Below are 102432 nucleotides of genomic sequence, written 5' to 3' on the forward strand. Positions count from 1 at the left end.
CCATTACAGTTAATAATCATTCAAACGTTTATCCCGAAACACTTCTTTCCTCGCCGAATCAGGTATTGGTTCATGTTGGTTTAGTATTGTTTTTGGTTTATTAACTGGTTTAGGATGGTCCTATTGTAAATATAATTTAAGTTGGTTTAGCATATATTATGCTTAAAATAACTTAAATTAAATAATAGTAATATTATGCTTAAAATATAATTTTAGAGATTTTTCAAATATAGTTTACAGAACATTATAGGTAATGAATTTAATTTATTAAATTTGTTCGTTTATTACTTAAAACTAAGTTTTTTTAAAAACATGCTGAGTTATAAATATCAATGCTGGATTAGTGAGTATAACATGAAGACAAAAATATAAATATTTCATTTTCAAGATAAGAAATTCGGCTTTTATTCAGTTACTCAATATATAATATCTTAAATTATTTTTTTAAAAATATACATAATTTATATATATAGATTAATCTTCCAAACTTAAACTATTATATTATATATGAATAATTTTTATAAATAAAAATAATTTATGATTTAAAAAAAATAAAAACAACAAATGGTTATTTTCAAATAATGGATGTAATTTACATTATACTATCATTTAACAAGTATTAGATACGTTTTGATATATCATTATTTTCTATTTCGAAAAAAAAAAATCGTTAAACATCAATATCATCTAGGTTAAGTATACTAACATCACAAATTCAAACATCACAAAAAATATTTACATAAACATTATAATACAATAATTTAATCAAAAAATACAATTCAAAAAAACAATATTCGGAAGAATAGTTATATATATTTTTGCTAAAATTGTACTTACCTGGCCAAGGTCGATCCGAAAATACTCTGCAGTTTAATTAAATATCTAAAACATTTATTCCAACACTCAACAGATAGTTTTGCTAAATATGATAACTAAATAGCCAACAAAATTACAAAAAAATATTTAAATAGTAAAAAATATGCTAATTTAACGTGTTTAAAAATAAATTTTAATTATGACATGTATCTTAACATTTATATAAATATATATCATAACCTAAATATAAATAATTTAACAACTTAAATTAGAAAAAAATAAAAATCTCGGGCGTAGCCCGGGTTAATCCCTAGTCTATATTATAATAGATGAGTTTTTACTCACTCCTCAGCGCGCCACGTCAGCGTTTTGTGGATCTCACTTTTAAAAAGTGTGAAAAAATGTCAAGTCCATGGCTCGAACCCGGGTTATTGAGATATAAACAATAACATTTATACCACTAAGCTAAATGATACTTTGTACATTGATGGTCGAACCTAATATATATTTATGAAGGTCGGAAGCTCTTGCCTCTTCGGCTTCCTCTGAGGGTCGGGTCAACAAGTCGTTATGGGTTTCATTTTTAAATGAGATTCATCACGTTATATGAAAAAATCTCAAGTTTACAACAATTATAGTTTTTTCATATTGTAAATTGTTGTCGTTTAACATGAGTTTGGGTTCTTTTCATCACTGTCTCAAACAAGTATGAGTTACAGAGTTGCGCTATGTGTCTGTTCGTAATCTATTTTTTCACCGGTGAACTCTTCATGTCCACATCTTAAATTGCTTGATCATAAATGTTCCTGATTTGTCGCCCCTATATAAACCCTATATATATTATTCTCATCTTTGATGAACTCAATCTGCATCTCCACAAAACTCATTGATTCCTCTTAGATTTAACCAACTTCTAGAAAATGTTTCTCTCTGCCTCTCCAATTCCTCAAACCGGCGTCCCGGCGTCCATTAGTCAACCTTCGAATCTCTCCATCTTTGTCGTAGTAGTCAGAGCATAACCTCTGGCTTCATCGCTTCTGGGATTCCCTGAATTTCAAGAAAGACATGGAGTTTGTGGGAATCACGGTTCTCTTCTTTGATGAAAAGGTAAGTTAATCTTCGATCTATAACACTTATTTAACATAATTGTTTTAATTTATTTCCTGATTCTTTGTTGAATAATATTATTTGCAAATTCCGTGATTCATGGGTTTACTCCCGTCGGACGTGCTAATCACTACATGCCATCTTTGAAAGCTGGTTCCATTGTGAAAGTCGATCGTTTTGAGGTTTCTAGGTGCTCAAGCATGTACAAGATAACTGATCATTCATTCCTCATTCGTTTCATCTCACTAACCATTATTGATGAAGTCATCACGGGTGCTCCTGAGATCAATCTTCAGTGAAGATTAGATTGTTCGACAATCTCCAAGTGATTGTGAACACAAACCTAGAATTCTTAGATATATTATCATATTACATCTGGGTTTATATTATGTTTTGATATCATAACTGATATTTAAATTCATAGATGTGGTTGGGCAAATCCGTTCTGTCCAGGGCTCTTGTAAGGCCCAGACCCGGCTGCCTAAGCCGCGGTCGATACCTCACGTCGCTCGGTCCATACCCTGACCGAACCTCTCAAAATTTCGCGCTTTATTATAATGTCGCCCATAAGGCGAGGCTAACTTAGACCTTAGCTTAAGACTACCTTAGTCATTCCTAGCTTAGATCATTTCAACTCATACGCAGCGGATATTCTCTACTTAACCATTGGTCTACAACCAATATAATACTTGTATGGTCGAATCACCTCAGCTAATGGTTAGTATACTCAACTACCAGCTAGCTCCAAGGTCGATCCTGAACTCAAATCAAGTCATACAAATCTGAGGTTCCATTCCCCTAACCACTCTATCTAGATCTATGCAACATTGCTAGATCATACCTTTGCCACATTCACGGAGCTTGTTAGCTCATTGTCCCAGCTGACTTAGCTGTTTAGCTAGCTCATCCAGCTAGCTGAGCTGAACCACTTCACTTGTGAAAAATGGTAATTTTACGTATGTTTAATGTAGTTTTTCTATTTTTTTTTCCATTTTTTTATGTTGTATGTTTACATATTATTTATAATTTTCGAAAATTAGTAATATTAAAATGTAAAACTATATTTTATGCCACGTGTCATCTTTCGGGAGAAATTTTTTTCGCTGATGTGGACGCTCCATATGTTTAATGTAATATTTCCATTTTTTATGTTGTATGTTTACATATATTTATTATTTTTGAAATTATCTATAATGTTTTTTTTTTATAAAACGGTAATGTTACATTATGGAGATAAACCGTCTTTTTTTAAGTGAAAAATTGTAATTTTACATATGTTTAATGTAGTTTTTTCATTTTTTATGCTGTATGTTTACATATTATTTATAATTTTCAAAAATTAGTAATATCAAAATGTAAAACTATATTTTATGCCACGTGTCATCTTTCGAGAGAAGTTTTTTTCGCTGATGTGAAACTATATTTTATGCCACGTGTCATCTTTCGGGAGAAGTTTTTTTCGCTGATGTGGACGCTCCATATGTTTAATGTAGTATTTCCATTTTTTATGTTGTATGTTTACATATATTTATTATTTTCGAAATTATATATAATGTTTTTTTTTATAAAACGGTAATGTTACATTATGGAGATAAGCCGTCTTTTTTTTTAAGTGAAAAATGGTAATTTTATATATGTTTAATGTAGTTTTTCCATTTTTTATGTTGTATGTTTACATATTATTTATAATTTTCAAAAATTAGTAATATTAAAATGTAAAACTATATTTTATGCCATGTGTCATCTTTCGGGATAAGTTTTTTTCGCTGATGTGGACGCTCTATGGAGCTTCAAAAGGTCTCTTTTATTAGTATAGTTTTTCCATTTTTTATATTGTGTATTTACTTAATGTTTATCTTTTCTTATTTTTTATTTTTATATCAATAATAATATTACGATATATATTTGATGTAATATTTTTATTTCTTATATACTATATTTAGTTATTATTTATTTTTCTTATCTTTTATATTTACTTATTCTATTAATAAGATAATGTTTAATACGATAATGTTTAGTATAATATTTCGATTTCTTATATTTTGTATTTAGTTATTATTTTATAGATGTTTAATTTAGTTTTTCATTTCTCAATTGTATATTTACTTATTCTAATTTTTTTTTGTTTTTATATCAAATGATAATATTATGATAGATGTTTAATGTAATATTTCTATTTATTATATTGTATATTTACTTATTATTTATTTTTTCCTTATATTGTATATTTACTTATTATTGTTCAATGCAATGTTTCTATTTCTTATATTGTTTATTTACTTATTATATATTTTTCCTTATATTGCAAATTTACTTATTATTTATTTTCTATTTTTTAAATAACAATGCCACAAGTCATATTTTGGGAGAATTTTTTTCGCTGAGGTGGACGCTCCATGGAGCCTCAAAAGGTCTCTTTTATTAGTATAGATTTCTATTTTCTTTAAATTGTATATTTTCATTTGTTATACTTTGTATTTACGTAATAACTATATTTTAAATTTTAAGATATATTTTTAAATCTTAATGCAATTTTCCATTTTTAAATTGCGTATTTACTTATATTATATATATACTTATTATTTATTTTTCTTTATATTGTGTATTTCTATTTCTTATACTTTCTATTTACTAATAATTTTATATTTTAAGATAGATTTACATTTTAAGATAGATGTTTAAATACTAATGTACTTTTTCCATTTTTTTAAATTGTGTATTTCCTTTTCTTATACTTTCTATTAGCGTAATATCTATATTTTACATTTTAAGATAGATGTTAAAATATTAATAAACTTTTTCCATTGTTTTTAAGTTGTCTATTTCTTTTTCTTATACTTTCTATTTACTTAATATCTATATTTTACATTTTAAGATAGATGTTTAGTATTTAATGTACTCTTTCCAAATTTTAAAAATTGTGCATATACTTATTATTGTATATATAATTCATATATTTATATATTTATAATATTTACTTATTATTTATTTTTCTATATATTGAGTATTTCTCTTTCTTATACTTTATATTTAGTTAATATCTATATTTTATATTTTAAGATAGATGTTTAAATCTTAATATTTTTTCTATTTTTAATGTAAAAAAGCAATGTTTAATAGAAGAACTTAGACAAATAGTCAAATAGTTATATTTATGTTTTTTTTTTCTTTTTTTATAAAATGGTAATGTTACATTACGGAGATAAACCATTTTTTTTAGTGAAAATGGTAATCTTAAATATGTTTAATGTAGTTTTTCCATTTTTTTTATGTTGTATGTTTACAAACTATTGTTATTTTTAAATGTAAAATGGTAATCTTACATATGTTTAACGTAGTATTTCCATTTTTTATGTTGTATGTTTACTTATTTTTTATTATTTTTGAAATTATATATAATGTTTTTTTTTTACAAAATAGTAATGTTACATTATGGAGATAAACAGTATTTTTTTAGTGAAAAATGGTAATCTTTCATATGTTTAATGTAGTTTTTCTATTTTTTATGTTGTATGTTACATATTATTTTTTAAAAATAAAAATGTAAAATGGTAATCTTACGTATGTTTAAAGAAGTATTTCCATTTTTTATGTTGTAGGTTTACATATATTTATTATTTTCGAAATTATATATAATATTTTTTGTTTTTTTTTATAAAACGGTAATGTTACATTATGGAGATAAGCCATTTTTTTTAAGTAAAAATTGGTAATTTTACATATGTTTAATGTAGTTTTTCCATTTTTTATGCTGTATGTTTACATATTATTTATAATTTTCGAAAATTAGTAATATTAAAATGTAAAACTATATTTTATGCCACGTGTCATCTTTCGGGAGAAGTTTTTTTTGCTGATGTGGACGCTCTATGAAGCCTCAAAAGGTCTTTTTTATGTTGTATGTTTACATATTATTGTTATTTTTAAATGTAAAATGGTAATCTTACATATGTTTAATGTAGTGTTTCCATTTTTTATGTTGTATGTTTACATATTATTTATTATTTTCGAAATTATATATAATGGTTTTTTTTACAAAATAATAACGTTACATTATGGAGATAAGCCGTCTTTTTTTTAGTGAAAAATGGTTATCTTACATATGTTTAATATAGTTTTTCCATTTTTTATGTTGTATGTTTATATATTATTTTTAAAAAATAAAAATGTAAAATGGTAATCTTACATATGTTTAATGTAGTATTTCCATTTTTTTTATGTTGTATGTTTACATATATTTATTATTTTCGAAAATATATATAATGTTTTTTGTTTTTTTTAATAAAACGGTAATGTTACATTATGGAGATAAGCCGTCTTTTTTTTAAGTGAAAAATGGTAATTTTACATATTTTTAATGTAGTTTTTCCATTTTTTATGATGTATGTTTACATATTATTTATAATTTTCGAAAATTAGTAATATTAAAATGTAAAACTATATTTTATGTCACCTGTCATCTTTCGGGAGAAGTTTTTTTTGCTGATGTGAGAGATAAGAAAAATAAATAATAAGAAAAATAAATATAAAAGATAAGAAAAATAAATAATAAGTAAATATAGTATATAAGAAATAAAAATATTACATTAAATATATATCGTAATATTATCATGGTATAAAAATAAAAATAAGAAAAGATAAACATTAAGTAAATACACAATATAAAAAATGGAAAAACTAAATTAAACATATATCTGAAAAATGTAAAGTTAAATAAATAAAAGTAAATTTACATTATAAAAATATTACACTAAAAACTTATAAAAATATATTTACTTATTATTTACTTTCCTTTTATTGTATATTTACTTATTATTGTTTAATGCAATGTTTCTATTTCTTATATTGTTTATTTACTTATTATTTATTTTTCCTTATATTGCAAATTTACTTATTATTTATTTTCTATTTTTTAAATAATAATGCCACGTGTCATCTTTCGGGAGAATTTTGTTTTGCTGATGTGGACGCTCTATGGAGCCTCAAATGGTCCCTTTTAGTAGTAAGGACTAGGAGTTAATCCGCGCTACGCGCGGGGCTATTTTGATTTTTAAATGATAACTATATATTTATTCATTTGGACGTTGTATTCTGAACAACAACAAAATTGTAAATTGTATGTTTGTGTGAATTGTAATTTCTTTAGAAAAAAACAGAAAACTATACATTTTTCTTATAGATGTTTCATATAGTTTTTCATTTTTTATATTATATATTTACTTATTATTTAAATTTTCTTAATTTGTAGGGCAATTCTTTCATAAAGTTGTTTTTAAGTTTTTGTCACAAAATAGTCATTAATAAGGAAATGACCAAAATAACCCATTTTATTTTGAAAATTTTAATATTTATTTTTAATTTTTCAATTGAAATCATATCCACAAAACTCCACCCCATAACTCTAAACCCTAAGTCTAGCTTATTTAACCTTATAGCATAGATGTATTTTAACTCTTTAATAAATGTTTAATTCAGATAAATGTTTAATTTAGTTTTTCTATTTTTTATATTGTATATTTACTTACTGTTTATCTTCTCTTATTTTGTATAGTTATTTATTATAAATTTCTTGCTTTTATATCAATCATAATATTACGATATATATTTAATATAATATTTTATTTCTTATATACAATATTTACTTATTATTTATTTTTTCTTATATTTTATATTTACTTATTATAGTATATAACATTTCTATATGATTAATATTACTAACAATAATAATAAAATATTACATAATATTAAATTATAAATCTATTATAATATTAGAATAAAAATAAAATATCATAATAATATTTCTTATTATTTATTTTTATACTAATATTTTTATGTCTTTTTTTTTTACATCAATCATCTACAAACTCATGCTGACTCTGTAAACAAAACCGGTAACTTTGTCCATGTGAACGACGAAAGACGGTTGTTTCCTAGCACGGCGTGCTAAGCTATCCGCCTTTTGATTTTCTGTCTGAGGTACATGAACGATCTCTGAGTTTAGAAAGCTTCTTTTCAGCAGTTTAATGTCTTCCTGATAATTGTCAAACGCTGGTCATTCTTCTGGTTCTGAAACCATCTTTATCAATTGAGAATAATCTGTCGCAAATGTGACTTGAAATTACCGTAAATTCCTCATGCATTTCATTGCCCATATTAGCGCTTCTACCTCCGAATGAAGAAGTGAAAGACTTGCCCGGACATTCCGTGCCCCTAGCAATCCATCAAAACCAGCTAAAGTGATGTACCAGCCTTGTCCTGAGAATTGTTCCTTATCTTTCTATGGGCAATCTATGAAACACCATTTTCCTGGTAATATTGGTACAATTCTTTCATGTACTTGATTTGCAACCCTCTGATTATTTGTTACATGTGTCTCCGCCCAAAGTGTTGATTCTAATTCCGGTAGTTTAAGCGTATCTCTTGGATCAACATCCAAATTGCTAAAAACTTTGTTGTTTCGAACTTTCCAAATATACCATAATATCCACGCAAATTGGTGATCCTCCATTTTTGGATTAACTCTCCAAAAAAGATAATCCATATTTTTATGTCTTATTGTCTATATTTACTAATTATTTATTTTACTATACATTTTTCAGATAGATGTTTAATTTAGTTTTTCCAGTTCTAATATTGTATATTTACTTATTTTGTATTTTTCCTTATACTGTATATTTACTTATTCTAATATCACGGTAAATGTTTAATATAATACTTGTATTTCTTATATAGTATATTTACTTATTATTTATTTTACTATACATTTTTTCAGAGATATGTTTAATTTAGTATTTTCATTTCTTAATTGTATTTTACCTTTTTTTTCTTATACTATAAATTTACTTATTCTAATTTTCTTGTTTTTATAGCAAATGATAATATTATGATAGATGTTTAATGTGATAAAAAATATTATCTTATATTCTATGCTTATTTTTCTTATATTGTATATTTACTTACAAAAATATTTGAAAATAATAAAATGTTAAACTATACATTTTCAGATAGACTTTTAATGTATTTTTTTATTTCTTATATTGTATATTTATTTATCTAATTGTTTTGTTTTATATCAAATCATAATATTACGATAGATGTTTAATGTAATATTTCTATTTCTCATATTATATATTTACTTATTATTTACATTATTATATATTTTCAGATAAAGGTTTAATGTATTTTTTGTATTTTTATATTGTATATTTACTTATCATTTATTTTTCTTATATTTTATATTTACTTATTCTAATATTATAATTGATGTTTAGTGTAATATTTTTATAATGTAAATTTACTTTTATTTATTTAACTTTACATTTTTCAGATATATGTTTAATTTAGTTTTTCCATTTTTTATATTGTGTATTTACTTAATGTTTATCTTTTCTTATTTTTTATTTTTATATCAATGATAATATTACGATATATATTTAATGTAATATTTTTATTTATTATATTGTATATTTACTTATTATTTATTTTTCCTTATATTGTATATTTACTTATTATTGTTTAATGCACTGTTTCTATTTCTTATATTGTTTATTTACTTATTATATATTTTTCCTTATATTGCAAATTTACTTATTATTTATTTTCTATTTTTTAAATAATAATGCCATATGTTATATTTTGGAAAAAAAAATTTCACTGATGTGGACGCTTTATGGAGCCTCAAAATGTCCATTTTATTAGTATAGTTTTTCCATTTTTTATATTATGTATTTACTTAATGTTTATCTTTTCTTATTTTTTATTTTTATATCAATGATAATATTACGATATATATTTAATGTAATATTTTTATTTATTATATTGTATATTTACTTATTATTTATTTTTCTTTATATTGTATATTTACTTATTATTTTTAATGCAATGTTTCTATTTCTTATATTGTTTATTTACTTATTATATATTTTTCCTTATATTGCAAATTTACTTATTATTTATTTTCTATTTTTTAAATAATAATGCCACATGTCATATTTTGGGAGAATTTGTTTCGCTGATGTGGACGCTCTATGGAGCCTCAAAAGGTCCATTTTATTAGTATAGTTTTTCCATTTTTTATATTGTGTATTTACTTAATGTTTATCTTTTCTTATTTTTTATTTTTATATCAATGATAATATTACGATATATATTTAATGTAATATTTTTATTTCTTATATACTATATTTACTTATTATTTATTTTTCTTGTCTTTTATATTTACTTATTCTATTAATAAGATAATGTTTAATACGATAATGTTTAGTATAATATTTTGATTTCTTATATTTTGTATTTAGTTATTATTTTATAGATGTTTAATTTAGTTTTCCATTTCTCAATTGTATATTTACTTATTCTAATTTTTTTTATATCAAATGATAATATTATGATAGATGTTTAATGTAATATTTCTGTTTATTATATTGTATATTTACTTATTATTTATTTTTCTTTATATTGTATATTTACTTATTTAATGCAATGTTTCTATTTCTTAGATTGTTTATTTACTTATTATATATTTTTTCTTATATTGCAAATTTACTTATTATTTATTTTCTATTTTTTAAATAATAATGCCACGTGTCATATTTCGGGAGAATTTTTTTCCGCTGATGTGGAGGCTCTACGAAGCCTCAAAAGGTCTCTTTTATTAATATAGATTTTATTTTATTTTGACATCAAAGAAGATTTCTATTTTAATATATTTCAAAGAGTTATTTATATTAAAATATTTAAAATACTGTATAAGAAACAAAAATAAATTTGCCAAACACATAGCTAAGCTTTATTTATAAAAATGCATTTCAGAGTTTAACTTTTTATCGGCCCATGTTTCATTAGCTGAAAACCCACTATGGGTGATACAAATGATGATGATCAAAGCTCCATCCTGCCATCATTTACAACTTTGATTAATATTTACAAATGATGATGATAATGCATTTTCAAAGTAATTGATTGATGTTTAATGAGAAAGATGAAAGCATAAAAAAAAAGAACAAAGATGAAGCATTTATGGGGTTTACCATAGTGAAGGAGACAAAAGTCGCTACCTTTAACGCTTTCACTTTGTCCAAGTGCTTCTCTGTTCTCTCTCTCTGCCCGCACCACACACTTTACTCTCCCTCTAACAGTAGATCTCATCTCCCATTTCAAACCCTAGAAAAAATCAATCAAACTCAATTAACCACAATCCAATCTCTAAGCCTTGCTCCATTAATGGCGACCTTCACTCTCCAAAGGTCACTCCTTCTACTCCTGCCTTTACTCTCACTCTTCTCCACAACATCTGAAGCTAAACCATCCTTCTTCACCTTCACCAGCTTTGACTCCGACGACATTGCTCTGTTCGGCGAAGCAAAGCTCCTCGACGGCGGGTCCTCGATCTCGATCCAGCTGAATGACTCAGTGAGTCATAATAGTGGGCGAGTTGTCTACAAGAAACCCATCAAGTTCGTCGAGACTAAGTCCGAGTATCCCGCCGGATTCTCTACTTTCATCGCTTTCTCCGTTTCTCCTGATCACGGTGGGAGACTCGGGTTCGTCGTGTTTCCGGTTAACGGAACGTTTGAACTGTCTCTATTCGAAGTAAAGTTCGATACTTTAGATAGAGATTCGAATGTGACTGTGAATGTAGATGGTACTACGGTTCCTGAGGAGATTCGCAGTTTCACGATAGCTAACTTGGAAGAGGAGAATAAGGAGAAGGTGTTGTTGTTGTACGCTTGGGTTAACTACATAGCAGGTGGACAGTTTCTAGAAGTCCGGTTAAGCAAATCAGAAAGCTTCGAACATGTTGATCCTTTGATGTTCAGTAGGATTGACTTGTCGGGAATGTTGAAAGGTAAGGGTGAGTTCATGGTTGGTGTGAAGTCGTGTGTTGGGAACGTTAATCTCCATTCTTGGAGTTTAGAAGCGAGAAGCGTCCCCAAGGGTGAGCACTCTTATGCGGCGATTATGGTGGAGAAGCTCATAGAGGAAGAGGAGGCGAGGAAGAGGAGAAGAGCGCGGGCGTGGGAGATTGTGACTTGCTTTGTAATGACTTTTGGATCTACAGGGCTTGTGTTCTTCGCCTTGATGCATATATGGGCAGCTTTCAAAAGGAACAATCTTGCGATGGTGATGCAGGAGGAATGTGGGATCAAGACGAAGGAGTTCGAGTACGAGAAGATGGAGAAAATGGAAGCTGTTATGAGTAAAACTGATAGCACAAAATGAAAACAAGTGAAGTCAAGTGTTGTGATATCTATGTGTGTGTGTTTAGGATACGCGATCTTTTATGTAATCAAGTAGATTCTTCATTGGCTAATGTAATGTAGCCCACTTGTTTTCCTTTCATGTGTGAACTTTGCAACATTGTTTCTCTTTGGCATGATTAGTTTGTTTCAGCATGTAAAATGATCCACACCCAACTTGACTACAAGGGATACTTTTGACTAGGTAGAAGAGAACCTTCCTACATTAGATATGTAATGCAGTTTATACACAAAATCTTTAACCGGCGATAATCTTCATGGCGATGACTACTAGGTTGATGAGCAAGAGGGGCAATCTCATGTACTGGCAGGCGTAAATTAGACCGATGATTTGGCCTTTGGGAGAGTTTCTTCTACCGGTTTGGTGGAGTTTTTCGAGTGTCCATCCTCTTGGAGCGAGGAAACGATCTTCGTTGAGGATTGCAAACGCATTTGCAAAGAGGAGCAGACCTTTTATCAATGTCCAGAAAGCCATTCGTTCCCTGTGTTGCATAGAGTTGTAAACAACCAGAATCAGCGAAAAGATAATGGCACAAAAGATTCTGATTCATGGCACACAGTTTAAACCATGACGATAGCAATACAAATCTCGATTCTAAGCAATTCTATAAAGGTATAATTAGCACAGGAATTACTTAGTTTTCTAGCTATTTGGTGCCTAGAAAGGATCGTTCCTGCCTTGCAATGGTAGCTACCGAGGAGTAGTATCTCGAATTCATACTTTATTTCAGGACTCATCGAGATAACATTGCAAAGATACTTGAAGCTAAGCATGAGATATATAGCCAATCACTCTCAGTCTCAGTACATAAAATAAGATAAGCAACAGAGATATGAATGGTGACAATCATCAGGATCAAAACGCAGCTTTCAAATAGTAGATTAACATCAAGTTAGTTCAAGAAACTCTTCATCAAATCACAACATCATGAAACCGCAAACATTTCTTCAGGCTCAATAGGAACTTCCATCCGTATACGACTGATCTAAACGTGAGATAGATACTGTAATCGAGGATCCAACGTTGGTTACAGAATCACCCAAACTGAATCGAACGGTTCACACATAACAACATGAAAAACGCCAAATCTAGCAAAAGCAGTGAAATCTCGAAAGCCACACTTACCGGCGGGAAGAATTCGACGGTGAAGACGGCGTGTGACGGAGATAATCGAATCGTCTGTGAGATTTAACCGCCGGAACCGAGGGAAGTAATAATCTTCGTGACTTCGTCCTCTTCTTATATAAAGCAACGAGTAGAAAACAACACGGTTCGGGTTTTTTCACGGGTTGACCCGGTTTGATAAGAATCCGGGTCAGGACCCGATATGATTTTTTTTATTTTCATTTTCAAAGAGGAAGAAGATTTGGATAAACCCCTGGGCACATCGAAGTAAAAACGAAGACCCCTCATGGCTTCACTTCATCTCTTTCCTCACCTTCACCATTTTGATTCTACCATACATCGCAGGGAGATAGTACCTCACAGCCGGAGGCAATTCCAATCTACGAAAGCTTCGATTATCACAAACGGAGCCGCAGCGGCTGAAACCGCTAAACCCAGTCGCAAAGGGAAGAATAAGAAGAAGCAAACCTCGACGGTTACCGAAGAGACGAATCCCGATTCGGATCCGGATTTAGTGGATTACGACGACGGGATGGACTTTCCGTACGACGACCCGCCTCTCGTCTGCTGCTTCGGAGCCGTGCAGAAGGAGTTCGTTCCGGTGGTTCGAGTCCACGATAACCCGATGCACCCCGACATTTACTCCCAGTGGAAAATGCTGCAGTGGGATCCGCCCGAGTTCGGGCGGGCTCCGGGAGGCCCGCCGTCTAACGTGGCGATCTCGCATGTTCGGTTAGGTGGTAGAGCTGCGTTCATGGGGAAAGTTGGTGGAGATGATTACGGGGAAGAGCTTGTTTTGATGATGAACAAGGAGAGAGTTCAGACGAGGGCTGTGAAGTTCGATGAGGGTTCGAGTACTGCTTGTACTCGCGTCAAGATTAAGTTCGAGGACGGGAAGATGAAGGCGGAGACGGTGAAGGAGCCGCCTGAGGACTCGCTTCTTGCTTCGGAATTGAACTTAGCCGTGCTCAAAGAGGTAAAGTCTTTCACTTTAGGGTTTAGGATGAACACAGTTCTTATTGCAAGTTTCTGACTTGAGGATGAATCATATTGCTAATGAGTGGTTTCATTTTGATGAATATGTTTCGGATCATGAAACAGAGAGTACCTTTTGTCTTGGCGTTTAAGCTGTTTTGTTTACTTCAATATGCAGGCGAGGATTTTTCATTTCAATTCAGAAGTGTTGACGTCACCCACAATGCAATCAACTCTATTCAAGGCAATACAGTGGTCCAAGAAGTTCGGAGGGCTTATTTTCTTTGACTTGAATCTTCCGTTACCGCTATGGAGATCACGGAACGAGACTCGGAAGCTGATCAAGAAAGCATGGGACGAAGCCAACATCATCGAAGTTTCGCAGCAAGAGCTTGAGTTTCTACTCGATGAAGAGTACTACGAGAGGAGAAGAAACTACACACCGCAATACTTCGCTGAGGATTTCGAGCAGACTAAGAACCGGAGAGACTATTACCATTACACACCTGAGGAAATCAAGCCGTTGTGGCACGATAATCTGAAGCTGTTGGTTGTGACTGATGGAACACTTCGGCTACATTACTATACTCCCAAGTTTGATGGTGTTGTGGTTGGGACGGAAGATGTGCTCATAACTCCTTTCACTTGCGACAGAACGGGTTCCGGTGATGCTGTTGTTGCAGGCATTATGAGGAAGCTGACAACTTGTCCTGAGATGTTTGAGGACCAGGATGTGTTGGAGCGACAGCTCCGGTTCGCAGTTGCTGCTGGGATCATATCGCAGTGGACAATTGGTGCGGTTAGAGGCTTCCCAACTGAAAGCGCGACACAGAATTTGAAAGAGCAGGTTTATGTTCCATCAATGTGGTAATTAGAAAGATCAAGAACTGAGCTTCTTCTACTAAATGTTTTTGAACAATGTGAGATTTATACTGATTTCAAAACTGTAATCCAATGTACAATCATTTTTTGTGTGTTCACTGATAACAACAATGTGAGAGGGTGGTGAGAACATGATAACCTAATGAAACTTATGTTTGGTTAAGAGACAAAAATTCTCTATAGCCGATCCAAGTCTTGATGCTCTTTCTGTAAGGACAATCGATTCTACAAGCCGTCTGAGCAGAACTGGGGTTACCTCTTTTCCTATGTTGTACAAAAACGCTATAAACTCGATGAAAGTTGTTCTCTGTCCTGATCCTGCAGTGTTTGACGTGGGAATCTCGACTGTTTCTGATTACTGCATCAACACTATCTTAAGGCACTCTTCTTCCATGTCTTTGTCTCCGTTCTAAGACTTGATTTTTTCCCAGAGCTGCGAGAATAAGACTTGTTACAGATGCAATCAGGTTGTGGGTTCGCATAGAAATTCTCCTCTAGCCTGGGAAGTGCAGCAGGCAGTCTCGCATATGGCGTTCCAGTCCTGTCTCTGTTTAGTCGCTTAACCTCTGAAGCAAACTCTTCCCAAGATATGAAACCATCATCAAAATGATCTATCAGTCTAACAAAATTCAACCTGAAATAAACACAGAACAAATCAGCAAACAAGCAGTGAATGAACTACGAAAAGTTATATTTCATGTTAACATATACCTGTCTGGATTTATAGATTTCCTAAACCCTTCAAACCTTCTGTGCCCTTGTACCGCCTTAGCCATGTTTCCATCATACGTATACACAAAAACATCGCTTTCAAGGGCCACAATGTAGTCCAACGCAGCAAGCCGGTTCTGGTATGGACTGAAAGGCTCCAACTCTTCTTCAGTTGCAAGAGTTGAATGAGAGAAGACATTTGGGTACTCCGCGCGGAAAGCATCCATACTCTTGCTTCCATAGATTTCACCAGCAACTATATATACAGTTGTGGAGGATGGATATCCCATTGCCTTTAGAAATATGGCTGCTTCTCGCGGAGACATAGGACATCCGCCTTCAATCCGTCTCTCTATGCTATCGATCTCTTTCTCCTTCCAGTGTTTGACATTGTACCTCATGATTCTCAGGTCTTCGGCTTCCTCAGATGTAAGATTGTGGCTGCAACCTGTAAAGGCAAGCATGTCCTTCTCGTATCTGCAAATTTAAAACATTTGACTCAAAACCAAGATCCAGATAATATCCCTTGCTGATTAAAAAAAAGAAAAAAATGCTGGATTTACCTCAAATGCAGAGCGATATACGGCTCACTGTTATTTCTTAAACGGTTAACCAATACATTTCCCAGGTCCTCGATCTCCTTCGTGTACGCCAGTGCCTTGTAATTAGCACGACATCTCAGTCTTTGGATCGATGGTGGCAAGCCATTGTTAGCAAGCCGTGAGTCGGTAAGCATGAACTTTAACACCTTGTAACGTTTTAGAAGTGGCAGCATTTCGCTTCTGTAGTAACTAGCCTTTGACCAAGAAACAGGGGCCTTGAGAAGAGGCTTCATGTCGGCATACTCAGGAGGCAAATACTCTACAATGTCAACATCGTGTTTCAGTACACTCATGAAGTTTCTCCAGTCGAAAATATCTTTGAACGTGCTGCATACAAAGAATCTTTATCAGCATTCAACTTATTTTTAGTAATATCGTATGACATCATCAATAATATTCACAAGATATAAGGACAAGACCTCGGGTCAGTCCAGAAAGATTCATGGTCGAGAAGAGGAAGAACAAGAGTTGCATTCATAATCTTGGCAACAGCAACCATGTCACATATCTACATTTTGGTAAAAACGAACAAAGAACAGTAAATCAAAAGAAGCTCGCTGTGGCGAATCATGAGATCAAAACCTTCTAAAATACTGTGGAAGTGAGAACTCACCCCAGTTCTCATCTGATTCAAACCTCCATTTGCGTGTACTATAAGATATCCATTGGTCTTTTGGCCCAGTCCTGGACAAAGACATATATCAGATCCTCATTCCAGGAAATAAACAAGATCTTGATAATTCAAATACTGCAAATGCGTCTGAAGAAGAACTAAGAAAAGCACGCAACATACTCGTCTTGTTCTTAGGACGCGCCACACATTGACGATACTGCCCGCTTTCAGGTTTCTGCCAAATTTCCGGAATCTGTAAAAAGCAACAGCCAAACATGAAACTGCATGATAAGATCCTTAAAACTGATGCAGCAGGAAAGTGTTTTGTCTTCCACATTACAAAAAAAACAGAGGAAATGAATAAAAATAAGCTCATTCTCAATCTGTACGACCTCAGATTACAGTGATCACAAAATCTTTCGTACCTTAAGTCTATCAAGTGAAAAATTCAACAAGTTACATAAGCACATACTTACAGAGATAAAAGTTTTTAACTCAGGGGTACATCTACTCAACGATGGCATGAACTGTTAATATAAACCCATATCAACTGGATCGTATTAGAACTTTCAGATAAAAAAAAAAAAGGTTTTAAATCTAAGACATCTCAAACTATGCCACAACAAAAGAAAAGGCCATACACTGTGCCGAACCTAAAGGTCAACTGAAACCGTAGGAAAGTGATGATCCACGTCAAGGCCACCCAAATCAATTGACTATTAATGCCCGTCAAAGTCTCCCTCCAATATCAAAATGTAGAGCTCATAAAACGAATTTCTTTTTCAGATTATTCTAGCGCCACCGAAACAATAATCATTCACTTATGAAAATCATCAAAGAATTCAACTTTCTACCTAACCCACTTCTCCTTCATCTCCCCCTCAGTGCAAACACAATATCATTGAAACTATTCAACTAAGTTGCAATCGCGGCCGAAAATTTCGATCATAAACCCTTGAAGGGCTGAACAGTTTTGATTTTCTTGGGAAACAAGCAGAAAAATGGTAAATTCAGCAGGCGCCACAACACAACACACTAACATGATTGAATTTGATTAAGCACTGACCTAATTAAAAGATTAGATCAGTGTTTAGAGAAAACAACCAATAACAAGTTAATCTAACGGCTAAAACTCTTGAAATACGTTACTAGGGGATCTAAGAGGTCACATGTTCGAATCCCGATGTAGATTTGTGTATTATCACGACGATTGGCTTTGTTCATCGGATAAAGGAACATTGAATCCGTAAATGCTAACGTGTAAAGAAGAAGAGAGAAGGAATGAACAAACACTCACGGGAAGCTTTTCGAGGACGCGCATTGGCTGGGACGAAGCTTGGTTTTCCCCAACTTCGCGTTGCGCCATTGACAGATCGTCACGGAGCGATCTAACGACGACAAACTCGCTCAACCGCGCGTGGTCAACCACGCGCACACCGCCTATGAGGTAGACACTAAGGAACACGGACGCGACAACGAGAGCCATGAGGAGACCCAAGATCCGACGCCCCACGTTTTTCCCAGATCTAAACCCTTGCCCCACCACCGTCCCCGATCCACCGCCGCCGCCGCCGCCTTGGGAAAATGGAGATCGGAATTTACGGAGGAAGAGGTAGTGAATCGCGGGGTGGTTGTGGAATTGGTGGTAGTGATCGTGGTGGTAGTGAGATCCAGTAGACGAGGAACCTTCCGAAGACGTGGCGTCTTGACCGCTCGTATCTCCGCCGTCCAATTCCGCAGATTCGTTTCCGGTGGATAAATTGACTGTACTGCAGAAATCGACGGGATTCAACTCATTCAAGGGCCGTTCGGAGACTACATCCACACGGCGGCGGGTCGTGGTGGTTGGTCCGGCAGGGACGGGTGCAGCGGGCAAGGGGTTAATCGCTCCGGCGACAGACATATCGCCACCGGTAAAAGGGGATTCAGAATTAGAAAATGGAAGAGAGAGAGAGAGAGAGAGGGATGATGATTAGTCTTAGGGGGGTGTTACGTGGCCATGTTCTGACTTTCTTCTTCTTCTCTATAAGCCACCGTCACCGTGAACTTTGGCGAAGCTGAGACGCCGAATCTCGTTTGTTTGTCAGCTTTTATGTTGGCATGCGCGTTTATATATATTTTTTTTTTGTTTTAACCAGCGCGTTTATATTTTCTGTGTGACTGTTCTAACCATTTCGTTTTTCTACCGACCGTTTGCATTTATTTATTTGTGGATAACAATTTTGAGAATTCATTCATCACGTATGTTAACACACGCGGATTTAATAAGAGAGATTTATTGTTATCTAAATTTTATATTAGGGTTTGATAGGCAGAGCCCAAGAGCATCGTTATCGCACAAACCTTTAATAGGTTTTTTATTATTTTTTTTTCTTTTTTGTTTTTGTCTAATTAAAAAAAAAATAATCGCAGACCGCCACGTGTCAGCGGAGTCCGCGAACAGTTGAAAAAACCCACCGAAAACGTTTCTTATTTGGCGACTTGGGCATACGGTATTTGACGACTTGGGCAAACAATAGTGGGCCCCCCACATAAGAAACGCGCGATACAGATGCTCTAAGCATTAACATCTTTATTATCCGATCAATATTTTCTTAAAGCATTTAAATAATGCAAATTTGCTCTCTATCACGTGAAACTCAGAGGCCTTGATTGGTAGAGCCCCTGTTCAAAAACGCGGCCGCCTAGGAGTTGTTCGGAGGTTGATCGCGGTGAACATGTCCAAATCGGTGTAGCTAAGCGCTGATCCGCGTTGACTCGCATATGACTGCATAATTTTCGCGTTGACCGCCTAATTCCCGCTTAATTTTCACCTAGACCGCTAAGTTTTTTTTTCCGTTCGTGTAAAGTTGAAACACGGTTGATTATTTTTTACTCATTATTGACAGATTTTTGTGTAATTATTCATTACCAAATAATTACAATTAGCCATCAAGCCCAAAACAAACACATAATTACTTCATTTAGGGATTTTTTCATACCAAACACACCATAATCTAAATCTTTCCACGAATCAAAAAAAGACTGTTTAAAACTATATATAAAAAATTATATAATTATGTCTAAGAACATGTGTCATCATGTTTAAAATTAGCTAATTATATTTTAAATATATTAAATTGTATTTAAAACTACATCCCGCGTAATTCACGAGTACTCCCCGATTTTTCGGTAACTCGCTAGGCCCGGGGTTACCGCCCAACTAGCGCCTAGCGTAGTTCCGAGCAGGGGGTAAAGCATTAGCATTATGATTTACATTATCCTATCAAGATTTGTTAGAAAAGCATTTAAAAAGCATTAAGTAAATGTTAATAATCTCCAAATGCTCTCTGGTCAATGCTCTCATATGAAGCTTTTAGAAGATCATTTGCATTTATAATTTATAAAATTAAAGAAAATATATAATTAATATTTTAATAATATCGTAAAATTATTTTTATATCCAGAAAATAAAATTTTGATTTCTAAAATAAATTTACAATAAAAATATTTTTTTAAATAGTATTTTACATTTAAAACATATATAATTATATTATATTTTAAATATGAAATATTATAATTATATTATATTTTAAATGTGCAATATTATTTTTTAAAATAGATATTTTAATTTTAAAATTTTATTTTTAAAATAATAAATTTTCGTTATAAACTTAATTTTGAAATTATTAAATCAAATAAATTAATTTCATATCTTTTTAATTTTATATATTAATATATATATATATATATATATTAGATTTGTATTCATTAGAAATAAATATATTATATATTATATACTAATTTTATAATCATTTTAAATATCATATTCATATTGATTTACCAATCATTCTATTAAACAGTTTAGCAAAATCATACAACTTATTTAGCATATTGCTTCTATAGCATACTGCTACTGTTTTATCAGCTCCTCTGCCAATCAAGACCTTAGTAGAACAAAATATAAAAAAAAATTATAAAACAGTTTAATATAATTTATTTATTTTATCCAATAATATCATAAAAATATATTTATATCCAAAAACCTATCTTGTTTTTTTTAAAATAACTTTAACTAAATCTTAAAATAAAAGGGCAATTCTCCTAAATATACTATTTTCAAGCTTTTGTCATAAAAATAGACACTAAAGAGAAAAATGACCAAAATGTTTTATTTAGTAAGTAAAAAAACTCTAATACCCTATATATATATATATAAAAATTGTATAGTTTTAGATTATATGTTTTCAAATTCGAAATTTTTTATAAAAATAAATTTTTGAAATTGTTTTTTTTAAATTATTTTTATTTTTTTTCAAATTTTTATTTTCAAATTTTTAATATTTATTTTTTATTTTATAAAATTTTAAACTTCAATCTCTATTCCCACCCCTTTACTCTAAATCTTAAGGTTTGGATTAGTTAACCATATGGGTATAAGTGTATATTTACCTATTTAATTAAACATTTTGGTCATTTTGATCTTTAAAGTCTATATTTTTGACAAAAAAAATTAGTGCTATCCTATAATATTTCTCAAAATAAAATCCTCTTTAAAAAATAAAATATGAAATTATTTTTCTATAAAATTATTTCACATCTAAAGTATAATTAATTATATATAATTAATATAATTCATCATATATATTAATTTACATATAAATTATAAATATAATATATCTATATTATTCAAAAATAAGCCAATTATAAATTATATATTAATTTTATATGAATCATTTATTGTTATATCAATCACTTTATTAATTGCATCTATGAGAGCATACTATTTTTTTTAGCATAATATTTCTATATCATACTGCTATTGCTTTGTCATCAATTATGCCGATCAAGATCTTAATTGAATTATTAACATATAGATTCTATTATATTCCATTTCTTTATATTTGAAAGGATTTTCTAAAGAAAAAATCTAACTTTGGTGAGAAATAAAAAAAAAAAAATTTAACGAACTATTGGGTAGGCCTGGGATTTTTATCCATAACCGAATACCCGAACCGGAACCGACCCGAAATGAACCAGTTCGGTTCGGTTTCGGTCCTAGACAATTTATCCAATGGGTATTAGTGTTAATTATCCATGGGTATCGGTTCGGTTCCGGTTTTTACCCAAAACCGAACGGGTACCCGTTTAATCCGAATTCTATGCTTAAAAAACATAGATTTGTATCTTCTGAGTGTCGAACCCGGGGTTGATAGGCAAAGCAACAACTGTAATACCACTAGACTAGTTCAACTTTGTTGTATTTAATACATGTTACTAATATATATATACGATTTCTATTTACTTTTCTTTAAAAAAATAAAATAAATAAATAAAAAACTGGTATATAATTATTTTATTTTGCAAATATTTATATAATTCACATAAGAAACGGGTACCCTGAACCAACCCGAAACCGGTAGTACCCGATCCGAAACCCGAACCAAAATCTACTAAGTACCCATTGGGTATAGAATTCATTTATCCAAAAAACCCGGACCCGATCGGTTCCTATCCGAACCCGAACCGAATATCTGAAGTCCCAGCCCTACTATTGGGGGTGATTGGTAGTTGTTGTAAGTGCTGTCTACATCCATATTTATTTCTAAAGCACCAAATTCAGAGCAATCAAGCTTTAAATTTTTTTTTGAAACCACAACTCTTGAAATAACCTAAGTTGTACAAGTGCTCTGCAGAGCCAAATATCCAAATCAATTTTGTAGTGCTTTCCATAAAATTTTACAGCAATAAAATCTAAAGCCACAGCAAAAAGTTTACAGATTTTTTTCTACAGCAAAAATTTTAAAACTACAGCCATTACCAATCAGACCCATTATTCAATATTTTCCGAGACTAATAAAATTTCTGTTTTAATTTTACTAAATTATCGATTGGTTGTTTAAATGATCATACACACATAAGTTAATCGAAGCAAAATGAAACTTCTTAATCCTACTCCACCACAGAACACGATTCGTCTCGAATATTGAAGGTTGTAGACAAGATGGTGAACTAAGACTAACATTTAGATGAAATAGAGTGTTCGGTTATTAAATGGTTTAACTAGTAGGATTTGGCTCAAATTTGGTTTAGTAACTTTACTCGGTAGTTACACATGTATATGTATGTGTGCGTGCTCTTTCGTTTATTAGCCAATTGATTCGGTAGATCTAAACCTTAAGCTGTGTTAGGTAAGAAAGGTTAAGCAAATGGAGTCACAACTCACAAGGGCTCAGCAAGAAAGAGTAAAGAACCGTTGAAAAGACGGTAGGCTACCGAATCACCGAGCAAGAAAGAGTAAAGAACAGTTGTAAAAGACAGGTAGGCTACCGAATCACCGAAATTTAATGCATCGCCATAAGTATTCTACCTCTGGTGAGTATAGTTGTTTTTTTAATTTGAGAATCGAGGTGAACACCGGATAAATAGATCATTGTATTTTCTTGTTTGTTTCTTTTTTCTCTTGCAAACCAAGATCAAACGAAAGAGAAAGAGAGAGAGAGCCTAAGAGAGAATAACTGCTTTGAAGTTCAACATCGATGGCTACAAAGAGTATAATAACTCCCTTTTTGTCAAATCTCGATGGCTACAAATATTTTACCCAATTCATGAATCCATAAAATCAAAGCACACAATGTTTGGTATCTACTCTCTCTCTAATCCCTTACAACACTGGCTAGTCTGGCTTTAATCATTTTACACCTCACAACACATGTATCATAATAGAAGTGGAATAACATATATGAACGTCCACATGTTATCACGATAATGACACTACCATTCAAAGTTGAATCATACAATAATACATTTCGATGCACATTCCATGTATATTAATCCCGAAACATTACAAAATGTATTCGTAGCCACGTGTCATCACCAAGATGATTCTTAGAAACCTTAGAAAAATAAATTGGTCTATATAAATATATATTATACTATTTATTAAACTAACTATCAAATTGATTATTAGTGTACAAAAGAATATTTTTTTCTTTTCTTAAATAAAAGCTACGAAATTACCTAATATGATTAACATATATATGCAATTAATGCTTATGAATAATATATATTTGATAACAATTTTTTATCCTCTATTTTTTTTTAATTTTATATTATTAAAAGAAATTAAACAATCACATTAAGCATATAATAAAAAAATATTTTTTCTTATATGTTATATTTTAAATTTTTTTAAAACGACTATAAATTACTAAAATGGTAAAAGTCTCACAATAAAAAATTTGTGACCAATAGTTTAACTTAATTATTGTTCAAGCAATATACAAATGATCATAAATCGTATGGATATGAAGTCTCATTAATAGATATTCATATTATATATATATATATATATTAATATCATTTAAATTAAATTATATACTATATAAAAATATAAAAAGTTAATATCAAAATTTACAGTGAAAAATTATTGAGATCTTTATATTCTAATTTTGAAATTTGTATTGAAAATATCACATTAAAAATATTGTGACTAACAGTTTCAATTTTTGTTACCGCAAATATACAAATGTAAATAAAATCATATGAGTAAGAAGTGTCAATAATAAATATTTTTATTAAAATATACTATATATATATATATATATGTCAATATCACTAAAGCTCAATTATATACCATAGAAAGTAAATAAAATGATTGTTTTGATATATTTACCAAAATCATGATTATAAATTAACAAAATATATTGGTTTTAATTTATGTGCTTACTCTAATATATATACTTTTGTGCATACAAATTATTTTTTAAATAGGTGGTTTCTAATATGTTATTTGATCCTGACAATCTCAGAAATACACTTCTTCAAATCAAAGTAATTTTTAATATTAGAAGCACTATATATATATATATATATATATATTTCATTCAGATTAAATAATTTAGTCATGTTATTCCTAAAAGCTTTTAATGAAATATCATGACAATATTCCAATCACCTCATTTTGAGTTTTTTCGAAGAATGAGAGATTTGATCATTTATCTAATATTTGTTTCTCTTTAATACCATATCTAGCTATTATAATTGTAAAAATGAAATATGTGAGCTATTTATTATAGGTTTTCTGGTTTATCATTTAATGAATCAAACATTTCTTAATTTATACATAGTTTACATATAGTAAAATGGTAAAGTGTTATATATATTTTTATCGGTATACTTTTGAGTAACTAAACCTCAAAAGCGTAGGTTACTAAATAAGTAATTTGTTTTGTTGTTCTAGAATTATATGATTTTTAAACCGAGCTGGTGAATATATACTAGACATACATTTATATTCTGAGTCTGCACTTATATTTTATATCAGCTTGATATATTAGATTTGAACATTAATATGTGAATAAAGTTTGCGGGCAATTTTTTTCAAAATTTTGATTCTTAGATATGATTCTTAGAAAATCTAATCATCTTTCGTCATTTTACATTTGATGTTACATATCTGGTTTTAGTGATTTGTGTCAACCGGAAAACTTAATTTATTTTTGTGCATATGAAATCTTAAAAATAATTAAAATGAGTTGTAATACGTTAACTCTTCAACAACGATAATACATTTGAGAGAACATCATTTGTATAAAAAACTCGTTCCACGCGGATAATCAAGTTACTATAGTATAACCATTGACTTTCAATCTTTGACCTATAACAAATATTTAATCCAATAGCAATTTCACGATTGTTAAACTAATGAAACTACTAGAGTTTGTGATATGATGAACATTAAACATGTTAATATACAAAATTTCCCAAGATAAAAATAAATTTAATTTCTGCTTATCCACCTGTCTAGCATGTAACACATAGCATATATATGGTATAGCAAACCTATGTGTTGCTTTCCGCATATATATGAACTAGTGTGTGGTGCGCAGCACCGGACAAATCTCTTATGTTTTTATTTTTTTTATTTAAAGGTATTAAAGCCAGAATTTGATTAACAAACTGAAATTAAATTAAATACTCACACAAGACCATTTTACCTTCTCAACATCCTTACGCTTTGACTTTGTCCTTTCAACAGCTGAAGTTATATTAAATACTCACATGTAATTTACAAATAAGACTAAGTCTAACTTATATACAGCTAAAGCTACATTTATAAAATAACTTTGATTAATCATAAGAATATGAGTATACTTAAACAAACCATTAAACTTATCATGTATCTCTGATTAACCGCAGCATATAAACTTATGTTATTAGCTCACCGAATACAAATATTAGTTTGGAGCTTTTGTCTTACTTCTTTATGTCTTGCTGTTCATGTGTTTTTCCTAATTTAACTTGCAATCTATGACTGATTTCTAGGGCTATTCAATGTGGTAAAACCGAACTATACCGAACCGAACCGAACCGAAATAGACAATATGGTTTGGTTTTGGTATATACCATATAAACCGAATGGATATAATTTTATAAAAACCGTAGTATTTGGATATGGTTTGGTATATAACCGATTAAATCGAATAAACCGAACAAAACCGACTAAAAGTAGAAACATGTAAATATGTTCTATTTTATAACAATACATGAATATCTATTTGTTATATAAGTTAAACTTGTGTTAATATTGATTTCTCTTATTATATTCGTAGCTCCTATACCCACCGTAGTACTTTAATGGTGTTTTCAATTTATATTTTGTTTTAAAATCTATTGTACAATAGAAAATAATTAAAACATAAATACTTTACCTTTTATAAGAGTTTGTTCCTCGTAGACTTTCATGTCTGAATGTTCTATCTTTTTCCTTTTTAGCTGGATCTTACTCTAGATCTCTTTTCACTATTGAATTAATCACAGGTAATTCAAAGCCATCATATCCACTTTTCTTGAATCTTCATAGCCACAAAGAAGAAAGATAACAACCAGAGAATACAGTTTAATGGAACTCGGCTGATTCGTACCACTATATACGGGTCTAATTCTGTATTATAGTATTGAAATTGAAAAAGAATTAGGAGTGTAATTTTTTCCTAATCTATTTACTTTTGATCGAGACTTTGCTTCCATTTGTCTACCAAATTTTACAAATATATAGGAGCAGGAAAAAAAGCTTGTGGAAGGAAGATTACGGGTAGTGGGATACGTGAGATACAGTTTTTGACATTTTAATTATTTTTAAATTTTGTAAATATAAATTATGTGACAAATTTTGATCAGTGACTTGCAATTTAGTATATAAATGATATAGTAAATATGTAATGTATAAACATATAAAAACGAGGAACATAGATATGAATAACAAATTATTCCGACTAAACTTTCATATATAAATATAATTTTCTTTTGGAATGAAGCATGTGGAGATTTGATAAATTACAAAGAAAATAAACGAGATATTCAGAAGACTTATTAAATAACATAAGAAATTCGGGGATAATTAAGAGTGATAAATATCTTATTTTAGCGTGGCGTGGTGTCAGCATTTGTTTGATTTTCTTCAAGTTAATCACAGCGAATAATCAAATCTTAGTGGATGATTAGTGTGACACACACCTGCAAATATATTATTTATATATATGAAGTGGGCCCACACATTACCTTCTTTTATTTATTTCGTAGCAGAGCGAGAGAGAGGGACGACGATCTTTTACTAAAGCAGAAACTCTCGACACCAATCGTCGTCGCTCTTCCCGAGATTCGAAACTCTTAAACTCCCTCTCGTATCTTTCTGGATCGAAGAAGATGGTAGCTGATAGCAAATCCGACCTTTCGTTGCCCAAAACTTTCGCCTGCAGTGCCTTCGCTGCCTGCGTCGGCGAGGTACTTTCCGAGAACTTTCCATGCTTCGATTTGTACGCGCAAATGTATTGCGAATTTTCCATGAAAACTCTGATCAGGTTGTTGATCTTCGTTTTTTCCATCGTATATCTATTAGATTCTATAAACCGTTTCTCCAGATGATATATTCTCATGTTTAGTTTCGATTGAACTGATTCGATTTCAACAATCTGAAGGATGAGAATATTCCATCTCGATTGTGTTAAACCGGTCAGATCTGTTGCTAGAGTTTTGATTGCAGTGTTTCACGATTTTAATTATGCTTTTTTTTTATATATGATTCTTGCGCGAAAGGAATATGAAGTTTTCGTGGTGGAATCGATTTTGTTAATAATGCAATGTAAGCTGTCTCTGAGATTTCGCATGCAATTGGATCAGGTGTGTACGATTCCGTTGGACACTGCGAAAGTTAGGCTTCAGCTCCAGAAGTCTGCCATTGCTGGAGATGTCACTCTCCCTAAGTATCGAGGATTGCTTGGAACTGTTGGTACCATTGCAAGGGAGGAAGGGCTTCGTTCACTGTGGAAAGGTGTTGTTCCCGGATTGCATCGTCAGTGCCTGTTTGGTGGTCTTAGGATCGGAATGTATGAGCCGGTGAGTTTCAAATTTTACTTCTTTCTTGCTCTAACAAAACCTGCTGCTATTCATCGTAAACCAGATTGTTGTTTTACTCAGGTCAAAAACCTGTACGTTGGGAAAGACCATGTTGGTGATGTTCCATTGAGCAAGAAAATCCTTGCTGGTTTGACAACAGGTGAGCGTAGCCTTAGAAGAAACTGATGATGTATCTTTCCATCTTTATCACTTAACTGGCTTGTTATTGTTGTTGTTGTTGCTGTCTGACTCTTAGGTGCGCTGGGTATCATGGTGGCGAATCCCACCGATCTTGTGAAGGTTAGACTTCAGGCTGAAGGGAAACTACCTGCAGGTGTGCCAAAACGGTATACTGGATCGCTGAATGCGTATTCAACTATTGTTAGACAGGTATTTATCCCGCCATTGAAGTTGGGGTTATGTATAAGTTTGCTTGAACTCTGCTTCATATCTATTTAATTTTGCTCTGACAGGAAGGAGTCCGAGCTCTTTGGACTGGTCTTGGACCTAACGTGGCAAGAAACGCAATCATCAATGCTGCTGAATTAGCGAGTTACGATCAAGTGAAACAGGTACGAAACAAACTATTCCCCCGCTTCTTTTTCTAACTAAGGATCCTGATACTTGAACCAATGTTCGTGTTTCAGACAATCTTGAAGATTCCAGGTTTCACTGATAACATTGTCACACACATTCTATCTGGACTGGGAGCAGGATTCTTTGCGGTCTGCATTGGTTCCCCTGTTGACGTGGTATGATGTTTATCTCTACACATGACGTTAACCCATGAGTTTGTTCATCTATGCTTCCTGATTTTATTCTTGAATATTGTTGTGTGGCACAGGTTAAGTCAAGAATGATGGGAGATCCTTCTTACAAAGGCACTATTGACTGCTTCGTCAAAACTCTGAAGGCGGACGTAAGCAACTCTTTGCTCTCTCTGGGAATTCTAAACATAACCCCAGAAAATGTTTACAAATCTTGAGTTTTTGTTTCCTATACAGGGTCCTATGGCATTTTACAAGGGTTTCATCCCCAACTTTGGACGTCTTGGCTCATGGAACGTCATCATGTTTTTGACCCTCGAACAGGTAAATGGCCTAATGCAACTTTTACCGTATCAACTCAATAACGGAACCTCTCTTTTTTTTCTAATCACTGTTCTTAATACGTTGATCCAGGCAAAGAAGTACGTCCGGGAACTAGATTCGTCCAAGAAACACTGAGAAACAAAATCTTAACCAGAGAGAGAATAAGAGCAACAATGTTTTCTTCTTAATTTCGGTGGTCGAGAGAGGCCAAAACTTCATTGAATATTCAAGCAAAACTATGAAATAAATTTATGTGGGTTGCTCATATATTGACTGTACCGTTCAAAAATTTATCAAAAAGATACAATTTCTTCCCTTGCACAAAACTGAGGAACCAAAAATAAATAAAAACTCCTGAAAAGAAGAGAGAAATAGAGACAAAGCGAGTCTCAGCTCAGTTTCTTATGTTCCGGATAAGCCCATATCTTGAATCTCAGGTAAAGCTCTTTAGCTTTGTTGTAGAGGAGCACTATAGATCCATCGATGCAATCCTCGTATCTCTCATAGAAAGCTGGAACTGCCATCACCACCAAAACCCCTGCCAAAATAACCAAAACCAACGGCCACGGTTTAATGAATCTTCCAGGTTAAACCAGTTCAAGTCTACAAGAGATATTAACTAACCAGCGTGGCAAAGTGTTTGAAAATCCATGATGCTTCCAATGAATGCTATGAGAAACAGATAGACTGCTACTTTAATAAACAACTCTGAGTCTCTTCCCATTGCAATGTCATACGATACTTGTAGTAGTTTATTCACATGGATGCGCAACAACTTGGAAGCTTCTTCAGCCATTGCTTCACTTACTTGAAACTCTGTTAATGGCGGTGACGGCCTAAGAGCCCAAGGGATATATAAACAATAAATTATAAAAAAATATATTTTAATTACAGTTGGATCTCTTGGCAGAGACATTTTTGGTTTTACCTGTTGAGGATGGATGCAGATTTGGACCAGAGAAAGAGAATAGAGAGCAAGAGGAGAAGAACACTTGAAAGAAGAGTGAGGATGGTATAAGAAAATGTCTCAAACACCATCCATGATCCTATTGTTACTGTGACTATACCAACACTCGCATTCTTCTTCCTCCACAGCATCACATCTGCAACTGCAGATTCATTTCATAACAATGAAAAAGGAAAGGTTACACAAGTGAGAAGATCACTTAGCTTCTGTAATGGATTTTGGTAATGATATATGGATTCACTCACCAATGCCACCTCCCAGAATCTCATGTACAGTCCTCTCTTTGTTGAACAGCTTTTCCAAAGAAGAACCCATTCCCATTTGAGAAGACAAATCAGCAACAGGACTCCAACTTGGATTTAGATTTTCTCAGATCCCAGAAGTCTCCATGATATTATGTCAGAAACAGATCATCAAGTGCAGATGAATCACAAAGTCTCAAAACGAAAGAACGGCATGAATCAGAAGAAGAGAGTAAAGAAAAACAAAAAAGGTGATGAGACTAGAGTTGGGTCATCACCATCATCAACTTTGAATATAATAAACTAATAATTCTTCAAAGCTATTATATATGCTCTGTTAAGAAAAGAGAAAATATATGTTGGCCTCTTGATGTTATCTATCACCTTCCAGCCTAAAAGTGTGAACCCCTTCTACTCCATGTTTTTAACAACCGTACAAAATGGTCGGTATTATCAAAGTTTGTAATCTATTAATTTTGTCAAATCATTTATTGTTTAACTAAAAAATATTGATCAAAAAAACACTGGATTCAAAACAACAGAAGCAGTATTTATCATACAGCAGAAGAAAAAAAAGTATTAATCTATTTTATCTTAATTTTCTTAAATGATTACATAAACAAATATTTGAAACATTTTCCATTTCAGTATTTAATGAAGGGATGCTGGATTTGGACCTGAGGAAAAGTGAAAATTGTGTAAGCAAAACTCTCAAAGACCATCCATAACAACTCTATTATACATTCTTCTTCCTCTACAGAATCACATCTGCAACTGCAGATTCATTTCATTAGGAGAAAAAGGTTATAGAGTCAAGACTCTTGAGAGAGAGAGATTTACAATACATGGACAAATATGACCATAGATTAGCTGAAGCTGAATTTGGAGTGTGGATTGGTGTTTGATCTCTCAATTTAAGTTTTTTAAAAGTAAAGATGGTTTGAATTACCAAAAAAAGAAGTCAAAACAAAACACCATATCACAAACCGTTTAGTTTCTGTCCATGTAAAGCGTCTACGTTCTGTATGCAAATTTGTTGGCATCAAAAACAAAAACAAGTGAATGTTCCTTCACCCACATCAATAAAGCAGCATTCTTATATACTTTGAGAGAGACAAGAAGGATAATATTGTTTCACTTCACTTCATAGACATGTCAATAGCAAACCGACACAGACAAAGAAACATCCTTCTGAGTTTTGTACACTAATACCCCGAAAAAACATTGACTCCCAAATTGTGCAAACATACACAAAACAACATCAAAACGTACACAAATGGGAGGAATGGAGTCTCTATCAAACCTTGATTCTGCCACAAACTGCTTTCATCTTCTTACTTCATGCGACCAACCAAAAAACGATTTTTTACCACGGCTTTGATTACAATCTGTAAGAAACCAAATCAATAACGGCATCAGATGAAGACAATAGAACTCATCAAGCAAAAACAGAAGAAACTCGCTAGCAAAGATTATAATCACATTCAAGCGAACACGGTTGTTTAAATGAAATCAGAGACCAAGTTACGCACATTTATAGCGTGATACAACCTGCAACAACCTATGATCTCTTTCTTCTATCAATTAACATAACACTACTACAAGCTTCATTTGTGAAACTTATTAAAACCGTTAACTTAGTGTTTTTACCTTGGAAAAAATAAGGCGGCGGCGGCGGCCTGATAGTTTTAATTACAAATGGCGAGCTTGGGGCTCCATTCATCATCAGAGACTCCATAATCAAGGCTGAGCTCAGTCATGGGAGGAATGTTCTCAGCAGCGAAAAGCATAACACGAGGGAACATCAGATTGTTGTGATCATGCAGTACTAACTGTACAATCACATTCGAATCATTACTGTGGCTTATGTAACAAGCAACATTCCTCAGCTTAGAAACATCCATCGCGTAATCAACCGGAGGGATCTGAGGATACGAAGGCCGCTCGTAATCAGGAAACACCTGAGACAAATCTCCCCAATCTTTCCACCTATCAGAACAAAACCGAGCAGGGTACACCAAAGTATCGCCGTTCATTGTCAGAATGTTGGCTTGCTCCCTCGTCAAAGCAACCCCGACGTACTCGCAGATAAAAGCGCCGGCGTGCAATATATCCAAACACCGAACCCCCCAGCCAGTCTCCACCGACCTAAACACCTCCAGTCTACTCCTCAAACCCTTCTGAGTCACGCGGTTCCGACACGTCGGAGGGCACTTACACCCCGGTCCGCACTCATGCACCAACGGCCTCATTCTTATCAAATTCCCGTTGTAATCATAAGCAAACTCGCCTCCGTTCTTCGTCTCGCAGATGCAGCCGCTGCCACAGCCGTTGACACAGCCGCACCCACTCGCGTTATCACCACCACCACTACTACTACTACTCAATATGCCGCGAGGGAAAGAAGTAGTGGCGAGATACTCGTAGTACAACGGCTCCTGATCGTCATCAACGTCGTTGAACAGATACACAGGAGAGTTCTCCTTCCTGTTGGAGATATCGAAGCTGATGTAACCGCTCGGTCTCACAGACAAAGGGTTGGTTTTAAGCGTCTTGGCGAACTTCAAAACCGACGTCCCCATCTCCACCTGCCCTCCGATCCTCTCCAGCCTAAATTTAAAAACACCGAACCCAGACTTCCCCACATCGAACCAAGAATCAACGATCCTAAACAGCCCATCATAAACATAAACTTTGCTAGAAACAGAGTTCTCGTACTTAAAACCTCTAACGACTCTCACTTCGATCCCGTAGTACATACTCCTCTCCATAGCGAGGTTCCCACCTTCCAGCTTCTGATGCTCAGCTTGCCTCCCGAGCTTGTCCTGCCCTCCGTGTCCCGTGTAGATAATCACATCCCCTTGATCATCATCATCCTCATAACCACCTGAATTCAATCAAATCAATCAATAAGAGAATGAATTAGAGTGCTCTGATATCATATCAACACCTTAAGCTGATTCTATAAAGGAAGATTAACCATAATTAATCTAACTAAACCGGACTCTATCTGAACCGGTTTATATTCACCTGAGACAATCACGCTGGTGGCGATCGGCTCTCCGTTGGAGCTGCGGGAGCCAATGAGATAGTCAATCCCGGCCTGCGTCTGTCCGTGCAACCCCATGACGCAGAGCTCGAGCCTGAAGAAGAAGATGTCTCCGACCTGGACGCCGGGGATCGAACCGACGATGCGTTTGTCGCGGTTGAGCCAAAGGAAACGCTCTTTCATCATCGACGCGGCTTTGCTATCGGGCCTGCCTCTCCTCCTTCCGAGGTCTTCGCGCGACTCCTCGAGGATCAAGAAGATCCGGAGGGAGTCGTAGATCATCCTCGTCTTCCTCACGACTTCCCGGAACTGCCTCTCTCCCTCGGGGCCGACGTCGGTGATCCTCACGAGCTCAGACGAGCGCTCCTGAGGCTTACGCGGCTTGAGGGACTGCGAAGGGTAACTGACCGGATCCGGATCCGGATCTTGCTCCTCGGGAACCGGTACGATGGCGCCGGTTAGGGAATCGAGAACCGTGACGTCCTCGTGGCGTTTGAGGCGCTGTGCGAAGGCGGAGCGGAAAGTCTCGGCGACGTTGTTGAACTCCGTGTACAAGTTAGGGTCGAGGGGAGATTGGGTGGTGTTGTTGAAATTGAAGACGGATGAGGGTGGAATCGGAGTTTGTGGGGAGGAATCAGTGACTGGCTCCGGCTTAGGGATCACCATAGGTATGTGAGAAGTCATCTCTTTCTTTCTTTCAAGGAGAAGAAGGAGAAGAAAGGGGTAACTAGGTTTTGAGCGATAAATCGAAGAAATAGGGTTTTTTTTTTTTTTTTTGGTTCTTCAAGCTTAAGCCGAGAAGAAGCTTGATTCATTTTCTTAAATGATCTATATAAACAAACATTTGAAACATTTACTGTTTAACTAAAAGTATTATCCCTTCTAGTCTATTTATTATTTTGTCAAAATCAATTACAGTTGTAAAAGTATTGAAGCAAAAAATACTGAATTAAAAACTTACGAAAGCAGTATTTCATATTTATCATGTCGCAGAAAAAAAAAAGTATTTATCTATTTTATTTTAATTTTGCTTAAATGAGAATATATAAAAAAATATTTGAAACATTTACCATTTAAGCATTTAAGATTTTCAGAAGGAAAGATGGGTTGATTTACCAAAAAAAAAAACTCAAACAAAACACCATATTATCACAAGCCCTTTGGTTTCTGTCGATGTAAAGCTTCTATGTTCTGTATGTAAAATTTTTAGACAACAAAAACAAAAACAGAATCAAGTGAGTGTTCCTTTCACCCACATCAATGAAGCAGCCTTGGTTCTCTATTTTCTCTGCTACTTTTGTTTCTCAGTTTCCTTTTGAGAAGAAGACCCAACAGCTCCAGGATTAGCACCAGCCGCACAAGCATCCAGCAAACTCGCTGCAATCGCTGCCTTCAAGTCATCATCCTCCATCTCCGAAAAAGCCCTCACTTCCTCCCGCGACAATGCCTCATATGGTCTCTGCTGATCGACATTATCACTAGTTCTGTTTCCAACGGTAGAAGAAGGAGAACTCCTCCGCACAGCCCCCGTGGTCTTTAACAGCCTCTCTGCGTCTTCAGGAGAGAGCCACTGACCAAAACCGTTTGAAGCCTCAGAAGAAGACAGGGGACACTCCTGCGGGAAGTTTCCTTTCACTATGAAGATGCTCCATCCCGAGCCTCTGAGAGAGTCTAGAAACGCAGAGAGGTAGAATTTCGATAGGTGCTGCGGTGCAGCGAGGAGGCTGTCAAAGTTATACCATTCTCCGTTCACTTTCCTTATGCAAAACCAGTGGTCGTGCAAGTGGCAGATGAATGCGTTTTCAAGCTCGGGGTCTATCTGCGCAGGCTCTGCATCGCGACAATTGAGAGGGATCACTTGTAGATTCCACACTTCCAAAGCCTTTTGCAAGACCTGTCAATCAAAAATACAAAGCTTCCTCAGTGAAAAGTCTGAAGCTTTTAGATGCTATACAGATCACATAAACCTCCAAGCTTCTATTCAGGGCAATAAGTGGTTTGCTATCTTCTAAACTTAATCTTAAACACACAAAACATGCAAGCAAAACTGACTCATGTCGCAGCAAACTTATCGATCCACTAGTATTCAAGCTATCCAGGAACCATAGATGACCAAGCCTGAAGTGAGTCAATGATACCAAAACATAAAGTCTCCGAAATCATGAGTAAAGAATCTATAAAAGTCCGAGACTGCATCATTACTAATCTCAACTCACTATATTTGTTATCATTTATTGATTAGATATGTAGCACTTAGCTACAAAAGTTCAAATCTTTGAATTGGTGTATTCATCTTCAAGATCACAGATATGCATTCAAAAGGTTTCCATTTCAGCACTTAAACAACACACAAAACTTGCAAGCAAAACTGACACGTGTCAAAGCAGACTAATCAAGCCACTAGTTTTCAAGCTAACCATAGATGATAAGATACTTCTTAGTTCTTACACGATACGATCATGATCAAACGTGAAGTGAGTAAGAGATACAAACATAAAAGTCAATCTTAGCCCATTACTAATCTCAATTCAATACTTTTGTAATCAACTTGATTCGATCTGTAGCACTTAGCTATAAAAGTTCGAATCTTTAAACTTGTGCGTCAATCGAAACCCTAAATCTTGAGGCATTCAAGAAATGGCAATTTGTACCTGGATGCTGAAATCGCCGCCGAGGGAAACGTTGTGAGACTCCTCAGAGAAGAAATCGCCGGCGGAAAAGGTTCCTGCGGCGGCGCCTTCGAGCATGACCTGGCGCTCCTTCCCGTCGAGATCGGAGGCGACGGCAGCCAAATCGAATTCGGAGAAGAAAGGTCCCTGTAGGACCGTGTTGACGCAGTGAACGGCGCAGAGATTGGCTTCCTGAACCTCGTGGTACAAGATTCCTCCGTTGCTCGGTCGCTCCATGGTCGATCGAGATTCAAATCAAAACCCTAATCTCCTTAAGAATCCGTGACGATATATATATATATGTGGAGCGATGCGAAAAGTCTTTGCCTTCAAGCAATTACAAAGGCAAGCAGAAGAAAGAAATGGGACGAGATGCGAAGTTGGAAATAAAATATTTACACCCCCCCCCCCCCCTGTCATCATCGTTTTATATAAAAATGTTTCCCCCACGTGCTTAGACTATGTGTCATGACTTTTTTAACGAAATTGTTCTCCTTATTAAGCTAAAATAAATTAAATTTAAATTCTTGGATTTGACTTGTGTAATTAGATGCTTTTACTTTTTTACACTTAGTTTCAACTTAGTAAGCAGATATTTATATAAAAAAAACTATTATATGTAATATTTTGGTTTATGATATACTAGGGTGTCGGGTGAACAAATATTTAACAAATTTTTGAAATTTTAATTTAAATAGTATTAAATATTACTGTTTTTTAAATTACTATCTATTTTATTATTCCATTTAGGGATTATATACTTGTTCGACCATTAATGTTTTTCATGAAAATGAATTTGTTTTATTTTTTTAAATGGTTTTCTAATTTGACTATGATAATAAGAATAATATTTTTTAAAAACAATTGCGGTTGATTGTGTTAGCTTATGTTATTTTTCTTTTTATATGATTGTTATACCTTTTATTTTATACATTTTTATTTAAACTGTTGATTTATTTGATGCACCTGATTCACTGTAATAAAAAAATATTTTAAGTTAGGTACACACATAAAAATTTAATATTTTTTTTATCATTACTATTTGAATATATATATATATATATGTATATATTGTCATATTTGAAGATCAATAAAATAAATCATGTTAATCGAAAAGAACTAATTAGAATTTTCAAAATGAGTTACAAATTTTTATATGAAGAGTATGTTTACAATGATTGTATCATTATAGAGAGCTTCTTCTCGATGGGGGGAACAAAGTTCATATATGCTGCTTGTTCTATCTTTTTCCTGCTTAACCATGCAAGTTATTTGAATTCTTTTGTTGCAATGCCGGTAAAAGCTGTGAAAGAATTTTACTTGTATCAGTTAACTATTAATCACATACTGAAATTTAGTTAATAGTTTTCAGTCAACCTAATATTAATGGTCGTTTGTAGAATAAAATTTGGTTGCCGTTTGATGCTGAAAGTATAACTGAATGTCTTAAACGTTCACGGCAGCTGAGGGTTCAGATCAGAAAACTAATGTGCATCCATGTGTTATTTCCTTCTTAAAACCATAAGGAAAGAAGTGAAATTGATTTAGATATCTTCTCAGGATTTTTGGTTATGTTGGAGAGAGGTAAAAAACCCTTAAGGTTGAATTGTTAGTGAAGATAATTAATATATCTAACTGACTACTTTCCTACAATGCAGCCTGAAGAACTTTAATTGACAGGTGCATAAAAAAAATCTGGTTAACCAATTGACTCTTCTGGTGAATGATATATAAAGTAAGAAATATTTTGTGCCATCAACATGTTATTATTTAGAACAGATGGCTGCTGCAGCCATAAAAGCTCGATTGGCTAATAAAGCAGCAAGTGGTGGAGAACAATTTAGTGTAAATTAAGTTCCAAATGTTAATATTTATCTACAACAACGCTGCACAATAAACTCTAAATGCATTTTCAGATGCTCAAGTTCCTAATGCCGGTAATAGTCCTGACGACATTCTGACCCGAGTGATGTGACACCTCAGGCAACAATCTCGTGGGATGATCATGCACCTCCAGAGAAGTCATGATCGGGGGTAATCCCTCCTGATCTTCGAATCTCACATCAAAAATGACACCATTGACCTGACAAACCCTTCCGATCACACCTTTGCCTCCGTAATCATATGTCTTCTTCGCCTCATCTTTAGCTGGAGTAGACGATTGCGCAGCCGGTGAAGAGGTTGAATATCATGCGACGCGACCGAAGATGTCCCCAAAAAAAGCAATGCATCGAGCTGGGGAAGGAGACGGAAGCCCAGGGTTTCGGCTTACGAATCTGGCGGCAGATCTGGCGGAAGATGAACGGAGAAGTGATGATAACTCTCCGCGACGCCATGAGTTTTATTTTTATTTTTTGTGTGAGTGAGAGGAAACGCTAGGGTAAGTACAAAACCTGAATCTGGAATCGAAGCTTTACTATGTCTGGAGTTTCAGATTTCCCAGCAGTGTGGCTTTTCATCGCATAGAAGAAATACATTTATACTATTGAGCTTCAAACGGTTACCTTTACACTGATAATAACATGTTTAATTAATAGATAGTGGGATGAGTAGTGGATTCAAAATAAATGTGAGATTAAAGGGATGTAACACCAAAACGGCTGAAGTTACAGAAGATGGCCGGAGTGTTAAGGAGACGAAGAGTGAAAGAGGAAAAGCGGAGTTTGTCTGTGATCGGAATAGGAAAAACCCTAATAAAAGATGAGCCGTGTGATATTTTATGGAAAAACCCAACAAACACACAAATAAAAATATAGAAGTGCTGAGCCCACATAGAAATAATGATGTTTGTTCAACGAAAATAATAGATGACAGGTGTCCCCTTTTGCCCTATGCACATTATGATGTGGTTTCATAAGGAGGGAGAAAAGTCTCATTTATTATTATAGATGATACTCCCTCCGTTTCATAAAGATCTACATTCTAAAAAAAATTGTTTCAAAAAGATACTTTTTTTTTCTTTTTCAATGTATTATTTAATGAAAATTGTAAATTTAAAAAAATATTAATGGTGTTTATTAGATTTCTATCGGCTAAAAGTTATGGAAAATTGTTATTTACAAAAAACAATACATTTACGATCAAGTTTTAATATATTTTTTAATACGTGTGAAAAACGTAAAATATATATATTTTTTTAAAAGGATGGAGTAGCATATATAGAAATGCTTTAAAAAAGTTGACAACTTATATTACCGAAATACATTTATTGTTTCTGTCAAGAACCATTTGCTGCTAATCAAATCTTGGGCCATTCATCTAGTTTAATTAAAAATCAGATGCCATTATAATGTGTGTGTGTGTGTCTGCCAAGTGTAAAAGTAATTGACTTCAACAAGTGTGCAAAGCAAAGCAAAATAAACCATGGATGTGTTTCCAACTATTCAACTCCACTATCCAAAGTTCCAAACTTTTCCAAATCAAATAAACATTTTACAAACAAATGGTAGTACTATTCATGAACCATAAAAAATACAATCAACAAAACCCCGTGGTCAGAAAAAATAAAAACAATCAACAAAACCCAAATCATGTGTATGATTTCGGTTCGGTTTTTTCAATCCGGATATCGGTTCGGTTTTGGTTCGGTTTTTTCGGTTTTTCGGTTTATAAAAAATATCTACCATATTAAAACCATATTTAATATGGTTTGGTTCGGTTTATATACCGTCGGTTTTCGGTTTATTCAGTTTTATACCAAAAACCCGTAAATATATTTATCTTTTAAAATATTTTGTGAATTTTACTTTATAAGATTAGATATCGGCTTTAAATTTAATTATAACATGGCGATATTTTGGTTTTTAAATAATCTATTTTTTATTTTACTATTTAAATAATCAGTAAACATATTTATTTAATAACAGTAATAGTTTTATGGAATAAAAGTAAGAAATACCAGTAATCCATAATACTATTAAACAAAAAAGTAAAAAATATGTTTTTTTACTTTGATAAAAAAAATTTTGAACTTAAAATAAAATATTAAATAACTAAAATAAACATTTAAGTAGGAAGATCATACCAATAAAATAAATTAGGCATATATTATTAATTATATTATATAATTTACATATACTTATACTTTATATTTTAATTGATCGGTTTATTCGGTTTATTCGGTTTGATCGGTTTATATACCAAACCATATCTATAAACCACGGTTTCTTAAAAATGACATCCATTCGGTATATTCGGTACTACCAAATCCAAACCATTTTTTCTATTTCGGTTCGGTTCGGTTTTAATTGGTTCGGTTTTACCGGATTGAACACCCCTATGTGTATCTACATTTTGGTAGTACTATTCATGAACCATAAAAAAATACAATCAACAAAACCCTGTGTTCAGAGAAAATAAAAACAATCAACAAAACCCAAATCATGTGTATCTACATTTACAAATCACAAGCAAATACTTTTGAAGTTTTGAGCCAAAATCTAAATCACTATAGATGATAAGGCTTAATCTTATTATAGAAAGTGATCTATACTATTATTTGAAAAGTAAATTTGCTTATTTGTCATTTTCTCCATAATTTTAGTGAATTTTCTGATTTATCATCTTTTACATGATTTTAGTATAAATTATTAGTTTAATTAATATTATTGTTTAAATTTTTATGTTTATATATATATATATTTATTTATTTATTTATTTATCATGTATTTAAAATAATTAATAAACATTTACTTGCTCTAATGATATATATATATATATATATATATACATATTATTTTTAAAATATAATTTAATATATAATTATCACGACTTTAGAACAGTTAATTAATAAATAGATATAAACAATATATACCGATAATATCATGATTGTGTTTATCTTATATTTAATTTATGATTTAATGACTAATATTATAGCCTATTTTTTTTATTTTTATTGGAAATATTGACCCAAAACATATTATTATAAAACTTATATATAAGTATACTAATATATATTTTAATTAATTGGTTTATTCGGTTTATTTGGTTGGATCGGTTAATATACTTAGACATATCCATATATTGCGGCTTCTTAAAAATAACATCCATTCGGTTTATTCTGTAGTACCAAAATCTAAACTATCTTCTCTATGGCTTATAATTTTTTATAATCTTTTTAGTGTCACTAGATTTTTTAGACCAAATACAATATGTGTGTAATTTTAAATCCAAGTTTCCTAATTTGATTATTACTAAATTTTTTTGATCCAAAATTCACATCCCATAAATAAAACTATGAAACAAAAGAACATAATTTAATACATTGATTACCAATATGAATACTGAAGTTTTATATTTATAACATTAATTTAAAATTTTATCTAATATAATAATGTTTTAATAAAAATGAATATAAGAATTAAAAATGTCAGGTGTATATATTAGTCTGCATAGGGTGCGAGACATATCCTATCACAAATGATATTTAGGTGTATATATTTGTTAGCATTTAAGAAAAAATGTTAGGTGTTATTATTTTCGAAGCGATTTTCCACAATTGAGCTCTCATGTTAAAAATTAGACCAGTAAAATCGTTGATACCCTTAGTGAATAATTAATTTAATTTATTATATTGTCAATTATCTATCGCTATATTTTATTAATGTTGGATAATAACACAACAAATAATAATTTTTTGATAATGATAATATGAATTCAATTCTTTTTTATTCAATTAATATTTATCTTTTGGGTGATTATTATTATATAAAACAAAATATATATTATATTATACATATATTTTTCTATGATAATAAATTGTTTCATAAATTCCAATCAAATTATCTTTTGGGTGATTATTATTATATAAAACAAAATATATATTATATTATATACATGTATTTTTCCATGATAATAAATTGTTTCGTAAATTCCAATCAAGTTAAATTGCAGAAATTATATTATGTATTAGTGTACATATAATACTAAAACTAACATCACTATTGTTTAATATTCTACTATCTAGGACAATATACTAACATGTCCACATAATTACTTTTAAAATTCTCAAATTCAAATAAATCAATCAACATGTTCGATAAATGTTGGTTCACTTAAAACATATTTTCTTTGATTAAAGAATCTCAACCCATTATATATATGGATAAAGTTCTAACAATGTGTAAACAATATTTTGAAACTGTAGATAAAATTATTAGAGATATATTCAACTGTCATAAATTTTTGTCGTAAAGTCATAAATTTTATGAAGATTTTTAGATTTTACATGTCATCTATACTATTATTTGAGAAATAAATTTGCTTATTTGTCATGTTCTCCATGATTTTAGATATTTTTGTTTATTTGTCATGTTCATATGATTTTGATTGAAGTAAATTTGCTTATGTCATATTCTCCATGATTTTAGATAATTTTGCTTATTTGTCATGTGCATATGATTTTGATTAATGAGTCATCAATTTAAATTTATACTATTATTTGAATTTTATTAAATAAGTAAAAATAATGAGAATGACAGAATTCTAAGAGCATGATTATTGAGAGGTTCTTAGGGTGAGATTCTTAGCGAACTATAAGAACCTGTCTCTTAACTTTTAACTAAAAAAACTAAGAACCGGCTCTTATCATGCTCTAAACATTTTATTTGATCCAATCTTTAATATAATAGAATCTTTTCAAACTTACTATTTTCTGATTTTGACATAGATACTACAAATATATCACAACTCATTGTAGTTTTTTTCCCCCATAATTATGAAATGCATGTGTTAAGATAATTAATATAATGTAATAAAATTTAATGTTGTTCTTCCAAATCAACCAATCACAAGTTCTCTAATCATTTTTTTATCAACAAATTTAATTTATCAAAATTATTATAATTTTATATATTTTATACCACAAGTAATATTTATAATTTTACAATATATAGAGAGTTTATGTGAGGGGATTAGGGATTAAGTATTGACTAATCTATCCTTTACATATATGCATAGTCTACATAACCTTGTGAAGAATCACAAGACCAAATCTCTTGGCATCCAGTTTATTTCATTAATGTGCTCGACCTATAGCTTTCTTGTACTTGTAGCGTTTAGAAATCCAGAGGTACACTAAGAAGTTGAGGAAACTAAGAGCTGCCAGCAAATAGAAAAAGTAATCCAGATGACCCCGGTTCAAGTTATCCGGTATCCAACCCGGTTTGCCCTTTTTCTTCGTCATTTTCATCACAACCGTCATAAGAACCGTGCTCAAGTAGTTCCCAAGCGCTTTAGTTGTCAAAGACAAAGCCGAGCAGAGACTTATCATCGCCTCAGGCGCCTGGTGATAGAAAAACTCAAGCTGGCCTATAAAAGTGAAAACTTCTACGCACCCAACTACAAAATACTGAGGAATCTGCCAGAAAATCGAAATGGGAATCTTTTTCGCGTCATATGCGTTGTGAGTTTTGACGTAGTCGAGCCTAACGACCTCCAAGACTCCTGCAGTGATCATGGCAAAGATTGAGATCACGAGACCTATTCCCATACGTTGAATCTGAGTGGAGCCACACTCTTGACGTGTGAACTTTTTTGCGAAGGGGACAATGAACTGGTCGTAGACAAGAGTACAGAAGAGCACACTGACCGTGGTGAAAAGTGAGAGGGAATCTGATGAGATTTCGAAGTGTTTCCCCATGTGTTGGTCCATTGTGTTTCCTTGTAAGACGAACAATGTGTTCAGTTGGCTGTACACTGTGGCAAAGACTATCCCTGAGGCCCAAAATGGAAGAAGAGTGATTATGCACTTGAGCTCTTCGACTTCTGTTACCGAACAGAGTCTCCAAGGGTTCACTTCACCGTCGTTGATGCTATCGGATTGACTCTCAACAGCTGCCTTATCGAAAAACCTAACTTGTTCAACACTTATGTTAGAACCTCGTAAGAAAGATGGACAAAGATGGAATTTGGCCTTGCCATTTCTGATATTGGTTCGATTTAGTTTATTTTGGTTTTCGGTTTTTCAGTTTTAGGAATATAGAATTCATCTGGTACTTAGAAAATTTGGTTTAGTTTGGATAACAAGATCGAGAACCGGCTAGTATAATGTGAGATACATTTGGGTCCATTTCAGTTCGGTTGTTTTATTAACTCGGGTCAGAAGTCGGATAATTCAGTTTTTGGATTAAATATCATGTTTTCAGATTTTCGGTTAAAAATAATTGGATAATTCAAGTAATTTTAAATATTCGGATAAAAGGGTATTCGGATAATTTGTTTTTTCAAGTAATTCGGCTTATAAATCATATTTTGAAAACATTTGATTACTTTAAAATTAAAGTAGAGTTAATATATTTAGATAAATTCTCTTAGATAGATCTTTTTAATTTATTTTCACAAAAATAAATCTCCAAAAAAAAAATAACCAAAAGAAGTTTTATTGAAGGGTAATTATGCATTTATATCATTAGGGTTAACTAGTATAAGACTTAGAGTTTAGAGTAAATGGTTGGGTTTTGGGGATGGATTCAAATTTTTTAAAATAAAAAATAAATATTAAAATTTTCAAAATAAAAAAAAGCTATTTTGGTCATTTATCTTTTTAGGACTATTTTTGTGACAAAAACTTAAAAATGACTATTTAAATATTTATAGGTATTTGATTACGTATATTTGGGTATCCGTTCGGTTTTCGGTTTGGTTTCAGTTTTCCGGTTTTAGAGGTACACATATGATCCACTCAACTGACTCAAGTAATTCATATCCAAACCGAACCTTGTTTTTCGATTCGGTTGGGTTCTGGGTAAATGTGCTTATGCCTAGTTGGAATCATGGAAACTTTTGTTTCTTACTTTAAGTTGTCTGTATGCTCTAGCTTCCGGCTACCAGTGATATTACTCGCATCAGCAGCAATTTCAAAGAGCTGAGACTTGTCCTCTGGAACCTCAACACTCATCTTCCTTAAGGCTGCAACTATAACCTGAAATATCCGTGTGAGTGGATTCCCTTGCGGTCTCTGAAGTCGGTAATAACGACTTCCCGAGAAGAAAAACATAACCGCAATGACCATGGCCACGGTCGGGACACCAAAGCCCCATCCCCAACCTATGTTCATTTGTATCCAGGAAATAACAATCGCAGCAACAAAAGCCCCAACGTTAGCGGAGAAGTAAAACCAATTAAAAAAAGAGCTTTTCTTTAGCTTCTCGGCCTCGTCATTCTCATCAAACTGATCCGCTCCGAAGGACGAAACACATGGTTCTATACCACCTATTCCAAGAGCGATCATATAAAGCCCAACAAAGAAAACAGCTGTCTGATCGGAACTCGGATGACATGTATCGCTGTTGCAGTTACCCGGTTTAAGTCCAGGAACTGAAGCTGATAACGTCAAAAGAGTCAAACCCTGCGAGAGAGAGAAAAACAAACCTCTTACTTCCACCAAGTTAAATTCAGAATTACCAGAAGCTTCTAATTTAAAATCAATTGGAAATAACTAGATGGTTCTGTTCATGCCACAAACTGGTCTATTATCAGGTGATTCTGATATCATATTAAATTCCGATTTAACATGGATTTAGATTGGCCTAAAGCTTTATATATTAATTAGTTATTTCCCGAACTATGGGACTCATTCATTAACACACCCAAAACTTGATATTTTAAGGATAAGTCATTAGCAGAAAAAATAAGACTCACGAAGACATAGATGAAAACAAAGGTTGCGATAGTCCAATAACGTCCAAGATAAGCATCAGCTAGAAAGGCTCCAATCAAAGGAGTTATATAACATGTTCCAAACCAATTCGTGACGTTATTCGCAGCAGTAGTGTTGCCTTGATTCAGACGACTCTTAAGATAGTCCGCAAGGTTTTTGCTCATTCCATAGTAGGCCAATCTTTCACAGCACACGTTGACTAAAGAACAATAATATAACAAACACACAAGCAGTGATCAAATCTATTCACCCATAAAGCAAAAAGATATTGAGGAAACAAATGAAAGGATTGTTACAAAGAATGAAGCGGCAAGCTTTCCAGTTTCCGGTTGTCTTCTTACTTGCAGGATTTTTGTGAATATCGACTGTTCCATCTTCCGTATACACATCACTTTCTTCCATAATACTAACAAAAATGAATAACCGAGTACATGCTTAGAGTGAAATATGCAGAATAAATCAAGTACAAACTCCATGCTACGAGTATTTCAAGATTCTGGTAAAACCCCAAGAATTATTGTTACCAAGAATGAAGAGACAAAAGTAGAACTTGAGGGTGGTTGAACTTGTCAGAATATGAGTATGAGCTTGAAAAGTTGCAGAGCTCTGTTTCTACTGTCACACCTCTTTCCTTATTTATATAAACACAAGAAAATAGAAAGGAGTGTTCTTCTCTTCTCTTTCCTTATGTTTGCAGTTTCGTCCTCGATGTTTTGTAATTTTCAGATTTGGGTATTATTTGTTTTGACCTCAAAGTTTACTACCATATCGAAGGATGTTGCAGAAAATTGAAGATCTATCCTCCAACCGAACTTTAGTGGAGTTATAATAATTGATTTTTATTAAAAACAAGAAGAAAACACACAAGTGTGAATAATCGTAGAGTCGCAAAGAAAAAAAATTGGTTTTCTCCTTCACAAACTACGCGTTGCAGTCGCCACAGGGTGAATATTATCACCAAGAACTAGGGGATGTTAAAATGGGTTTGAAACCAGCTTGCCTAAATGGGTTTTGAAAAAAAAAACAAATGTCTATTTAGATCCAATTAGCTATTCGGGTTTTAAATGGGTAATCCTTTTAAGATCCATTTATTAAATGGGTTCTACCGAAAATTAATGGATATCCTTTTAACCCATTTAACTTAATATAATTAATTAATTATTTTTTTGTGAAAAAATGTGATTGTGTGTTTTTGACGAAAAACTCGATTTTACGGTTAATACGGAAACACACATTTTACGGTTTTGGCGGGAAAACTCGATTTTCGGTTTTGGCGGAAAAATTCATTTTATGGTTTTGGCGGGAAAACTCGTTTTCACGTTTTTGGCGGGAAATTTTGGTTTTACGGTTTTGGCTGGAAAACTCGATTTTACGGTTTTGGCGGAAAAACTCGATTTTGTGATTTTGGCAGAAATACTCGGTTTTACGGTTTTGGCGGGAAAACTCGATTTTCGGTTTTGGCGGAAAAACTCGATTTTACGGTTTTGGCGGAAAAACTCGATTTTGTGATTTTGGCGGAAAGACTCAATTTTACGGTTTTGGCTGGAAAACTCGGTTTTACGGTTTTGGCGGAAAAACTCGGTTTTCGATTTTGGCAGAAAAACTCGATTTTCGATTTTGGCGGGAAGACTCGGTTTTACGGTTTTGGCGGGAAAACTCGATTTTCGGTTTTGGCGAGAAAACTCGATTTTACGGTTTTGGCTGGAAAAATCGGTTTTCGGTTTTGGCGGGAAAACTCGATTTTACGGTTTTGGCGGAAAAACTCGATTTTTGATTTTGGCGGAAAAACTCGATTTTGTGATTTTGGCGGGAAGACTCGGTTTTACGGTTTTGGCGGAAAACTTGATTTTCGGTTTTGCGGAAAATTTTGATTTTACAGTTTTGGAGGGAAAACTCGGTTTACGGTTGGCGAAAAAACTTGGTTTTACGGTTGGCGGAAAAAGTTGATTTTACGAAGATAATTTGATTTACGTTTATATAATAAAAATTAGTTAATTTTTTCATTTGTTTCATATAATTTCTGCCAATAGAGCCTAAAGTTAAAAAAATTCTAATTAAATCAACAATAGTTTAAATGAGTCTAAATGAATTTAAATGGGTACATGTAAATTTCACGGGTTCTAAATGCGTACCTCTAATAGACCTATTTTTAAATGGGTCTAAATGGATATGAGTTTTAAATGGAGTGGATCTTAAATGGGGTAGGTTTAAATGGGTTGGGTTTTACCATCTTAACATCTCTGCCAAGAACCGTGAACTACGCACATAGTATAAATGATTGACGGACTTCGTTACCCATCACTGAACCAAAGACTAATCAAAGATCATTTAATTAAAAGTTAAAGCTTTGTAATAGAGGTGTCCTACCGCTGAAACTAATAAAGACTTTAACATTGATATGAAAGGTAGTTGCGAGAACTAATTATGGTCCCATAATTTATTATCTTGTTGTAAGATACTACAGATCTAACTGAATTATATCCCCACCTTTACAAAAAAAGTGTTATTTTTTTTTATCATACAAAAATTGTCATTTTATAATTTCAATACAATTTATATTTATTCTAAAATTAATATTAATTATAAAATGCATAGATTATAGAAATATTTTTATTTATCTCAAATACGTTAAATATATATAATTAATAAGAACATAAATGCATTTCAAAAAATTTATTAATCTTTTTGCTAAACGGAAAGAGTATAAATTAATAAATAATCATTACAATAAGATCTCTTTATGTCAACTATATATATATATATGTGTGTGTGTTTGGCAATCTTATTAAATATCACGAAAATAAATTATTATTTTTTGTCAACAAAAATCACAAAATGATACACAACAAAGAAAATTACCTAAATAATAATAAACTAAACTACTATTGTTTTTATCTTTCTTATGAGCAATTTTGAAAGAAAAAATATATGTATAATTCTATAGAGTATGTTTTGGATCCATGGTATAATCAAATATGAGTGATTTCCAATCATATTTATTACTTCCATCACCTTACCGACCAGGGCCTTATACATCAGAGATCTCTTTTCAATATTACAATATGTAAAATGATTCATTTTTAGGTAAATTTTAACCCTATCAAAAATTGTATAATCATTTATAATTTATAATTTATATTATAATTGATTGAGTAATTTTAAAACTTATAGTTCTTTTAGTAAGTAAAATTTATAGTTTTTTTTGTTAAAGGGTTTCAAAATTTATAGTTTTAATGACACTTTTAAATAAAATTTTTTTTGATAATATATATATATATATGATTTTATAGTTTTATCTAAAACATATTATATTTAGTAACGGAGTGGGTATTTTCTTTCAAACCGAATTCAGTAACTCTGGCATGCATGTTACACGACTCTCAAGTTCATTCATTACATTTTTTTTATAACCGTAGTGTGATCCCAAATGTTTTTTAGATCCAAGGACTAATCAATATGAGGTCCGCAGGATCCACGTTTTCTTACCACTTAAAACGTCCTGGGTGACCAAGGAAAATCAAACCCAGGACGATACTCATAGCTATGAGCCATTTACCACTAGGCCAAGACCATCTATTACATGCTGACCGTGGTTCAGGTTTGCAGGAAAACCAAGGCGTTCCGTTAAGATTTTTAATTTTATCAATAACGAATATTGATATCAAAAACATAACTATTTTATTACATTGTTCTTGTTGAAAAAAAAAGAGATAAAAAACGCAACACTATTGCTTTCTCAAATGGTTTAAAAGATTTTATTTATTTAAACCCCTTATTGAATTGCTAAAATACTGACGCGATGATTCATCTTTTCGTTAATACAAACTTTAATAACTCAAATCGCTAACCACACATTATTCTCTAGCATGCCTCATCTTCACTTGTGTTTTGTTTCTTACTTTGTCTATTTTCTTCTTCTGATGGTTGTCGCCTTTCTTGCTTTCTCCCAACATCGGTTTGCAGCAAGTTGTCTTTGTTACTGTCTTCAGACACTTTATCAGATTCACTTCTCATTTCCTGCTCAATAACAAGTCCACCAAACACTAATAAGTAAAATGACTAATATTATACAATGTGTAATTATGCTAATTAATTAAAATGTTTGATGTATGTTTAAGATGTTGTAAAAATTACCGGAATTTTCCCAACAATCATATGAGCCTTGTAGTAAACATCTTTGACTTGGTTTTCATCACCCCAAGCTTCCTCAAACTTGGCTATAAGATCTTCATCTACAAGCTCCACTCCTTGTTCCTTAGCCTTCATAGCAGGCTGCCACGACTTCAAGAATCCTATGAACCCTTTAAGAGAAAGCTTATGCGGAATGTCAAGCCTAACAGGCTCTCCCTCAGATCCCATACCTATGCTCTCAAAAGGAAACGGGAGCGTTTTATAACTATCAAACGCCAAATTCATAACAGGAGTTCTAAAAGGAAGGGTGGAGTCGACAAGGCTCTTCATTATGGGATCTATCTCGGGGGAGATAATGATGTCGTTGTAGACCCAAATGGCGATTAGGCCACCTTCCTTACGAAGTACACGTTTTGCAACATTGTAAAATATGGTTAAGTCGAAAAAATGGACAGCTTGTGCAGCAACTATGAGATCCATAGAGTTTTCTCCACCGATTAGAGCCACCATTTCGTCTTCTGACATGTTTTTTGGAGTGTGATGGTAACTGATTCTTGAGTGTTTGATTGCTCGTTTAAGTTGCGCCTCGTTTATATCGGTAGCCACCACATTCTCGTAATGTTCAACAAGCTGTGAAATACAGAGCGTTATTAATATTTTGTTATCTAAAAGTATTCAACGCTAATAGGAGACGTTCTCCTGTTATATCATGCATAACAAAGCTGTTAAGAGCATGATTATTGGGAGGTTCTTAGGATGGCTTCTTAACGGAATATAAGAACCCGTCTCTTAACTTTTAACTACAAAAGCTAAGAACCGTCTCTTAAAACTCTTATTTAAGAGCCGGTTCTTAACTTTTTTAGTTAAAAGTTAAAAGTCAGGTTCTTATATTCCGCTAAAAACTCCACCTTAAGAACCTTCCAATAATCATGCTCTTACATAACAATTCATAATGAGACCACGTGGATAAAACATCGATCGATGATGTATTCCTCTAATCCTCTTGTTGAGTTGTGCCTTAATATCTTCTTCCAAAATTTGCAAAAGCTAAGCTCATTTGTTTATAAGTTCTAAGTCGTGAAAGATTATGGTATCTGTGATGATATTTTTCTATATTTCCTTTTTATGTGTAACTTTTCTTCACACACATTTTTTAGTCAAACAAAAGAAAAACAAACTACGTACGCAAATAAAAAAATAACAAAGACCAAGAGCCTAAAATAAACAACAATCAGTGTGACGCCGCCAAGTTTGACTTCTTTAAAATAACAAAAGAACCCTCTTATAAGTGAAATAGTTATCTTTTTGCTGTAATTATCAGCGTAATAAATCTATGTATCGTTTCACAAATCATACTAACTAGTTCAGATCATAGTAAAGAAAGGTTTGATCAGGTCTTTCCAAGTCTAAAGAAGAAGACAGAGAATTAGAAAGTTTACCCCAATGGCAGCTTGACCATTACCAGTTCCGACATCCCAAGCAAACTTGTGGTCTTGTGTCCGTTCGGCTATCTTCTTATACCAATCGATGGGATATCTGGGCCTTGCGTCCAGATAAGCTGCAGCGTCTTTCTCTGATAAGGCAGCCATTACTTTCTTCTCTCTATCTTGTTTACTTTTCTTGCTTTGAATGTCTGAACTCCGGAGCTTCTATATATATACAAGTTTCTTGTTAATGTAGATCTATAAAAAAATGGTTGAATGAAGTCAAATTTGGCGTGTGGTAGAGTTTTATCGTAGTCCTATATGGTTGTCTTTTAAGTTTTTATTTTATTTTATTTGAGATATCTTTGAATACATAAACATTGTTGAAAATTCAACCTGCATCCATGTTCCACGAAACGAGTAAATTATTTTCTTTTTAGATTTACTTATATTCATTCATTTTTTGGTTTTAATTTTTCTTTTTATTACATAATATATCGGATCCTTAATTACTATTCAACATGTTTTAACAAATAAATAATTTAATTTATTAATGTAGAACCCAAAATATGATTATAATTGAACAATTCAGTTAAATCCTATAAAATTTGACAACGTAATAATTTTTTGTATATAGAACATTCGATAATTTTGTTGCTTCTAAAACATAAAATAATTATTATTATATTTAAATATATTTTTTAACGTCTGATTAATTATGCTATTACAACGATGAAAAATATTACATAGACGATTCTACAGCCGACAATTCTACCACCTTGTGTGAATACATGTCTGACCTGCGTCACTTCGAACCGCCTTATGAGATCCATGTTCGATGATACGTCCTGCACCATGCTGAAGATCTTTTGTAACTTTTTTTTTTCCATAATCTGCATAATTTGAATTTTCTGGAGTTTGAATCCTAAACTTCTTAGCGTAGAAGCATTAATGAACTCTAGAGCTGGAAATTTTAATCATTGCCCACGGGCCCCGCTCCGTTTGACCCGCCGTGGGGCGGGTGCGGGTCGAACCATTTGAAATTTTTAAATCGCGGGTGCGGGTGCGGATCGAGATTATTTTGAGCGGGGCGGGTGCGGGTCAGCCGAATTTGAATCGCGGGTACCCGCCAACCCGCAAATTAAAAAAAAAAACATTTTTGAAAAAAAAAACATTTTTTTCGTAAAATATATAAAAAACAATAAATATTTGTATAATTTTAATTATAAATATATTTTTTTAATAGTATTTTTTAAAAATAACTATTATATAAATAAAAAATAATTATTTTTAATTAAAATAATTATTATATAATTAGAAAATAATCATTTTTAATTAAAATAACTATTTTTAATATAATTAATATTACCAGCGGGTTTGGCGGGTTACCCGCGGGTTTTGGCGGGGCGGGTGCGGATATAAAAGTTTTTGTTTGCGGGTTATGCGGGTCGAGTTTTTGAATCGAAAAAATGATTCGATCCGCGGCGGGGCGGGGCGGGTCGGGGCGGGTTGACCCGCGAACCTAGCCTTAATGAACTCTTAATCAAAACCGATGGACGAAGGGGACTTTCCCAACTTAATTACAAAAACAAAGAAATGCGAAAGTAGAACAAACCCGTATCCAGAGAACCGGGTTGACCCAATTATACTCTCCCCCTTCCAAAGAAAAAAACTAAACCCTAAAACCCTACACCGCCGTCGCTCCCATCACACACTCCGCTGCAACCTCTCCGTCACTCCAAAATCGACAAATCCACCATAGAAATCTCAAGTTTTTTTTCCGGTGCCCGGATGGAGTTTCCCTCTACCAATGCCGCCAGAGCTTCAGGTCTCTCACACCTATCGAGTCATGACATTGATACTCTATCGCCTAATTTGAGTGGAGTTATCCTCACTTTCTTCCGTATAATTCTTACAGGTAGTAAAAGAAGCTTCGATGATCTTGAAGACGATGAAGATGACATCTTCGGATCCAAAAAGGTACCCCCTTTTTTTTTAATCATTGAAAAGTTTTGGACTTTATAAGTTTCATATCTAAATCTACTTATGGGTTGCTTCTGAATGTCTATACATTTTGCTGTCATCACTCTCTGTCTCATATGCTAACACTATAGTTTGGTTTATGAGAGAAGCTTTGTTTGTTTATCTTCACACAGGGTCGTACCAAAGCTGAGGAGGATGCCCCTGGTGTTACCACTAGCATGATATTATCACTCCGAGAGAGGTTTTTTTTTATCCATCCTTCAAACTAGTAAAGAGCAAAAAAGAAAGAGAGTGTGTGTTTAGTTTGATGTATAGTTCTAACCTTCTTTTTTTACTCTCTCTCTCTCTCTCTCTTTGTGGCAGTCTTAAGAATTGTAAAGACGAGCTTGCTTCATGCCAAGTATTTTTCTCTTAATCTGTTTGATATTTGAGTGTTCCCTGTAGCACTTTTGTATCGATCTAACTATTATTGTTTTTTTTTTTCTGGTCAGAATGAGCTTGAATCAGCTAAAACAGAGATTATTAAGTGGAAATCAGCGTTTCAGAACGAGTCCTTTGTACCCGCTGGAAAATCTCCTGGTTAGCCTTCTCCAGTTAATACTGTTACTTGCTAGCTTGCACTTTTGAGTTTGTGATGATGTTTGGGTGATGTTCCTTTCAGAACCTAGGTTTTTGATCGACTACATCCAGAATTTGAAGTCTTCTGAGAGATCTTTGAAAGAACAGGTTTGGCATTGGAGTACTAAGTGTTTTATGTATCAATACCAAGGTCTTGAGTTTGTAAACACCGTTTGATGGTTATTATTTCCCTTTCAGTTAGAAATCGCCAAGAGGAAAGAAGCGTCATGCATTGTTCAATATGCGAAACGGGAACAAGAAATGGCAGAATTAAAGGTAGTTTCTCAAGGAATTCAATTCATTGCCTACTGTCCACATGTTTTCTTGACCATTTACATATAATGAATGTCGCTGAACATACTCTTTGATTTGTGTTTTCTAGTCAGCTGTTCGCGATTTGAAATCTCAACTCAAGCCAGCGTCAATGCAGGTACACTTCTTCCAAATGTTTTCATTCTGAAGTAGGTGGTTATTTGTAGAGGAAATTTGCACTTCTTTAGATATAATCTTCCACTCTTTTTTTTTTCTTATGTCATAGTGCTCCTTTAAGGATTGACATTCCTCATAGGCTAGGTACGATGATTAGTGATGTTTCTTATAAACCTTCTCCTGGGCATCTAATTGTTCATGAGTCTGAAATATAAGAAATGGTTATTGTCAATATACATTATAGCAGCTCAAAAGAGCTAGATAACAGTGTAATTTAATTGTTTGTGGCTTAACTTTGTAGGCGAGGAGGTTGTTACTGGATCCAGCCATTCATGAAGAATTTTCACGTCTGAAGGTCTGCACCTACTCTTCTCTATCTTCAATATGAATGCATTGGTTGTAATATAATTCCATAGATGATTCGGAACTAAACAAAGTTTATTTGAGATTTAAAATACGTGAAAGATGACTCCTTACACTTGACTCTTATTTTATTCATTTGGAGATCCATGGTAAAAAGTTCAATTTTCTCTTAGGCTGTAGATACAGTTGCAGAAACACAATTTTCTTTTTCTTTTTGTAACAATAAAGGATGATGAGGACATGAAAATTGGACCTCGTGTTTCTTGTTTATGTTTTAACGACAGAATCTAGTTGAGGAAAAAGACAAGAAGATCAAGGAACTCCAGGATAGTTATACAGCAGTTACTTTCACCCCTCTGGGGGTTAAGGGCAGGATGCTTATGGAAAAGTGCAAAACCCTGCAAGAGGAAAACGAGGAGATTGGACGCCAAGCTGCTGAAGGAAAGGTATCATAAGCTTGTTCTGTTCTAAATCTTCATTCTAGGAATTATTTTGGAATGTCGAAGAAGAAACACTGATGGTTTGATGTATAGATTCATGAACTAGCAATGAAGCTTTCAGTGCAGAAGTCTCAAAACGCAGAACTTAGAAAGCAATTTGAAGGTAACTTAGCAAAAATGTTTTTTTTTTTCTTTCTGGTACATATGGAATTTGGATTGTTGAGAACTTGAGAGGTTTTGTTGAATGCAGGACTGTTCAAACACATGGAAGGATTAACTAATGATGCTGAGAGATCAAACGAAACGGTGTTGATCCTTTGTCTACCTCTTTAACTCCTTTAGTTTTTTTTTTATGGAAATGGGATTTTGATGAGACAAAGCTTATGATGATGATGATTTTTCAGGTGATAATATTGCAAGATAAGTTAGAAGAGAAGGAGAAGGAGCTAGAGAGAGTAAAGAAGGGGATGGAGGAGGAGGTTGTGGCTGACAAGAAAGATGATGAAGCTCATGATGATGAAGATCCAAAAGAAATTGATGGTGGAGAATAAAGAGTTTGCTATCAAAAGATGTTATGTACATTTTGAGAGTTGATTGCAATTTTTTTCCTTACATCTCTCAAAATTTTGTCTTTTCTCGTTTAAGTGTTTAATTTGAATTTATCTTCTTTCCTTTTAAAAATCCACAAAGTAACTACCAATCCAAACCGAATCCTCCGACCAAACCGATCTCAAAACATTTCATTGATTAGTATAAGAAATGTGCTAACCTAACCCTAAGCCGCGTGAATCTTCTCTGATCCATAAACTCAGGTTTAAGCTCTGTAAAGGAGTTGCGCATTGTTACAGTGTGCTCAAGGCCTGCCCTGAGATTTCAGTAGCCGTAAACCTTTTAAGATGAATCTTTAAAAGAAATATTTCTTTCTATACTATACTATACATATATATCCCTGTAAAGTTTGGGGCCAATCCGAAGGTTTCATAGTGATATGCATGTGCTTGACAGTGATCTGAAACCAACAGCAGAATCTTCTTCTGGTGAAAGATAAAAGAGTTTCTTTCAATTGTATTCTTAAGTTCTAGAGCATGAGACTGTTACTCTCTGGTATAGGGCTTCTGAAGTTCTTCTTGGTTGGACTCATTATTCAACTGCTGTTGACATGTGGTCTGTGGTTGCATCTTTGGTTAGTAGTCTCAAATGGTGTTTTGAGTGTATATCAGAGGGGCTGTGATTTTGTGTTTATGATTGTTTGCTTATTTGAATTTGAACAGCTGGTATGGTCAGGAGGCAGCTCTCTTCCATGTTGATTTGAGTTTCAGCAGTTGCTTCATATTTTCAGGTTCTTTTGTCTCTCCTTAGAATAATGTCTTCCATTGGTTCTTGAATCTTGATACTTGCTATGCTCTAGCTACACGGGTCATTGGATGATACAGTTACCTACCAATTGAGAACAATAGACTATATACTATTTTTGCTGAATTTAACTGAGTTTTGGATTCGACCTTGTGTCATCAGCATTCTTGTATAGAGATTTTTTTTTTTTTTGTTAGAGATTGTTAGGAACACCGATTGAGCAGCAATGGCCGCAGAACTTATCTCTTGCTGCTCCATCTCTTGCTTCTGACTCCTCTTTTTCATAAGCTGCAACTCTTTGTTAAATCTCTTCTGCTCTTTCAACTGATTTATGTTTGAATAAAATGCAGAAAATGCTCAACTACAATCCTGCTGAGAGAATTGCAGCAAAAACAGCACTTGATCACCTTTATTTTGACAACCTTGACTTACATAATGGTGTGGTAACAATTAGAAGATTCAAATAAGATTGTTTCTTCAATAATGTAATCATACAAAAGTTGCTGCTCAACTTGACTGTTAGCATCCAAAGGAATAGCAAAGATGTAATAAAGGGTCTGTAATACATTTTGTCAAACCCAAATGTTACGTACAATGACACTAGTGTACATAATTGGCATTCTGAATCACAAACACATGCCCAAACGTAGTTCACAACAACACAAATAGCTGCTCGAAAGACACTAAGTTAAAACAGATTGATCGCTACACACACAATTGAAGTAAACCAAATAACACAGTGCAAGTAGTAGAAGTAGCTAACATGATGATGATGATGATGATGATGTGAAATCAATTGGACCACACATGAACAAAGCCGTGTCTGTTTCCTGTGTATATCTCATTGCGCTCTTCGTCATAGAACAGAGCCGTAATGTCTTCCAAAGCTTCAGCCACAGCGTTTCTTCTCTGCTTCGAGTTGTTCCCCAAGGAACTACTACTGCTGCTGCTCTCATCTTCTTTTGGAGGTCCACTGCTTGACGTTATCTTAGCTAAGCATTTCCCAGTCAATATGTTGCTGATATTGATCGATCCCGCTGCACCATTAACATATCAATCAATCAGTGAGAGTTTAAATGCTTATGTGTATCTTAATAAGATAATTGTCTTTTACCATTTCCTTCTATCCACTGATCTTCGGTATCTGCTTTGCAATATGAGATGATCAGATCTTGATCACTTGTTATGTAGATATTGTTTGTGTTACAGTCCGGATGCCATAGGAGATGATCCTCAAAGGAAGTCACGAGCTCTCCTCGAAAGTTCCACACAGATACGTTCCGGTTCCTGAACGTTAGAAACAGCTGGTTCTCATAGAGAAAAATGAACGCAGAGGGTGTCATGAACTCGGCTCTACTAACTTCCATTAGTTGAGCGTTTCTAACCTGCGTTTACAAATAAGAAAACAAACCTTTGTAAAAACAAGAAACTATGAGATTGATTTGAATCTGAAAAAGAAAATCAAAACTAACGTCAAGAATTTGGAGATTCTCATTCTCTTGCTTCACAAGAAGTTTCTCATTGAATTGTTCAATGAAATCAACTTTCTTGTTCCGGTGAAGCAAATGATTAAAGGACTTGAGAACTGTGCCATCTTCTATCGATAGAATCTTCAAAGGGACGTGACTTGTAGCTCTCTTGAAGATCAATAACATTATCCCTGGACTGATGCATGAAAAGAAACACATAAATAAGTCACAAATCTTTCAATCCAATATCGAAGACAGAACAATCCAAAAGGGCTAAGAAACACAAAGGGAGAAAAGTAACCTGATTTTAATTTCTTGAACATGTTTGTCTGATATGGAATACAGCATGGTATAGTTTTTCAGATCAAAAACCTTGTACACACTGCAGAAACAGCTAGTGGTCTCAGAGGAAGAAACTTGTAGTCTACCAAATATGGGTAGTGAAGACCAGAAAATAACCTGTCCTGCGCCGAATAGGTAAGCACCTTTCCATTGACATCATCAAACTCTACAAAGCCAGGCCATTTCAATGATTCAGACTCAAAAAGAGCAAACCCTGCATCTGGCTGACCTCTCAGAATATACCTTAACAGTTAAAAAACAACCAGAAAGACACATTAGTCTACATAACCCATAAAGATATAAAACAACAAGGGAAAGAGACAACATACTCAATCCTAGTAGATCTGCATTTCAAAGAGCTGAAATTATCAGAAGCATAAACAGAGACAGTGATGAGGGAATCATTGTTCTTGTTGTAGAACAAGCTCCGTATAACTTCATCTGGACTCACATTTAAAAAACATATCCTCCTGTTCGTCTCTGCAAAATTATAAAGCGTTTTAAGTCACACACAAAGCTTAAAGCTTTGAGCAGTCCAAAGTTATCTACCTCTACTGAAAGCAGCGCAGACACCAGAATGAGCAAGCGCAAAGACAATATCCCTCGCAGCAACAATCTCAATAACTTTAGTCCTCTTCATCAAAAACGGTAACGCAACTAAACTATGCCCCTTGGGGTCATGAGTATCATATTGCTCCTGCAAAATCAAAATCAAGTTGCAAAGTTCGAAACTTTAGTACATAATAAGCAAAACCCAACTAGCAATTTCTAGGGATTTGACCAAAAATTGGGGCAAAGACTCTTACCACTAGACGCATGTTACGGAATCTCTCCTGAGCAGTGCTGATTGAGAAAGCTCGATCTTTCCGAGACGAGATTTCTCTTCGCTGGAGCTTCTTAACGCTGTTGACGAACCCATCGGGGCGAGTCCTCTTTTTCGCCACGACTCTTCTTCCACTGCAAGGTCTAGGGCTAGCTGTGATCCTTCTTCCTTCCATCTGAAAAAGGTTTTTTGATTTTTTGGGGGAAAACCCTAAAAGGGATGAGGTAAGAGAGGCGGCTGAGTTTAGAGGGAACCCTAAGTGAGGAGATGAGAAAGTGAGGGGATGATGCTACATACCAAGTGAGGTAAAGAGCTTTTTGTAGATTCAGATTTGAGGGATTGGGTTTTGATTCAATGTCTGGAAGAAGCTCTTTCCCCTTTCAAAATCTCGATTTCGAGCACGAACCAATCTGAATCATTTTGTTTACAGATCGATGAAAAAATAAAAGATTTAATAAAATGTTTAAAAACGGTGCGTGTTGAAATTAGAAAGTTTGATGGGTCGGGTAGATTTTATGGGCTAACGGCCCAGTAATCATTATAAGGCTCTTGTTAGTTTACGTTGGACTCGCAAACCAGTTTTTGTGATGAATTAGAGCAACGCAAAAGGATCTTTCAGAAAAAAACTACAAATATCACTTTTATATTAAATCACTAATTTAGTGATATTTGTAGGATGAATCTCTTACAAACACATGAGAATTTCTCATACTATAACATTTTTTTTAGTTTTTTTTTAAATTATTTTGTTTATTTTAATTGTGAAAGACTCTATGAAAGATCTCAAATACTGGTATTTTAGTTTATAAATTTTTAAAAATTAAGCCCGTTTATCCTAGTTAAGTATAAAAATATGCTTGTCAATTCTAAGTAAAATCATATTCCTTTCATTCCGGAAATATCTATGTTTTAGAAGAAAAAATTGTTTTAATGCATTATTCAATAGTAATTGTAAACTTCAAAAATATAGTCGTATTTACTAAAATTTTATTGGTCTTGTTGAAAATAGTTAATTACGAAAATAATATACTAATGATAAAAAATTAATATATTAATATGTGTGAAAATTCTAAAACCTACATTATTTTAAAACAAAAGAAACATTATTTTTGTCCCATAATCATGGAGAATTCTAACTTTACCTCATAATTTATACTATTTTCAAACTTATCTTTAAATAATAAATATTTTCATAAGTATCTGAATTTTACTATGAAAAGGATAAAATTAATTCTCTTGTATCGCTTATAGATGTTTAGAATTATTTATAAAATTTTATAAACTCAACTTCACCCTTTACACCCTAAACAATCATCAATAAAACTCTAAATCCAAATGTTAAGTTAATTTTGATTAAGTGTATTTTTGAAAAAGTGGTATCCAATTTAGTGTATTTTAAACAATTTATTGAGAATCATTGGAGATTATGTAATTGTATTCTATGATTTTATCATAATTTTGGATTATTTATTTTACAGTTTATAACTAATAGATGTATTATTTAATATGTTCAGTTTATTTATAAAAGTGACTACAATAAATTTTAATGGATTTGAAAGTATTCGGAAGTTGAATATATAAAATTTTAAATCCAAAGAAATATATTATAATTAGGAATAGAAATAAAATTTCAAATGTAAGATTTGGAAACCAACACATTTTACAATATTTTTTTATATACAAATTCCTAAAGTTAAAATAAACAAATGAGCAATCCAAATTTTTGTGAGTGGATACATTGGATCTTCCTGAATTAAAGCTAAATCTTTTAAACTTTTGAAAGACGCCATTTTAACTCTTTAAAATTTTCCAAAAACTTTCCTTTTCAAATCGTGATATAAAACTGATGTATAGGCAACTGTCTCATTCTAGTTAGGACTTATTGGCGGCATGATGACCAAACATTCACTAAGCGAGGAAGAAGATTCAATTAACGGGCCAAAACCCAAAAGTCGTTCCTCTGTAACTGAAGGAATGGGCCCAGACAAAGACGGTCGATTCATTCATTGCAGTAAAACTACTCACACGAAATGAGCAAAAGCGACAGGATCTCATACAAAGCCATGTCCCATGTGATTAGTGATTTCTCTTATTTCTACCTCACCTTATTATTTTATCATCTTCATCCTAAATTAATGCACTAGTTGAACAAAGGAGACAGATAATTAAAACGATACACGTTTTCTTTCTCGAGTCATTACATTAATCAATATCCATTGAACGCTGCCCAACTAATAACCAATACTGTATACGTATATACTAGGCTGCTAACAGTGAACACATTTATTTCGTCCAATACACACCGTCCAACACTGCATACGGCGCCATCCACGTTATATCTTAATTCGAACTCCATTTCCCTCAGCTTCAATATAAATGATTTTCTACTATTTTTAATTTCAATTTTAATTTCCAAATTTCCATGCAATTTTTTTAAAGTTATTTAGCTTTTCTAACTATTTATATTCTGCAATGTTATTTTTATTGGTTGAATTTATTTTAGTTAATGATGATTTAATGTAAAAGAGGCAAATTAAATAAATTTTTGTGTTTTAACCAATGAGCCAAACCCTTAAACATCAAATAAAATGAAGTAATGATTAGTTTAATAAGTACCTGTACCACTCGAGATTTCTATAAAGTACTTCAATTAAATGTTGCCATAAAGTAAAACAAACGTCTAAAATATTTGAAGTCCGTGACAGACGAATAAAATAATAAAGTAAATTTTAAAAAAGCAAAAGAAGCATTTTATTCAAATTAAAAATAAAATAAATAAGTTTTACTCTTTTTGTGAAAGAAAAAAAAAATCGGATTTGTTATTTGACTTGCGTCGTAAAGTCGGTTACAAATAAGAAACACCACCGAGAAGTAGAAGAATAAAAAAAGCCACGAGAAGCAGAAAGCGTAACAGAGAAGAAGAAGTAGTAGAGAGAAATAGTATTACGATGAAAACAGATGATAAAAAGGAGAAGCCAGCAATACCCATGTTAGCATCAGAAGCGCCCAAGCCAAACGCAGCCATGGAAACGCAGTCCACAAACGGCGGCGGCGGTAGAAAAGGGAAGAAACGCAGCCGCAAAATCTGCATCTGCGTCACACTCCTAATCCTCCTCATCTTCGTAGTCCCCCTCGTCTTAGGCCTCACTCTCTTCAAACCCAAACGCCCCATCACCACCATCGACTCCGTCGCCGTGGATCGTCTCCAGGCCTCCGTCGACGTCCTGAATCTCAAGGTAGTCCTCAACCTAACGCTCAGCGTCGATCTCTCCTTGAAAAACCCTAACCGCGTCGGATTCAGCTTCGGCAACGCGTCGGCGTTGCTTAACTACGGCGGCAAGTTGATCGGAGAAGCGCCGCTTCCGGCGAGTCGAGTCGGGCCGGAGAATACGCTGCCTATGAACATAACGCTGACGCTAATGGCGGATCGGTTACTCACCGACACGCAGATTATTAATGACGTCATGTCTGGGTCTATACCTATCAACACTTTCGTTAAAGTCGCCGGGAAAGTAAGAGTTCTGAAGATTTTTAAGATTAAAGTTAAGTCGTCTTCGTCGTGTGATATTGTGATCTCTGTTGCGAATCGTAATGTTACGAGTCAACACTGTAAGTATTCGACTAAGCTGTGATCGTTGTCTGAAGGTTTTAGTTTATAGATCTGCGTTGCTTTTGTCTTCTTCTTGTCTTGATGGTTTTGTTTTTGAAATCCTTTTATGTGTATGTGTGTATTATATGGTTTAGAACAAAATAAATTCAAAAGACATTGGTTTGTTTTTTCATTTTTGAATCTCAAATTGATTCAGCAAAAAAGTAGTAACACGTCGAGCGTCCTTTACAAATCAACGTGTCGACGTAACAGATGCCTATTTATTCAACTTTTTCATACAAGAAATAGTCAAAATGAGAACCAGATTTTTAAAGGTGGTAGTTGGCAGTTCAAATTGCATTCATAGCACTTGTTCATTACGTGAAACTTATCCTTTATAAATTGTCAGCATGACCAAGCTTTAGCGTTAACCCAAACTGTGCCTTTGCTTTATCCCTGCCTAAATCTTGGCGTTGACGGTTTACAAAGCCCAGTAATACCGTATAAGTCGGATCCAACCAGCAGGCTTGGTCTTGCGTATATAGTTACCGTTTGATTGATATTCAGCTCAAGTTCACACTTGGTCTCTCGTATCTTGTGGAAAATCGAAACCGTGTGTGACACGAGACAGGGAAAACATTAGTTGTATGCAGGGAGAAGCAAATTGTGAGGAATCTTCAAGAAACACTTAGCTGATAAGATCATAACTCACTTCCCATCCATGAAAATGCAGAAACAAGAATGTGAAGTGAGCACTAAGCTGTAAAAATTGTCCTGGACTATTCGTTGTAGACTTTTATTTCAAGTTCACTTGATCTTTTTTAATCTTGATTGAACTTTTTGAAGTATATAGTGTTTAAAACTTATAACAACCAAGAACAAACCAAACACCTGCTTGGATGAATTCTAGAACACTTAATCATAAAACTTACAGAAAACATCTCCTCACTTGGTAAAATAAACTCCATCATCCTTTTAAACTACAAATCATACCATGAGAAAGATACCTCACATTTTGGTAGAACAAAGAAGCCTTTGAGCAAACGTAGAAACAAGCAAACTAGCCATTAAATCATAACGGCTCCTACATTCTCAGAGCTTGTTCCATCTACTATGACTAAGTCCAAAGAGTAACTCTAACAAACAACCTTACCAAGTCGATTTCAAAGCACAACAAACGATCTCATATATCTGCATAATAAACAACAGGCTCAAGATTACAAAGCAAAGCGTCTAGCAATTCCGAAATAAATCAAAATGACAAATAACAACCTCTTAAACAAGCTCAATGTACGCCATAGGAGCATTATCACCTCTCCTCGGAAGAGTCCTAATGATCCTCGTGTACCCTCCATTCCTCTCCCCATACCTATCCGGAACCTCAGCGAACAGGGCGTGAACGATCTGCTTCTCGTAGATAAACCCCAACGCTTGCCTCCGCTTGTGCAGAGACCCGTCCTTAGCGAGAGTAATCATCTTATCCACAAACTTCCTCATCGCACTGGCTCTAGCTCGAGTCGTCTTGATCCTCCCGTGCTTCAACAGCTGCGTCGTGAGCCCACGGAGCAGAGCTTTCCTCTGGTCCGGTGGTCTGTTCAGCTTCGGGACTCTCCTCCCGTGCCTCATCGCGTACACACGGCCACCGCCGTCGATGATCTTGAACCCATCCTCGAAGCTTTGCCAACCTGCGTTTCGAAAAAACGGTTTGGAGATTAAATTTAAACCGGAGGTAATTGAAATTGAACCGGTTTTAAAATGGGCGATTACCTGGAAGACCGGTTGAGATGAGGGGGTTAACCGGAGAGAGACCGGAGAAAGAAGGGAGACGCGGTGATGGAGAAGAGATGAGGACGGGACGGCGAGAAGACGGGGACGGTAGACGGCAAGTTACGGCGGAGGGGAGAGATGATTTGAGAGATGACATGCTCCAAACTCTGCTCATGGAGTCTGTAGGAGTGGCCGTTGCCATTGGGACTGCCGCCATTACAGTGTGGTTCTTTTCTCTGAAACCAAGGTCGTAAAGATTGGTGAAGTGGAAAGGATAAGGGATATAGGAGGAGGATTGTGTTTATCAGAAGAAGCCTTCGATTGGGCCATAATGGGCCCAGAACACAGTTTCGCTCACACACAATGTTGCAACTTCTCATGGGTCTTAGCTATTGTTGGCTAGCTCAGTGAGCTGACCTAGTACTGTAATGGGCGTTTTCGTTTTCCTAAACCAAAATTCATTGACCCAACACCGTGGATATATAACAAATATTAAACTCCATTTAGTTTAAATAAGAATTTATTAATGCTTATATCATAAAAAATATGTAGTTAGAAATTAGAATCACAAAAGAAAAAATTATCATCAACTATCCAAAATTAATGACATTGTTTCAATAATTGATAAATTATTCTTAAAAATTATTTTAATACAATGTTAAAAACTAGTAAAAATATTTTGTTTAGTATAAATCAGCATGTAGTGACGTAGTGCTATATATTTAATTTGCTTAAGATTTCTTTCAACAACTATAGTTAAGAATATATGCACGGTTGGATAGAGAGTAGGAGCCACAAGCCTACAACCAATGAATATGAAAGGGCAATAAAGACTTTTTGAATATGAACTTGGAGAAAGCCTCTCAGCTTTTTACGCTGAGAACTTTCATATTGAGCCGTGTGTTTTGGGTTGTGTAGATATGAATAAAAAATGTTTCTTATAAGTGAAAAAGGGGAAAAATGATCGTAAAAAGCGTGGATGGTTTCTCTAGGGCTTCACTGCCATTTCCCAGGCCATGCTATTAATAAGGTCATGGGGGCCAGTGTTTGACGTACAAAAGTCTAAAAAAACTGTCAGGCCAAACAGGTCCAAAACTTAGTAAAAAAAATATTTTGCAAAAAGAAAATTGTTAAAAAAGGGGAAAAAGGAGGATGCATATGAAAGCAAAATGTCAAACACTAGTTTTCAGATTTTATAGGGAACTGGAGTTTGACAGTTGGTGTAATGGACTCGTCACAACATGTGCATCTCTTTACTTCTTTGTAATTACTGTTTTAGCTTACTTCGTCTTGTCCAATTCCTCTCGCACATGACAATGCCCGTGGTCCGTGGATATTTTGGAAATTACTACTTGGCTTCTTTTATTTTAATTTTTTTTAAAAATAAAACGAATTAATTTATTCTTTAGGCTATTTTTACTACTACAAACTAGCAACATGGCTATCCAAATACAATATCAGAACATTCATAAGTTTATGTAAATGAGTTGTTACTCCATTTGGAAGCATTTGCAGTTAATATTCATCCTAAGAACCGTTGCTTCAACGCACTACACTCTTATTTTTAATCATTCTAATTGCCCTGTAAAAAAGTCAGTTTCTCTGTTATAAAATAATTGATGTTTAAGATTTTTTACACCAATTCAAAAATTACTAACTTTTATTTAATCCATTTTGTTTTGCACAAAACAACAATAATTAGCTAATTCAACCAACAAAAATTAATACTACAAAATGTATAAATGGTTAACAAAAAAAAAACATATTGAATGGTGAACTTTAATCCGGTTTAGAATTAACCATCTTTTTGTCTTGGCCTATATAATTATGATCAACTAGGAGTTTTCCTGCGCCATGCACAGAAATAATCTTTTTTAACATAACTTTTTTTATTTCAAAAGAAAATTTTGATGTATATTTCATCATTATTAATTTATATTTTAACTTCAATAGTTATAAAAAATCATAAACGTATTTTTGTAATCTTTTTTTTTTGATTTGGTATAACTATTTAAATTTGATTTTATTTAATTTTTAATAAAGATAAAATTAGATTTTATAAAAATAGTTTTAATTATATTATTGTGTTTAATGATTATTTATTTTAAATATATATATATATATATATCTTCCCATCTAATTTTAAATATATATATATATATATATATATATATATATATATATATATATATATATATATATATATTTACATATAAATATAAATTCTAATAAATTTGAGACTTTGTTTGTTTTAGTTAAACTGAAAAATCTTTTTTTTTAATTTAAATGATGAAGATGAACAAATAAATTTAAATAATGTTTAATATTTAACTATCAAATTTTTTTTGGATTAGTGTTACTTTATTTAGTTTATTTTTATTAATGTGAGATACACATATATTATTATTTTAATTGTGATATATGAATTATTAATATATTTAATAGTTTACCATAAATAAATATTTATATGGAAAATTGACATTAATGATGATATATTAGTTATTTTTATTACCATATTTAAAATCCATGCAAAAAAATTTAAATTTTTATAAGGAAATTTTACATCTCATATTTAATATGATGTCATTTCACTATTTTCTAAAACCATATCTTCTATTTTAAGTGTCATGTCATTTTTTTTTCAGCGAGAATGATTGTAGCAACGATATGTGTATAAATCACTTCGTAAATATAGTTCAGGGGATGATTATGTAGTTGGAAAATTTGATTGTCGTGTGATTGTTAGTTTGATTTTGAATGTTCGACCCCGTTGGGTCAAACATTAAAAATCAACACAAAAATCAAAAATAATTAATAGTCATTTTGTCGATTATCAGGAAAGAATATTATATACTCCTACCGGTTCAATTATACCGATGTAAATGTTATCTTCTTGTTACGTCTTTGAGATAGGGAGAGAGTGGTGGAGGAAGAAACAAAAGATGGATCGGCAAAAAGAAGACGTTAAACACGCAACGACGAACATCTCCGATCTCCCACCTAATCTCTTCCCCCATTTATACTATTTTAAAACCAAAAATTTAATTAATAGAGTGAGAGAGAGAGAAAGAGTTAATACGAATAGAGGTTAGAGAGAGTCATTAAAACCAACGAAGCGACATTCACAATAATTCGAAAAGGAGGAAGACGAGTTACATACGGCCAGGCTCTCCAAAGCTCTCACCTTTTCTACAAGAATCATCCTTCTCCCAACACACTCCCTTCCAAATTAAACACTCGAAGATCGTGAAGAAGATAAGAGTCTATTTATAACCATGCAATCTCACGACAACCTCTATGGCGGAATCGAGCGGTAAAACAACTTCTTCCGACAACAACAGCAGCAGCAACCGTACTGTTCCTCCTCCTCCTCCTCCTCCTCCTGCTTCAGCTATGGTGAGAAAGAGATTAGCTTCGGAGATGTCTTCATCTTCTTCCTTAAACAACAACCAACGTCCTCCTCCTCCCCACCGTGCCTCTCACCTCCCTGACTCCAACTACATCGTCACGGCGGCGGCGGCGGACTCGACAACCCACCCGACACCACCTGTCTCTGTCTGCGGCTTCTCCGGTCTACCGGTTTTTCCTTCCGACAACAACAACCGGACAGCTATGTCCGTACAGCCAATGGAGCAACAAGACTCTTCTTCTTCTTCGCCTACTGTCTGGGTCGACGCCATTATCAGAGACTTAATCAACTCCTCTGCTTCAGTCTCCATCCCTCAGCTCATCCAAAACGTTAGAGACATCATCTTCCCTTGCAACCCTAACCTCGGCGCTCTCCTCGAGTACAGACTCCGCTCTCTCATGCTTCTTGATCCTCCTCCCTCCTCCTCCGACCCTCCTCCTCCTCCTCAGCCTTTTGAGCCTCTCTACCATCAGCAACAACAACAACAACAACAACAACAGCCTAAGCCTCCTACACCTCCTCCTCCTCCTCCGGTTCAGCAGCAAGAAAGGGAGAACTCTCCACCGCCGCCGGAGACCGTGACCACCACCACGACCACGACCACGGCGGAGGCGTTGAGAGAGAGAAAAGAAGAGATCAAGCGTCAGAAGCAAGACGAAGAAGGTTTGCATCTCCTCACTCTCCTCCTCCAATGCGCCGAAGCTGTCTCCGCCGATAACCTCGAAGAAGCCAACAAGCTCCTCCTCGAGATCTCTCAGCTCTCCACTCCCTACGGAACGTCCGCGCAGCGAGTCGCCGCTTACTTCTCCGAAGCCATGTCCGCCCGCCTGCTCAACTCCTGCCTCGGCATCTACGCGGCGTTGCCTTCGCGGTGGATGCCGCAGACCCACAGCTTGAAGATGGTCTCTGCCTTCCAGGTGTTCAACGGGATAAGCCCTCTGGTGAAGTTCTCGCACTTCACGGCTAACCAAGCGATTCAAGAAGCGTTTGAGAAGGAAGATTGTGTCCACATCATCGATTTGGACATCATGCAGGGGCTTCAGTGGCCTGGTTTGTTTCATATACTTGCTTCTAGACCGGGAGGGCCTCCTCACGTGCGTCTCACGGGTCTCGGTACTTCTATGGAAGCTCTTCAGGCTACTGGGAAACGTCTTTCGGATTTCGCGGATAAGCTGGGTTTGCCTTTTGAGTTCTGTCCTTTGGCTGAGAAAGTTGGGAACTTGGATGCTGAGAGACTCAATGTGAGGAAGAGAGAAGCTGTTGCTGTTCATTGGCTTCAGCATTCTCTTTATGATGTTACTGGCTCTGATACACACACTCTATGGTTACTCCAAAGGTATACAAATACTATAGTACCTTTCAGTGTTCAAGATATTGCTATGCCTTAGTTAAGGTGTTTTATATGAGATCGATTTTTTAAGCGCTTATACGATTTTATCATTCTATAACTGTAAAAGTGTTTATGTTTACTGAAGGTTAATGATTGTTATTTGAACAGATTAGCACCTAAGGTGGTGACAGTAGTGGAACAAGACTTGAGCCATGCTGGTTCTTTCTTAGGAAGATTTGTGGAAGCAATACATTACTACTCGGCACTGTTTGACTCATTAGGAGCAAGCTACGGAGAAGAGAGCGAGGAGAGACATGTGGTGGAGCAGCAGCTACTGTCTAAAGAGATAAGGAACGTATTGGCTGTTGGTGGACCGTCCAGGAGCGGTGAAGTGAAGTTTGAGAGCTGGAGGGAGAAGATGCAGCAATGTGGATTCAAAGGGATATCTTTGGCTGGGAATGCAGCAACTCAGGCGACTCTTTTGCTGGGGATGTTTCCATCCGATGGTTATACTTTGGTTGATGATAATGGTACGCTTAAGCTTGGATGGAAAGATCTCTCGTTACTCACTGCTTCAGCTTGGACTCCTTGTTCTTAGATTTTTCTTTTTTTTCTAGTTTTCTCTCTTTTGATTCACACAAACAATGCCCATAAATAGTCTTACCACTTTTTGTTTATGTAATGAGAAGAGAGTATTCTTAAGTTGTTTCACTTGGTGGAATATCAGGGGAAGTTGGTAGTGACAGAAAGCACATACAAGAAGTCGAACTTTCTGTTGTAAGCATGCAAACAGTTTAGAGTACTATGCTAAATTGGGATCCACACTTTTTGGTTATTGGGCTAATTCAAATCAGTTTTACGTCAGTCACTAGCGGTTCTGAGTTTTTGGAAATTATATGCAATTTAGTAAAAATTTCTTACATTTAAAAGCTTGTGTTTATGTAAACTTTTATAGAAAGATTTAAGATAAAGCCAAAATTTCACTTGCATATCCATGTAACATAAAGCGCGCGCACACACATATAGGGCTGGACAAATAAACCGAATCTGAAAATCCGAACCGAATCCGATCCGATAAAAATGAATTTGAACCGATTCGAACCCGACATAAATACCGAATGGATCTTGTTTTATGATATTTTGGGTTATGGATATTATCCGAACCGAACCCGAACCTAAATGGATATCCGATAGAACCCGAAATATTTAAAATCATACAAAGAACTTCTACCAAACATGATGATCTTAATTCCTAATATGTATCCAAAATATTTTAAAATATTATTGAACTTCTAAAATAATTATCTATTATACGAAGGTGAATGGTTGAAGGTGGCAGTTGAAGCTTGAAATTTTTAGATTTTGGTTTTGTTTTCATTGAATAATGTTTCTCATTTCATGAGAGCTTAATTTTTGTTTTATATTTTCATTTATTTGGTTTTCTTTCTATCAATAACTATGTTTACCTTTCTTATTTTTGAATCGATTTTAGTTATGTTTTGGCTATTAAAATAGGTAAAATCAAGTACTTTAAATCCGAAGAACTGATTTCAGTTATGTTTTGGTTACAAAAGTAAGTATTAATCATGTATTTTTAAACCGAAGAACCGATTGGGACCCGAACCCGAAAGTACAATGGGTTATACCAGTTCTTTGAAGATTTACTAACCCGACCCTAACCCGATAGAATCCGAACCGGTTCCGAACGGAACTTTCATATAACTCGAATATAGCTGATTTTGATAAACCTGAAAAACCGAAACTCGAATGGATAAAACCGAACCTCGATTGGGATCCCGAATGCCATTCCTACACACATGTACAATGGATACAACAAGTCTAACTTTATGTTGTTGAAATAGATCAGGTTCGTTTACATGTCCTTGTAACTCCAATCTCCGATCAAATGTTATTCACATGATCTTACAACCAATCATAGTCATTACTCATTAGTCATATGTCGTAGAAATTTTAAAAATTTAATTGCATCGAAGAAATAGTGATTTCACGACAAGAACAAGCAAGATTTGAGTTTACAAAAAGAAAAAAAGAAGCAAGATTTGCAAGACCATAAACCATTTACAGAGTATTTTTCTCATATCAGATCCATGCTTTTTATATAGAGGCCCACAGTTTTAAACCCAACCGGACTAAACCGATCGGGATATGGTTATCGGTTCGACAGCTTTTTCGCTTCCCAAAAATCAAAATACAAGAAAACCGAAGTAGCCGACCCGACTAAACCGAACTAACCGCACCCGGAGGCGTAATCGGGCCAGATAACATCTTTGTGTTAATTACCGATATAAATAACATTTATTTTTAATTGACTCAAAAGAGATTCGCATAAAAATAAAAATAAAACACTTCGCCAATTTCATCTCGTCTTCAACAACGACGAAACCTAATCTGATTTTCAAGTTTAATTTTCCAAGTCCTGAGCTCGAATTGATCGATTGCTTTTTTGATTGACGACCTCGAGGTTATCTCGTCGCTGCGTTTCTGATTTCTCAGGTTTGTCTTCTCTCTTCTCTGCCAATTCATTTTTTTCTGCTTAGCGAGAGTGTATATAGAGATATGCATGTTTCTGACGGCCTTGTGAATCTTTATGTTGTAATAATTAGTTTCGTGGATAAGAATCCTCTAGATTTGTTATTTTGTTTTGAGGCTTTTTTATTTTTATTACTAGGGTCGGCCCGCCCTACGGGCGGGATATACTTTATTTGTTATCTGGATTTTTATTTTATGTATTATTTTGTGGTTTGTGTTTTAGATTTGCATTTGCAATTGATGTGTATAATAATGATTTTTATATTTTAGAAAATTTTAAGTGATGAGAAATATTACATTCATTTTACTTAATGTTGGATATTTGTTTATTTTTCTAACTTGTTTTATGTTTTTTTATTTGTTTTCAAATACATTTTCTCACATTATACAATTTTATTATTATCTCTTTTTTTTGTTATATTTTTTTTATAATGAGCACACATCATCTTCACATATGTCTAACTAAACCTTTTTATTTTTTTATATTTTTATTAGTTTTGTTAGAGATTATAAGTTTGTATTAGCATGATATGATTTTCATTATTGAAATGGTATACGTTTTCTTAAATATTTGCTCAACTTTTCTTATATATAAGAAGTAGATTTGAGTTTTTATTGTTGTGCTTAGGTTTAATACTCAAAATATTGATTATTTTATATAGTTTTTTCAACATTATACGTGGGTTTTGCATTTTTTTATTCTTCTTAAAATATTTGTGTATATATATATATATATATATGTATTAATATATTAACTTGTTTATTTATTTTAAAATTCAAAATAAACAAATCTGCATATTTTTGCTGATAATATATAAATAGTTAATTTTTTATTTATTGGTTCAGTAATTTCACATTTATTAAAATAATTTACTTGTAACTAATATTTAAAATAAATAATTGGATAGACTATAAATAAAATTTAGAATCTAGCTATTACTTTGTATGTTATAACTATATAAATTTTATGCATTTATACCATTAAAAAAAATAGTTTAGTCTGTTAATATAAAATTTAAAATTCCAGATATTAATATTTATTTTTTAAATCTGGAATTTAATAAAGTTTATTCATTCTTACCGTATTTTATAAAATATAATTAAATTTTTATTTTGTTTGTTTTGTAAGTTTAATTTAGTTATCTATGTAGGTATACATGTAGCTATTCGTTTTTATTTTATAAAAGTTTCCTTTTGTTGTTTATTTTAAAATAAATTTTAATATATAATTATTTATTTTAGTGATAATAGTAATTGTTTCAAACTCTAAAATCAAAGTCTAAAACAACCATTCAGGTTTAAAAAAAAAAACCAAAAGTTACTGTAAAATTAAAAACCAAAAATTAAAAACTAAATTCAAAAAACTAAAAACCAAACGCCAAAAACTAAAAACTAACTAAATAATCATCACCATAATTTTGTTTTTGGTATATGTGAATTTTCGTGAAATTTATCAACATTTACATTTTCTTACAAAAGTTAGTTTAGTTTAGTATTATGTAGTAAATATAACCGAATAAGTTTTTCCATATTTTAACTATTTTAATAATAGTGAAGATACCTAACTAATGATAGGCATGAGAATTAAAAGTTCATATCAGTTAATCATATATACAAAAAGGTGATTATCAGTTTATCAAATAAGGATTTGTTTGATGACACCCACGAAGGTTCTTAGGGAAACAAAACTTGATTATGATCACACTCTAATACGACGCTTAGGCTCTTTGCAACGTCTTGACATGAAGACCCATGAGTAAAAATGTAACCGATAAAGCCTATGACTTCTTCAACACGTTATGTCTGATAATCGTTTGTGCTTTCTCAAAGACAACACACAATAACTATAAATAATACATACAACAACATATATCAGTATAATTTATATAGCAAAGAGAGTATAATTTATATATATATAACAAATAGAATATAATTTTTATTATTTCAGTTAGGTTGAATCCTCAAAACATTGATTTGTTTCTTTTTTGTACATACTTTTGAAATTATTGATAGTTTATTTTATTTTTATTTGTTTGGAATCACTAAAACAATCCAATAAGTAAATATAAAATTCACTGTTACAGAACATTATTTTAAGTTTGGTAAATACAATGAAACCATATATTAATTATGAGTATTTAGATAAATATATTTCTAGAGTGTAAGTCAACCGTATACAAAAGTGTGTAACTGATACGTGAGGAGCTGCTGACATGGCACTTGCATAAGAATAAGAAGATAAAGAGTGACCTGGCATCTGTAGAAGAAAGTAAAGATTCAGTTAGAGTTGTAAGTATTAGAGAGTCAGATCACTATATATAGTTGATCGATTGTAACTGAATCATTATGCATCTTGTGGTGGATGTATCTGGGAGAGTTAGGGACTCTTGCACAATCCCTAGGTTCTTAGTTCTTTTGTGTTGTTGATCAATATATTCGCAAGTTCTTATCAGTAACTTTGTAAGATATAGCCACCAAGAAACAAAATATTACAAACATACATTTTTGTGTAAGGAAATGAGAGATCTAAAAATGTTTCAACAAAAAAAAAAGGAATGTATGTATTGCAAAAAGTGTAAGTTTATAAAGTGGAACCTACTGGTATTAGTATTATTGGTCGAGTGGTAGCCATTCCATTTCCATCTCGAATTCTACAGACTCTACATCTTGAAGCTTGATCTAAACCTCATGCATGCTTCACTTTCCCATCAACAATGTTAATGATGCTGTCATCTATTGGCAGATTATCATGCAACTTTAGCCATTTCCCAATCTGCATATCCCCAAACATCTATGGATCCTCAAACGCCATTGCAGATGTTATCAGAGGCTGGATATCAAGTTGAGTTTCTCCCATTATGTCATCAGCAGAGAATGTATCATAATTTATGTCATCAGCAGAGGCTGGATATCAAGTTGAGCTTCTCACATTTTGTCATCAGCAGAGAATGTATCAGAGGCTGGATATCAACTTGCTGCAATCAACAGAGAAACCCATAAGATATAATATATAACAACTTTTGTCAATAGCAAAAGTGCTTAGATTAATAGGCTTTCCAGTTTTACATGACCATAGCTCTTAGGAACAGACATCATAAGTTCTTGATTCCATACGGGTTCAAATTACTATTCACAACTGCTGTTTGAAGTTTCTGAACAATCAGCAAATTATGACAATAGCTTTTAAGATCCACAAAGAGTCTATAGATGCAGGTTAGTAAACAGTCACAAAGAGATACACTTACTTGCTTCCCTAGATTGAAGACAACATAAGGATCACTTCACACCAAGTCTGATAGCTAAGTTAATACCTTCATTGACAGCCATCTTCAACAATCCAATAAACTACCATTCCTTCCTCAAACTATCAAATGTATATAAATCTCATTAAGAAGATTATATCAAGAAAGAAACTGTTTCAAAAAAAAGAAGATTGCAAGTTATAAGCTTTACTATCTTCTTTGACGATGAATTTGAGCAAAACTATCCAAAATTTTTTTAGAAAGACTTGATTTAAGAAAATATGGTTTCTTTGTCGAGCAAGCTTTACCTGCTGTTCTCCTCACGCTTGTTTCAGAAACTCTTGGAGTTCATACATTTACCTAAACAAAAAAAAAAGATTCAAGATTTTGAGCAGTAGCTCATCAAGAAACAAAATAAGACTTTGTCAAGGTATTGGTGTTGATTATGCAAAGCAGTTCACTGTGATTACGGAACCCGAAGTGTTCTTCAGGAATGGGTGTAATCGGTTCGGTTAACTCATCAAACCGGGTTCATCACTGGACCGCATCAATTGAAGAGAGTCTACAGTCAAAAGTTCTGATTACACCAAGTGAAATCAAAGTAAAACATAGAACCCAGTCACTTATAAGTGGGAAGACATGAACACTGGAATGAATGTTGCCTGAAACCGATTACCAAAAATAATAAAATAATAAACAACAGATTCAAATCATATTGTAAAAAGGAAAACTATGATACTAAAAGCATAATTCTGATAAATATGAATCTAATCACCCTGTGTGTTCAAAATAATGATGAACAGGACGGAAAAATTACAATAAACAACTGGATTCAAACCGGACACGGCTGGTCCCTAATTGCCTTGATCCTCCTCTCCTCTGTCGCTACCGCTTTCCTCCTCCTACTGTGCCGTACTCATCCGGTCTTCAAATCTAAAAAAAAAATTGTTGCTTTAGCCATTTTACAGAAAATAAATTTAAACAAATGGAATGAGGAGATGGTTCTCATAGTAGGAAAAGTTACCTTTTTATAGTTGTAATTCCACAGCCTTACGTGAAGATCTCATTCAAGGTAGATCGTGGGTGGTGGATTTAAGAGGATGAATTTGTAACTGATAGTTTCTAGGATTGTTATGAAGAAGATGAAACAGCACCAGAGAAACCTTAGGTTGAGATTAGCTCTCGAATGGGGGAAATGAAGAACGTGTTACCCTAAATCAGAAACGACGCGTTTCCATAAAAGTTGGAGTTTCTTTATCCGGATTGGATTCATTAAGCCCAAATACACACTAAAGCCCACATGTATTGCATACACAAATAAATGAAACGGAGCGTTTCTTTCGCATGGACACGTGTTGGCTGGAGGATGCTCTATTTTCATACGTGGAGGGTGACGTGGACGAACGTGAGAGAGACAAACATCTATATATATATAAAATTGTTGGTGTCCCTCCTGTGATGCCACATCAGCGCCAGGTCAGAAAGTCGTTTCTCCAGGAGTTGACACGTGTCAATTATTCTAAACACACCGTATCACTAACACGATTGTATCATGGGCTTCGTCTGCTGTTGTGCGATTGGGTTTTGTAATGGGAAATAGATCTGGCCCGTATAGATTGATGTCACCTCTAACCCTAGAACGTCTGAGGCAAAGAAACCAGGACCGTCGCTCCCCTCCGTGCGGTGGCGAGGCACTGACGTTTAAGCTTCTTTCCACGACCTGAAACGCTCTGATTTATGTCTTCGTCTTTATTCTAATTGATTCGTTCTCCACGATCTGAGAGGCGGTGTAGTTCAGTATAAATATATGTTAGATTCCTCTCCTTGAACACATCTTATGCCCGTGACGGGTGAGATTATAATTTCTTTCGTCAGATCAGCTGCGGTCGTAATCTCTCTCTCTCTCTCTCTTTTTGGTTGTAGTTATGATGTGGTTAGTCTAATGACGTTTCAGGGCTGCTACACGAGATGCTTGGATCTACCAAAACAAGAGATTCAAAAGCTTGGAAGGTGTTTTTGCATTAGTTCACTTTTTCCTTGACTTTCTCCATGTGGGAGTGGAAAACAGAAGGTCGTTTCATCAGATTTGTTCATTGCCAACAAAAAAAAAAAAGTTGTGTACGTAACACCTTTTGGAAAATGTCTTCTGCAGCGATTCTTCATGTTTTAGCGGATTTCCTGTTCCTAAACATATCCAGGTTCGATCATTCTTCATGTTTCTTTCAAGCTCGATTCTGAGACAGATTTGACATCGTATGCTTCTAATAGATTTCATCCTCCATCCATCAAATTAATCTTGCTTGCAGTCCTTTTTTTGTTGACTATAGGAGGCCAACAATATCTACAGAAAAGGAAAAATTTTAGTTCTCAAATGAAAGCACTTGCAAACCATTCCCATTTCCTAGAGTTTACTCATACAACATCACCGGAGAAGAGATAGGTACTTCTTTTTCTTTGGTTATTCGCTTTTGTATTTTTATTTTAATTGACACCACAATCTCCTCATGTTCAAATAAGTTTTATAAGAGAGTGATGCCAGGTTCAAAAAAGAAAAGAAACTAATCAAGTAATGATGTTCACAAGTTTTGATGATCAATCTGTGTTTCAGTCCATAGATAAATATTGTGGGTAGCAAATGCAAAGCTAAATCGACCATCATTGAATAGCTATATTCATTGCTCACATAAGATGCAAAATTGTTTAAACTAAATAGATTTTGATTTAACATGTGATTATTATTGTAATAGGAGGGAGATGAGGGTTAAGAATGGATACATCGATGGTAATGGCAAGAAGTTCTCATGTGGTGATTGGTGCCAAGAGTATGTGTTCCCAGCGACTATAACCATTATTATCTCACACATTGCATATATTATAACCACTTCATTTTGTTTTTCAGTTAATCGGATACAAGAGCTGACGGACAATATATTGCACGCCAACTTCAGGTCACCTTTACACTGACAAACACGTAAATCTAAATGTAAGTGAATCTATTAGATATTATAGAGATCACATATTTGTATTAAAAAAAACTTAAAATCTTTTGGTGACATTATGTTGTCTGTTACGAAGAGGGAGTACACATGTCTCATCCTCACCAATCTCTTCCATCGCACTGCTCTATTAGCGAGTTAAGTTTCTTTCTCTCTGTTGTTTATTCAGATTATTTATTTATTATTTTCACTATTATTTACTTAAGCCACCATGTTCTCTTAGGAATGGTATAAGAGGCTGATCATGAGTTTTATTCTTCGTCAGCCCCAAAAGGTTGCTTGACTCAGTTTTTGGGATCTTGACAAAATCTGTCTAAGCAACCTAAAAGAAAGCACACAAGTGGAGGTTTCATTATTTTGCAATTTATGATGACTTAGATTCTGGTGATTGTGTTAACTTTTAGCTTCTTACTGATTTGAGTTCGTATATGGTCATTTTTCAGTTTTTACTGTTAGTCTGTATATTTATTAGTCTATCACCTCTTATGTGATTTGAGACTTGGTCGTCCGAGAACAGAAAGTCTTCTTCCAATTCTTCTAATATTTTTACACCATTGTGCATTTGTATTTATTTCCAAAGTGATGATGTGTAGATTCAATCGATTGTCTTCTTTACTTGAATTTCTAGGGAATGTGGAAGAGCTGGAGTTAGAGGGTAAATATGAATGTCTCAATGCCAGGGTTGTATTTCATGTATTTTATGTTTTTGGAATATGTGTATTTTTCTAAAATCTGATAGAAGTTGAACTCATATGTCAAATCTGATAGCTCATGTCCCTCATGTTAAATTGTATAGAGTGCAGAGTATAAGACCATATAAATGGATCGCATGGAAGCAAAAGTTACGTGACGTGATCCTCAATGACTAAGATAACTATGTCGTCCATCATCATCACTGTTGGATAACAAGTTGTCCGTCCTGATGATGTAAAATGAATCATACAGATTCTCTAATAACCAGATAATGAAAAACCTATGATCAAAAGGAAAAGAGAATATAATTTAGAAAACAAATTTTAAGTTATAATTATTTCAAATCCTGCAATATAGAATTTATTTTTTGTAATATAATTACATTATAAAATGCACAGCGTAGGGGCAGACATAATGTAAAAGATGTATCACCAAAACATGTGATTGAGTTGCAGAGACAGAAAGAACAAAATACAACTCAAACTGTGAAAATCTTAAATTAAAATCAAGCAATCAAAATCCATGATCCTAGACTTTTTTTTCCATGATCCAAGACTTGATTGGTTTGCTTTTTTCTTTTTCCGTTACAATAATTCTACTACTTATTACAAAACTTTGCCACTACATTATAAAGGTTTGGGTAAACAACATACAAAAAATTAAAGAAAAAGAGCTGCTTAAAGCTTAATTATTATTATTTCTTTGTTAAAAAGCCTAATTTTTGCACCTATGTTCAACTATTATGAAGGCTGTTTGGGAGACTGATCTACACGTGTTCACAATACAGATTTTACCATATCAAATTTTAATTATTTATTTATTTTATTATTTTTTAAGAAACTTGGAGAAGTTCTCCCGAAAATGATGTCCTCTCACAGGATTATGATTCATTCTCAAAAAGTTCACCTACAAGGTTATTTTTGAAAGTTCACAAACTTTTCAAGTATGATCCCTCTCCACTATTTTCCTTAGTATGCACATACTAATTTGATCAACATTCTAATATATTTATATATATAAACTACATAATCTTTTACATGTTCAAGATGTAATGATGACAATGCAATTGGGGTAGTTGGGTTACTTAGGTAATGTATTCTCGCAGTAATTGCAGATATTGTTTTCTCATCCAATTTGTATTGTCACCTAAGCTTCACTAACATATTTTAACCATGTCATTGTAAAGGATCATATACAGTATTGTCACTGACTCTGTATAAATTCTTTACTCTGAAAAATAGAGAGTACTGAAGATTAGTGTCACTTTAATTTAAACAAAAAATGATTATTACAAATAACAATACGATCTCATAATTCTATTCATTATTTATTTGTTTATAATATTATTTTTAATCTACAATGTTTTTAAAATGTTTCATAAATTTAATGTAAATTCGTATATAGTTTTTTATAACTTCTATAAAGGACGGAGATTCTCTTTAACATACGATTAAGTATTAAACCAGTGTGTTTTTCTTTGCTTTTTATTATAATTGTAACATCGAGAATTTAAAATCTCCCAAAACCGTTCAGTTCAGATGAATGACTATAAAAGTCAGTGTATGAGATTAAGTAAGAAAATATTTACTTAATCTATACAAGAATTAATATTATAGGAAAAAAAACAAACAATTTTAACACTGAATCAAAACCGCAACAAGGCTTAAACATTTTTGTACATTGGCAAACAAAAACTGTGATAAAGGTAACTATCTCTATGCCATAATTTTGCTAAGCACATGAGAACATGAAGAATGCATGAAATTTGTGGATCACCATGAACAGCTAACCCACATATATGGAGCTGACAAATGCTGAGATAGATCAAACCTTCCTTATGCGACATCTCTATATTGAAAAAGAAGTGTTATGGAACTAATGTGATCTTTACAATGCCACCAAGAAAGTGGCATCTCAATAATCTAGAAAATCGATACAGTGATTCTTATTACTATTAGCAAATGGAAAAAAAATTGAGTTGGTTTTACGGTGCTACACGCATCGACCACTACTCAGTTTTCACATTTTCAGTTTCAATGTTTTTTACTTTAATCAGCTTTGCATTACTACCTTCTTTTCATTTAATATGACATTTTACTTTTAGTAAGAAATGCAACTTCAAATAATCATCACTTCCACTCCAATATCATGTCAAAAGACTATGATTTCAGCATAAAAAGTAAATACTTTTATAAAATACATAAAAAACTACTGGAACCCAATCCTTCGAACCCAAATTTTACGAGCCACAAATAACGTATCAAATATGGGATCAAATTTTTGTAAAAAGAAACAATACGAAGACCATTTGAAGTCCTCACATCATATCAACGACACAACTTTTTAATATAAAAACAACTATTATAAACAAACAAAATATATCTTATCACATATAATCTCTCTTTACCTATAACTTTTGAAAATGCAGACCTAAAACACAAACTACAAAATCATACAAAAAAATAATAACCTAGATCACAAATAAAATATATCCCGCCCGTAGGGCGGGCCGACCCTAGTCTCTTTATATAATAAGATATACGGCATTAACGGATGGATACATGTTTGTTTGATGCGTGTGTTTCAGGAAAGGGCTTTGAATAAGCTTTGAAACATATTCTTCCCTCCCACCATCAAAGGTTTTTTGCGTAGTGCACTTGGCTGGAAATGGATCCTGGTCGATTTGGTCGGCAGCAAGATTGGGATAATACCAGTGTAATTGTGGTTTTCTCAACCTTACTACATACTATATGGGATGATAAACGAGAATTTTTATAGGGATGTTGTGTTTGTCAATTTTACGGGCCCCTCCCTCATCCGAGGACTGAGAGAGACAGTGGAAATTGAGGATGTGGATTGGATTTGGCTAACGTTGTATCAGTCATGATGTTTGTTGCTGACATTGCTTATTCTCTTCAATTCACAGGCTCCGGAGGGTTATGGTCCTGAGCATGATCCAAACACCCGGTGAGTGCTACTCTATTTGACTATATTTGATCTAGTTTTTACTTCTCATGGGTGAATCAACCACTCGTATTAATGTTCACTAGTTTGCATTTCGTCTACTATACTTGGTTTGCCTGCATTTTATTCTAAATTTTTTCTTACAGGTTTGGCGTATCATATGATAGGGGATATCGGGATGATGTCTACAATCATCCACCTGGACATGATATGGGTCCTTTGCCTCAGTCTAGAAGGAGAAACTCTGAGGAAACTTATCCTCGTGAACTTGGTAGGCAAGAAAAGCCTTCCACCGATACAAACTATGATGCTGATTATTATCATGACGCTGAAGTTGGGAGTCGTAATGGATACTACCGTGATCAAGGACACGAAAGGTCTTCACGATATGATGGCCGTGATGACTACTCTTCCAATAGATCTAGAAACTACCATCATAACAGAGATGATAGCCGTGGAAAAGATTATGATTATGCTCGCCGGAGTTATGATTCCGATTATGAAAGGGGCAGTGTGAGAGATGGCAATAGGAAGAGTGGGGACTCGCAGGATAGAGAACGGAACTCACGTGATAGAGAGTGGGGTTCACGTGATAGAGAAGGGGACAATAGATCTTTCAGCCGTGAAAGAGATGTGAGTCCACAGAGGAGATATGAGAAATCTCGCTCTGGATCTGCTGGACGTGATGGGTTCTCTAGATCAAGATCAAGATCTCCTAGAGGTCGGAGCCATGGGCGAAGTTACCGGGAGGACAACTACGAGGGAGATCACTGGCATGGAAGTGAGAGGCGAAGAGAATATGAAGATAGACATGACCAGGATCATTTTTCTGCTGTATATATTATCCTCCCATCCCTGGTTTACGCTATTTTGTTGCATTGGCATTTTAAAAATCCTTTCCTATATTTTTATGGTTTTTGCTAGACCCCATCCGCCACTGTTGTTGTGAAGGGTCTCTCAACGAAATCAACGGAAGAAGATCTGTACCAGCTTCTGGTAATCTCTTGTTCATTTTACTAATTCGTATATCCATTTTCTTGCATGAGTTCATTGTTCCCTTCTGCATGACTAGGCTGAATGGGGTCCTCTGCATCATGTCCGTGTTATTCGGGAGCAAAATTCTGGAATTTCTCGTGGATTTGCATTTATTGATTTCCCCACGGTGGTAATAACTTTAAGCTATGCTGTTAGCTCCTTGTGGCCCTTTCTTGTGTTCTATTTAACCCAGTGAGTACAATTATGTATATTTTTTTGTGCAGGATGCCGCACGCACCATGATGAATAGAATTGAGCATGATGGTATAATTGTGGATGGAAGGAAGCTGATTTTTCGTTACAGGTCTTTTATTATTATTTGACTTCGATTTCGATATATATCTGAAATTTGTGGCGGACCACTGGTTCATAATATGCAAATAAAAGTTTCTTGATCTTTTAATATCATACTTTCAGTTAGTTGTATAGCATTCTTTGACTGAATTGTTGTGTGTTGAGCAGCACACCGAGGGCTGGTGTGCCCCGTAGGCAGGAAAATGCTTCTAGGCGCGGTTATGGTGGCAATATAGTTCCTTCAGATTGGATATGTATAATCTGTGGCTGTATCAATTTTGCGCGGCGAACCTCTTGCTTTCAGGTTGGTGCATGTTGGGAAAAAAGTTATGTATATTTCATAGTGAGTGCTAGAGTGTAAACCCATCTGAAACTGCAGATGAAGTTAAATATATTTCATTTAGGAATAGAACTGCTCCTTGTGGTTGTCACGAGTTAGTGATGACAATATATAGAACTGATAAAACTCTCAGGATAATCTGTTTTGTGCCCCGAAAATTGTTTTCAGTTGCTTTTGGTGACAAACATGTATTCTCGATTGGCACTTAATGTTTGGGACTAGGGTGACATACATATGTCAGTAATAATGGTATTTGAACACGTTATCTTTACGTAGACACGTTGATATGCATACCTCTGCTGTTAATATATTTGTTTGCATTTAGTTTGGTTAGCAGTAATAAAACTTTCATACATCATAATTCAAAAGAGAACGTATGTAACAATCCAACTCTTGAATTGGTATTTACTAATGGATTCTGTTGCATTTTTCGTTCTATTGTTTGAACTCAAAGTGTTCATTAATTGTTCGGTGTTGTGGTGGTAAATTGTGTTATGTATCCCTTATTTGTTGTGCAGCAGCCTGTAGCCTCTCTTGACTATTGTTAGAACACTAAAAAAGCTGAGGTGCTGTCATAATATGGCAGAAACGATTTATTGGCATTATGTAAATCTCTATGATCTCTTTCTTTTACGCAGTGTAATGAACCAAAGACCGATGATTCTCCTTCAGCTGAAGTAGGTTTATCCAACTCAACAGCGGGAAGACGAAGTTCTGAATCAGGTTTGTGATCAACATTTTCGTTAAGATGTTTTCCTTGTTGGGTCAGAAAACAGTCGAAAGTGTTGAAGGCTATAGTTGTTGCATTTTTGTACATGCCACTTATGCCTAAGAGACAATGCTCTTAATTTACTTTTCAGGTCCAACTCATGTCTTAGTTGTACGCGGGTTGGATGAAGATGCTGACGAGGAAATGATTCGGTATGAGTTTTCCAAACATGCTCCTATCAAGGTAGACAAAAAACACTTCGGATTCATGTTGAATAAGATATGCACTTTTACGTCAGTTGACCTGGTGTTTCTCTTTTTATTGTTTTGTAGGATCTTCGTCTTGTCAGAGACAAATTCACGCATGTTTCACGAGGATTTGCATTTGTGCATTTCTTTTCGGTAAGGTCTCAAAGCTAAATTGGTTGTTGCATTTACTAGCTCCGGTGTTGCACTCCTCAAATTCTATCTTCTTCTTCTTTCCTTTCCACTTCCTGATGAAGTCAATTGCAAGTGTACCTTTTGATCATTGAATTATTAGGTGGTATAGGAAATAGCAACCCAGTCTAGATTAGTAGCACCTGTTTTTGTTTGTGAGTTTGAAGAGATTTTTTTTTTCTCGTCTGTGTCAGGAAGACTCTATAGTAATCATAATCTGCTAGTTCTGTGGGTAGTCTTTGCAACGTTTGGAGATAGGCACATAGTTTTCTTTTGTCGTTCTTTTTTTTATAATCTACAACCACTTAAATAATAGATTATTGTAGTAGATTATTTTTGTGGTCGCAAATTCTCGCCCCGGTTTAATATCATAAAGGTGACCAGATTTTGAAGCATAACTGCTTTCATATATTCAAATATCCGTTTTCTCCCGTTTATGTAGGTATTTGACTAGTTTTTAATTTACCTATGAACTTGAAACAAAAAAAATGATTATATTCGTGTAGGTTGAGGATGCTACCAAGGCACTTGAAGCAACAAACGGTACAATTCTTGACAAGAATGGTAAAATCCTGAGAGTCGCATATGCAAAGAGCGTTCATGGTTCTGGAACTGGTATGCCAGCATCATCTCACGCCAGCAACCTCGCTGCTGCCGCAATTGAAGCAGCAGCATTTTCTCAACAGGTACTTACAGATTGTTTTCATACCAGGTTCCCTCGTTTGTATTTGTTGGTCACTCATTGAGCCTTAGTGAAATTTGATCCTCTAACATAATGGTTATGTAATGAAACAAAGCCATACTAGTTTATCTGTGTCACACGTTGAGCCATACAATTGTTGAATAATAAATGGTTCATCATTAACGTTGGGTACACTGCTCTTCCATACGCCTCTCTTGTTTATGTGTGTCAGTTAGCTTATACGTCTCTAGAGATTCTTATTGTGGTACTTATAGTTCGTTGGTCATAGATTTTGAACGTAGAAAGTCAGTTCTGTGTATTGACATAATTATTCTTAGCTTGTGCCAGTGTGCTGAAACATCCTTAGGTATTTCGTCCTTGTAGTTTTCACTGGAGTTTGTCAATCAAGTTACTAGAAGATGCAATCATGTTTTATTAACCAAAGGAAAAACAAAAGTTCTATCTGAATGTTAATACATTGTTTGGACGTAAATATATTTCTAATGGGGCTGAGTTTCATTTAATTCTTGTGCTCTCTGTGAACGGTTTTCCTCATTTTCGTTATTAGTATGACGGTGCGGGATGGGCTCCAAAGGAATATAATCATGATGAGAAACAAACTGGAGGGCAGACCCAGAGCATTGGGGAAGTGGCTTCTGCTCCACAATCTGGCTACGTGTGGGATGAATCATCTGGTTATTACTATGATGCTGCTTCTGGATATTACTACGATGGAAATTCAGGTTTTCATTTGCTTATATCTCTCTATCTGTTAAGTGTATTCTTTTGCAAGATAGTTTCCTTACAAATTAGTATTCACCTGAAATAACAGAGTATTGCTATTTTTGGCTATTGTGTAACACAAGTTTACAGGATATCCTGTAGCTCTGAGATTCTGAATGCATTAAAACAGTAACTTGGAGATACACAATTTATGTCACTAAGTAGACTTTAAATATTGCTGAGTTAGGCCTTCTTATCTATGTGCCTTGAAAAATCGCATCTGATAGAGAGCTATTACTGGTTTTTGGTAATCAATAGTCATCTAGACTTGGTGTGTGTGTGGTCTATTAAGAGGGTCGTATACTAATATTAATCATATGCTTCTAAATATGCAGGTCTTTATTACGACAGCAATAGTGGGATTTGGTACTCGTATGACCCTCAAACGCAACAATATGTTCCTTGTCCTGATCAGAACAATGATAGTAAATCAACTGAAAAACAACCAGAGTCTGCCAAGACGGAAAAGTCCAGTCAACAAAAGGTTATTATCTCTGCAGCTGCTACCCCCACCGTAGAAAAGGCTATCTCCTTACCAGATGCGGTTCAAGCGGCGGCAGCAGCAGCAATTGCATCGGAAAAGAGAGAAAAAGAAAGAGTGAAGGAAATAAAACTTGCATCAAAGAGTAGCATACTGGCTAGCAAGAAAAAAATGAGTAATGTTTTAACAATGTGGAAGCAGCGGACCAGTGAAACACAAACACAACGTCCCTCAATTGGTGGTGAAAATCCACCACCTACCGTTTCGGCTGAAGCAAGGTCGTCTTTCTCCAGTGTACAATCCAAGGGCAAGCTGACATCTGATACAGTGATTGCAAAGGAGAGATCTACCTCCAGTCATGGAGCTGCTACACCCTCAACAACTCCCATTACAGAAAGCTCGAGTAGCAGTAAAGCAGGAGCACCTTTGATGGGGGTGATGAGAGGTTCTTTCGGAGGAGCTTCTTCCTCAGCTAATGTACAAGTGCCTCCGGTTTTGCCTTCTGCTCCTTCCCCTTCTGTTCCGGTTTCGGCTTATGGGAGTGGGAGAAGAAGGTTCTCTGAAAAGCCGACCGCAGCTCCTACTCATAGAGAACAGCCTCAGACATCATACAGGGACCGTGCTGCGGAAAGAAGAAACTTATACGGTTCATCAGCTCCGATTGAAAATGATCTTATGGATTCAAGTAAGCGTCCTTGACTTCTCTCTTTTCACATATATAAAAACTGGTAATGAGGAGTTATATTATAATAACATAATGTGAAAAATGGTGTTTGAATGAAGGTGAAGATATTATGAGAAAAGGTGCATCAGATCCAACACCCTTTCCTCCTGGTGTGGGCGTACGTGGAACTACCACGACCGAAGTCAGTGATTACGATGTAATCACAGAAGAGAAAGCAATAGACGAAAGTAACGTGGGAAACAGAATGTTGAGGAACATGGGTTGGCAAGAAGGATCGGTAAAATTTTGAAAAAAAATGATTAATCTAACGTGATAGGGTGATGTTAGAAGAAGAAAAGAGTGGTGATGGTTTGTTTGTTTGGTTAAGTGCAGGGTTTAGGGAGAGACGGGAGTGGAATGAAAGAACCAGTGCAAGCGCAAGGCGTTGATAGGAGAGCAGGACTTGGGAGTCAACAGAAGAAACTTGATCCTGAGTTTGAGGCTCAGCCTGGTGATACCTACAGAACTGTTCTCCATAAGAAAGCTCTTGCGAGGTTTCGTGAAATGTCTGACAATATTTGACTGTTGAGACTTGTGAGAGGCTTCGTGTGTGTAAACTGGAGTTGGAGTTTTTGTGCGTTGGTGGTTGTGTTTAAACTGAAAAGTGATTTTAGTTTTGCTCTCTTGTCACTATTGAACTTAAGTGGTTAAAACGGTTGTCGGAACGATTGTTGTGGTGGTTTAGTTGGTGCTACCGCCTATTACTGGATGAACTTATCACAAGAAAAGTTTAATCGACCGTGATTTACGTTGTTATATTTGCTCAATACATGAGACTGAACCGATTCAAGTTTTACAAGCTCTGTATATATATGTATCAAACATCAACTCTTTTAAAGCTATAGCAAATTTATTAGATTATGAGTTGGTATTACTCCAAATAAGCTAGCCACTTCTATCAAAGGTTTATCAGCATGAAGAAATGTGAGTTTCTGATTAGTTGAAAAGGAGCAAGTTTGCAAAGAGACCAAGGATGTGTGAACTTATTCTTGATTTTGAGAACTTTGACAGGGTTAGTAGGAGCCGTTGTAATAGTGTTGATTGCATTAGGGGCATGGGCTATTTGTTTCCTTTACAGTACCTCCACCTTCTAAGAGATGCGGTACGCCCGGTGGCCCGCCTATTACTGCACCGAGGATACGGCTCAGCAATGGCAGTTATTTAGCTTACCAAGAACATGGAGTTAGTAGACAAAACGCCACCCTCAAGATCATCTTTATCCATGCATTCGCCACATTCAGGTGCCTGTAATGATTTGAATCTCTCCTCTCTTACTAAACCAACAATCTTTTTCGTCTTAAATCAAAACTACTTTGTTAATTGTAAACACCAATTACATCTTTTAGAATCTTTTGAAGCTTACGTTTATGCTGAGCTGAGCTGATATTGTTCAAACGTTAAAATTCTTGTTATAAACGCTAATGCATAGATTCACATTTGAATACATTTGAGCCCTACCTAGAGTAATTGCGTTGTTTTTTTGGTCAGGGGTTTCTTGAGGAAAACAGCATCTATGTAATATCGTACGATCGACCTGGTCCAGTCGCAATGAAAAGACTTTAGCTCATGTCTCGCTGACCAATTACAGCTTGGTTCCAAGTTTTACGTGGTTGGATACTCAATGGGAGGCCAAGCCGTTCGAGGTGTTCTCAAATACATCCCCCCACAGACTCGCTGGAGCCACACTGCTATTTCCTGTAACCAACTCATGGTGGCCCAGTTTCCCTGATAGTTTGACTTGGGAACTATGGAACAAGCAATCTAAAACCGAAAGGTTTGCGATACTCCTTACTCACAACACGCCATGGCTTCTCTATTGGTGGAACAATCAAAAGCTATTCCAAACATCAGCTGTGATGCAATCAAGTTCGACGATATACTCTCCTCAAGATGTCTTTACTGCCCAAACTCGCTGCAAGGGTGGTGGCTTACAAGAACCAAACAACGCAACAGGGGACACATGAATCGTTAGACCGCGACATGATTGTCGGGTTTGGGAAATGGGGTTTTGACCATGTGAAGATCGGGAATCCGTTCCCGAAAGGTGAATGGATCAGTGCATTTGTGGCAAGGGATGATGTCGGCTCGTCCCGGTACAGCTACAAAGGATCATATAGTTCAGAAACTTAGTTGGATAAAGTATCATGAGGTTCCACGCGCTGGTCATTTGTTTTCAAATGCTCGTGGGATGGCAGAGACTGTCTTGAATGCTTCATTGACTATTCCCCAAGCATCTTAACTTCATTAACATTTTTGTTTAGACTTACTACAAAATTGTACAAAAAAATAGTACTATTTTACGTAAATATGTTGCAGTGTAGTCAAAAATGTAATCTGGTAAAACAATAACAACTAGATCGGGATGAACTTTATATATATAAATTATTTTATGTATTATATTTTTTTACATATTATAAAATAATAAATATATATTAAACAATTAAAAATAAGTAACTATTACATATATAATTAAACGGTGCGAACATATAACTCAATTTTATTAATCCAAACAATATTTTTTTTCTATTTGATAGGATATATAATTAACTTTAAATGTATTAACATATATAGTATATTTTTAATATTAATTTCATATTATTTTTTGATCATTTGTTTCTTTTATAACAAAAACTTTAAATTAGTGATAACAAAATTTTCATTGTGGGATTAGTTGTTTCAGTAATTTATAATTTTTTTTAAAAAATAAGTTGTCAATGTTTGTTCAGAGCTTTTATCAAAAAAAAATTGTTCAAAGTAAATTTCAAAATTAAAATATTTGTGTATTTTATGTGATATATAGTTTAATTTAAAACGATATAACATATATATATATATATATATATTTAATCTTAATAATTAATTAAATTAGACTTTTTATTTATATGATTTTGTAATCATTTGTATTTTGTCATAAAACTAAATAAATCATGGATCACAAAATTTGAATGTGAGACTTTTAAGAGTTTTAGTAATTTATGGTAATTTTTAAAAATTTAAAATATAACATATACAGAAAAATCTAAATTTTTTATTATATGGTTAATGTGGTTGTTTAATTTATTTTAATAGTTAATATTAAACAAATATAATAGAAGATGTATTAATTTTTATCAAATCTTTATTATTCAAAATCATTAATTGTCATATGTATTTTAGCCACATTAGGCATTTGCGTAATTTTTATTTAAGAAAATAATAAAGACTATTAATAATGAATTTATGGTTAGTTTAATAAAAAACTTATTATATAATTAGATGAACCAACTTATTTTTCTAATGATTCTAAGAATCATCCTAGTGATGACACATGAATACAAAAAAAAATCGTAATGTTTCTCGGATAGGGGATGGAATTTTTTTATGTTTTTATTGGTATTAAGAAAGTTAGCAGTAGATAACAATTAACAACAAAGATTGCACTTATTCTGCCACAAACATGTGTTTCTTAAACTTGCAGTTAAAATGATGGTGCTAATCATAACATTAGATTGAAGCAGAGACAATGCTCACTTGGGAAGACCAGTTTCCGGATCGAGAAGAGCTTGAGTTTGGTCGGGAAGCACGACGGGACCTCTTCCAGGTCTAGTGCAGATAAAATAACTGACTTCTCCTTTTTGATCCTGTGTTCCGATGTTGTCTTTAATTTCAGGTGGAGGTTGCAGATTCTCTACACTGTTTTCTCCATCTAATCCTGCCTCCTTTAGAATTGAATTGTCTCCCACTACGTAACTGGTAAAATCAAAGAAACCAAAATTATTACAAACAGCTTTTTATTAAACTCGTATAAACCGCAGTGGACGAGTCGCACAGTTTAAATCTGTTACCTCTTCATGTCAGTGTCAGACTTAGGAGGGAAATAGTAGAGAAGCCCCTGGAGAAGTTGAACAGCTACCTTTCTGTTGCGTGCAATCAGTACAGCATTTGGGCCAGCGTCAAATGTATAAGCAACCTGTCCAGATTTGAAGTTAACTCGAGTTATATGATGTTTATATACTTGAGGAACACAAAAGAGTTTTTTGGGAATGAGACTCGAGATAAAGGTGGTCTGTTCTAATCTCAAATCCTAATGCTTGAAAACAAATATTGGAACTAACAGATGATCAAAAGATCGAGCAAGAAACAGCTTAGTAGGACTTTTTACCTGTGGAGTCCCTTCAGAACGGTTCCACTTTTCAACTAAGCTAATTATCCTGGGGAAGGAGTTAACAGCTTGATATTAAAAGGGAAAATGGAGATTGATATTGCTAAATGGCATATAACTGTCAAATTAGAAAGATACCTGTGGGAGGTGTCATTCATGTAAAATATGGGTGGAGATGTATCTAGACAAACAGCATGAAACTGATTACTGTCTGTGCAGCTCAATTGGGTAAAAGATGCAAAATCTCGGTTTTTAATAGCTTCCTCCATTTGCACAATCCGTTTTGGCACAACTTCCTACAGAGAAATAGAACATGAGGTTAAACAGTTGATACAGATTACAGAGTTCCATCAAACACCCAGAAGAGAACGGACTTTTGCTCTGTGTTGTAAAAGCAAACTCGTCTCAACACTTTCACGCATTCCAGAGGTGCTGCTCGTTTCCTTCTGGCGTGAACTCACCTGGGTGTAACATAAGGTTAAACCAGTTATAAACACATTTTAACAAAGAAGCTGTCACAGGTTATGAAAAAAATGATGAGCAAGGATTGTCAAAAAGTTCAGATCATATTTTTGAGCTTATCTTTATCATTCCATAATGCAGAAGAGTGTGCCCGTATGAATATATTATCTACTAATGGTTCATTAGTTCAAATTAAGCCACTCAGTATCGACTCCTGGTAAATACTTATTCATATAGGCTCACTCTTTTCAAATCGTATGACAAGTGAAATTGTATGGAAGATGGGAGAATGGGAATAACTGTACGACCAAGTCTGAAAGTCACACTTGATGAAAGATTCATACAATTCATACCACAGCAATGATGATAACAAGATCATCCCAATGCTTCTCATCAGCAAGTTGAACTGCAACGCTGTCACTTCCATCGTCCTTGCTCCCCATTTTCCACTTGACAAATCCACCAAATAAACTACGGCAAGCACTCCCTGAACCTTGCCTACACATGAAAATGAAAGTTAAACTACGTATACCAATACCACTTACTATCTAAAGGAATATCATATTTCACGTAATTCAACAAAAAAAGAGGAAAACTTTGTACCGTTACCATAAATAAAAATGATTGTAAAAAATGATCAAAAATAGTAAGCCTGTATGTAAATCAATCCATGAGGAACATAAAATGTAAGGAAGGAAGTGGAGTACCTGGCTATCGCAGAAAGCTGGCTTGGATCTTCCTCCACATTCATCAACTTTGCAAGAGAAAAAACTGTAGGAAAAACAACAGTTTTGACATTAAACTAGTATCCATCCATGTTCAAGCTCAGGATCAAGTTTGAGAATTTTTTAGATATCTTCATCGTCATCAAAGGCCACAAAAAGAAATACCTAGACAAGCAAATCCAGCAGCTGAGGAAGCTAAGCCAGCAGCAGTAGGAAAATTGTTATGAGAAGCAATATGCAGATTCAATCTCTCCCAATCTTTCTTCTCTATCTTCACACCCTTCTCCCTGTCTTCAACATCACCACCACGGCTTCGAATCTCCCTCAAACAGTTCTGGTACCTACTCCCTGAAAGAGAGATCTCCTACACTAACACAACAACAACAACATTTAACGACCTTAAAGTAACATTTCTATTAGAGTTTGGGGGGTGGTGGTATTCAAATGTGTATAGTCCGGTTTACTATAAACCGAGTCTTAATGTACTTGGTTATGTTTCAATACCAGATTCTCTATAAGGAGGATGTAACTGACTGATTCTGTTACGAGATGGATAACAGACTTTTCACATGAGTGTTTCTTCGTCTCTAACAAGAAACATAACCATGTACATTAGACCCCGGTTTATAGTAAACCGGATTATACACATTTGAATACCACTAATCCAAATCCATGTGGTGGCTAATCTATCCTTGAATTCGATAAAATGGAATCTCGGCGAAGTATACCTTGCCATTGAGCCACATTCGATCCCGATCGAAAGCTGGACTGACGGCGACGGTGGTGACGGTGCAGAGGTGATCGGGATCGAGAGTTACGCTGATGCTGTCGTTTACGGGGAGGATACGGACCTCGTCTCTCTTTCCCCAATACTTGATCACAGCGATGTTCGTCGGTGTTTGAGCAGTCACCATGTACACCCATTTCTCCGCCGCCATAGGAAGTGATCTGCGTCGTTGCCCAGAGAGAGAGAGAGAGAGAGAGATCTGGAAGAGAATTTTCAAGAGACGGAGAATTCGAAACTATACAAAAGGGAGGAGCATCATCATGCTTACAACGGAAAAAATATTAAAATATTATTTTATTCAAACAAACAAATTTGGTTATTTAGCCCTATGATATACTCCCCCGTTTGAAAATAGACCATGTTTCAGAAAGTTTCCGATTTTTTTTTTTAAAATAGATGATGTTTTCATATTTTAATGTACGTTTTAACTTTATCAAAAACTGTGTAACCAATCATATAGTCTATTTTGTGATTAGTTAAATAATTTTTAATTTATATTTTAATGATATTTTTATAGATAAAAGACAAGAAGTTTCTTAATAGTTTCCTAAAACTTCATGTATTTCGAAACAGAGGGAGTACTAGTTTTTAGGCTTTTTCGTAATAAAACAGAACTTGACCTAACAAGTTTTGAGAAACAGAAAAAAAAGAGAGTTATAGGTAAGAGTGGACACCGAGCAAGGTATTTTAAGGAAACTGTGATTTGATTTTACCAAAAAAAAACTATGATATGTGTATTGTTGATACTTGATATAACATACCAAAAGTACAAACTCAATAAAAAAGTTGAGTTGACCTAGTGGTAAATGGGTTACAGCTGTAACTACACCGTCATCCCCTTTGGCAAAAAAAAAGAAAACTCAAACGCTGTAAGAGTCACATGGGTTATACAACTTTGGTTAAGAACTTACAACTACTGAAGAAAGCATCTCATTCCAAATGTTTGGTACACCAGGCAAGCACCAGTGACTACAGTCTTATAAAAGTCCAGCGATATGATGGTGCTTCTTTTCCTCGTGCACTGCTCTCTTTGGATGCTCATGTCTTCTTTAAGCTGACATTGTAGTGATGTCGTGCAAGTACATGACCTGCTGTGATGGACCAAATGCGTTTTCATGGAAGACTAGAACCAGATATCCGTTACTAATGCTCAACTCAACTTTTCATTTATACAAAATGTCAACTCAACTTTTCATTTATACAAAATGTTGTTGTTGTGGTACAAAACAATCCCTGCAAACCAAAAATCATACACAAATCCCTTCTTAATCAGTGTCATTAAGACAACAATCAACACACGAACAATGAAGCGAATCAAGTGTTAGCAGATTACATGAAATAAATAAATAAATGTAGGGTATTGTTGTAGAGACTCCAAAAACCCTCCCTGCCCCCAAAAGGTCATAGACAAACCAATTATGATCAAATACAGATCAGTTCAGGTACAATCTTCCCTTATTTATTACTTTTCAAGATATGTAAAAAGAGTATCAGTGAAGGCCAATACATAACACAACACACAGATACTGTGCTCTTCTGGTTAGTTCTTGTCCCAAACAGGTGAAGTATCAGCTTAATATGTCAGTCCAGTTTCAGAATATCCATTTGTCTTGATCATCTGAACAGGAACCATCTAACCATGATTGTTGGATGTGCATCCACGTCAGCTTTTCCTTTTCCTCCTTTTTTTTCATTTTAAAACCCCAATTTCAGTTTTTCAAATCAATTAAGTATAAAAAACTTTAAACGACATAAATCAAGGTTTTTTACCTGACAACTTAGTAAGACTCTTGTCGAACACGACCGCACTTTTCCATCTGAATACAACACAAAACAAACAAGACTAAAACACTTAAACATGGAAGCAAACTTGAGTAGTATTCCCTTATGATGAGGAAACAAACAAATTCCTATTACTTCCTAGAAATCTAACTGTATCAACACATCAAGATGAGTTCAGATCAATTCCTATCTCAGACAAGTCACTAGTAGAATCTAGTCTATAAAGCAGAAATGAACACTACAAAAGGAAGAAAAATGAATCTAGTATGACAACAGTGACTGGTAATATGGAAAGGAAAACAAGATTAGAGGTTTGAAATTTACTTTGGCTCAAAGAAATGATCTCATATTTTAGAAGATATAATTGAAAATGGTAACTTAAAAAGACTAGATATCTTACCAGATAACTCATGCTTGTCAAATTTTACAATCCATGTTTCTGGGCTGATAAGAGAAGTCGAAACTCTATCCAACCAAATGCGAAACTTCTCTTCCTTCCCTTCCCCATGTAAATTAACCAAATCATCTATCCACTCGTGTATAGTCTTCTCAACTCCAGACGGATGAACAAACATACCAAGTGGACTCTGAAACATTGCAAAAGCACAACTTCAAAGTAAGTACCACTCCTTTATCTTCAAATATAACAAATTTTAGAAGTGTTTCCTAGGCATTAATCCAACGAAGAAAGAAACTTACAGAGAGCGATTTCAATTTCTCCAAGTACTTATCAGACTTCTCCACCTCTCCACATCGCCATTTGTCGTAAAGCAAATAAAACTGAACGACCTCATTAGCAGGATCCAAAACTTCCACGTGGAAGTTCTCAGTATCCAAACCATCTCTTGGAGAGACGTTTGGTCCCAGATTAAACCTTTGTAAGGCTTCTATCATCCCAGCTCCACATCTCTCGGACGCAAGGATTATTTTTGGGTTATCCTTTGCATTCTCTTCATGCCATTGCAATAGTTCTTTGTGCGAATTGCTAACCTTAAACAGTAAAACAGCATCACAACTACGCAATCAAAGTACCATGGTGAAGTTCACAAACAGTAAGGAAACTAAACTAACCATTACACCATATGCTTGAGGAACATTGAAGAGCTCAGCGTCGTTTCCAGAGTCACCACAAACAAGTATGTTAGTAGGCTGCTTCCCTTCACTCTCCAGCTTTTCAAGTAGATAAGTCAGAGCACCTCCTTTGCCAGATCCTTTTGGTAAAACATCGAAAGCATAGTCGTTGCTATAGACCAGCTTCACATCCACCTATAAAGAACTCATCAGTGTTCTAAAAATCGGTCTAATCTAAATGATTTATTTTTTAAAATAGGTCTAGACGTCCACCTAATCAATAATACTCTATAAAGCATCTAATCACCACCTAAGGTTTTCTTGAACATTGGAACTTATACCATTGTCAGCATCAAAAGGAAGAAACTATGAAAATAATAGCTATCAAAATTCAAATGAGGGGGTACACAAAACAAAGTCTCACCCCACGCTCCAATAATCTCCCTGGAAGAACCTTCATTATTTCCAAAGCATGTTCTCTTCCCACAAAGAAACTCACTTTGTGCTGCTCTTGGCTCTTATCTGGCTATAACAGACCAAAGAAAAGAGCTTCAGAACAATTAAAATGCTACAGATCCAACATAACAATTCAAGCAGTAAAACAAAACCACAATCAGTTTCATCTATGCCATCAAAACCAAACCATTTGTAATGTTAAGAGATGATGCAACCATAAAACTTTTTTAATTCACCTTAAACAGAAAGTCAAAGTCAACGCAGCCAAGAACCAAGACATAAAATACACAAACACGACAAGACAAAACAGGAAAGATACCTGCGGTTCAAGTTGAGGGAACTTAGAAGTTTCCTCGAGAACAATCTCTCTGCTCCACATTTCACCCAAACGAGCCTCCCAGACATCATCCGACACCATAGATTCTCCGCCGTGCGCAATCTCAGAACCGACAGAGGTTATGGCGATGTCCGGAGTCAACAGTGGCTTCTTGTTCCTTAAACTCAAGTAAGAACGCATAGACCTTCCGGTGCAGTAAACAAGGAGCGAATCATGGCGGTAATGAGCTTCCCACAGCGCGTTGAATCTAAGCAGATCGGTGTTCTCAGGGTCATCGTGATCAACCTGAGGAATATGAATTTTTAGTCGAATCTTGAAAAAGGTAAAAATGATAAGACAGAAGTGTGGTTGAGAGGAGTGTAAGAAGTTACCAAAGTGCAATCAAGATCAGTGACTAGTAAGAGGCGTGGTGGACCATCAAGCCTATCCATCGTTTTCTCAGAACCCCCAAAGACGAGATTTTCTTTGCTTCTTCTCTTGAACAGTTTTTCTACTTTTCGTTCTTGTATTCTTAGCTTTCTTGTCAGAAGACTTTGTTTATATACAAAGACTATTGCTGATGGTATATTAAAAATTGAGTTGGTTGTATACATGTTTATGCATCGGTTGTCATTTTTTATTCAGAATAATTAGGTTTCCAAATGGTTGTCATTAGAGGAATTAGTGAAGACAAAGATGAATGAAATGGAGATTAGTAGAATATGGAAAATAGAGGACAAGTTATCATTCATTCCTCGCAGAGATCAGTTTGAGCATGAGGCTTCATTGTCTGTTGATGTTCATCGTGAGCAATGTTATTGAAAACATTTTTATAATGGGTAGATGTTTAAGCATATGAGAATATGTCTGCGAGTTTGCTCATAACCGTCAGTAAGTCTTATGAGAAAATAACTTTGTGTTCGTTCTTGAAGACTTTTTTTTTCAAAAGAGCAATACCACATTCACATTTGTCGTAAGTACTAACTGATAATTTGATATAGCTCTTTCTTGGGCTACCAAAAAAAAAAGAGAGAAAAAAAAATATAGTTCTTTTCTTACAGTCTGAATCTCTCTTATTAAAACAAAAACTTTTTTGTACTCAATTTTTTTTTAAAAAGATTTAAACTAAATATTTTTTGTATTATAAAGTAATACCCACGTGTATCTATTAATTATATGTTTCTTATAATTTGAGTGTTTAAGAAACAAACTAACCAACGCCTTTACTTATATTTGTTTTATTTTTTATGAGCCAACATTTTTTTAGATCTACATGTTAATTATCAATTTATCATCATGATTTTTGAAATTTTATCGACAATAAATCCAAGCTTATTATAAACACTAGGGATCGTTACCCCGCGCCAAAACACAGAGTTTTTACATTTTAATCTATTTTTGTCTCTTGCTTACCAATCTACCATTCAGTTTTTCAATGCATTTTATCTTCACTATCTCCTCTTGTCTTGTTTACATTTGTTTTCACGTTCTGTCGTTTGATCTGTCTTAGTTTTGGCTTGTGTAATAACTTAACACTGCTAATTCTTCTTTCATTCTTTATTGATTGATATTTTTATCTCGCTTACCTCTGTGTTGCCACTAATTTGCTCGAATCATTTTTCATCATCTGCTTCGTATTCTTTTCATATTCATTAACTATTGTCTCAAATCTCTTTAAATCCTAAAAATCCTACATATTCTTTTGTTTATAAAATCACATATTAAATATTGTTGAAACTGTTTATTTATTCTAATAAATCTTTACGATTATATCTAAGATGATATAGATAAAAGACTGATTATAATTTAGTTGAAATTAAAGTCTAAAGTAGAAGTTATTAAACTTGCAATCCTTCTTTTTGTCATCCAAGATAGCTTTAGTCAAATCAATTATATTGATTTAGAAAACCCATAAGCTATTTCAATCTCAAATAACCAAAAAACAGGCGCATTTGTTATTGACGCTGCAGCGGGTTTCCTTTACTATAAAAATAATTGCTTGTCACAACTGTTAATAAACCCAAACGTGTTTACAAAAGCTACCCATATAAGAGTTTTATACTCATTTCTCTTTCTCTAGTCATCTCCTATGTTAGTAGCTATCATAATACAATCATCAAACAAATGACATATCTCTTGGTTCCATATAGAATATGCAAAATGATTGTTTTTTGCAGACTCCATGATCACTGAGTATTATAAATATCAAACTCTGTCTATGGTCTACTTATATGTTGAGGAAATGCCTCGAAATGTAGCTTCCAAATAATGATTTTGAGGTCAACACATTGCATGTTAACATCCACAATGGGATCATCGGATCTGCAGATACCGCTACATGTCGAGTCGAACGCAGCTACACATATGTTCCCTGCTTTTGCCTTTCATTCACAATCTGCAATTATCCCAAGAACCAGAATCAATGTTAAATGAGGTGAAAGTTTTAGAGTCACAACAGACTTTGTATAGCCAAGCCCAATAAACCAAGCACCCAACGTAACGTCCCCACTTGCCTATTTGTACAGAAAATGACTTGATCATTATATAGTAGCACCGAGAAGATAGATGGAGAATGTGGTATGAATGCAAAGTAGACAAAACATTTAAAATCTTACTGATTATGAGAAATATAAAAAATCAATTCTGTTGAAAAGGCGTATAACTGTCCAATAGCGTGACAGAAGTACTTGTTCCTGTTCTCACCAAACTTCCAATTCTAAATGTATATATAAATCTATTAGAGTTATTACTAGCGCTCTGTTGCGGTATTTGTTAGCTAAAATAATCCATCCAACATAATAGGAAAAAGAAACCAACGAAATTGTAAAGCTAACCATCAGCTGAGATGCTTTTGTTGTCCTGACACATTGCAAGCTTAGTGATTTCACTGTCAAAAGCAACAAACTAAGCAGTCATATACATCCGAGACATTTATTTACAAATAGTTCTTAGCACAAAAAAGCATATTATTATGTTACGGATGATAAGTTTGATATATAAATACAGTTTAGAATTTTTTTCAGTTGAACATTTGTGCCTACTGAATTACCTTACAACATCAACTGCATTGTGATTTTGGCATGTTAAAGCTGAGAATCAACATTGGAGCTTGCGTTAGCATTTGGAACATGAAATATAGCACCATCAATTTCCAGTGTTAATTCCATTGACAATAGCTGTGCAAAAGAACTCTGCTAGTAAGGTAATCGTGATTAGTAATTTTTTACATCTTAGTGTCGTACAACTTCAAAACGATAGACACTTACAATCGACGGCTCTCAAAGATGGACCGCAAACCATCTAATGATATGCTTACCTCGTCGTATAAGTAATCCATGTCACTTCCCTCCCACGGGTAACGTTGCTGGTGCAGATCAATTCCCTCCACCTCTTCCTCATCATTAGGATGCTCTGCAATATACCCTCTGTAAGGTTCAAATTTATGTCGATAGAATTATCACATAAAGAAATATAAAGTACCCTCCAAATCTTCAGGAACATCGACATTTTCTTTATTCAATGATCTTCATTCAACCTAACAACCATCAAAATAAAAAGAATGTGAGGCACATAATCTTTAAAATCCAAGTTTAATGAATGGAAAAAAAACTCAGGAAGACAAAAAATGTCAAACACTCACTGGCTTATTCTTCTTTTATTTCTTGGTTCCCGTGAATGAACTGTCAAAGCCATCATTATTTGCAGGAAAAAAGATTAAACAAAGCAACTGATGAAAAGAAACAAATATGTTTCACAGCACATAAACTCTTCTTGAACAATCAGGCAACAGATAGTATGTCTCCCGTGTGACTCAGCTGAGTCTTCGATGACATCCTGAACGACAAATGTCTTCTTCTTCTTCTTAGTTAGATCAAAGGGTGCAAGCTAAGGATGACCAAAGAAAATTAAAACCACACAATCATGATTTATCAGACAAAATAAAATAACCGATGATGAATTTATTAAAGATGGGGAGATGTAGAGACTTAAGAAGAAAAACTGATTCATGAAACTCAAAGAGTCAATCTGTGTTTCTTAGATGAGTCATGAACCGATGATTAAAAATTGAAAGCCCTAAACTTCCATTGAAGAGAACGCTTACATACCAAAGAGGTTTATTGAGCTTTTTTTTTAACAAATCTCATTTCAAAACGTGAGTTATAAAGTATTTATTAAATCATTAGATAAAATAAATAAGTGTGGGTCCCACAGAAAAACCGAAAAAGCAAAGGTTTCCGACCTTTATAAATATATATTTGTTTCAGCCATCAATGTACAAAGAATCATTTAGCTTAGTGGTATAAATGTTGTTGTTTTGATCTCAATAACCTAGACTCGAGGCACAGACTTGACAATTTTTCACACTTTTTAAAAGTGAGACCCACATATCGCTGACGTGTCGCATCAGGAGTGATGCAACTGCCCTATTATAATGTAGATTTAGAACCATTCGAACCGAGCGCCACTATAGATAAAAGTCAGCATCATCAGTGGCGAACCCAGAAAATGATTTATATGGGATCAACAAAATTAAGAAAATGTCATAGAAGGGATTTGAACCCAGATTCAGGGGTTTTAAGTAGACTCTTTTCAACTAAATAAATTACCGTCATCTACTGTTCACAGTTTACAAAACTTAAATTATATCATATTTGCGGTGTCAAGTAACCCCACAAGTCAACACATGGGTTCGCCCCTGAGTACCATTATATGTGATTAATTTCAAGTATGAAAATGTACAGGTTATCAACTTATCATAGTTATTGATGCAGGAGCATCGACTCTTTTGGCGGCAACTTAACTATTTTCTTTTACGTTTGGGTTTTCCTTTTCTATATGGTGTTTGCCTTTTTCTTATATTATCCTTAGTTAGGAATTTAGATAATAAAGACCTTTTTAAAAATGGTTTGTGTTTAGGAAATCACTATTTAAGCGATGCTTAGTATTTCTTGTTATTCACTTTTGATTTTAATATAATACATAGCTTTTGCTTTAACTTTGTTTTGGTTCAATTAAGTTCATCAATATAATAAGTTTGGTCTCAAAAAGTTTGTACGAATCTCTTTATTGAACAAAAAATTGACCGTTTAACTAAACGTTATGCTGCGCCAGGTTGGTATCAGAGCAAGGTTGGGAAAACAATTTCGAA

At 34.1% G+C, this 102432-nt stretch overlaps 18 protein-coding genes, 1 long non-coding RNA gene and 1 pseudogene across 23 annotated transcripts; 8 read left to right on the forward strand and 12 right to left on the reverse strand.

Annotated features, from left to right (window-relative positions):
- Positions 1-11145: 11145 nt before the first annotated feature.
- On the forward strand, positions 11146-12317 carry LOC106414989 (L-type lectin-domain containing receptor kinase VIII.2-like). The gene has a single exon (XM_013855580.3). The coding sequence runs from the start codon at positions 11146-11148 to the stop codon at positions 12142-12144; it is 999 nt and encodes a 332-aa protein (XP_013711034.3). The 3' UTR covers positions 12145-12317.
- On the reverse strand, positions 12221-13428 carry LOC106414990 (immediate early response 3-interacting protein 1-like). Its single transcript, XM_013855581.3, has 2 exons — positions 13309-13428; positions 12221-12664 (listed from the first exon to the last, which is right to left on the reverse strand). Exon 2 carries the CDS (start codon positions 12655-12657, stop codon positions 12421-12423), a length of 237 nt encoding a protein of 78 aa, XP_013711035.1. The 5' UTR covers positions 12658-12664; positions 13309-13428; the 3' UTR covers positions 12221-12420.
- A 114-nt stretch (positions 13429-13542) lies between these two features.
- On the forward strand, positions 13543-15263 carry LOC106414839 (fructokinase-like 1, chloroplastic). Its single transcript, XM_013855422.3, has 2 exons — positions 13543-14284; positions 14462-15263. Exons 1-2 carry the CDS (start codon positions 13595-13597, stop codon positions 15152-15154), a joined length of 1383 nt encoding a protein of 460 aa, XP_013710876.2. The 5' UTR covers positions 13543-13594; the 3' UTR covers positions 15155-15263.
- Positions 15190-19200, reverse strand: LOC106414987 (O-fucosyltransferase 28). Its single transcript, XM_013855578.2, has 7 exons — positions 18389-19200; positions 17272-17344; positions 17092-17162; positions 16898-16986; positions 16440-16805; positions 15877-16353; positions 15190-15799 (listed from the first exon to the last, which is right to left on the reverse strand). Exons 1-7 carry the CDS (start codon positions 18992-18994, stop codon positions 15535-15537), a joined length of 1947 nt encoding a protein of 648 aa, XP_013711032.1. The 5' UTR covers positions 18995-19200; the 3' UTR covers positions 15190-15534.
- Positions 19201-27604: 8404 nt separating this feature from the next.
- LOC106416043 (mitochondrial uncoupling protein 1-like) lies at positions 27605-29873 on the forward strand. Its single transcript, XM_013856876.3, has 9 exons — positions 27605-27855; positions 28252-28467; positions 28549-28627; positions 28724-28857; positions 28941-29039; positions 29115-29219; positions 29312-29386; positions 29472-29558; positions 29649-29873. Exons 1-9 carry the CDS (start codon positions 27778-27780, stop codon positions 29691-29693), a joined length of 918 nt encoding a protein of 305 aa, XP_013712330.1. The 5' UTR covers positions 27605-27777; the 3' UTR covers positions 29694-29873.
- Positions 29784-31222, reverse strand: LOC106416044 (reticulon-like protein B12). Its single transcript, XM_013856877.3, has 4 exons — positions 30771-31222; positions 30487-30667; positions 30183-30394; positions 29784-30096 (listed from the first exon to the last, which is right to left on the reverse strand). The coding sequence occupies exons 1-4, from the start codon at positions 30844-30846 to the stop codon at positions 29948-29950; spliced, it is 618 nt and encodes a 205-aa protein (XP_013712331.1). The 5' UTR covers positions 30847-31222; the 3' UTR covers positions 29784-29947.
- A 624-nt stretch (positions 31223-31846) lies between these two features.
- LOC106415578 (histone-lysine N-methyltransferase family member SUVH9) lies at positions 31847-34622 on the reverse strand. The gene is made up of 3 exons (XM_013856329.3): positions 33798-34622; positions 32418-33654; positions 31847-32155 (listed from the first exon to the last, which is right to left on the reverse strand). Exons 1-2 carry the CDS (start codon positions 34498-34500, stop codon positions 32456-32458), a joined length of 1902 nt encoding a protein of 633 aa, XP_013711783.1. The 5' UTR covers positions 34501-34622; the 3' UTR covers positions 31847-32155; positions 32418-32455.
- A 317-nt stretch (positions 34623-34939) lies between these two features.
- Positions 34940-36883, reverse strand: LOC106411666 (ataxin-3 homolog). The gene is made up of 2 exons (XM_013852471.3): positions 36468-36883; positions 34940-35710 (listed from the first exon to the last, which is right to left on the reverse strand). The coding sequence occupies exons 1-2, from the start codon at positions 36720-36722 to the stop codon at positions 35108-35110; spliced, it is 858 nt and encodes a 285-aa protein (XP_013707925.1). The 5' UTR covers positions 36723-36883; the 3' UTR covers positions 34940-35107.
- A 6436-nt stretch (positions 36884-43319) lies between these two features.
- On the reverse strand, positions 43320-47062 carry LOC106414151 (protein NRT1/ PTR FAMILY 8.1-like). 2 transcript variants are annotated; one of them, XM_048764623.1, is made up of 5 exons: positions 46668-47061; positions 46440-46549; positions 46125-46342; positions 45278-45831; positions 43320-44335 (listed from the first exon to the last, which is right to left on the reverse strand). In XM_048764623.1, exons 2-5 carry the CDS (start codon positions 46543-46545, stop codon positions 43501-43503), a joined length of 1713 nt encoding a protein of 570 aa, XP_048620580.1. In that variant the 5' UTR covers positions 46546-46549; positions 46668-47061; the 3' UTR covers positions 43320-43500. The 2 variants fall into 2 exon arrangements, with proteins under 2 accessions (XP_048620580.1, XP_048620581.1); XM_048764624.1 differs by having other exon boundaries at positions 46440-47062.
- Positions 47063-49798: 2736 nt separating this feature from the next.
- LOC106416007 (putative methyltransferase DDB_G0268948) lies at positions 49799-52038 on the reverse strand. Its single transcript, XM_013856828.3, has 3 exons — positions 51714-52038; positions 50278-50904; positions 49799-50160 (listed from the first exon to the last, which is right to left on the reverse strand). Exons 1-3 carry the CDS (start codon positions 51861-51863, stop codon positions 50005-50007), a joined length of 933 nt encoding a protein of 310 aa, XP_013712282.1. The 5' UTR covers positions 51864-52038; the 3' UTR covers positions 49799-50004.
- A 1241-nt stretch (positions 52039-53279) lies between these two features.
- LOC106412262 (FKBP12-interacting protein of 37 kDa-like) lies at positions 53280-56204 on the forward strand. The gene is made up of 13 exons (XM_013853168.3): positions 53280-53526; positions 53617-53678; positions 53855-53922; positions 54045-54081; positions 54173-54260; positions 54343-54407; positions 54498-54575; positions 54682-54729; positions 55030-55083; positions 55376-55537; positions 55625-55694; positions 55782-55837; positions 55936-56204. Exons 1-13 carry the CDS (start codon positions 53490-53492, stop codon positions 56080-56082), a joined length of 972 nt encoding a protein of 323 aa, XP_013708622.2. The 5' UTR covers positions 53280-53489; the 3' UTR covers positions 56083-56204.
- Positions 56205-57426: 1222 nt separating this feature from the next.
- Positions 57427-59980, reverse strand: LOC106415654. 2 transcript variants are annotated; one of them, XM_013856410.3, is made up of 9 exons: positions 59816-59980; positions 59502-59728; positions 59245-59392; positions 59025-59175; positions 58813-58938; positions 58655-58735; positions 58357-58549; positions 57999-58269; positions 57427-57921 (listed from the first exon to the last, which is right to left on the reverse strand). In XM_013856410.3, exons 2-9 carry the CDS (start codon positions 59691-59693, stop codon positions 57677-57679), a joined length of 1407 nt encoding a protein of 468 aa, XP_013711864.1. In that variant the 5' UTR covers positions 59694-59728; positions 59816-59980; the 3' UTR covers positions 57427-57676. The 2 variants fall into 2 exon arrangements, with proteins under 2 accessions (XP_013711864.1, XP_048620582.1); XM_048764625.1 differs by having other exon boundaries at positions 59502-59951.
- Positions 59981-62307: 2327 nt separating this feature from the next.
- LOC106415417 (NDR1/HIN1-like protein 6) lies at positions 62308-63300 on the forward strand. The gene has a single exon (XM_013856121.3). The coding sequence runs from the start codon at positions 62467-62469 to the stop codon at positions 63148-63150; it is 684 nt and encodes a 227-aa protein (XP_013711575.1). The 5' UTR covers positions 62308-62466; the 3' UTR covers positions 63151-63300.
- A 968-nt stretch (positions 63301-64268) lies between these two features.
- Positions 64269-66035, reverse strand: LOC106415418 (50S ribosomal protein L17, chloroplastic). 2 transcript variants are annotated; one of them, XM_013856123.3, is made up of 3 exons: positions 64875-66035; positions 64380-64792; positions 64269-64298 (listed from the first exon to the last, which is right to left on the reverse strand). In XM_013856123.3, exons 1-2 carry the CDS (start codon positions 65089-65091, stop codon positions 64383-64385), a joined length of 627 nt encoding a protein of 208 aa, XP_013711577.1. In that variant the 5' UTR covers positions 65092-66035; the 3' UTR covers positions 64269-64298; positions 64380-64382. The 2 variants fall into 2 exon arrangements, with proteins under 2 accessions (XP_013711577.1, XP_013711576.1); XM_013856122.3 differs by having other exon boundaries at positions 64269-64792.
- Positions 66036-67754: 1719 nt separating this feature from the next.
- LOC106415494 (protein SCARECROW-like) lies at positions 67755-70448 on the forward strand. Its single transcript, XM_022708083.2, has 2 exons — positions 67755-69619; positions 69782-70448. Exons 1-2 carry the CDS (start codon positions 68172-68174, stop codon positions 70209-70211), a joined length of 1878 nt encoding a protein of 625 aa, XP_022563804.2. The 5' UTR covers positions 67755-68171; the 3' UTR covers positions 70212-70448.
- Positions 70449-71929: 1481 nt separating this feature from the next.
- LOC106414867 (SUPPRESSOR OF ABI3-5-like) lies at positions 71930-88299 on the forward strand. The gene is made up of 16 exons (XM_048764626.1): positions 71930-72127; positions 81682-81809; positions 82021-82061; positions 82205-82892; positions 82983-83054; positions 83131-83223; positions 83318-83397; positions 83556-83691; positions 84366-84450; positions 84588-84679; positions 84769-84837; positions 85380-85559; positions 86124-86298; positions 86674-87504; positions 87603-87781; positions 87877-88299. The coding sequence occupies exons 2-16, from the start codon at positions 81762-81764 to the stop codon at positions 88063-88065; spliced, it is 2958 nt and encodes a 985-aa protein (XP_048620583.1). The 5' UTR covers positions 71930-72127; positions 81682-81761; the 3' UTR covers positions 88066-88299.
- On the reverse strand, positions 74597-76685 carry LOC106360664. Of its 2 annotated transcripts, XR_001272797.3 has the most exons (6): positions 76430-76685; positions 76223-76338; positions 75714-76067; positions 75409-75527; positions 75230-75315; positions 74597-75138 (listed from the first exon to the last, which is right to left on the reverse strand). It is a non-coding gene; the product is annotated as an uncharacterized LOC106360664 (long non-coding RNA). The 2 variants fall into 2 exon arrangements; XR_002653764.2 differs by having other exon boundaries at positions 75714-76338.
- Positions 88300-88457: 158 nt separating the features above from the next.
- Positions 88458-89892, forward strand: LOC106413055 (annotated as a pseudogene).
- A 992-nt stretch (positions 89893-90884) lies between these two features.
- On the reverse strand, positions 90885-93989 carry LOC106413053 (diphosphomevalonate decarboxylase MVD2, peroxisomal-like). Its single transcript, XM_013853896.3, has 9 exons — positions 93600-93989; positions 93037-93235; positions 92854-92917; positions 92500-92644; positions 92059-92145; positions 91823-91980; positions 91685-91733; positions 91368-91492; positions 90885-91272 (listed from the first exon to the last, which is right to left on the reverse strand). Exons 1-9 carry the CDS (start codon positions 93807-93809, stop codon positions 91050-91052), a joined length of 1260 nt encoding a protein of 419 aa, XP_013709350.2. The 5' UTR covers positions 93810-93989; the 3' UTR covers positions 90885-91049.
- A 916-nt stretch (positions 93990-94905) lies between these two features.
- Positions 94906-97888, reverse strand: LOC106412074 (probable sucrose-phosphatase 3a). The gene is made up of 8 exons (XM_013852964.3): positions 97676-97888; positions 97287-97589; positions 96936-97037; positions 96512-96706; positions 96140-96430; positions 95841-96027; positions 95429-95475; positions 94906-95340 (listed from the first exon to the last, which is right to left on the reverse strand). The coding sequence occupies exons 1-8, from the start codon at positions 97733-97735 to the stop codon at positions 95251-95253; spliced, it is 1275 nt and encodes a 424-aa protein (XP_013708418.1). The 5' UTR covers positions 97736-97888; the 3' UTR covers positions 94906-95250.
- Between the last annotated feature and the right edge of the window lie 4544 nt (positions 97889-102432).

Source organism: Brassica napus, chromosome C8 (assembly GCF_020379485.1).
Source record: "Brassica napus cultivar Da-Ae chromosome C8, Da-Ae, whole genome shotgun sequence".
NCBI lineage: Eukaryota > Viridiplantae > Streptophyta > Magnoliopsida > Brassicales > Brassicaceae > Brassica > Brassica napus.

Bases quoted from the DNA above. Each gene is read 5' to 3' on its own strand.
- LOC106412262 (XM_013853168.3), top strand. From the start codon at position 53,490: ATGGAGTTTCCCTCTACCAATGCCGCCAGAGCTTCAG. The intron at 54,261-54,342 runs GTTAGCCTTCTC...TGTTCCTTTCAG, and splicing joins ACCCGCTGGAAAATCTCCTG to AACCTAGGTTTTTGATCGAC. The intron at 55,538-55,624 runs GTATCATAAGCT...TTTGATGTATAG, and splicing joins GCCAAGCTGCTGAAGGAAAG to ATTCATGAACTAGCAATGAA.
- LOC106415418 (XM_013856123.3), bottom strand. From the start codon at position 65,091: ATGGCGGCAGTCCCAATGGCAACGGCCACTCCTACAGACTCCATGAGC. The intron at 64,793-64,874 runs GTAATCGCCCAT...TTCGAAACGCAG, and splicing joins CATCTCAACCGGTCTTCCAG to GTTGGCAAAGCTTCGAGGAT.
- LOC106414867 (XM_048764626.1), top strand. From the start codon at position 81,762: ATGGATCCTGGTCGATTTGGTCGGCAGCAAGATTGGGATAATACCAGT. The intron at 82,062-82,204 runs GTGAGTGCTACT...TTTTTCTTACAG, and splicing joins GAGCATGATCCAAACACCCG to GTTTGGCGTATCATATGATA. The intron at 83,224-83,317 runs GTAATAACTTTA...TTTTTTGTGCAG, and splicing joins TTATTGATTTCCCCACGGTG to GATGCCGCACGCACCATGAT.
- LOC106412074 (XM_013852964.3), bottom strand. From the start codon at position 97,735: ATGGATAGGCTTGATGGTCCACCACGCCTCTTACTAGTCACTGATCTT. The intron at 96,707-96,935 runs GTGAGACTTTGT...AGTTCTTTATAG, and splicing joins GGAGATTATTGGAGCGTGGG to GTGGATGTGAAGCTGGTCTA. The intron at 96,028-96,139 runs GTAAGTTTCTTT...GCAATGTTTCAG, and splicing joins AGAAATTGAAATCGCTCTCT to AGTCCACTTGGTATGTTTGT.
- LOC106415654 (XM_013856410.3), bottom strand. From the start codon at position 59,693: ATGGAAGGAAGAAGGATCACAGCTAGCCCTAGACCTTGCAGTGGAAGA. The intron at 58,736-58,812 runs GTTATTTTCTGG...CTGTTTCTGCAG, and splicing joins ACCTATTCGGCGCAGGACAG to TGTGTACAAGGTTTTTGATC. The intron at 57,922-57,998 runs GTAAAAGACAAT...TTAATGGTGCAG, and splicing joins TCAGTGGATAGAAGGAAATG to CGGGATCGATCAATATCAGC.
- LOC106415417 (XM_013856121.3), top strand. From the start codon at position 62,467: ATGAAAACAGATGATAAAAAGGAGAAGCCAGCAATACCCATGTTAGCA.
- LOC106416044 (XM_013856877.3), bottom strand. From the start codon at position 30,846: ATGGGAATGGGTTCTTCTTTGGAAAAGCTGTTCAACAAAGAGAGGACT. The intron at 30,395-30,486 runs GTAAAACCAAAA...TTGGGCTCTTAG, and splicing joins TCTGCATCCATCCTCAACAG to GCCGTCACCGCCATTAACAG. The intron at 30,097-30,182 runs GTTAGTTAATAT...TTATTTTGGCAG, and splicing joins TCAAACACTTTGCCACGCTG to GGGTTTTGGTGGTGATGGCA.
- LOC106411666 (XM_013852471.3), bottom strand. From the start codon at position 36,722: ATGGAGCGACCGAGCAACGGAGGAATCTTGTACCACGAGGTTCAGGAA. The intron at 35,711-36,467 runs GTACAAATTGCC...TTTGATTGACAG, and splicing joins GCGGCGATTTCAGCATCCAG to GTCTTGCAAAAGGCTTTGGA.
- LOC106416043 (XM_013856876.3), top strand. From the start codon at position 27,778: ATGGTAGCTGATAGCAAATCCGACCTTTCGTTGCCCAAAACTTTCGCC. The intron at 28,468-28,548 runs GTGAGTTTCAAA...TGTTTTACTCAG, and splicing joins GGATCGGAATGTATGAGCCG to GTCAAAAACCTGTACGTTGG. The intron at 29,040-29,114 runs GTACGAAACAAA...TTCGTGTTTCAG, and splicing joins GTTACGATCAAGTGAAACAG to ACAATCTTGAAGATTCCAGG.
- LOC106415578 (XM_013856329.3), bottom strand. From the start codon at position 34,500: ATGACTTCTCACATACCTATGGTGATCCCTAAGCCGGAGCCAGTCACT. The intron at 33,655-33,797 runs GTGAATATAAAC...GATTGAATTCAG, and splicing joins CACCAGCGTGATTGTCTCAG to GTGGTTATGAGGATGATGAT.
- LOC106416007 (XM_013856828.3), bottom strand. From the start codon at position 51,863: ATGGCTGCCTTATCAGAGAAAGACGCTGCAGCTTATCTGGACGCAAGG. The intron at 50,905-51,713 runs GTAAACTTTCTA...TGTATTTCACAG, and splicing joins ATGGTCAAGCTGCCATTGGG to CTTGTTGAACATTACGAGAA. The intron at 50,161-50,277 runs GTAATTTTTACA...GTTATTGAGCAG, and splicing joins TGATTGTTGGGAAAATTCCG to GAAATGAGAAGTGAATCTGA.
- LOC106414151 (XM_048764624.1), bottom strand. From the start codon at position 46,545: ATGGAAGAAAGTGATGTGTATACGGAAGATGGAACAGTCGATATTCAC. The intron at 46,343-46,439 runs GTAACAATCCTT...ATTGTTCTTTAG, and splicing joins AGCTTGCCGCTTCATTCTTT to TCAACGTGTGCTGTGAAAGA. The intron at 45,832-46,124 runs GTGAGTCTTATT...TCTCTCTCGCAG, and splicing joins TTGTTTTCATCTATGTCTTC to GGTTTGACTCTTTTGACGTT.
- LOC106414839 (XM_013855422.3), top strand. From the start codon at position 13,595: ATGGCTTCACTTCATCTCTTTCCTCACCTTCACCATTTTGATTCTACC. The intron at 14,285-14,461 runs GTAAAGTCTTTC...TTCAATATGCAG, and splicing joins ACTTAGCCGTGCTCAAAGAG to GCGAGGATTTTTCATTTCAA.
- LOC106414989 (XM_013855580.3), top strand. From the start codon at position 11,146: ATGGCGACCTTCACTCTCCAAAGGTCACTCCTTCTACTCCTGCCTTTA.
- LOC106414987 (XM_013855578.2), bottom strand. From the start codon at position 18,994: ATGTCTGTCGCCGGAGCGATTAACCCCTTGCCCGCTGCACCCGTCCCT. The intron at 16,354-16,439 runs GTAAATCCAGCA...TTAAATTTGCAG, and splicing joins TATATCGCTCTGCATTTGAG to ATACGAGAAGGACATGCTTG. The intron at 15,800-15,876 runs GTATATGTTAAC...TGTTTATTTCAG, and splicing joins AAATCTATAAATCCAGACAG to GTTGAATTTTGTTAGACTGA.
- LOC106414990 (XM_013855581.3), bottom strand. From the start codon at position 12,657: ATGGCTTTCTGGACATTGATAAAAGGTCTGCTCCTCTTTGCAAATGCG.
- LOC106413053 (XM_013853896.3), bottom strand. From the start codon at position 93,809: ATGGCGGCGGAGAAATGGGTGTACATGGTGACTGCTCAAACACCGACG. The intron at 92,918-93,036 runs GTATTTCTTTTT...TTTTTCCTACAG, and splicing joins TGCTGGATTTGCTTGTCTAG to TTTTTTCTCTTGCAAAGTTG. The intron at 91,981-92,058 runs GTCCGTTCTCTT...ATTTCTCTGTAG, and splicing joins TTTTACAACACAGAGCAAAA to GAAGTTGTGCCAAAACGGAT.
- LOC106415494 (XM_022708083.2), top strand. From the start codon at position 68,172: ATGGCGGAATCGAGCGGTAAAACAACTTCTTCCGACAACAACAGCAGC. The intron at 69,620-69,781 runs GTATACAAATAC...TTATTTGAACAG, and splicing joins ACTCTATGGTTACTCCAAAG to ATTAGCACCTAAGGTGGTGA.